General features: G+C 36.0%; 6 protein-coding genes across 8 annotated transcripts in view; 4 read left to right on the top strand and 2 right to left on the bottom strand.

Moving 5' to 3' along the window:
• Nucleotides 1–14022, bottom strand: part of LOC121407303 (centrosomal protein of 89 kDa-like) — a 21842-nt gene extending 7820 nt beyond the window's left edge. The window contains exons 1-13 of the mRNA XM_041598292.1: nt 13939–14022; nt 11379–11541; nt 10667–10901; nt 8974–9409; nt 7865–7985; nt 7201–7283; nt 5787–5859; nt 4791–5000; nt 3854–4000; nt 3145–3272; nt 2602–2858; nt 1767–1885; nt 492–672 (exon numbers count right to left, since the gene is read on the bottom strand). Coding sequence (XP_041454226.1) covers nt 492–672; nt 1767–1885; nt 2602–2858; nt 3145–3272; nt 3854–4000; nt 4791–5000; nt 5787–5859; nt 7201–7283; nt 7865–7985; nt 8974–9409; nt 10667–10901; nt 11379–11541; nt 13939–13986 — 2201 coding nt within the window. The 5' untranslated portion in view covers nt 13987–14022. The remainder of the gene's footprint in view (nt 1–491; nt 673–1766; nt 1886–2601; nt 2859–3144; nt 3273–3853; nt 4001–4790; nt 5001–5786; nt 5860–7200; nt 7284–7864; nt 7986–8973; nt 9410–10666; nt 10902–11378; nt 11542–13938) is intronic.
• Nucleotides 14023–25858: 11836 nt separating this feature from the next.
• On the top strand, nt 25859–31324 carry LOC121407302 (39S ribosomal protein L52, mitochondrial-like). The gene is made up of 4 exons (XM_041598291.1): nt 25859–26010; nt 26994–27061; nt 28299–28363; nt 28642–31324. Exons 1-4 carry the CDS (start codon nt 25916–25918, stop codon nt 28834–28836), a joined length of 423 nt encoding a protein of 140 aa, XP_041454225.1. The 5' UTR covers nt 25859–25915; the 3' UTR covers nt 28837–31324.
• Nucleotides 31325–31751: 427 nt separating this feature from the next.
• LOC121407301 (WW domain-containing oxidoreductase-like) lies at nt 31752–42624 on the top strand. The gene is made up of 8 exons (XM_041598290.1): nt 31752–32027; nt 34829–34893; nt 35419–35476; nt 36131–36309; nt 37090–37285; nt 38155–38340; nt 39961–40219; nt 40863–42624. The coding sequence occupies exons 1-8, from the start codon at nt 31804–31806 to the stop codon at nt 41049–41051; spliced, it is 1356 nt and encodes a 451-aa protein (XP_041454224.1). The 5' UTR covers nt 31752–31803; the 3' UTR covers nt 41052–42624.
• A 1915-nt stretch (nt 42625–44539) lies between these two features.
• LOC121407299 (FACT complex subunit SPT16-like) lies at nt 44540–93331 on the bottom strand. The gene is made up of 24 exons (XM_041598288.1): nt 93158–93331; nt 66135–66233; nt 65197–65427; nt 63931–64023; nt 62865–63011; nt 61825–61976; nt 60772–60944; nt 59046–59136; nt 58377–58563; nt 57782–57847; nt 56276–56377; nt 55189–55304; nt 53773–53926; nt 52612–52739; nt 52145–52280; nt 51765–51891; nt 51362–51480; nt 50726–50851; nt 49871–50059; nt 48798–48967; nt 48173–48302; nt 47127–47256; nt 46513–46578; nt 44540–46070 (listed from the first exon to the last, which is right to left on the bottom strand). The coding sequence occupies exons 1-24, from the start codon at nt 93224–93226 to the stop codon at nt 45925–45927; spliced, it is 3147 nt and encodes a 1048-aa protein (XP_041454222.1). The 5' UTR covers nt 93227–93331; the 3' UTR covers nt 44540–45924.
• Nucleotides 80214–90933, top strand: LOC121407298 (pollen-specific leucine-rich repeat extensin-like protein 1). 3 transcript variants are annotated; one of them, XM_041598285.1, is made up of 3 exons: nt 80214–80390; nt 82268–83270; nt 83648–90933. In XM_041598285.1, the coding sequence occupies exon 3, from the start codon at nt 84169–84171 to the stop codon at nt 89434–89436; it is 5268 nt and encodes a 1755-aa protein (XP_041454219.1). In that variant the 5' UTR covers nt 80214–80390; nt 82268–83270; nt 83648–84168; the 3' UTR covers nt 89437–90933. The 3 variants fall into 2 exon arrangements, with proteins under 3 accessions (XP_041454219.1, XP_041454220.1, XP_041454218.1); XM_041598284.1 differs by lacking the exon at nt 80214–80390 and having other exon boundaries at nt 81218–83270.
• Nucleotides 93332–93369: 38 nt separating the features above from the next.
• LOC121407300 (ATP-dependent RNA helicase DDX1-like) lies at nt 93370–135926 on the top strand. Its single transcript, XM_041598289.1, has 30 exons — nt 93370–93459; nt 97309–97360; nt 97938–98001; nt 98667–98696; nt 99469–99562; nt 100316–100363; nt 101023–101109; nt 102077–102160; nt 103543–103619; nt 104342–104414; nt 105107–105183; nt 106350–106403; nt 107326–107386; nt 107707–107768; nt 108469–108492; nt 109084–109136; nt 110412–110472; nt 110989–111060; nt 123537–123563; nt 125700–125789; nt 126834–126959; nt 127513–127572; nt 128619–128670; nt 129480–129626; nt 129936–130030; nt 132304–132376; nt 132676–132748; nt 134007–134049; nt 134801–135017; nt 135435–135926. Exons 1-30 carry the CDS (start codon nt 93444–93446, stop codon nt 135545–135547), a joined length of 2205 nt encoding a protein of 734 aa, XP_041454223.1. The 5' UTR covers nt 93370–93443; the 3' UTR covers nt 135548–135926.
• Nucleotides 135927–144179: the final 8253 nt, after the last annotated feature.

The raw sequence follows: 144179 nt of genomic DNA, 5'->3' as shown, positions 1-144179 counted from the left end.
ATTTGAGGGGTTGGACAGATACTTTATGGGAAAGTGATCATATGAATATAGTGAATATTTGTCATTTATTCTGACTTTAAACAACATTCCTGAACACAAGTGGGTCATGTGGTGTATTGGTTTGAGCACTGGACTTATGATCACAAGGTTGTGATTTCAAATCCCTGTTCGGTCATTGTCTCCACTGTAAGATAAGGCCAGAGGGTCATTTCTGTCACCTGCAAGGTCAGCCTCAATGACTGATGAACTGAGATGTAAAAGTATTTCCTTAGTAATGGGTTACACCAGCTTGGCGTTAAAGAGCAGAAAGTTGTCCTGCCGAGTTCCTACTGAAGTCATAAAAGAAACAGAGACTACCAAAAGAATGCTCTTAATGGCTGGCACAGTAAACAACATAGAAGGCATTTTGTTAATGTCATCATATGGTTGACTGAAAAGTAGATAACTGAATGGTCATATGGGCAAGATCACATTTCATCAGACAAAATCACCTCTTGTATTCTGCAATGGTATCAAGATGCTCCTGAACTGGCATCTGACTCTCTGCCTCTCGAACCGATCTCTCATGCTGGTCCTTGAGGGCGCCATATTTCATCTGTAGCTCCGAAAGCTCACCCTCCATGCTATTCTTCTCTGATTCTACCATGGCGAGGCGTTTTGTCAGTCTTATTGCTTGATTTGTAAATGGAAAAAAAAACAACATATTGTTTATCATTGAAGGATGGAAAAGACATAAATGTGGCAAAGTACTTTAGGGTAGGCAAATCTCATTAAATGATACTTAGTAGTGAGCATCCAATTAGCAATGATGTACCACTTATGAATTAGAGTTTATATTTAATTTCTAGCCAAGATAAGATTGAGGCATTTCGAAAAGAAAAGTAAAATTTTAAAGATTATCTCATGGTCCTGGAAAATTCATTGTTCAGATGGATGTATTCAGTCTTCTTGAATAGATCTGACATTCTTCTCGGTTTTGATTGGCTGAGTACAGGTGATAAATACTATTGTAACTGTCAGATAATTGTCAGTGTTTGCATTCTAGCTTCATCTTGTTGCTTGAGTGGTATACATTCATTTGGTCTATAAGCATTTGGTCTTCTTCTCAGATAGTCTAATATCACAAGGCCAACGAATCGACATGGTCTATCAATTTGATCTAATTGTGGTTTGGTCTACAGTACACTTGATCTAATACCCATTTAGTCTAATTATTATTCAGTCTAATGCCCAGATGGTTTAATTTCCACTTCATCTACTAATAATTTCACACTTTTTCAGATGAAAATTTGATTCATAGATAATTCATCCAATCCAACAGACTAAGTGGTGATACAGGGGTGTTGTAAAATATATTTGCAACACATCTCAGATGAAAATTTAAAAGTGATAGATCAATTTTAGCCAAAGTGAATCAATTCATATTTGTTGATGCAAGAATCAGACCAGCAATCAATTGCAAATTTTCAATAAAATACAGTTTCAACTGATTTTGGGACCTAAAATTGAATGGAAAACAATTGATGGTTTCTTGCAACACTCCATATCCGATATCACACAAAACGAGTGTAGCCTAACTGGAAATAAGACTAAATGGGCTAAGTGGTAATTAGACCAAATGGTAATAGTAGACAAAAAGGTTCCACATGGACGAGGATCAGACCATGTGGGATGAGACCAAATGGAAAGTAGACAAAGTGGGTGTAGACTAATCTGCAATTTAACGCCTGAGTAACAGCTATTTGCTTTTTTTGTATTGTACTCACTTTCCTGAGCATGTTTCCTCTGTTGATCATGGAGTTTCTTTTGTTGAAGGTCCATTTGTTCTAGGACCACTTGATTCTCTTCCAGGACCAGTCTAGCTTGTTCTTCAATATCATTCAACCTGGAACAAAAGAAGGGGAAAGTGTTGCTCTTAGTAGTAAAAGTACAAGTGGCAGCAAGGAATGATAGTAGTAGTAGCAGCAGTAGTAGTAGTAGTAGTAGTAGTAGTAGTAGTAGTAGTAGTAGTAGTAGTAGTAGTAGTAGTAGTAACAGCAGCAGTAGTAGTAGTAGTAGTAGTAGTAGTAGTAGTAGTAGTAGTAGTAGTAGTAGTAGTAGTAGTAGTAGTAGTAGTAGTAGTAGTAGTAGTAGTAGTAGTAGTAGTAGTAGTAGTAGTAGTAGTAGTAGTAGTAGTAGTAGTAGTAGTAGTAGTAGTAGTAGTAGTAGTAGTAGTAGTAGTAGTAGTAGTAGTAGTAGTAGTAGTAGTAGTAGTAGTAGTAGTAGTAGTAGTAGTAGTAGTAGTAACAGCAGCAGCAGAAGTAATAGTAGTAGTAGTAGTAGTAGTAGAAGTAGTAGTAGTAGTAGTAGTAGTAGTAGTAGTAGTAGTAGTAGTAGTAGTAGTAGTAGTAGTAGTAGTAGTAGTAGTAGTAGTAGTAGTAGTAGTAGTAGCAGTAGCAGTAGCAGTAGCAGTAGCAGTAGCAGTAGCAGTAGCAGTAGCAGTAGCAGTAGTAGTAGTAGTAGTAGTAGTAGTAGTAGTAGTAGTAGTAGTAGTAGTAGTAGTATAGTATTAGAAGCACTTCTAGTTGTCATATAATTAGAGAAATAACAGAGCACACTTACCAGCTCTCTGAATGCCTTGCTTTTGGCCCTGCCCCTCCTCCGGTCTCCTCCAACTTCCGAAGGAGCCTCTGGTTCTCCCTGATCACCTCCTCTGCACTCCTTCTGAGCTCCTCCACCTCCTCCACATTTGCCTGGATCTCCTCCTCCTTCTCCATGAGTTGAGCCTCATAGGCAGTGATGAGAGGAGAGAGGTACTTGGTGTCTGTCAGCCATCTTGGAGTACTTCCTCTGGAAGGTAAGCCAGGGGGATCCCCTTTCTGAGAGAGAAAAAGAGAGACAGAGATAGAATCAGAGATATGAAAACACAAACAGACCAAGGAGAACGAGAGACAGATGAAGATTCTGACAAGCCCCCCCCCAAAAAAAAAAAAAATGGTCATCAAAGTTCTATCAGGGGGGACTATTCAGCACTTCCCCCCCCCCCTCCCTTAGGCTTACTAGTGTGCTCTACTTTTTAACAAAATTAAAAAAAGAACAAGTATTTGCTCAGAGTTGAATAAAAATCTGAGGTTTTCAAATGATTTATGAGATAACTATATATACCTGAGGAGGGGCGTATTTGGCTTGGTATCTACTGAGTTGTATGTTGAGCTTATGGATAACATTTTTTAGATCTTCATTCTCCCGAATCACTGCCTCTGCTTGTTTCTTGAGTTGATTCAAGTACATTCCTGCAATAGAAATAAAGATAATACATGGGTGTATATATCATCTCACTCTTAGCAGCACATTCCAGTGTGCTCTGATATGATTTCATCCGGTTAGCATGCAATCAATATGTTCATTTGTTTTCACCATTCCAAATTTGGTATTACACCATTACATCCTTAACATCAAAATTATTGCATCCATCCTCAGCACCACCATTACCAACATTTACATGTATCAATTACCATCATCATTATTATATCATCAACATCATCATTTTCATCATCATCATAATCATCATCTAACTAGTTATAATAATCATCATCAGCATTATCATCATCATCATCATCTTCATCCTCATCATCACCATTATCATCATCCTCATCGTCATCATCATCACCATCCTCATCATCAACACCATTAACATCATCATTTTCATCATCAGCAGCAGCAGCAGCATCATCATCATCACAATAGTTATAATCATCATCACCATCATCATCATCATCCTCCTCCTCCTCCGCCTCCTCATCATCATTATTATCATCACCATCAACATCACCATCATCATCCATCATCACCCTTCTCCCTCTTCTCCCCTCACCATCATCCTCCTGATTAGACTGGGCCATGTCCTGTAGGTTCATATTCTCGCCCTTGAGTCTTTTATTGGCTTCTTGAAGTGCCCGCTTCTCATCCCTCTGACGCTGGCAAGTATTACTTAACTCCTCCACTTGGGCCTCTAGATCAGCTACCAATGTCAATGAATAAGGCACCGATATTAACACTTAAAGAAATGTGGTTGGATGAACTGTCAGAGGCTTTAGTTGTAGTGGCGGCGGAAGTAGTAGTAGGGTCACATATTGTTGACCCAGGGAAAGTGAGATAACAACCTTACCATGTAAAAAAACTGGTCAAATGTACAGAGTATCACATAATGTCATTTGGTCATAAAACTTGATTCCACTCTAGGAGATGGACAACACCTGTGGCTGAGTAAATTCCTATCTAATATCGTTGTCTACATCCACAATGAAACGTGGCGAGTTTTATCAAGCTGTCATGCCTGAGGGGCGTTTCACAAAGTGCTAAACGCAACCTAAAGTCATGATTAAAGATCTACACGCACATGAAATTTAGCAGGCAATCTTATTGATTAATGCACAGTAGAGTCCGTCCTCCTAAGCATGATCTGACCAATGAGGGGATATATTTTCTGCCACATACAGCTAGAAATTTAAGTGTGGCTCACTTCAATATTTGTGAAACACCCCCCTGAATGATTGAGCCAGCATATGCCACTCTACGTATGACAAGCCGTTTCTCATTTACTCCTATTCTTAAATTGCCTTTTAATAACAAAAAGTATAAAAAATCAAATTATTTATTTGAAGACATCACTTTAAATGTCAACAAAAGGCAATTCTTTATATCAAGAAAAAGGATTCATTGACAAAACACTTTTCCATACATTCATCCGCATACCCTTCTAAAATATGACAGCAACTTTAAATGTAAATAGTATGCAGACTATGACTTACCAACAAGCCCCAAGGATTTATTCATATCTGATCTCCTCCCTCTCTCTTCAACCAATTGTTTGGTGCGTTGATCTAGCGTGTTCATCAGATCGTTCCTCTCCTTCTGAATCAGCTCCAGCTCCGTTTCCAGACGCTCGTTGGTCCGTCTCAGATAATCATCACTGGCCGACTGGTTGAGCGATTCAGCACGGTTCAGATGACTATATATGTCTGCATAAAATTACAGATCAAACATATTGGTTTTTAATGGCTTTCACTTATGCATGCATCTAAACAGACACAAAATGATTGCTACTGATCAATACTATTGATATCATCACCAAATGTTGAGCATAAAAGGTCAAAACCCAGACCCCTTCATCTCAGCCATGCATGTAGAGATATAAGTTGTAACTGTTGATGCATAGAAGTAGAAATAGAATTGTACTTTTAATGCTGCACTTTTGAGTTGGCTTTCTTGTGCCAACAGATTCAGTTATCTCCACAAATTAATGACTAATGACTACTTAAAGTGTGAATTCTCACTTATAGTGTGAATTCTCATATGCAGTGTGCTGTGGAAATATTACTGCATATAACCTTAAAGGGAAATGGATGATATTCTGATAAACCTTGGTTAACTTAGACCACACTTTTATAGAATGCTAGTTGTCAACTCATTCCCAAAGTAAAAAAAATATTCTAATCTTGTAGCTAAAAGTTGAAAAAAAATACCTGGGGTTTTAATTGAGAAGAACTTGAAAATATGAAAAAATAATAAGTTTTATGAATTATTTGGTACATTATCTTTGCCCTTAATATGAAAGAAATGTTATGAAACCCAGCAACCCATAGAAGTGTTGTCTAAAATTAAGTTTAGACCAGGGTTAAACCTAGGTTTAATCATCAAGATACCATAACATGCGTTTAACCATAATTTATGATGAATGCTGGGTAATCAAGCATGCTGGCATGTATAGTGGATCATGTCTATTGAAGGGTGATTCATTCACATACCATTATCTTGAAGAGCTAGAGGAGATGGTGCTGCAGCATACTGATTGTTATCAACTCTCACTTTCTCAATCATCTGTGAAACATATAAATTGAGATATCAACAGGCCAGATATCAAAATTAAACTAAAAAACAGATATATCTTATTTCCTATTTAGGGTGTAAGGTAAAGTAAATCAAATAAAAAAGAAGATTGAAAATCTGTTAAATGCCTGACACAGACAATATTCAAAGAGTGAGATAGTTAATGACAGCATGACCATAGTCTCAGATTTTAGCAAAATGAAAAAATATAAATCCAATTGCCATGCAATACCAAATAAATCATACCCTGCAGGGTAATATTTATATCATATTGGATGGCTTAGAATAAATATTTTATGAGTTAGTGGATACATTGCAAAAATCATAATGAATGCAATATTGGCCTTTACAAGAGGAACCTGTACTGGTCTGGTATCCCATGAAAAAAAGCCATGCAAAATTATTATCTTCTTTTTATAATCATTATTCATTTGACTGTCCAATATTATACAATTAATGCACATTTATGAGTATGTTATGACGATGCAGCACACTCGAGGGTATTTACAATTATGCGAAAGCAAGAGGCGCTTGCGCCGAGTGCTTTTGCATAATATTGTGAATGCCCGAGAGTTGCTCGCATCGTCACTAACATCACGAATCTTAAAATGTGCATTAATTGTTTTATAAAACGGGTCGGCAAAAAGAATTTTTCATGGAAATCTTGTTCAAATCCCTCCAACTTGTGTACGATCGCACAGACGAAGAGATCACAAGACTATCAATTATGACATCACAGGCGTATCTACTATGCGCGCCCAAGGAAGCGCATCAAAATCCTAGCCAGCCTCTTTTACTGAACGCATATCAGTTTTTACGTGCTATTGGAACTAATGCTGCACAAAAATTGCATAGTGCTGCACAAAAAATGCACAGTGCTGCACGAAAAATGCACGACTGGAAGGTTGCGCATAATTAAAGCATGAACACGTGACTTGAATACGCAATCACCATTTGCTACATCCTTGAACCCGTTTTATAAAGCATGATATTGCACAGCACTTTTGTACGTAGGCCTATGGGGATTTGGTGCATCATGCAATAAGCTCTGATATTGCACAGACAAATCAAGCAGGCCAAAATATGCATTTTGATGCACTGCCAAAACACATAACATCCAAAGCACATTGTCTAAGAGAAAAAAATATGTTCATCAAACAATATCCCACATTACTAGTACCAGGTATTTGGACTTTGTTTCTGATCATCCTCTTTGTATGCTTTGTTTGTTATTCTTTTCTTAATGCTATATATCACACAATTGTTTGTGTTCTTGTTAAAACTGATAATTTATCATTTTGTACACAAGACACAGATTATGTCAACACTCACAGGTTCATTAACAGTATTTTTCGATTTGGGTCCTTTAGATGTTTTAGTGCTTCTACTAGAGACCACCTCTGCATTGCCCAGATCTGTTACAATAACAAAAAAAAAATTATTAATTCAAAATCATAGAACTAAAATCATTATCATTACAAAGCTATTCCCAGGGCATGTATAGTGAGGAGATAAAATACATTGTAGATTCTATTGCAAGTCAATTAAAAAATATAACACACTTGTATACAAACTTAAATGATCATGAGAAAAGTTTGCTTTGAACATGGCAATATGGTGGTAATCATTTACCATGTGATTAACATGATAGTAATAATTAACAATGAGCGATTTGGATAAGCAACACAAGGGAATAATTTACTATATTACAGAGGTCTAATTTAATTCAATTAATACAAAAATAAGATCATTTTCAATTTCAAATTAACGTTCAAATGGACTTTCATCATTTCTAGTGGTGATAATACTTATAAAGGCACCCCTCCCACCATAAAATAGTGAGTTAACTTTTAATACAAACCTGGGGCCTATCTTACAAAGAGTTGCGAAAGATTTTACAAAACTCACACTAAGATTGATCTCAAATATTGAGGGATAGGAATTGAGATTAATCTCACTCTGAGCTAAATCTAAGGCAATGCTCCAGATGACAAACCTGGCGACGGTGGTTTTCTTTTCCACGATGGTGTCGGCGAGATGAGATCTGAGAAGTCTTCGGCGGATACTCCGGTAAAATCACTCTCATTGGATAATATAGATGCATGTCGCTCCAGTGGCTGCAAGAAACATAGAAGTATCCCTGTTTAATTCAATTCCCCCTAAATGACCTTTTACCTTGGTCATGTGACCTGACACTCAAGCAGGATGTTCACTAATACTTGAAGACCCATATGTCCAAGTTTCATGAACTAGGTCTATATATACTTTTTAGGTTTTGACATTTCAAAAACTTAACCTTTGGTTAAGATTTTATATTGATACTGCTGCCATCAAAAAGGCAGTGTCTATAGTCTAACTGATTTGCAGGGGAGACAAAAACTATTGAACAATTAATAATTTAAAAAAAACACCGGTCACATGATAAAACTATTTTTTGAACCTAAATGACCTTTGACTTTGACAATGTGACCTAAGCCTTGTGCAAGATGATCAGTGATACTTGATTACCCTTATGTCCATGTTTCATGAACTAGATCATTAAACTTTCATTTATGATGGCAATTCAACAAATACCCCCTACGTGGCCAAAGTTCATTGACCTTCTGAAACTAACGCATGTTGTTCACTCATACTGATTACTCATATGTCCAAGTTTCATGAACTAGATCCATGTACTTCCAAGTTATGATGACATTTCATAAACTTATACTTGGTTAAGATTTCAATGTTAATTCCCCAATATGGTCTAAGTTCATTGGTTCTAAATGACCTTTGACCTGTCATGTGACCGGAAACTCAGGCAGTATTTTTAGTAATACGTGCTCAACCTCATGTTCAAATTTCATGACCTAGGTACACATGCTTTTTAAGTTACGATGATAATTTAAAAACTTAACCTTGGTTAAAATTTTATTGTTGACAACGCCAACTTGTTCACCACCGCCGCCGTCGGAAAAGCGGCATCTAATGTCTCGCTCTGCTATACTGGCGGACAAAAATTATAGCATGAGTTTTAAAAATATGCACTGCAGGAGGTCTTTTATGATCTTAATTCTTATTTCAAATCCAACAATTAAAAAACAAGGGCAACAAAAGTAGTATTACCTCATGCTTTTTGATTGGTTGGGCATATAACCCTTCAGTCTCATTGGGTTTATCCTTTCCTTTCTTCTGTTTCTTCTCCTTCTCTTTCGCTTTTTTCTTTTTCCTCTTGCCAGAATTTCCTCCACCATATTCATCATCCTGCAAATGGCCTCCTGGTGACTGTCTTTGATCACGACCTTCTGAGAGACCTTGTGACTGACTTTCATCATAACCTTGAGAATGGATATCTGCAGCATAACTGGTGCTCGGCAATGTGGATGGATCCCGAGGAGAGGGAACCGGATAAGACCGGTTTGTATCGGTTCCAGTGCGGTCTGTCAACCTGGGCGATTCCTCTTCCCCCGAAATAGGCGGAGTCTCCATCCTAGCTCTATTTGATATAGTGCCTCTTTTCTCATGAGAGAGCATTTCTTGGACATCTTCCACCCGAGCATAACTAAGGAATCAAAATAAAGATTAGTTGGTGACAATACAAATATTCCCAAAATATCAGAAATGAAGCTGGCTTTATTTTACATCTGCCCTTCTGAGTTTTCACTGATTAAGTCTTTCCATGAAATGGGCATTGAATATTTTAACATATGTACATCATAAATGTATTGCAGAGATGCCAACTTTTGGAAATCAGAATTAGGGAGGATTTGCAACTGCCACCAAATTATGTGCGCATAGCGCACATCTCGAGCGCGGAGCGCTCAACCCTTGCGGCCGGGGTCTCTAGATGCTCTCTAGAAATCTGACCCTTATTTTGGGGCATTTCACATGTTTTCAAATAAACATTGTTCCCACTTTTTTAACATAAAAAATATCAAATATGCATTCTTACATGTAAAAAAATTGAGGGGACAAGAGAAGTACCTGTTCAACAATAATAATAATTAATAAGGAGGAATTATCACTATCGGCTTTAGGCAGGTTATGTTCCACTATAAATCCAGTAAAGAAAAGCTCAGCGCTGGTCCCTTGCTTGGTGAAATAAAGTCAACAGGGTACTAGTGGAGCTCGAAGATCTTATCTTCGTAATGTCCGTAGGCCTATGCTGTTTGCTCCGGCTCCCGAACGGTGCTTCCGAATATCATCATGACCTCCGTACTCAACTGAAAGGTCCACGCTGCAAGTTGCGCAAAATGCAAGGTAAATTCCTCTTTCCGACTTCCGAATACACAGGTACTGGAGACTGTATTCAGTCTTATACTTCTGAGACCATTTCTTGGTCTTCTTTTGTTGATTTTCCGCCATTTCGTGTCAATATCAACCCATCAATACGCCAAAATCACACACCGATATTCCACCGCACGACTCGACAAATCCAGTGGCCGTGAGCGCACACGACTCGCGAAGCTAGCCGGGCCTACCGGCCTGGTGCACAGTGGATTCCCGTTGGGCATATCACATGCACCAGCTTTTCGCTGCTCCTTATTTGTCTACCTTTAACACAGAATTTAGTAGCAGCGAACGTAATGGAGTTACTACATGCTAAAGTTAGCAGACGATACATGTCCTTCCAATCCAATTTGATCAATTAAAAAAAATCGTAATTTCGGGAGGATAAGGATGGTAATCGTAAGGGCGGGAGTTGGGATGAATTTTCGGGAGCCTCCCGATTTCATCGGGAGGGTTGGCATCTCTGGACTATTGTTATATATATTAACACCTCACTGTAAACAAGATGGCAAAAAAAAATGAAACGTACCCAGGATCATCATGGTATTCCATCTCTCGTTCCCTCTGACTGATCCCCATATAATCCAGATCTTCCTCCTCATCGTCCTCCTCCTCTTCACTGTCATCATAATCATACATACTGCTTCTTGCCATACTGCTACTCTCAAGATTCCTTTGCTGTTGTTCAGAAGCATCCAGAGCTCCTCCTTCCCTAGGTGTGAAGTCACCTGTTGCCCGCAAGGTACTGTTTGGTGATGGGCTTGCTGTTTATTGAAACAGTACAGTATAAGTACAGTTTCACATTATTATTTTTTTTAATTAACAAATGTATATACTTATTCCCTTCATTAATGCACTTCTTCAATGATACATAAAATTATTACAAAGTAATTGAGTGATAATTAATCAATCAATTTAAAATATTGATTTATGGTATTTATCAATTAATTTATCTTTTTATTTTATCAGTAAGTTATGTAATGAATGCAAAATAATAAATGATTGTACTTAATGAAACAGAAATGAAGATGATGAACTGATGATAAAGATTATGACCATCAATGATATTAAAAACAATGCAATTTCATGACTTTTCTATCTGTAGAGTACATCATTCATAGCAATGTGCTTCAAATCATAGGTATAACAAATAGAAATGGATGATCAATTAAATATGTTTACAAACTTGAAGTTTGGAGGTATATAGATTATATTATGTATGAACGAGCAGCCTTAGTTACCTATTGCTCTGCCTACAAAAGTGGCATCCATAATGGCTGAAGACAAAGCGGATGTTGGTCTACTCTGGTTGGGTGTTGGGCTCCTGGCTGGCTGGGGAGGCTCGGGAGAGCGAGGAACAGCTGCAAAAATGGCCCGAGGGAACAAAGCTGTCCCTATATGGGACTGAGAAGGCAAGACAAGAATCGTTGAAAATCTTCATTTTCCTTAAAGGTCAAGTCCACCCCAGAAAAAGTTGATTTGAATAAATAAAGAAAAATCAAACATGAATAACGCTGAAAAGTTCATCAAAATCGGATGTAAAATAAGAAAGTTATGACATTTTAAAGTTTGGCTTATTATCACAAAACAGTTCCATGCTCAACTCAGTGATGTGCAAATGAGAGAGTCGATGATGTCACTCACTATTTCTTTTGTTTTTTATTGTTTGAATTATACAATATTTCAATTTTTATGAATTTGGCAATTAGGATCCCCTTGCTTGAAACACAAAATGTAAAAATCATGGAACTACATGTTTTATAGGGAGGAATGACACTTTGTTTCACATGACAGTGACAAGAAAATGAAAATATTTCATATTTCATGTAAAAAATACAAAAGAAATAGTGAATGGGTGATGCAATCGGTTCCCTCATTTGCATACCGAACAGGATGAACATCAACTGTTTTGAAAAATTAAGCAAAACAATATATTATAATTTTCTTATTTTACATCCGATTTTGATGAAATTTCAGTGTTATGCTTGTTTGATTTTTATCTTTCTATTCAAATCAGCTCTTTGTTGGGGTGGACTTGTCCTTTAAAATTAAATGATTATTTGATTTACAAATTAGAATATAAATATTGCGGTTCAAAAATAAGCTGCTGATTTCATTTTGCAATGGCCAGAAGAATAGTTATGCCTCCAGTTTGGCTTTTGTCACACTCAGCAATTGTGCAATTATTGGGTCAATTGCGAGCCAGATGATTGAAAACATATGCACTGTTTTGCTTATCCGGCCCATTGACATTGCACAACAGAATAGACCAAAAGCTTTAATCTCTGTACAATACTTGTTCCACTGAACTATGCTAGCTCAACACAACAGTACACAGACTAAACAATGGGATGCCCATGCCATACAGAGAGGGTAATACGAACTAAATTTTCAAAAGGTTGCAATTTACAACCGCTTTAAGCAAAATTTGCAATCGCATGATTTTTTCATGATTATTCCATTATGAAAAGAAAAGAAAATACCGGTACATCAAGTAATTGCGTACCTTGGATCACAGCTTGAAAAAAATTCCAGGGAAAAATGATCACAATCCATATTAAATTAAAACAATTGGTTGTACTTGTAAATTGCCATCTTGAATGGCATCATCATCCTTATAGATGTCTCCACCAGTCACAATTTATTGTGGCGTAACCGGGTCCTGTCGAAGTAGCATTCTGCCATCCTGCAGTCTTAAGAACCCGGTCCCATTTCTCTTCACTCATCTCTTTTAAAGCAAAATCTCTCACGACGTGATACACCTCTCTTCCTCTCATATCTCCCTGAAATATATAATCTTGCACCATATAGCACTCACCTTCAAGAAACCAAATGAAGAGATCTCTTGTACTGCAAGAGTTCTACTTTAATCAGAGCTAACTATTCACAACAGCATGTCACTGCAGCTCTTAGTGAACTGACGTATATGTACTTCTCAAAGTATTAATTTTTTTCAAAGTTTTTTATTTTTTATAAAATATTACCGTCTACAATCTAACTAAGCTACACAACTTGTTACACTACAATCATGATCTCTGTCACTTCGCTGCACTTGTCTTCATCTTGCTATTGTATCGAGTAGTGTCAGTGATAACAAAAACAACTAGGGCTAGGCTGCCAGTTTTTTATCCCTGGGCCTGGTGATCAATTTTGAAAACCAAGTCTCCAAGATCGAAACAATACATTTTTATTGGGAAAGTTTTTTAGTTTTACCAACTGATCACAATAATATTATAAAAAAAAAGCTTCGCTTGGCTTTCCTGTAATTTTGATTTGGACTGAAGTTAGACATCAAAATCATGATCATGCAAACATGCGGCGGCTTACAAACAGGTGAGCTGTGCTGCCGCAGTCACGCAGTGCACTGCCAGTGCCAGGCAGTGGTTCAGTGGTGAACTGAACTAGCCGAGTAGCTCGTCATGCACGACGATCGGCTAGTTCAGTTCATGATCTGCTGTCGTATTCGAGCCCAAGGTCCAGAATTCAGAATCAGAATTATAAGTTGAAAAAATAAATCATGCTATAATACTGAAGATAAATAATCCACAAATAAGTCTTAATTATGAAATTACATTGAACTAAAAAAAATCTACAAGTTACAACTTTCGATCGCATCCTAGAAACACATCAAACGTAGCGTGTGGGACCAAAGAAGAAAATACGGTGTTGCTTAGGAACATGACGCTGTTCAATTGCGCCTGCATTTCTCCTCTGAAATTGAAATATCTCGATATTTTATTTCATGTATAAGAAATTTACATCATAAACAATATTTTGAAATGATTATCATAAAGTTCTCACCAGCGGTTTGTTCTTTTTCTTCTGCTTTTTACCCTTCTTCCCTGCCATTTCAGAATTTTTGCGTCGCAAGATCACAGGAATTCAAAAATTAGTCTCTCTTCAAGAGATCAATCAAGATATTTTTTTTTCACTTCTTTTTTTCCTTCCTGCATTTTTCACTCCTCTTTTCATTCAGACCAAAAATCCAGCTCACTTTTGTTTTCTCTACTGGAGCATACTGCAACAGAGTACAAGTTACAAGAAATGGTCCTAAAAAGCAAAATAACAAAACAGAAAAAAAATAAAAGAACAAAAAAAAAACATAAGAGGACAACGAAAAGAAAAAAAATCAATTTTTCCTCCTCAGGCTTCTTTTTTTTGCACCAAAAGGGTCCATAAATGAGTTAAATCATCAAATTTTTGTCCTATAATATCGTTATTCTAAATAAATGATAGTTTATGTAAGGGTTGGCACGTTTTAAAGGGGAAGTTCACCCTGAGAAAAAGTTTATTGTAAAATAGCAGAAAAAATAATTTAAAAAGTTGCCGAAGGTTTGAGAAAAATTCATCAAATAATTAAAAAGGTATTAGAATTTCAATTATTTGATCTGTGACGTCATATGCGAGCAGCATTCCTACGTAGCGAATGGTAAAAAATCAATGAGATGTAATTTTTTCAGAAAATTGAGAATGTTTTTCACTGTACCTTTTGTGTATCAATAGACAAATCATTTCACAACCGATCATGAATAGAAAACAAAATTAGGTCATCAGGAACCATACAAAATTTGAAATTCGTGCATTTTATATTACATAACACATGGGGCAGCTGCTCGATGACGTCACAAATCCAAAACTTTGAACTCTAATAACTTTCTTACTCTTTAATGGATCTTCCTCAAACCTTCACCAATATTTTTTACTATTTTTTCTGCTATTTTTACAACAAAGTTTTCTTCAGGGTGAACTTCCCCTTTAAACCGCGGAGTGTTTTAAACATATGTTTTAAACGCGTTTTACAAAAAAAAAACATAAATACCTCATACACTGTTATGAATATTCAGCATGGATGTAATTTTAGAGGAATACTTTGTTTTATACTTGTATTTCTTAAGTGGTATATTTTCTTCTAACTAAATCTCTTTGTCAAAACCACTCCCCCCCCCCCCCCCCATTCCTTTCTCCATCGCTGTGTCATGTTCCTCCTGTTCAATGGTGTACATCGGCCACCTAAGAATATTCATGACAACTGTCTGTTATCCGATTTGGTTGAAATTTTCGACATTTTGCTCAGTCAATTCTACATTAAGATCAGTGGCCAGGGCCGTCGCCAGGGGGGGTGCGGAGGGTGCGAACGCACCCCCCTTCAGAACCATAAAAAATAAAAATAAAAAAATAAAAAATAAAAAAAACAAAACAACCGGAGGTGGGGGGGTAGGGATACTTGAGGGCTCTTTTGAAAAAGATCTGGCCGGCGGGCTATATGAAATTGAGTTAATACGTTGTTTTTTGTGTTTTAGTGTTTTTTTTTCATAAAAAGCACCCCCCCTAGAAAAAAGATGGTGACGGCCCTGGTGGCGTATATAGGATTTTCCACAGGGGGGGGCAAAACCGTCCGCCAAAAAAAATGACATGTAAAAAATGAAATAAAAAAATAAAAAACAAACAAATAAAGGATATTGTACCAGAAAAAAAAAGTGACAAGCAAAAAAAAAAGTCTTCAGGCTCGTCAGGGGGGGGGGCAATAAAAGTATTCAACCTTGTCAGGGGGCAAAAAAGGTGTTTCATGCTCGTCAGGGGGGCAGGGATACGTCCTTTGGGTTGTGACTCGTCAGGGGGCATGCCACACCTGCCCCCCCCCCCCCGTAGGTACGCTACTTATTTCCGCATACATTCGTAATTCCGAAGCTTCGTAATTCCGAAGGTTCGGTTATTCCGAAGGTTCGTATTTCCGAAGGTTCGTAATTCCGAAGGTTCGTCAATCCGAAAACGAAATAAGGTTCGTAATTCCGAAGGTTCGTTAATCCGAAAACGAAATAAGGTTCGTAATTCCGAAGGTTCGTGAATCCGAAAACAAAATTAGGTTCGTTAATCCGAAAACGAAATAAGGTTCGTTAATCCGAAAACGAAATAAGGTTCGTTAATCCGAAAATTAAATAAGGTTCGTATTTCCGAAAATGAAAATAATTCATTTTGGTAACAAAAACGATGTTGTCATTACAAGATTACACGATATTATGCAATGATAGTAATAACGATCGATGATGTGTGTTGGGGCCAAAGCATGTATTTCATTAAGAATGGCGCCCTGATCAAGCATAGGCTAATTTCGATTTTATCTGAGCAATTGCTGCCTATAAGCAAATGGTTTAATTAAAGATGCAGGGGATCAAGTGTGTTGGAAGCGTGCGAGCAACCTCTAGATAATAGGATTTGTATTGGAGGGGATGTCATTTTTAATAACAGCTTCTGCTGGTAATAAAAATAAAAATAATACTAATAATGATCCTTGTGAGATGTTTAAAGCGCGAATCGCAAGCTGAAACTAGTAGACATGTCATGTAACAAGACGTGAAGTGAGCATTCGGAGCATTTTTTGTAATCGTGAGAAAGATGTGTATCTTTCTAAAGAATTAATGCGAGGGCAAGTTGTAATTTGTTTAATTACTGACCTGGGGCCCGTTGCATGAAACTTTTTACCTGAGAAAACTCAGGTTGTTTTTACAGGAGTTTTTGCCCTGTGCTAAAGTAATTGGCGGAAATCAGACTAACCTTAGTTTTCAGTTTTTACCAGAGTTTTCTCAGGTAAAAAGTTTTATGCAACAGGCTTCAGAAAGTAATCTTTTAAGGACTGCATTTAGTGACTCATGAATAGAATATATATCTCACGAGCTAAATAATGAGAGCGCGAACCGCAAGCTTAAAATTTGTGATATTCCAACCTGAAAACTGGACATTTCATACTTCTTTTTTGTAACCAGGAATAGAATGAGTTCCTCAATAAACAATACCTGATGCGAGCGAGAAACGTGGGCTAACCTGAAAACTGGACATTCTATAGCATTCTTGTAAAAAAAATAATAATAGCTGGGAGAATAGTTTTCAGAACTGAAGTGGCTTCCCTGGGTAAATGATATCTTTATCAATATCATCATTCTAGGCCCAAATGAAATTTCCAAAAGTTTGAGCACATGATTCGCTCGCAACATCTCACAAGGATGCCCTTTTCACAGTATTGACCAAAAAGGTGAATTTAACATCTTCAGATTTGACTTTTCCCCCCAAACCGCTTGCTCTCTACGCTCGCAGAAATGAAACGTAAATATATAACTTTAGCATGTTTAGTGATCACTTAAAAAATTGTGCTCAATTTAGTTACTACAAAAACACACAACCTCTTTACACAGATGATAATCTAATGATGAAAATATCCGTTTGCACCAAATTGGCCCCTGTTTTTTTTACTTTGCCCCCCCCCCCCAAAAAAAAAAATACGTTCCGCCGCCATTGGCTAAAACACGCATCGTCTTCATGGCTAACTGCAAAAAGTTCTTAAAATGTCCCCTTTAGATCAGATCAGAGCTTATCAGAGCTTTTGTTACCAAAATGAATTATTTTCATTTCCGGAAATACGAACCTTATTTAATTTTCGGATTAACGAACCTTATTTCGTTTTCGGATTAACGAACCTTCGGAATTACGAACCTTATTTCGTTTTCGGATTAACGAACCTTCGGAAAAACGAACATTATTTCGTTTTCGGATCAACGAACCTTCGGAATAACGAACCTTTTTTCGTTTTCGGATTAACGAACCTTCGGAACAACGAACCTTATTTCGTTTTCGGATTAACGAACCTTCGGAACAACGAACCTTATTTCGTTTTCGGATTATCGAACCTTCGGAATAACGAATCGTCGGAATTACGCCACAAATGTTCGGATTAACGAACCCTTTTTCGTTTTCGGATTAACGAACATCGAGGTATAGGCAATTTACGTGTTTCGGAATTACGAACCTTCGGAATAAAGAACCTTCGGAATTACGAAGCTTCGGAAATACGAAGTGTAACCCTTATTTCAGCCTGAACCATCCCTTTAAGAATATTCTCATTTTAACAAACATCTTATCTTGTGCTCACTTTTTAGACACTGATAGTGAATGAAATGGAAGTGTGGCACATGCAGTACTCAGTACGGGTCGTGTGGTCCAGTGGTTAGAGCACTGGACTCATAATCGCAAGGTTGTGAGTTCGAATCCCAACTCTGCCAAAGTCTCCACTTTGATAAAAAGGCCCGTAAAAAGGCCCAAGAGTGATATCTGTCGTCTATTACGTCAGCTACTATGACTGATTAACCTAGACGTAAAATGTTTCCAAGGTAATTGGTTATATACCAGCTTGGCGTTTACCAGCAGAAAATGCTGTCCTGTCGAGTTCCTACGGGAGTTACCACAAACAGAAAAACAGAAGTCTGTTACTATTGGCCCACAATGAAAGCATGATCGGTGAAACTTTGCGCTTCGTAAAGATGAAGAAAAGTCCTTTAACTCAGTATCGGATGGAGTGGTGTAACTACGGGGGGGGGCATGCACCCATCGGCTGGCCATATAAAAACGGGGAAAAGAAGAAAAAGAGGGAGAAAGGAAGAGAAACGTAGTGGGGGAAAAAATATTGTTCATTATAATGTTATGTCATCAAATGTTATGTTATATCACATAAGATTTTTTTTTCATAGCTTAATGAAACATAATTTGCTTATGTCTTCTTTGTACATGGTGCTCGCATTGTCTGTTTAAAATGTTTAACGAGATATGGCCTGTTGTACTAAAATAATCCGTTTTCAAGTCAATATACCCAAATATATTTCCTCGCACTTCGAGTTGTTATTGTTTGACATATCATGCAGTCCTTAAAAATGTCCCTTTTTCTGATTTGAATATCAAAAATTGTCGGCTCCATCATTTTGGTTATATAGTGAAACACGTATATGGTCCTATAGTGAAATTCCTAAAAACAAGCCTTAAAGAATGTCCCTCTTCAGGCCTGAATTTTCTAAATTTTCAGCTCGCACTTTGCGCTCGCAATTTGATTAGTGAGATGCATATGACAACCATGATTACAATAGACTACAAAAAGTAATTCATATATGTGTATAGATTTAATTCTAACAAAATCAAAAAGCGCTAGGCACTCGCATATGGTGAGATATGATACGATATGATACTCTTAATGGATTCCTTAAAATATCCCTGTTCGGGGCATAAAAAACTTTCAGCTCGCACTTCGCGCTCCCATCATTAGGTTATAGTGAAACATATATGGTCTTAGTGAATTCCTACAAACAAACCTTAAATGCCCCTCTTCGGGTCGACTGATCAACTTCCTAAATTTTTAGCTTGCGCTTCTCGCTCGCAATATTGATTAGTGAGATGGGTATGTTAATCATAATTACAATGTCAATACAAGTGCTTTCTTTATGTGTTAAGATGTAATTCTAACAAGGGCACTCGAATATGACTATGGTGATTGGTGAGATATACTCTTAGATTCCTAAAATATATAAAATGTCCCTGTTTTGGGGCAATATATACAAAAATTTCAGCTCCAGCTTCGCGCTCGCATTGTTTGTTTAGCGAGACGGGTATGTATCATGCTTACAAAAAATTGCTTATAATGTCCCTTTTTAGGTCTGAATATCAAAAATTTAAAGCTCGCACTTCGCATGCACTCGCATCATCAGTGATACATGTCCTTTTAATGGCACTTATATATTCCACGGTCACTAATTAAGTGACTCAAACTTTTTGCTGGTACCCCCCCCCCCCCATGCCGTGACCCACGGTACGCCACTGCTTAAAGGATAAGTTCACCCCAAGAAAAAGATATGTTGAAAATTTTATCAAAATCGGATGATAAAGTTATGACATTTTTCAGTTTCGCTTAATTTCGCAAAACAGTTTTAGGCCCATGCAAATACGCACATCCTGGATGGTATGCAAATGAGGGAACTGATAACATTACTCACTATTTATTTTGTATTTTGTCACTGTCATGTGAAATAAAGTTTTATTCCAACATGGGCAACTACCAATACTTTAAAATTTTTAGGTTCAAGTTGCTCATTATTATTAAATCTGTAAAAATTGATATATTGTATTGTTAAAAAAAAAAGAAATAGTGATAAAGGGACTTCATCAAACTCTCATTTGCATATCACCGAGTTGAAATAAGCGAAACTTTAAAATGTCATAACTTTCTTATTTTATATCCGATTTCGATGAAATTTTCAGCATTAAGCTTGTTTGAATTTTCTCTACTGATTCAAATCAACATTTTTGGGGTGGACTCGACCTTTAACCCTAACGATCGCAGGGGACCATAATGTCGCCCTCAAAATGATGATAAATCCATATGCACGACAGGGCCACGCCACACAGAGTCAATATACTATTTTATGGATGCATGCGCCTATGATATTACACAAGTGCATGTCAGACCCCGCATTGCTCAATAATTATAAAATGATATCATATACAAAGCCAAAGCGATTTTTCGCCAACATTTGTATTTGTATCAATATTTGTATGCCCTCATTTGTTACTTAATTAAAAAAAATGCCAATACATAATTTCCACTTAAAGAATGATAAAACACCAAACAGTACCCAACATTACATATATATTAAAAAAAACATTTAAAACCAACATTCAAATGATTTTATCAGAATTCCTATATTAATACTTTACTGGGCTTTATATTCATGGATTTAGGCTAAACCCAACTTGTATTTCATGCACTATAAAATTTGTATAATTAATTCAATTAAAATAAATCAATTGATTAGATGAAATCAAAAGTTGAAATACCGTAGTCTATAGATTATGTAATTCTTCTCACCCCCTAGATTGACAAGACTCAAAATACTCGGAGACCAGGGGCGGATCCAGGATTTTGCTTCTCAAGGGGGGGGATCAGGCATGGACCGGCTATGCCCCCCCCCCACCGGATCCGCCAGTGCCTGAGACTACGTGTATGTACATGTTTGAGGAATAAACGTAAAATGTCAACTTACTTTTTTGGCATACGATTTCCATGATTTAGTAATTTCTGTTGGAAATTCAGTAACAAAATTGTAGTCATAATATAGTCCAAAAGAGCTTAAATCATAAGTGTATAGTTTAGTTAATTGATTTACAGAAAATTGCATCGTTCGTTGGGGAAAACACGTTTTAAAACAAAACAAAAACGTTTTATTTGTTTTTTATTATATATACATGTATGTACATATTTTATATATATAACAATTTTTTATTACAACTCTAGTTTATGTGAACAGGAAAAAACCTAATGGCCGTTATCAGTTTGGGTTTATCCCCAGTGTAGTGAAGTATACACACGTAGCACTTCATAAACAGTCACATCAACGTTCAACGAAAACTGAATCCGAGTCAAACGGGCGGGTCGAACGTGAGTTTAATATAAGTATATAATATAACTTTAAGTTTAATTGATTGTATTGTTGTTTTGTCTTTACAATCACGTTTGCAGGCCTGGTATGTATTAAATGATTATTGTTTGTAATGATGACGTACATTTTTCCTGATGCATGTTTTTACGAAATAATAAATCGGCTCACAACTCCTTGCTGCACAGCTGCTTGCGCTGTGGTGAGTACGGTAATGCCTCTGTGCTGTCCCCGGACACCTCCGGCGCGGGGACGGCGAGCGTTTGACAGACTCTACAGTACAGCTGTACAAAAGGATATGGCACGCCACACTTGCACTTCACCATAACCTTGTTCATTGAATGAATGGATCATTCTAGGTTTTACCACTCATTCAATGAACAAGGTTATAACAAGGCTCCACACTAACTTTTTTTCTTGGTGGCCCAAACAATCTACCAAAATCATAAATTTCATATTTTTGGTGGCCCTAAAACAATAGAAAACATTACAATTTATCAAAACTTTGGTAGCCCAACCGGGCCACCAAGTGTTGGCTTTTACGAAATTTTGGTGGCCCGACTCTCATTTTTGGTTGCCCCGGGCCACTGCTAATGTCGAGCCCTGGTTATAATATAACCTTGTTCTCAGTTATAAACTTATAAGTTATATCTCCATGTGCGACAAAATAAGGGTGGCAATGTTTGGCTTATTTTCTCTTTTTCTTTGGGGCAAATGTTTGATTTTTTTACACAAGAAATGGGAATATAAACAGACAGAAAAGGAATGAGAAAGAGGAAAAGGGAATGAATGAAAGAAAAAAAGGAAATGAAAGAAATAAAGGAAGAGACAAAATAAAAAAATTAAAGAATTACAGAAAGAGAATGTATAAATTAAAGGAAAATGAAAAAGAAAGAAAGAACAAAGACAAAGTAAAAAGGAGGAAAAAAGAATGAACGAAAGAAATGAAGTAGGCCTACATATCTAAGAAAAAAATTGAAGGAAGAAATTAGATATTGGATGAATCAGATCTAGTAATTATTTTTGTCAACAAATATTTGATCATAATTGCTGCATGTCGATTTACATCTAAGTAAAACCCACTTGTTTACTGCTACCACCCTGCCTGTGGGGAATCTAGAGGTAGGACTATGGTATGCCAATGTTGTACAGGGCACACACTTTAAAAAATCATTAAAATATATTTTTGTGACCAAAATTACTAATTTCCATACAGTTGCAATCTATTTTTCATTAGTAACTTGGGAATAATTTTTTCATTCACCAGAGCGCTCAAAAACTTGAATTTTGGGCATATATTTGTGTACGCCCTATATTGGTGGAAAGTAATATGGCAAGAAAATTTTCATTTTTTTATCTCTATTTTTAATTAAGAAAAAAATGATTTAAAGAATCAAATTTAAATAAGAGCCAAGTTGTATAAATAATAGATGTAATGGAAACTGTCAGTGTAAAAAAATCAAGCATTTGCCCCAAAGAAAAAGAGAAAATAAGCCAAACATTGCCACCCTTTTTTTGCCACATATGGAGATATAACTGAGAACAAGGTTATATTATAACCTTGTTCATTGAATGAGTGCTTTCATCTAAGCTCATCTTCCTTTCTTCTTTTTCTTTCTTTATCTGTTTTCTTTTCTTTACCTTTTTTATATGTTTGGTACTTTACTTCTTGAATTGTTTTCTTCATAATTTTTTGCATACATGTGTTAATAAATGAAAATTAAATCATAGCTGATAAATTATGTATATTTCAAACAGTGCCAGAAATAACTGTATCTCAACATAGCCACATTCAGACACACAGTGTTTAGATTATCTTACCTGTGTATCCTCTGGGATCCGATATGTGTGTGGCTGTATGATTGTTCCAGTCATTTAAAATTTAATGTCACCTTCCAGTAGCTTCTTGGTTGAGCAAATCACCTAAACATGCCCATGAAGAGCATGTGTAATAAATAAGCCTGAGTCATATCGATTATTTTGAAAACCGGTGTTCGACAGCTCTAATTCGATCGAACATCGATGCATCGAATATTGAAGGCGGGGAAAATTAAGTCTTTTGTTTTTGCGTTGATGTGATGCGCTTTGCATATGCACTACGCACTGACGGTATGCGCTGGCGTTGGCCAGGTGAGCGTTGCACAAGCAGATGACAGCAAAGTTCGTTTGTATTTTCCATGATCACAAAACACACAAAAAAATGCCGGGGACCAAATCAGAATTCTTCCCAAAATATCTTCAACAATGATATTTGCAGATGACAACATATAAGTTTAAAATTAAACAATAATAAAGACATGAATCACGCAGAGTCGATCGAATGATTTTCGGTCAACTAGCATTGGCAGTCCATTCACCAGCCCCGTCCGCAGCTCCGTACACTCACTCTCCCGAAACGACAGGCGTGCTTGACGTCAGCGCCAGCAAACAAGTGCAATCAACGGAGAGAGCTGTAACTTGCCTGAGATTGTGTAGTTGGATCCAAAATGAGCTCCAAATAAATTTATGGGAATAAATACGTAATTTTCTCTGGATGGTCATTTGAATTGCTATTCAATGCTGATATAACGATTGTGAGGAAAAATTGTGGAATATGAGTTATGACGATGTTCGAGAATTAATCCTGATAATGACAATCCAGTTTTTTAGACGCAATTGAGCATGCGATCAAAATAAATACGAATGTTTCGAATCGAGCCCTAAATTCATCTATATTATTACGATTTAACAAGATCTTATGGTCATACTAAGAATATTGACGATGCCAGCAAAGTATGTTATGTTCATATGGAAGAATTAATACTGGCCGGATTATTTCTATTGTTATTCCATCTCTGGATGTCTCCTCCAAGCTCCGAGAAAATAAGCACAATGCGCATGCGTGTTCGATGATGTACATGTATGACATATTTTCCCATTCATGAAATCACAGCCCAAAGTTGGGCACAAACTAGCTTCAAATTGATGGGAAAAAAAATCAAACGCAATTTTCTCTGTTTTGTCATGTAAAATGTTATTATATGGTGATATTACGAACTTGAACAGAGTTTTTGCATGTAGACAATGTTCGAGAATCAACCCTGATGTGATGATTATTTTTTTTAGACAAGTGCACTAGCTCGAAGTCAAGTCGATCGTCATGAGATGTCCGCCATTGAAAATTGAAACGAAATACAAACGTTTACATCATGCTCTAAATTCATATTAATGATAATCATATGCAAATTATTGTTACTTATTACGATTGAATAATGTTCTATGGTCATGATATTAATATTGTTCATGAAAGCAAGATTTATTTTACGTTGATCGCGTCAATTTCCGGCCATTTTCTGGTTTGATTAAAGAACAGTACTGCGCATGTACGATCGATGGCCATGACTTCCATTCATGAATTCTTCGTGTATAAATTATCTCGGCACGAGCAGACGAGTAAGACTCGAACTATGATCGAAATAAACTTCAAATTAATGGTGAATAGCATAATTACTCGATCGGTTTCATTTTGGGGGCAATAGAAATCAAGTTGGACATTACTGTTATTTTGATGATTGATTGTGTAAACCAAACGAATCGGCCGGCCGACGTACCATATTTTTTTTTTTTTTCGATGCACCGATTTTGCAAAACCTGCACCGGTGTTCGATGACATTGATCGAACACCAATTTTAAAATCGATTCGACTCAGGCTTAGTAATAAAGTGTGAATAGTATTTAATCCCATCTGATTTTCATTGGTTATTCTCTTGCCATTTTGTGTCTTTAGATTCAGAAACCAATTGGTGTAATTAAGGGGCTATCGCCTCACTATGATTGAACCAATCTGTTAATTATTGATATGAGCTTAGTAAAGATTAATCAAAGCTAGCCTGTGTATAAATATTGTTTATTTTGACTGAGTGGAATTTTTGCAGTGCCCTTCTTTTTTTGAGTTTTCCATTGTGTTGAAATTAATCTCACCAGGAGATGAATTAAATGGTGATTTTCAGTCACAAATATCCTGAAAGTGTCCACACAATTTTCATTTCTTCCAGGGTATTTTTTTAAAATCAATATAATTATGTATACACACATCATAGTTCTGGATTTTCACAAATAAAACAGTGATGTTAACCTTTGTCTTTAAAGCACATGCATAATAGTCTGCACTCAGCTCTTTGCAAGTACATAAAAAGTGATAATATTATTTAAATGCCTCTTTCATGCAGTAGCATTTTGAGAAGTTAAATCATCTTAATTTAATTGAAACTGTCTCCTGTTGATCTAGATTTTACGATTTAAGATTTTCATGTTTCGAAAAAAAAAACCAACAATCGAAAGCGATGAAGGTGGGGTATTATCCTGAAGGCATATTTCATCAAATTAGAGATCTTTATTGCTGCATTTTGCATTTTCCCTTTTGCTAAGCCTATACTGTGGTTCACCTGTACTGTATAAAGCACCTTGTTGGAACTAACACCTCACTGTGGCTGAAATATCTTTCCACGTTTGATTCTTTAGATTTTCAAGTATTGAGAGAAAGCAAGGCCAAGATGCTTCAATCAGCAATACAAGCAGCATTTAGACCGACAGTTAGGTACCTTAGCAACAGTTCTTCATGTTTGGCTGGGAAAAAATGGAGAGAAAGGTATAGTAATATTATGCAAGAAATAGTGATTGGATGATGTCATCGGTTCCCTCATTTGCATACCAAACAGGATGTGCATTTAACTGTTTTGTGAAATTAAGCGAAAATTTAGAATGTCATAACTTTCTTATTTTAAATCTGATTTTGATGAAATTTTTCAGTGTTATGCTTGTTGAATTTATCTCTTATTCAAATCAACTTTTTGTTGGGATGGACTTGTCCTTTAAGGTCTAAGAACACATAAACAAGAGATGAATAACAGTGTCTTAAGGAATTTTTTTTTAAAATGTGTGAAGTATCATGATGTGGTGCAGTTGTGCCCAGTGGTTCACATTGACCCATGTTAATCATCACTGAGAATAGGTGGGATTTAATTTAGTGTACTTTTAATATGTGATAAACAACCACAGCACTTGAACATTCACTGGAAATAAAATTTGACAAAACAAATTCTGGAAGTGAATCTGGAGACTTCCCAAGAATAGTGTAACCTTTGAAAAGTGACAATTTTGCCTGTATAGTTTGCGCTTACTCGTGCATGACATGAGAGATTGATATCCTTTTTACCAGGGATGTAGTCAAGGCCGACCTTGGGGCAAAATATGCTTGTCTTGGCCTTGGTCTTTGCTGCGGGGCCAAGTCATGTGTCCAAAGTCTATGAAGTTTTCTCCAGTGGCGTCATGACTTGTAACTACCAACCTTGACTACAACCTGCTTTTTATACAAAAGTTGTATAAAACTGAAGTAGCAATTTTACAAAGATATTTTTCTGGAAACTTCTGTTGTAAAATTATGTCATTTTAAGTTCAAGGAAACTTTATTATGTTTATTTCAAATCTGGTTTTGACAGAAGCAGAAATGAGTCGAGGATCTGTTCATTTAGCTTTTCAAAAATCACAGAATATAATTTGTGATTATTGTAAAAAAACAAGTCTGTAAGTATATTTTGTAAAGTGAGACTGCTATTTGATTTTTCTTTTCAGCCAAGGATTAGGACGATCTGGTAACGAGTATGGACCTCTCACTGATAATCCTGATTGGTCATTTGCAGGTAAGGATTCAGGTTTTTCAAATCAATTTTTTTTAATATAATGATATAGTGGCAGACTGGCAGTGATAAGTATTACTACATTTTTGTGTCGCATTACAGTGTATAGTAGTAGTAAAATGATAGCAGGAAATAGGAAAAAACATGTACAGAAAATTTTCATCATACGCAGTCATTAATATGTAGGCATTTCTTTTGTGATGTAGATGAATGATGCTCTCATTTGGGAGATAAAATGAACATTAGTTGCATAGTAATTTTACAGCATTCTGGTCAACCTCTGTTGATATATAAATGTATGCCTCAGTCAAACTACCAGAGCTCTGCAATATTGTGATATTGGGTATGTGTGAATGTGGGTTTTGGCAAGTGGTTACCAATGTGCATCAGCAATATGAACATAATATTACGTTAGTGGCATGTACAGTGTGTGAAAGTAAATGGTCTATTCAAACCATACTATGGAAGCAGAAAATGTGTCATGTAAAGGCCTTAAAGCCTATAGTTTTATTAGATCCTACAAAAGATGAATATTGCTATTCCAATTCATTTCTAGATATGAATTTTATGCCCTAAAACAGTCAGAAAGTAAAGGTTATGAAATTATTAAAAATGTGTTTTATTGGATAATTTTTTTGCAATTTTGAACAACAATTTATTTTGATCAATCAGGTGCCAGATCAAAAAATATCTAGGGTTATTTTTTAAAATATATCAATCCACTGTCCAAGTAAGGAAAGAGCTGAAAATTTCAGGATATTATCCTTGTCTGTTTTCTGATATCTAATTACTAAATTTCCAAGATGAGAGCTCGAAGAGTTGTTTGAACAAGAAATGTAAACAATAGAGAAGGATTGAAATGCTAGATTATACTCCACTATAATTCATATTATTCACACTTTCCAAAATATAAACACAAACTTTTAATGTCCCTAAATCAGACCTGGGGAGCGTTTCATCAATATTTTCATCCGACAAGTTGTCAGATCTGACATCTTTCTATGATTTTGATTGGCTGAGAGGCACTGTTCCTATGGTAATTGTCGGATAAAATGGGACTTGTCGGATAAAACGTCTGACAAGTCCTTTCATGAAACGCCCCCCTGATTACATTTAAACACTCCCAGCCTCTTTGTAATTTTATGAATCTGAGAATAGAGATTCTACTATAATTACAACCAGTATTAAAAAACATGTGGGTGTTGCAATGTTAATTTTTTTTTAATTATTATATTATTAGATGGACGACCTGCTCCTCCACAAACTCATCAGCTAAGGAGAAAGGAAGAACAGCGGGAACTTGCAGTAAGAATATAAAGAATATTTTAGATGGTATTTTAATAGAAAACTATTACCGGTACTTACCTGAATCTAAGTCTCATAATATTTTCTAGAGTGCTTGTCTGTTATAGATCCATGTTGGTTCTAGTTTTGCTGCAATATACCTTACAATTTCCTGTAGTACTCTCTATATATTTGTATGAAGTATGCTCCAAATCAACTGTCATGGAAAATGTATTGTTTGCCCTTTGCCTATTGATGATACTGACCATGATATTTTCCATTTTGTTTTCTGCTACCAGGAGCAGATTGATATTCTATCGAAGGAGATGCTGCAAGGGAAGGTTAAATATCAAGAGAAGATGAAAGGAGAGAGGAGAAAGGAAGAGTTGAGAGCGGGAATGCGACTGAAACCCAAAGGAAGTGCCTGGAAACAAGAAGATTATGTAGAACGGAGACGGACAGCATCGTCTAAGAAAATACAATCACAGCGGTGACACAAAGGAATAGATACAGCCTTGAACTATTTTTGTTGAATACACTCTCATTCAAAATTGCCTATGTGAGACTGCTCTTTAACAGAACTTCATTCACGGAATAACCCATTTAATATTATTTCTTGAAATGGGATGCATTTCAGTCTGCATAAGTCAACGCCTGTGAAATTGGAAGCAATTTTTCAGACAAGGATGGTTTATTCATATCAGTGATAGAATGCATTTGCTTTTATTTTACACTCAGAGATTAAGTTGGTTTTGAAATTGAATAGAATAGAGTATAGTTTAAACATTTGAATAGCAGTATTCAAAAATTCAAATGACAAATCGTTAAGGATTTTTCAAGTGTCTGTTATTTACTTTTAAACAATTACAAGTAAATATGCAAATTTATGTAATTTAGGGAAATGAAGATATCATTCTAGATGCTCATAATTAAAAAAAAATAATTATCAAAACTTTTTTATATTTAGATATTTATATATAGACGGGGTGATACATAGAAGGTTTGTTTTGGTCAGATGTACTCTCCTTGCTACTGCGCGATTTGTGCTCGAGTGACATCATGACCTATGACAATACAGTAAATGACATTCCTTCATACTTCCTGTGTACAAATCTCCCTAGGCCTTGATATGCATGAAGTTAGTAACCATTAACAATGATATTGGCATGCCCTAATGCGATGCATGTCCTCTTCCCCTGTAATAATCTTCAAAGAGCCCCTAGCCTATCATGAAGATGAGATTGGACTGCCTTTGTGACAAAAATGACTGATGAGTACTCTTGTTGAGCTCTCACAAACTTTACAACTTAACAATAATAAATATTGCATATTTATTGTCATCAAATATACCATAATGTGTGTACACAGTGTCTATTTTGATTAGAAACCGTGCATGTAATGTACATCTTCCTAGTGATGACAAATATTGTTGTTTTTTTTTCAGTGGCATGTAGAGGGATTTCACACAAATCAATTTCAACTTTTTTGTTATTTCATGGTTTCCAGCAGACCTACAAGTCATGTCACTTGGTCTTTTTTTGTGATTGTCAGTCCACATGTGCTTTTCAAAAATTAGAAGAGATAAGCAGATGGAAACTTACATGGCAACAAATTATATATATATATATACATTTGAGGATGATGCAGTTAATGAAGTATTGCTCCTATCTGTGGTTCTCAAATTATCAGAATTGATTCGAGTTTACTTTTTCATATGTTTAATATTGAAAAACTATCTTTGCTTCTATCTCATGTTTTTGTTTATTAGTATTTTAGACAATCGTGATGTGTAATCATTGTAGATGGGACTGTGTGTTGGAATTTGAGACATTAAGAGGGAACATATACCTTAGGGATCAGTTGGTATCATGTATGAAATAGAGGTGTCTGATATATTGAATACACAGGTGTATTAATGATGATGAATAGTAATGATGTCATATTTATTTAGGGTAGCCACTTCAGTTCTGAAAACTTTCTAGTCAGGCAGCATGGGTCATGATTTGACTGCTACTTTGACTAATTTGCCAAGTTGGATTTTTTACTTTCATGTGTTCAATTACATGACATGGATAATTTTCAACTAGGTATAAAATTTCTAATAGTTATCTTGGCCATCTGACGGGTCAAAATCAGGTCCTTCCTTAAACCCTAGCTCGTTCCATCCACATGTGAACATTGATCCGCAAGGGTCCGCCACTGGTATCAATCTTGGGCGATGAGGACTGCTTCATTCTAATTTGTATCCCAATCAGTAAAGTCTCTTTAATTGTTCTCCACCATGTTCGGGACCATGTTAGATGTGGTCTACCTCTCTTCCTTTTCCCTCCTTCTGGTTCCATGTAACAGCCGTCCTGACTATACTGCTTTCTGGCATCCTTAGGACGTGACCAAGCCATGTCAGCCTTTGTTTTTGAAATTATTTGGCTGAGTAACTTTCGGTTTGTTTGGTTCCTTACATCCTAATTGTATTGTGTTCCCTCCGTGAGATATTTCAGATCCTTCGTAAACATTTGCTATGAAAAGCATCTAGCATTTCCCTGTCTCTTACCGTCATTTCGCAGGTTTCACTGGCATAAAAGAGGATTGGGGTCAAATTTTGAAAATGCCCCTACTGCATTGATTGACATGCCAAATATTTTTCTTGTTGTAATGAACAGAAGAGTGTACAGCATCATTCGTGTATACCCTGGGCCTGGACCTCCTGTTAAGAAGTTAATTACCAGAAAGTTTGAAAGGTCAACAAATTTAAATTAGAAGGCGATCAACTAAAATCAGGGAATTAGACATTTCACACCAATTTGAAAGTTTCTTGTGATGTCCTTGAACATAAAGTGAAAAATCAAACTTGGAAAATTTGTCATAGATCAATGGTCAACGCTTTCTGGCTAATTTTACCAGCAGGCCCTACGTATTAAACATCATTTTATGTTATTGTAAGTAAATCTTTTTTTAATGCTAACAAAATTCCAATGAAAACTCAGCACTATTCACAAAAACCATTTTTTTATGGGGGGGGGTGGTCACTCCCATCTATTCAATCCTGGATACACTCCTGGATAGTGATGATGATGATAATGGTGATGATGGTGATAGTGATGATGATCATGTTGATGGTGATGTAGATGATACTGATGAGATGATGGTGATGATGATGATGATGAGATGATGATGATAGTGATGACAATGATGGTAATAGTGATGATGGTGATGATGATAATGGTCATGATGATTGTGATGGTGACGATGATGATAGCGATCATGTTGATGGTGATGTAGATGTTACTGATGAGATGATGAGATGATGGTGATGATGATGATGATGGTGATGACAATGATGGTGATGATGAGCTGATGCTGGGATGATGATGGTTTTGCTGAAGCACGATGATGTCTGATGGTGATTATGAACAGATCAAAGATGATGATATACTGATAAAAAGAAAAAGTGATTAATAGTGATGATGATATCTGCTGCACCCTGGTCAATATTCACAAAATGTGGAGGCGAGGGCAAGAGTACGTCAGGTCGGGGCGCCAGCTGTCGATCCGAATGTAATAGGAACGGAATCGATCGCTATACAATGGCAGCCCCAAGCACCCTCATCGACACGGACAGCGACGAAGAACTGCCTGCTGGCTGGGAAGAGAGGAGTACAGGGGATGGTCGAGTATATTATGCTAAGTATGTTCCAGGCTGGTCTTCCAGTGTTATTTACATTTTCACTATGTTGTGATTTCTGGGCTTTTTTGTAATAAATAACCCACATCGGATGTCGGCCCTCCAGCCCACAGCAGTTCAGCGTCGACCAAGGCCAGGCCCAGGGCAGACCGTACCGGCAAGGCCTGGGTGGGGACCGCTTGTCTCCTCCGATCCGTACGGTACTGTATCTGTAAGTGGCCAGCGAGTGCAGTGGTACGGCACGTACGGTGGTAGACAGCTGGCAGCGACTTGCAATGCAAAATCCCCCCGACGGGGCTCTTCAATTTTTGTCTTTAATGAATAAAAATTTTGAAAATTATTGCGACCAAAATGCAAATTAATATTCCCTCTTGGCATTAATTGCCAAAAAACGGAGAAAAATCAAGTTAAAAGGAACAAAAACAGTGATTTACCTCCGCTGTCGCGCAAATTCACTTCCCCGTTTTATCCGATCTTAAGTACATAAACATATGGCCGTTGAGTCCCCTGTACAGATCGCGCTAGAACTTCGGTCTCTGTATTTGGTGAGTGAAGCCAACGGAGTTCAGCTGAACAACCAAAATAACAGAGACCGAAGCTTTTGGTCTAGTACGGTGGATGCAGGATGTGCAGTAAAACACAAATAGCGAATATTCTTATTCGTGCAGTGGTGCGAGATTTCGCATGAGGTGAAAGAAAGATGCTCTATTCAACTAGGCATTAGCCGAGTTGAATAGAGCGTTTCTTTTTTTCACCGAATGCGAAATCTCGCACCACTGCACGAATAAGAATAGGCCTATTCGCTATTCGTTGTATGGCAGTGTATCCTAATGGCGGTAATGCTGGACACCTTTATTTCAGTGCTTTAATAATGACAACTAGAGGAAATACAATTAAGAAAAATTATCACATGCTATTCCAAATATTCTGAAAATTATGAATATGATGAAATTATTTGATATTTTCCAATCGTTTTCTTTGCACCGCACTTGCCGCATTCCCCTCCACGAAAAACAATTATTTTCGTGCGTGACAAATTACGTCATAATTCCGGACGCGTGTCGGACGGGTAAAAATATTCTTGATTTTAGAGATGTAAACAAAGAATTGGTGTGATTTTTTCATGATATGATATATCAGGAGTAAGTTCTAAGTTTTTGTTTGCTTTCTTATACCAATTCTGAGCAGATCTTTGTAATCGATGTCTTTTTGCTAACTAATTTCATTTTTTGTTTTAATTGCGCGTTCGATATGGCACTTTCAAGTATCAATGCTCATTCATACCATGACCCTCAGTCATCAAGTTCTATCGATGCGCTGTCGATCGTCGACGGCTCTCTATCACGGTAAACCTCGCGCACGGCCGGGGTGCCGCGCCGGGTACCTTGAGAACTAGCCGCCGTCGACGATTTGATCGATGGAGCGGACAAGATTGAAATTCGGCAAATCAGGCCCGGAAATCACGTCCGTACCGTATTTCCATCAGCAAATAGATCAATTGGGATCAATTCTTAATGCAAAACTATGTTATTATATGATATTTTAAGCATTTTCTGTCAGTTTAGAGAAAAATAAGGTAAAAGTAGGATTTTTTCGCCTTGCTTTTGCAATCTTGTTCCTTGAATTGATCTGTGAAATTGAACTGGGGAAGTCTAACGGTACGAAATTGATTTCGTACACAGTAATATGCGCGTCCGGAAATAGGACAGTGTCCGGTAATACAATACGTGACTATACAACGCCTCGGAATCTAGCGAAAATATGGAAAAACAAGAGTTTTTCCCTCCAGTAATCTATGAAAAGGGAGCAAAAATATTGAAAGTGAAAAGCAAAATCCCACAAGCTGGGCCCACAAGCGCACATGATCTTGCATTGCGCATTTAGCCAGCGCGCATTGTCACCTTATTTAATGAAATCGCATTGTGACATCACCTAAAACCGTGCAATGGTACATTTTGGATGGTATGTCTTGTGTGCAAAGATATGAATGTGTGACATTTGTGACAACGTAGACAGCTGGCAGCCGTCTGTTTCAAGGAGTTTTTTCTTAAAAAAATTTTAATTTCTTCTCGTACACAGACGGCTCGCTATCGTGCAGCCACCAATAGGGGACTTCGAATGCAAAATCCCCCATCGGGGCTCTTCAATATTTGTCTTTAAATGAATCAAACTTTATAATGCGACCAAAATGCAAATTAATATTTCCTCTTGTCTTGGCATTAATTGCCCCAAAACGGGAAAAAATCAAGTTAAAAGGGCCCAAAACAGTGACTTACCTTGGCTGTCGCGCACCTTCACTTCCCTGTTTTATCCGAACTTAGTACATAAACATATGGCCATTGAGTCCCCTGTATACAGATTGTGCTAGAAATTCGGTCTCTGTATTTTGTGAGTGAATCCAACGGAGTTCAGCTGAACAACCAAAATAACAGAGACCGAAGCTTTTGGTCTAGATGTGCAGCAGCTCAGCTCAGGCTGGCCTCAGATCAGCGCACTGCTAGTGCTAGCTTCCAGAAAACACAAAATCATGTTCATTGTAACAGTGGATATCATTCGTGTCTAAGTTTTTTGTTCATTTTTATTGACTTTTATTTTGATTTTCTTTATTACAAAAATATTGACATATGAAATGAACAAGAATTGTTTCCTCCAATTCAAAATTAAGATAAAAAGTTAAGATCGACATGTTTAAATGCGAAACGGAAATTGTCAATATGGTAAAATTATTGTACATTTGCTTTTTGAAAATCTTTGATAGTATAGAGGGTCAAATTATCAAATTTTATTCCCTTTTGTTTTTAAAGCCATCAAGATCAGACAACAAGTTGGAATCATCCTCGCACTGGGAAAAGGAAACGGATCACTGGAGGTAAAGATTTACTGTATATTATAATGTATTTTATTTTGTTATTAAATTTGACTCTCTTGTTTTCCCATTTATTCTATTTAAAGACTAGAACAATTAAAGAAAATAATGGATTGGAAGCCCCAATTGTACTGCCTCAATGAATTTAATATGATACTTAAACCCATTTATTTTTAGGATCATTTTCAAAATGGTCTCATTTTCAGAAATCATTGTCTCATGATCTTGTGGCCCAACATTGATATCAAGGTCTTGTATGGATCTATCGACTGAGTACAATCATCTCATTCCATCTCCCTTTCTCTCGTATAATGGTCATGTGATGTCATGATATGGCACATAGACATTGGATACTATCATCATGTTATTTTATTTCTCTACCTATCTCTTCCTTGAGTTCTTGCTTTTTCTCTCCTTCATCGTCAAATTGTCATTACTAATGTTCAGGTTAGGCATGAGGGCATTGGCTGGTTTTAATGATAATTCATGTATTAATTTATCTCTCTCTCATCTATTCATTTTATTTAGAACTTCCATTTGGGTGGACTAAGGCAGTTGATGACAAAGGAAGACAATTTTTTGTTGAGTAAGTCAAAGGATTTTTTGATAAAAATTAGAGGTTAACTTCTGATAACAATCAGTTTAAAGCTAAAAGAAAAGTACTTATCAGTTCATATTTATAGACTGTGTCTATACAGCATTCCTGATTCCTTTATCTTGTTCAGAAACATTTGCTATCCGTAGACTGCAAATTGAATTTTGATGGCACATGTGAACGGGATCAGTGAATGCCTGTATTTTTCTCCTTTTTCAATGCCTATTTCATGACTATTTTGCAGATATATTACCATAATTTTGTAGTATAAAGCAAGCTCATATCCTCTTCATATATTTGCCATTACAGCAGAATTTGGAGCTTAGTTTGCTTCCACTTTATGTGTACAATAATTTCGTTTATGATGCAGATGATTGATGTTCCACTTTTGGTAGATGTCACTTATTTGTCATGAAGATTACATCTTAATGTCTAAACTATGCCCTTATAGGCTAGAATACTGCACTATTGCATTTTTCTGAGGGACCTATGTTGGAAAATACTTGTACATATCAGTAACATGTGGCATATGGACAGTGCTAATTGCTGTGGGATACTTGAAGGAAGATCCATTAAAATGTAATTTGTCTTCATTTCTCATGGGCAATTAGAGAATAATAAAACATGTATGTTTGTTTTCTTTAGCCATTTGAACAAGAGAACAACATACACAGATCCCCGCCTTGCCTTCGCCATGGAAGAGAGCCCAGATCCGACAAAGCTAGCCCAGCGGTTTGATGCATTCAGCACGGCTTTGCATGTATTACAAGGGAGAGATCTCAGTGGACAGTATGCTATTATTACTGGAGCTAACTCGGGCATAGGTAGGTAAATTGGTCTTGGTCTATACCTATTTTGTCTACTCTCTGTTTGCTTTCATCCCACTTAGTCTAATTCTTATTCATCTACAACCAATTTATTTACTAACCATTTGGTCTTATTGCCATGTATCCCATTTATTGTTTGGTCTCATTTCCAGTGGGCTATACCAATTTCATCTAATCCTAGTATCCACACGGTCTAATGCCAATGCAATAGTCTATATTATAATAGATAAACTGTTTATATTATATAAAATCAAATCTTTATTTGGCAAAGTGCAAATACTTTGTAGACAAAGTTGATGTTAGAACGTCTGTGCATTAGACTAAATGACAATTAGACTGAGCGAGTATTAGAACAAATGGGTCTAGCCCATGTGGTATAAGACTATCTGGGAAGTAGATCACACCACTGGTAGACCAAATAAATATAAACTGATATAATCTAAATATTAGTTTTCAGTTAAGCGTAGCAGACCTACATGTATGGATAGGCCTGGCGATTCAAAATAATGATATGTGACTACACCCCCCCCCCCCACTTCAGGGAATTGTTTCATGAAACTTGTCAGCACTGCCAAGTTTTTATTATGGGACAGTTGGAAATAGGGGTTCTCAACTAATCAATACCAAATACAAGTTGTCAAGTGATGAAGTCATTTGTCAGATGACAAATGTTAATTAAAGCCAACCCCCCCTCCCCCACCTCTTGACTCTTGGCATTACTGCAGCAAAGTGTTGAAATTTTTCAGTGTTTTTATTGAAATATCTCCCCTTTTTCAGGATTTGAAACTGCTCTGTCAATGGCATTGCATGGTGTTCATGTTGTCCTTGCATGCCGGAACCTGAAGAAGGGGAATGATGCTGCGTCTAAAATCAAGAAGAGGTTAGACCAGGCCAAAGTTATTGTGATGCAGCTGGACCTGGCATCACTTCGGAGCATTGAACAGTTTGCCCAGAACTACATGCTGCGTGATTGGTAGAAAACAAACCTCGATTCCAAAACATGCTTCATCCATCTTAACCCATGTTACCTAGTAGGCACTTTGTCAAATCAAAGCCTTGTCTTTCCCGCAGGAATTCTTCAAGTGACTAATTCATTTACAGTTCTCACATTTCATCAGTGGGGAATGTGGGAATCTGGGAAAGTTGTCTCTACCACTTGTCATATAATCAACTTACCCACTTGCCATTTTGAAATTTACATAATCCTAGGGATCTCAATGTTAAAATAGCCATAACTTTCTTAATACTTATCTGATTTCTGTCAAACATTCACCTGTCTGTTTTACTTGTATTTCTCAAACAACATTACATGAACTAGGTTGAATTACAATGTAAGTGTAAATGTACATGTGAGATGCCAAAAAATGAAGAAAAAATATAAGAATGCAATAGTGTTATAGATAAAGAAAATGGAATAGCAATAAAGAAAATTCCCTAAGCAAATAATAAATGCTGATGGAAAGGTTAAGAGGGTTATGCCTTCTTGGGCAATCTTATAAGCAAGGCTAATTAAAAAGATAGCAGCATAAAATGTACCATAATATGATAGATGATATATACTTTATCAAGGGTTCAATGTCCAAGAATACTAATAACTGTAATATTGATCTCTGATTACTATGTGTTTTCTGATTGCTCTGAGTTTCCTTCGTTATCTGTTCATGCATTCTTATGATTATTTCCATGTATCATAATTGAGTATGAAGTATCAAATGCCTCTACCTTTATCTGTCCACAACTTTTTTTTCAGCCAAAAGTATAAATGTATTATTATTTGTGCTTTTTACTTAAAAAATAAATAAAATTGCATGCTCATCATTTAAAATAAATCTCTTTTATCAGGCCCCTCCATATGCTGGTCTGCAATGCTGGTATTTTTGGTGCACCATGGGAATTGACCGAGGATGGGATTGAGATGACCTTTCAGGTCAACCATGTTGGACATTTTCACCTGGTCAACCTACTGACCGAGACTTTGAAGAAATCTGCACCTGCTAGGATTGTGATAGTTTCATCCGAGTCTCACAGGTGAAGCAAATACTCGATAGACAAGGGGAGTGTTTCATGAAAGGAATTGTCAAACAATTTATCCATAGGAACTGTGTTTCTCAGCCAATCAAAATCAAGGAAAGTTGTCAGATCTGATAACATTTCAGATGGAAAATGTTTATGGAACACTCTCCAAGGCCTTGTTTCTTGCAACCTTTTACAGTATACTTAAATTCTTGTACCAATATAATAGTTGATAGTGATCCCTTTTATCTATGAATGCTGTGTATATTGAGTTAACTTTGGAAATGGGATTGATATGTCATATTTCATACTTTTTGTCTCACCTGCATAGCAGAGTGAGACTATAGGCGCCGCTTTTCCGACGGCGGCGGCGGCGTCAACATCAAATCTTAACCTGAGGTTAAGTTTTTGAAATGACATCATAACTTAAAAAAGTATATGGACCTAGTTCATGAAACTTGGCCATAAGGTTAATCAAGTATTACTGAACATCCTGTCAGAGTTTCATGTCACATGACCAAGGTCAAAGGTCATTTAGGGTCAATGAACTTAGACCATGTTGGGGGAATCAACATCAAAATCTTAACCTGAGGTTAAGTTTTTGAAATGTCATCATAACTTAGGAAATATATGGACCTAGGTCATTAAACTTGGACATAAGGTTGATCAAGTATCACCAAACATCCTGCATGAGTTTCACGTCACATGACCAAGGTCAAAGGTCATTTGGGGTCAATTAACTTTGGCCGATTTGGGGGTATCTATTGAATTACAATCAAAACTTTAAAAGTTTTTGGATCTGATTCATGAAACTTGGACATAATAGTAATCAAGTATCACTCAACATCCTGTGCAAGTTTCAGGTGACATGATCAAGGTCAAAGGTCATTTAGGGTCAATAAACTTTGGCCGAATTGGGGGTATTTGTTGAATTACCATCATAACTTTGAAGGTATGTTGGTCTAGTTCATAAAACTTGGACATAAGAGTAATCAAGTATCACTGAACATCTTGTGCGCATTTTAGGTCACATGACCAAGGTCAAAGGTCAATGAACTTTTGCCATAATGGGGGTATCTGTTGAATTACCATCATAACTTTGCAAGTTTATTGATCTGACTTTTGAAACTTGGACATAAGAGTAATCAAGTATCACTGAATATCCTGTGCAAGTTTCAGGTCACATGATCAAGGTCAAAGGTCATGTGAGGTCAATGAATTTTGGCAACATTGGGGGTATTTGTTGAATTACCATCCTATCTCTGTAAGTGTATTGGTCTAGTTCATGAAACGTGGAAATAAGAGTAACCAAGTATCACTGAACATCTTGTGCGAGTTATAGTAGTTTTCAAAGTCAGCACTGCTGCTATGTTGAATCGCATGATGCAGGTGAGACGGCCAGAGGCATTCCACTTGTTGTATTATGTGTTGGTTGCTTTATTTGATGTCTCCTTTGGTAGTGGAGGTTGTTAAATGCTCTTTCTGCTTAGCCCTACCTTTGATAGGAAATTTAAAACATTTCTGTCTTGTCATCCTAAGTCACTGCTCTGTCAATCTCAATTTCATGCTTAACGATATACCACAAATTTGCTATTAGTTCCAGGCCTAAATCTTTTCTCCCTCTCATGAATGCAGGTTTATAAACTTCTATTCCAACAAGTTGGACCTTAGTGAGGTAGCCATGCCAAAGGAAAAGTTCTGGCCCGTTCTCGCCTACGGTCGCACCAAACTCTGCAACATTCTCCACAGCAATGAACTCAATAGAAGGCTGTCCCCACATGATGTGATATGCAATGCAGTCCACCCTGGCAATATGATTTACACGGGGATCAGCCAAAACTGGTGGCCATATAGGATATTGTTTATGATGGTCAGGCCTTTCACCAAATCAGTTGTGAGTATTAACCGCAACTTTTATCAGGTCCATGTAAATGTCTTATTTCTGTGTTGAGCCCCTATCGTTTTTGATTTCGGTGTTGAGCCCTTTTATTTTATGCCACCGTCATACCAATGTAAACTATTTGTCTGATAGTATGTCGTTGGTAATAATGTAACAGCTTTTGTGGTTTTTGCCAGTGTGCCCGTAGCATATACCAGTTCCCTTCTATACCTGGTGTTTCAGCTATTCATAAGTTACAAGCAACTCTAAGAACCACAGGTGAACCTTTCCTATGGCAAATGGTATATTCATTTGTGATGGTTTTGCACGTAAGAAAGGATCATCGGTCGTTCTTAAAGTCGCTCTTAACTTACGAACAGTTTTATGAAACGGCCCCCGGTGTGTTTCAGCTGTTCATAAGTTACAAGCAACTTTATGAACGACTGGTGATCCTTTCTTCTGAATTAAATTAACGCCCATGATAGTCTGGTGTGAAACATTTACCATAAGAAAGGATCAGTCGTTCATAAAGTCACTTGTATCTTATGAACATTTTTATGAAACACCCACCTGAGTAGTCCGTGTGCAAAGCTTTTTGGAGTCACATAATTGAGTAGTCCATTGATTAACCTTTCTGTTATTCTGTCTTGTTTTACAGCAACAAGGAGCAGCTACATCTATGTTCTGTGCTACGGCTAGGGAGCTAGAAGGTGTTGGAGGGATGTACTTCAATCACTGCTGTGCCTGCATGCCTTCAGAAGAAGCCCAGAATAAAGAACTTGCGATAGCTCTCTGGGAGAAGACAGAGAATGTTATCAAAGACGCTCTCTCTAAAAGCACCTTATAACCAGAACTTTGAGCATTTTGCTTCATGGAGTCTGCAGAAATAACCTGTTCTGGAGAATTCTATCACTGCTGACATTTATCATTATTCTCCATTGACAGACCGTAGTGAGCTGGTATGGGTTCTGTTGTGGTGATACAGAGCCTGACTTCCAGTGAAAACTTCCACACAGAAATTAACGGATCACACATTAATTTTCAAAATCCACTTCTAAACATCCAAGTGGTAGAAGGTTGAGACGAAATTTACTTGAAAACTTCCCAAGTTTTTTGCCCGATTCTTGCAAGCATTAAAAAAATTAAACATAAAATTATCAGCTACACACACAAATCAAAATAAATAACTGGAGCATGCACATCATCTGGGGAGCTTGTCGCTGATCAGTACAGAGATGTTTCTTAATCTCTCTTGGGTAATATAATTTCTCAAACCCGTCAGTTGAAGTTTCAAGTATTAATCGCAATAATCCTTGTCAAGAATCCACTTTTGCAAGTTCTTCAGAATTAAACTGTCTCCTTTGGCCAAACCTTCCTCCAAATTGGTTCTGCACAGTGTTCTGGGGGGAGGGGCTCGTTTGCCTTTTAATGGGTCTCCTTGTATCTCTTCCTACATCTCCCACTAACCTCTTCTGGGTAGTCGTATATAGGTTCCTACTTGGAGGCTATTGAGTTACCGTGAGTTACTGCTGACTTGGCCCCTGGTTCCCACTTGTCCTCTCCTGTTTTCCAAATTTCCAAGGATTAAACAGATCAACTTCTTATTGACTGTCTTCACAGCAACAGGAAGTCCACAATTCCTGCTGATGTGGCCCTGTCCACAGCAATTGAAGCATTAAATGAGGGAAATACTTCTGAAAGGGCGATTGCAAAAACCGCTGCTGGAATTGAAAATGTTTTAGTCAAGTTTGAAAAATCAGTTGTAGGTGTTTTCATTTTCTAAACACAAAATGTAATTGGAAAATGGGCATTTTTAACTAAGAGATCTGATTCGGGCCTGGTCGTCTGGATTACCCCTTTGAGGAAAAAAAACTTTCTCCACAAAATTTGAGATGAGAGGACTTAGTGCTGCAGCAAAGGGTTGTATGTGAAAAAAAATACAGTGCAGACTTGATAGGGTTGTTCATTTCAGGGAGAAAAGAATCCTGCCTACACAGTGTGTGTCATGATCATATATCGGGTCATATCATTCCATGATGTATTTGAAATGGTGTCCATAAATGAAACAAAGTTGCTTAGTAATAACTCACAGACTGATGAAGCGAAAATGGAAAGGAAATGCCTGTATTGACAATCTCTGATTTATTCATGAACTTATGATCATATATTTATAAATTTTACTTGTGCTTTCAATGTAGATTAATAAATATCTGTGACTCCCATGATGAACAATGTCACACCTCACATAATGCTAGTTGGATTGTAAGGTATGATTGAGTTTATGCAGAGATAATTTAAAATGCAAATGACTTGTTTATATGTATCAAATGAAAGTTATACAGTACTATGTGTTGATTGTAAAAAAAAATATGTGGCTGTAAATTGGCAATCAGTATATGCGAAATTAAACAGTTTATTGTAGAAAACTGACTTTTGTTGTGATTTCATTTGTCTTCAGTGATATAACCCAACCATTGTTAAACACATTCCATTCCTCTTTTGTCTCCACTTTCATTTTCTTAATGATTGTATCTCCTAGCTCTGCCTTTTCTCTTTTCTATATCCTCCACACTTTCACAATATTAGTGTAATATGGAGTTTAAGCATATTCATACCATTTATATACACCAAAATACACAATATTGTATTTTTTCAGTGGACAAATAATAATCCCATACTCTATGTTTGCAATTTGTGTAATATATTAACGCAAAACATTTTGTAGGTTTTTATGTTTTATTTTCAAATTTCTGATCGTGGAGTGTAAGATTGCTTTCAATAGATTCTATGCTTGGTTCTGGCCTGCCCCATCCTTTACATTGACCAGTCACCCACGTCATAAAACTTGTTATAACAGTAAAAAGCTACTGAAACCCTACAATCTGATTGGCTGACAAATTTGTTAAAATGGTCCATTTGTTATTATAAAACGGGTTCAAGAATGTAGCCAATGGTGAGTGCGTATTCAAGTCACGTGTTCATGCTTTAATTATGCGTAACCTTCCAGTCGTGCATTTTTCGTGCAGCACTGCATTTTTTGTGCAGCACTGCATTTTTTGTGCAGCACTGTGCAATTTTTGTGCAGCATTAGTTCCAATAGCATGTAAAAACTGATATGCGTTCAGTAAAAGAGGCTGGCTAGGATTTTGATGCGCTTACTTAGGCGCGCATAGTAGATACGCCTGTGATGTCATAATTGACAGTCTTGTGATCTCTTCGTCTGTGCGATCGTACACAAGTTGGAGGGATTTGAACAAGATTTCCATGAAAAATTCATTTTGCCGACCCGTTTTATAAAACAATTAATGCACATTTTAAGATTTGTGATGTTAGTGACGATGCGAGCAACTCTCGGGCATTCACAATATTATGCAAAAGCACTCGGCGCAAGCGCCTCTTGCTTTCGCATAATTGTAAATACCCTCGAGTGTGCTGCATCGTCATAACACACTCATAAATGTGCATTAATTGTATACTAAAACATTCATACCAGATGTGTCGTATGACAGCTTTTTCATCCAAAAATACTCTTCCTTCTTGGAATACTTTTTTTTTAAGATGGTTGTCATCTCTGATAACAATTCTGACCCAAGTGTTCAAATCGAAATATCCCAATTTTGTGGCAATGCTGAGGATGTTGGAGTTGTATATGAAAGATATGTCTTGAGTAATATTGCTATGTCAAATGGTCATGTAAAGAGCTTCACCCAAACTTCTGAAGTTTTCTACAATCTTGAATTAGCCTTGCAATAATATATTCATACAAATAATTATGCCTACTTAATTTTCCAATGAAAAAGAACGAACGACAAATGGACATGTTCATTTATTCCCAAATTCTACATTTATTTGGACATGATATTTCACGCACCATGTACATGAAAATAAAGGAACTTCACAACACATTTACCAATACAATGATTTTAACTATACATTGAACTCATGGTTGTTTTGACAAACACGTATATTACAAATTGTTGTACACATGAAAAACCATTTCTTCATACAAAATTGTCAGCATTCTACAATATGTACAGCTCAAGGTCTCTCTCATTTTGTTTTCGTTCAAGAATAATCTGCATAAATAACTCCATTGTAAATATTGATAAAGAGACCTCTGTTAATATAAGATCAATTTATTTTTTCTTTAGAATGAGTAGAAATCAGAGCTAGCAATCATGGTCATTGAATATATTCAAAATTATATACAAGAGCATGATATCGGAGGTATAAAAAAAACCCACAAATTTGTGACGACACAGTCAAAATGTCTGCCACACTGGAGCATTTTATTTTTATGAGGATCCAACCATGATACATTAATTTTTGGCCAAATTTATTACTATGCCCTGCTGCCATTTTAGCCACCAGACCAAATGAATATTTTAGTTGACTGGGATTTTTTGGGGAAAAAATTTACTTTTGTCCGATCTAACATCAACAATATAAACAGTATTGTCAATTCATAGCCAACAAGTATGACAAGAGCGGGAGTTAAATCCATGCCATTGCAGCATAGAACTTTGCCCTGACAACAGGCAAGGACAACATTCATTTGTCATATCCTTAATTATGAGCAATTCATATTTTTTTGTTTTTTTTTACCTTTCATGGACAATAATCAGAAAAGAGTATAGATAGGATAATTTTATATAACTCCATATAAGAAAAATTCTGAGGCCAATATTATTCAGTTTCTCGCCAGTATGGAAGATTGTCTCCCATGTCTGAGATTTGTGTGGCTAAGGATTGTTTTCCAGCAAAAATTAAAGAAATTCCATCAACAAAACAATTTAACCCAAACAGAATTCTGTGTACCCAACTTTATTATTTGCTTGTTTGTGAATGATAACAATAGATGATTTCTCTAGAAGTCTGTGAAAAGGGGTTATTTTTCATGAGGAATGGGCAACTCACATTTAACTTGAGGCAGTATGCACACAATGGTATTGATCTGTCAAACCAAAGATTGTCCCAGACCCCTTAACATACAGCTTAGCAATTGATTGTGGGGATGATTTATTGTAAACTATGATCATTGTAATCAATCATAGATATCGGGTCTACGATTGATTGATAAACTTCGTGTTACACAATCCTGGGGGTGTTCACGAAGAGTTGTTACTGATCCAATCAACCTCGAAAATATTGAAATCCATCGTTGTTATATTTCCAAATGTAAATTTTCAAAATGTCATTTGTAAACAGAGGAGCACATTGAATTATCAAGGCAATTGCAAGAGTACACATCATACCTAGAAAAAATTTGTACACACATGCTTTCTAGCCGTTGGCGTTACTGGCTTTCCATAGCAGTGGTTGATCGGATCAATCGCAAATCTTCGTGAGGCGGAGCCCTGGGGCCTATTGCAGAAAGAGTTGCGTTTAAACGCAGGTCAAAGCGCAAGTCCCGAATACAGGTGCTTCATTGGCTGAAAATAAAGTTGCGCAAGCTATTTATAGTTACATTTGATCACAACTCTTTCTGCAACGGGCCCCAGGTCTATTAAGAACACAAATTTTTGCTTCCCTTGAACAGTTCCCCCACTGAAACGTGCATTATAGGAACCTGTCCACAAAGGCCACCTGCTCACAAAGACCACATGTCTTCTTTCCCTTAGGTGGTATCCATACACAGGTTTCACTGTACTACTCTTTGTATTCATAACTTTTCCCTCAGGCTCGGATGATGTGGATATGTGTTGACATTGATTAAATTCTCAGCGACGTCTTGATTTCTTGGCAGGCGAGGGCCTACCACCACCCGATCGTTTCCTCTTGGGAGGCGGTGGTGGAGGGGCGCGCTTGCTACCCTTCTTGGAGCTGGTGGTCTCGTCTTCCATGTTCAGGTCTTTCCGTCGATCGGCTGAAAATGACAAACAAAATGATCATGACAATGAGTCATACCAACGTATCCTTATCTCATTCAACTGAGTTGAAAATAAACACCCACTTGACCGCCAAGCACATTGATAACATACCTGCCATCCCTGACAGCAAAGAAATAGGAACAAATTACTAAAAGATTTCCAAAATATGAACAGATTTTCTATTCAATACAAGATTTTTTTCATAGAAATACGAACACACAGGTTAAATTAGTCATTTTCTTTTCCCTAAAACAAGTATATTCCTATTAAATGATTAAAACACGTGAATAATAACTGATATGTTCATAGTGCAGATCAAATTAAAAACAGCTCTAAGCACTTTAGATACAGCTCTCTCAGATGATGTTACACTCATCATGTGACCTAATTTGAGCCAATCAGATGACAGAATATAAAATCTAAGTCACTGAAACATACCTGCTGCTGCCTCCTCTTCCAACTCATCCCAGTCCTTTCCGCTCTCTTCGCTGCTCCCAAGCTCCTCTGTAAATATTGCAAACAAGATGAGTAAAGCGAGATCAGCAAAACAAAAATAAGAGTAAGTATAATATATAACACAAGGCAATAGCCAGACTGTGTCTCGCCTACCCGTGACTACATTACGTAACTATTTCCCCTAAGTATATCCTATAATAACAAAGTTTGATATCACAAAATTAAGTCTTGCAAGTAAACTTACAATGTTTTTTAATGGATTAAACTATACTTCCACTAAGTCTAGGACATCATTTATTGAATCAAATGGATTAAATTGTACTTTATTTATTGGGCACACACTAAGGGGGAATCTGCAAGCATCTGTAACACAGCATTCACCTGGGCACCAGAAGGGAAAAGGGGCAGGCCCAAAACTTGGCGTCGAACAGTGGAAAAAGAAAGGACCCTGGCTGGAGGACGTGGATAGAAGCCAGAGCTGTGGCCTCTGATAGGTAAAGGTGGAGACGTTTGATGGAGGCCCTATGTGCCACTAGGCATCTGGAGGACATGTAACAGTACTTCAACAGAGGTACAGATTAAAACCCATGGCTAACCTGAATAGTCACTTTCTGACTCCTCCTCGGAACCTTCGCTGTATTCACTTTCCGACTCGCTCTCTTCAAACTCTGATCCAGATGGCTCAAAGGCACCATCATCTTCTTCATCATCGTCATCTTCCTCATTCTGAATGAAGAATAAATGGAGATAACATTGACTAAATCTTTGACTCCTCCATCATCATCATCATCACCATCATCATCTACATCATCAACATCATCAAAATCAATATCATCATCATTAACATCATCATTAACATCATCATCACCATCATCATCATCACCAACATCATTATCATCATCATCAAAATCATCATCAACATCACTATCATCATTATCAACATCATCAACATCATTATCATCATTACCACCATCATCGTTATCAGCATCATCATCGCTATCATCAACATTACCATCATCATCATCAATATCAGCATCATCATCAATATCAGCATCATCATCACCATCATCAGCATCATCGTCATCACCATCACTAACATCACCATCTTCGACATTATCATCATCATCATCATCATCTCCCTCATTCAAAAAAAAAAACTGCTTCCGTGTATTTTACATCAACACCCAAAATGGAGAAAAATCAATTAACGAAAATGTGTATCTATTGCCTGGTGCTGCTAAAAACAAGTTTTGTGGTTAAATGTTAAAATACCAACTCGCCAACATCCATTTAATCTCACATCCACTTGGTCTAACAAAACTTAATCTATTTAATTAGCTGAACTGTTAATGAACTAAATTTTTAGTTGACATGGTAAAAAACAAGCATATGAAGTAGAAACTTGACTAACAGGGCATTAGACTAAAGGAGAATTAAAATGGAGTGATCTCAGTGGATAGCATGCCATTATTACTGAAGGTTACTAAGGCAATGGCAACTTCAATCACCAACTCAGCATTGGCTTAATGATCGACACTTAGAATAGGTGGGTATTAGATCAAAGTGAAAGTAGACCAAGTGGTATTAGACTATTTAAGAATTAGACCAAATGCTTGAAGACCACATGAATATAAACCATTACCTCTGATTCTGGCTCCAAGAAGCTCCATCCACCCCCTTCGAAGAACCCTTCAGGGTCGTCCACAATGGTCTTCATGATCTTAGGCCAATTAAGAGATTGGACACCCTCGGTGTACTTGATATCGCAAGAACTAAACACGACGAGAAATGAAAAAAAGTTATCAATTAGCCAAATCTGAACTCCTTTTTCCTCATACACCACTTAAAAGGGCAAGCCCCCCCCAAAAAATAGATGGCAGGGGCCCTCCTTATTAGTTTATAATTCTCAAAAGGACGACTCGGCAGTGGAATTCACTTCCTTCCAACATATTCCCTTTATCTCCCAACATGGACTGATTTAAGAAGTGTTAATTCATATTTAATTAACTTGATGTAAAACCTTGTACTATCAATTTAATAATGCTTTATTATTTGGCAGTCATGGGCCACTTTTCATCATTTTTAATATGATGGCAACATCAGGCCAAAAGAACAATCTAAAATATAACAAAAACAATCTGATTTATATTCTACAAATATAAATGTACATATGTTTTACTTTGCAAAGTGCAAAGAGAGATATTAGCAATAATGAAATTAATAATAATAATTAGATAATAGATAGAACTAATATGTCAGTGACTTACTTGAGCCAATCCTTGACCTGATCCAGGAGATTCATGGGGATGGCATTGACCATAGCTACCTTACGGGAGTAGTCCTTGAAGATGAAGAGCATGTCAAAGTTCTTGATGTGGAACTGTACTCTCTCAAAGTGAACCAATTCAACCTCATCTAAGGAGATCACAAAAGGTGGCTGGAAAAAGTGTAAACATAGGGATGAATGGTTAGAAAATGAACAAATGATAAGAAAAATAAAAATTGCATGAGAAGGATTTCTTTCCACATCAGCTTTGTAATTCTTACTTTCAAGTCAATAATATGCCACAGCCAATGATGAATAGTACCAGTTCAAGACTTTACCTACCTCATATGCTATTAATAATAATAGACCCTTAGTTAATAGGGAAACTTTCAACCTCTGACAATGAGAAACTGTATCATGCTCAAAACTCTTTTTTGTAAAACATTGACCCACAAGTGTAGTTGGCTCAGTCGCTAGTTGCCTCATTCGGTAAAGCATCTGCCTGTCGACCCTGTTGAACCATAGGTCGTGGGTTCAAGTCCATCCCGGGCAGATGTCTGAAGCCTGCGTTGTGTGCAAATATCTCTCCCCTGTTCAATAGATGCAGTGGAAAACAATCCGTCCCTCAAAAGGACGTTAAAAGGAGGTCCCATGAAGATGAGAGTCACCATCTTTGCAAATTAAGAAGTTCTTAATGGGCAAAGCTGGTGACACTGCACTATTCGTATTAGAGTAGGCGGAAACCCCGTTGTCGTGGTCCACCTGCACTCCCCCAATCTGGAGGAAAAACCTGCATGTCATAGTGATTCAGTTTGCTTTTCGCCTCCCAGGCACAGGCGATGCCAAACAAATAATAATAACTACCCTTGACATTTGGTCCAGTTACCTGAAATTCCATTCATCCAGTTATCTAAACTTGTGTAAGTTTTATGAAATAGAGACAATCTTTCTAAATAGCATATGATTTTCTAAATAAAAAGATAATTTGGTTGGAAAAATGGTAATAATTTTGACAAAAACATAATGGTTGGCAGCTCTGCTAACGGAACAAACATTTATAGAAACATGACATACCCATTCTGTGACATTGATGATACAACTGCTGGTTGGTTGAAGAAGGACAGTACTCCTATGGGGCACGGCTGGGAATCCCAGGTCTCGGAATGGAACCTCAAACTCAATATCTCCTTTGGTCTGACTCTCCACCTTCTCAATGAAGTTCTTGAAGGCAGATTTGAGCTTGTGCCTCAGCTCCCTTTCAGCCTAAACAATGACAATTATATAAAAATATCATCATCAATGTCATCATCATCAACATCATCACACTCACCATCATCATCACCACCACCGTCAACTTTTGTTGTAGTCTTCATCATCACACCCTCACCATCTTTATCACCATCACCATCATACTCATCATATACTATCATCATCATTATCAATAACAAAATAGCTATCATGTCTATTCAAAAACTCCTGCAAATACAATTTTTTTAAAATACCATATTGATTTCTGGATGAACAAAATGATTTGATTTAGATGGAGAAGAGCTGATGAGCTGAACACAGACTCACAATATCACATTCCTGCTAATTTTTTCAAATATCTGGTAACCCTATCATACTGCATTCATGTGTTAAATCAGACAGGCATCAGCTTTCATGGGTAGTGGATAATTATTTGCCGACGCCTGACAATGTGAAAAGCATTGGAAATACATATAGCAGAGACATCTTTGGGGGAAGCAAATTCAGTGTCCAAAAAAAAAGCCAGGCTAGTAGCTTTACCATAAGGCAATTTCCAGTGGCATTACATTACATCTCCTGGTAATAAATCTTGTTCTACTCTGGGTGATATATATATCTAATGGTGTCAAATTTCCATGGAAACACAAGATTATCTGCCTCTAAGATCAATAAGCAGCCTACCTGTTCACTGGCGATGTCATCCCTGTCGTGGATATTATGATGTTTGAGCAGATCAGTGGTGATTTCTCCAACTTCAGTATACACTTGAATGTCGGTATGACGTTTGTTTGAAAACAGGATAGCATTCTATACAAGAAAGTGAAAAAAATAACAAGCAGCTGTATATTGAAGATAAATACCAGGGGGGGGGGGGTTCACAAAGTTATATGTAACTTAAAATCGCACATAAAATTCATAATTGCATGCAGTATAAAACTCAACACCGTAAATGATCAAAACATGTTCAGACAACACATTATTATGCAGTCATAGAAGAGGTTACACGTTAAATACTGTGTGTGTTGTCCTTTTAGCGTCATTTAGTCACACTCAGCTCTTTGTGAAACGCCACCTGGTTTCGATAACAATCTAAAAGTAACTTCAAACAGATTCCAATAAAATGACCAGTCAAGTGTTTCTTCCTTTAGTTTTTTCATAATATTCTTCCAAACTACCATGAAAAGAATTCAATAGCAATCCATTGCAGTGAAACATTTTTTAATGATTTTCTCCCTAAAAACCAAAAAATAATTTGATACCTTTCAATGATTAATTCCATCTTCCCCACAACTTTGTTTTCCAACTCTACAAACCAACCTTGAGGTGAAAATGAAGGACAATGATCATTTCTCCATCACAAGGCTGGAAGATGGCATGTTTGATGTTGTTATAAAGGATATCAACCTTATCTCCACGCATTGAGGTATACCTGAAGCCTAAAGGCAAAATAAAGAGAGAGAACATTCTGTTTAATGCCCATTCCATAAAGAAATTAGTCACTGACTGATTAATAAATTTAATTTCTATTTACAAGACTGAATTCTGGAAGAAAGTCGATGGTTAACACTTTGGTAGACTGACTTGAACATTCTTAAAATGCAGCAAACAACGAACGATATTGATATTGCAGATTTGAAGAATAAAGTGACCAAAGACTTCTAGTTATTAATTGTCCTAACTAGTGGGATAAAAGGGACAGAAGACTTGATTCAATACTGACCATTGACATGTGCTTCTAACGATCCTTGCATTCTCTTCTGAACAATGTTTGGTCTGATGTAAAGATCCTTCAGTTTAGGGTTACCACGGTTGGGATTGATGACAAGTTTGTCTTGTTTCACAATACCCTGTAATCAATATCAAACAACTCAATGAATAAATGCAACGTTGAATACACACTAATGAGGCAGTGCAGTAAACTTGCAAGCAATTGCATTTTTATTTGAGGTCGCCAAAGGGTGACACGGCATTTGCTCCTGCGACAATTGCTCCAGGCTCAACTTTGTCTAAAATGTAGGGTTAGAAAAATGTTAAAAGAGCTCGGATTCCTGCATTTGTGTGAATGGAGTACATCCCCTGACTAAAATGTTAAAATCTCACCTCCTTTTCCCTCTTTTCTGCCTCTTCTGTCTTGAATTTCTTTTGTACATCTTTGATGAGACGGAATGCAAGGTTGAGGTTTGCTGATGGAATGGTTGACTCACCTGGAGTCTTGGTGTTAGAACTCCTGTATGTTCTGTTTAAGTAGAAATAACAAGACATTGTCAGTAATATTATTTATGAATATGAAATATGAATATTCATAAAATATGAACTTTCAAAAAAAATGAGCTCATTTTTCTCAAGATCATGGGGAGAACAAATATTTTCTTTATGGAAACAATTATTTAATCTAGTATTTTTTATGAAATATTCATGAAAAATTTCCTTGCGCTCATTTTTCTCTTGATCGGGGGGGGGGGGGGGTAAATTAACATTTTCTTTATATATTCTTGGATATATTGTGTACCCTGGCGAACTATTGAATGGCAAAAAGAGTGTTCATCCCAGGCCTAGAGGATACTTACAATTCTTTGATGAAAGTTGCCTCAGGGTTGCTGAAGACATTACCCTCATTTCTTCCCATGGCACTGCCGGGATGATGGAAGTTAATACGGAGATAGGTGTAGTTACCTTCAACACTCTGACTTATGTTCTGTATTTAAGATAACAAGAATGAAGGTCACATTGGCATCAGCTTTCATGGGTAGTGGATTATTATTTGCTGACCCAAGACTTTGTGAAGATCAGTTGGAAATACCTGTAACAGAGACATCTTTGGGGGTAAGCAAACTCTAGTGTACCAGTGAGGAATTCTTTGGCCAAGCCAGCTAACCTGTAGCACCTGCTAGGCCATGGAAAGTGATAACTTTACCATAAAGGCAATTTCCAGTGACAGCACATAACATTTGCCGATCATAAATCTCATTCTACCCTGGGTGGTTTATATCTGAATAGTGTTAAATTCCCTGTAAGAACACACAATCTTGGTTATTAGGGGTTAAAATCCTCAAGTACCACCAAAAAAAAGGGATTAATATCGATTTGACATATAAAAATCTGAGCTGTAAGTTCCTATTTGTTACCAGTGTCTTGTAAAAATGGAGCTCTGAAAATATTGCACCTGAAAATCATTATTTAGTGATCAGAAACGCCATCCGAATATCATTCCATATAGCGCTTGTTCTTAACAGCCTTGACGTCACACTGTGCCAAGAGGGTTGTGATTCTCTCTGTTTGTACATATAGAATATTGATTTTTGGATTTTTAAAAACAATATAGGAAAAAAAACTAGTCCCAAGCTGCCGGTTGTAAAGCATACAGAAATTACAATTTATGATATCTCCATGTGAGTGATATGAAGAAAATCAAATGCGTAATCCAAAGAGCAGAAACATCACACAGTATTTTTGGTGTATAAACTTATGCAAGTTTCTAACACAGAATGACGTTAGTCTTGACGGCTATGAAAAGCACAACAAAACCTATTTTCTAGCCCAATTATTCAGCAATTCTCAAGCAAAATACTCAGCTGTCAAGCTTTGAAAATGCAGAAATTTTCCATTCCTGTGTTTTGTACATAATTGTGTCAAGTATCCAAATCAGACTTTTGTAATGTTCACCAATATCTTTCACAGAGCTCAAAAAAAAAAAAAAAAGAATATGGAAAACAAATAAGTATTTTTACCTTGATTGAGGATATGTGAAAGGGTGTGGCTACACCAAAGACAGGCAGGATGACAGATTCATATTTTTTATCAACAAAGATCCGCAACTTCCTGATGTCTGGTTCCCGGGGCATTTGTGAGAGGTTCTTATAGGCAACGCTAGATTTCTGCACCCTGGTTGGAAAAAAGAAGATGGAGAAAAATCCAATTCAATTTAGATGAAGTAGAATTCAATTCACTTCAAATCAATTCAATAATGAAATCTTTGTACTAATACAGAAATTCAATTTCAGTTGAATTGAAACTGAAATGAATTGAATTGTATGCAATACTAGATTTCTGTACCCTAGTTGGAAAGAATCAAAGCAGAATTAATAATGAGTATTAATTCAGTCAAGTTGTTAAGGGTGCTTTTTTACCCGATTACTAAGAAATAATTAGTATTTGTAGGAAGCAACTAGAGGACAAAAGGCTTAAGATCCTCTCCTAATTATTTTTATTAAGTTTTCTGTCATGACTCATTTAAATAAGCAGAATTTTTTTTTTCTTTTTAAAAGCTTTATTGCTTCAATAAAACAAGACTATATAAAATTATTCATGATATGTATCCAAGAGATATAAAAATTCTACATAATCAAAATAACATTATCCCAAAAGTACATCAATAACTAAAACAAGTGGAATGCCTCTGGCCGTTTCACTTGCATCACGCGGTTCAATATAGCAGCAGTGCTGACTTTGAATACTACTCTAACTCGCACAAGATGTTCAGTGATACATGGTTACTCTTATGTCCACTTTTTATGAACTAGACCAATAAACTTTCAAAGTTATGATGGTAATTCAACAGATACCCCGATTCGGCCAAAGTTCATTGACCCTAAATGACCTTTGACCTTAATCATGAGACCTGAAACTTGCACAAAATGTTCAGTGATGCTTGATTACTATTATGTCCATGTTTCATGAATCAGATCCATAAATTTTCAAAGTTATAATGGGATTTCAAAAGATACCCCCAAATCGGCCAAAGTTCATTGACCCTAAATGACCTTTGACCTTGGTCATGTGATATAAAACTCACGCAGGATGTTCAGTGATACTTGATTAACCTTATGTCCAAGTTTCATGAACTAGGTCCATATATTTTCTAAGTTATGATGACATTTCAAAAACTTAACCTCAGGTTAAGATTTGATGTTGACGCCGCCGCCGTCGCCGCCGGAAAAGCGGCGCCTATAGTCTCACTTTGCTTCGCAGGTGAGACAAAAAGCAAGTCTCAATTTATGCCAAATAGTAAAAGGTTTTCATATCGTAACATGGAAGTTAACCTTGACCTTTTTAAACACTTTAAAATAAATATTCAACTCATTTCTGAATAAAGTTGAGATAGTTGTCTTTCACATTTGGTACTGAAAAAAAAAAAGCAAGCTCACTTGACTTCACTCTTTGTATCCTTTGACTGGGCTAATCTCATTCTTGCTTCTCTGTTCATCTCCTCGGCCAACTCACGCTGGCGCTGTTTACGTTTCTCTTCTGATGATGTCTCCGTCTACATGAATTCAAATATTAACAAATGGTTATTGCAATATTCATGAAAACAACAGCTTTGCAACAAAATTAAGGAGAAGTAAGAAATCTTATTTTAAATTAACCAAAAGAAAATCACTGAAATTTTCAGCAAATTCAATATGTCCATATATTGATTTATTACACAAACTCCCAACAATATTCTTACGTCATATATCAGTAAGTGTGAACAAAAAAATGAAAATGAAATAAAATCGGAAATATCATTAATAGTGATAATATCCCTGCCCCCATATGAGAACTCGATATCATATACAGCGTAATCTTATAACAGATTGAGGCCTATACCTTGGGAACACATAAAAAGGATGAGTTATACATCTTTCATCAGGTGACCAAACTATGTACAAAAGTATTCTGATCTCAATCTATGCCATTACCATGGCAACCCATTTTCTTGACACAATGAAAAGGTATGCTGTGTAAATCTGAAACCTTAAAAGAATATCTCTGAACTTTGCAAAAAAATACAGCCCCCATTTGTCCACCAACATGACCGACCACACCCTGAATTCAATATAACTTTGTCAAACTTTGTTTAGAGGGTGTATAATTTCTTATCCTTTAATGCGCAACACCTGTATTCTTTAATTGCTACATGTGTCCTTAAAGATTATGCAACAGAAATAGAGATGGATATGGGATGGTTCTTGGAGGTCGGCATTTGACGAGTTACTTGAAAAATGGTTTTTGTTAAATTAACTTCCATCATATTGCCAATTTCAGGATTATAGTCATTATTTTTAATATTTTGTAAGCATAAAACAAGATGCAACATATTCAGGCAAATGATCTGTAGAATGTTCACTCTTTCATTTTATGCATTTTGTATGATTCCCCAGGCTCTGCATTACAAAATATTGGGTGAAACCGCATAATGTGGTCAATGTCTAAATTGATAATGAATTGAGTAAGAATGACAGTTTGACATACCCTCAGTTTGCTCTCCAGGACGGCTCTCCTCATTCCTTTACCAAGAAGCTGTTCCTGTTCCTTCTTTTGTTCTTCTTTATCCTCCTCTTGCTCATCTTCACCCTAATAATGGAAAATGAATATAAAACTTAATCTTCTTCTATTTTTATTCACTATTGAGAGGGCATTTCCACAAAAAAATCAATGTTTATGATGCAAATGAAATTAGAAAAGGTCTGATTGCATCATCCTGAATATCATCCCTATAACCTTCATAAATCACCATCATCATCATCATCATCATCATCATCATCATAATCATCACTCATCATCATCATTGTCATCATCACCATCACAATCATCACCATCATCATCATCACCATAATCATAATCACCATTGTCATCATCATCATCGTCGTCATCATCACAAGCCTCATCATCAACATCATAATCATCATCATACACATAATCAACATTATCATCACCATCATAATAATCATTATCATCATCATCACCATAATCATCATAATAATCATCATTGTCATTGGTAAACAAGTTTTAAACAGGGTTATTAAACATTTTACTACATTAACAATGTTAACAACATTAGAACAGTAGAAAAAGCAACCCCCCCCAAAAAAAAAATGAAAACCAAATGTTACAGGATACAGAAAACTGTTCATCATATTCTTGTAATTTTCATTTATATTTAGGGACAGTGATTTTCCGCGATCGCGGAAAACGGACGGAATTCACAGAATCGGCTGTTTGAAACGGAAAGTGGCTTTTCAAACGGAAAATCATGGAATACAAGTTTTATCTCAAAATGCACAAAATAGCAACAGAAATTAATCCCAAATCCTCAACAAAATACGAATATCAACTGTAAAAACACGATCTCACTTTGCAACAACAATCATGACAATCAACACATCGTAACTACACTCGAGCCTCTCCATCACTCGATCGTATCCAAATTAGTTTACACTCACGCCGCATATAAGGCAGAATACAGCCGTGTGTTGCTGCCCTCTGCGTTCGGTCATAATATAAGGATCACAATTATTCATCAAATCCAAAATGGTGGATATTCAGAAGTAGTCGACTTCTCAAAACGATGTCCGAAAAGTCCCCAAATCGGCGATAAAATCCCATTTAACAATAAAATAATGCTAATAATACGAAAGGTGAGAATGTATTCATGTTGATTATGTTTCTCTAAATAGTTTTTGAGCTCGAATCTCTTCGATTAAAATGGATTTTAAAGGGATGTTAGTACATTGGTAGATGCAAATTTTGAGCAGCGCTAGCATTTTGACATCGCTACTCGTTGCGTATTGGTTTTCTATGTAAACGGAATTGTCAATTTTCTTGTACACAAAGTCTATGGGGAAACAGAATTTCCGTTTTCAGACATGCTGAAACGGAATTTGAGATTTTCTGAAACGGAAAAGGCAAATTTTAGAAACGGAAAATCACTGTCCCTATATATTTACTTAGACATTGAAAGGAAAGGAATAAACAAACCTTGAGGAATATACCAATATTCTTGACTTTTTTCTTGACCGGTGTCAGTAATTTGGCAGGTCCTTCCTGTAATACAAATAGAAGAAAAGAATGTAGAAAATAATAACAAATTAATGGAAACTTGTTACGAATACTAGAAATCTTAGAAAAATTGTGCCGAACAGAGAGAGAAGTAGATGTGTTCTATGCTGTGCCAAATGCCAGATATGAAATATATATGTGATTCTAAGGGGTTTTTTGTAATTGGAGATCTAAAGCTGCCATATATCAAATATAAATCTGTGGTCTATTTTATAAATGTGGTAGCAGAATACCAAATACAAGAGAAACTGGTGTAGGATGAAGTGGATGTATCAGACAAAATAGGTATCACCCAAATAGAAATTAGACCAAATGGTAAATAGGCTAAATGGCAATTATGGTTATTAGATTGACTGTAAACGACTTTAATATGATTAGATAGTGTGGAATAAGACCAAACAGAATGTAGGTGGAGCAGATGTAGACCAATTGGTAAGTTACCAAAGTCAAAGGTCGATCATAGGCTAATCCCCGATTCTAATCTCAACTCTAAGAGGATAGACCAAGATCTTACCTCATTCACCATAACAGTATCTCCAATGAAGAGGGCGTACTTCTTACTAGCCGAGTCCTTCCCTGCCGAGTTCTCCAGGTTTGAGAAGCCGACGTTAATACTGAATATCATTCCTTTCTTGACCGTTTCCTCTGTCTTGGCATTGAGTACCATGGTGCCTTCACGAAATTCAATTCCTGTCAAAAACCTACACAAAAGAAAATAACAACAATAAGTCCATCTATACTGTGAAGCTACAATGCACATGATATATCATTACCTCAGCTATGATTGAGCAGTCATATAGCCACTGAATATATATTTCTTAGTTTGTGGATCAATAGTATTCCAACTCAAAGATTCTGAGGAAACTCTGTTGTTCAAGAAGGCTCTTCAGTCAAAGGAATTGTTTTCAAAAGAGTTAAGTGTGACTTTCAATTCAGGTTAAGCGCCAATGCAAAGGTCATTCAAAAGCCTCATCCCATTGAGAGTTCACCTCCCCTGATCATAAAATGACCAGTATGGTGATTTTTACATACCACTGACCTTTCAGCAAATCAGAAATGCATTTAGTTTATTAGAAGTTATTAGAAAGGTTAACACAATGCCCAAAGAAATCAGGCGATCCCTGTTGAATGCCTCAGGGATTTAAAGAACTCAATTATTAATAAGTAAACATTCAATACATACCCTGCATTCTTTGTCAGGTTTCCTACAAGTTTAGAATCCTTCTCTTTGACTAGGTTGACTGCTGCATTGTATACATCACAGGCTTTCACACCTGAAAAACAACAACAAATGCATCCAGTGATATTCTCAGAGATCAAATTCAGGCTTCTAAATGAAAAATTCCATAATTTGCGATTATTAGACTCTGCAAAATGCAGTGGAAATACTTTTAAATGTAGATGTATCTTCGGGCTCAGTCAATTATACTGTCAAATCAAACCAGAAATATCACTAAAAAGTTATGGTGATCTCATATAAGGGAAAACAAGTGGAATGCCTCTGGCCGTCTCACCTGCACCACGCGGTTCAATATAGCAGCTGACTTTGAAAACTACTCTAACTCGCACAAGATGTTCAGTGATACACTGAACATGGTTACTCTTATGTCCACTTTTTATGAACTAGACCAATAAACCTATAGAGATATGACGGTTATTCAACAAAAAAACCCAACATGGCCAAAGTTCATTGGCCTTACATGACCTTTGACCTTGATCATGTGACTTGAAACTCCCACAGGATGTTCAGTGATACTTGATTACTCTTATGTCTAAGATTCATGAATCAGATCCATAAACTTTCAAAGTTATGATGGTAATTCAACAGATACACCCAATTCGGCGAAAGTTCATTGACCTTTAACCTTGGTCATGTGACCTGAAATGCGCACAGGATGTTCAGTGTTACTTGATTACTCTAATGTCCAAGTTTAACGAACTAGACCAATAAACTTTCAAAGTTATGATGGTAATTCAACAGATACCCCCAAATCGGCCAAAGTTCATTGACCCTAAATGACCTTTGACCTTAATCATGAGACCTGAAACTTGCACAAAATGTTCAGTGATGCTTGATTACTATTATGTCCATGTTTCATGAATCAGATCCATAAATTTTCAAAGTTATAATGGGATTTCAACAGATACCCCCAAATCGGCCAAAGTTCATTGACCCTAAATGACCTTTGACCTTGGTCATGTGATATAAAACTCACGCAGGATGTTCAGTGATAATTGATTAACCTTATGTCTAAGTTTCATGAACTAGGTCCATATATTTTCTAAGTTATGATGACATTTCAAAAACTTAACCTCAGGTTAAGATTTCGATGTTGATTCCTCCAACATGGTCTAAGTTCATTGACCCTAAATGACCTTTAACCTTGGTCATGTGACATGAAACTCTAATAGGATGTTCAGTAATACTTGATTAACCTTATGGCCAAGTTTCATGAACTAGGTCCATATACTTTCTAAGTTATGATGTCATTTCAAAAACTTAACCTCAGGTTAAGATTTGATGTTGACGCTGCCGCCGCCGTCGGAAAAGCGGCGCCTATAGTCTCACTCTGCTATGCAGGTGAGACAATAAAAAACCAAAGGCAATGCAGTACCCAACACATTATAAAAAAATGTGACTTGCACATCTTCACCCCACAGCTAATGTGTGGAGCAAGTCTTTTGAGCATTGAACAAAAACTGAAGAAATCGTTAACAATAATACAAAGTAATTGAACAAAAGAAAATAGCCCATTCAGACCATCATTCAGTAATTACAAAACCAAAATTCAGATTTCATGCATCCATAGCTGGCCGAGCATAATTTAGAAAGCAACACTGCTTTGTGAAAAAAATAATGATTACTTCCCCAGATCGTCAACAACCTTTGGGTTAAAAGATGTCCCTACCTGGCTTGAGTTCTTGAAGTACTGCTTCCTCTACCTCTAACAGAAGCTGATAAATCTTTTGCTGCTGGTCTGTAGGATCCACCAAGATGGTCCGAACTATGTTGGAACAGTAGGACTTGTACCTCACACCCATGGAACATGTGATAGCGCCAAAGTGCATCTTGTGCTCATCGCTGTGAGAGGTCAAAGGTCAAATTTGACAAATGTAAGTCTATATGAGAAACATTATACAGAGCTTTATTCAATCAGGTCTTAAGCCCATGACAGACTACAGTGTCTAATAAATTGGCTTGATTGCTGATATAATTGTCATTAATATTTATATAATTATCATCGATATAATTATCATTAAATGTAGAAATCAGACATACAGTCAATGTCAACTAAATATCATGGGGCACTGATAAAGTTTTATCAAGTTGAATGAAAACTAACAGAAAACTGAGAGCAATGAAATGTGCCGACATAGATATGGATACATAGGCACACAAATTGAACATAGCTTGGAAAAAGTCCTGTCTATTGCCAGAATGCCTTAATTATTTTATCATTACTGAGCATTAACAAATTCTCTCATGAGAATCATTTTTAGGGTTGGGTGATTATCAGCTTGGTTAAACCCTAGTCCAGTTCTGACCACAGGACTAAAATATGAAAGAAGTCTATTCGGGCACTTATCGCAATTAAAAATATGTGCAACTTCTTATTCAAGGTGGTCCCACCCATTATCAAATTCTGCTGCCCGTTTCATAAAGACTTACAACTAAAGTAACATTGCCATGATGGTAATGACAATGGAAACTTTGATTTTGATTAGGTATTGAGCCCTATGCCCATGAGAGTCATCATCAAGGCACGATTACCATAATTGTAAGTCTTAACGAAATGGGCCACAGGATCAGTAATAACTTTGTCCATTTAAATAAAAAAGAGGAAACATGAACCCAAGTATTCACACCAAACAAAGAACAGGCTCTATGTAGAGAATAAATCTGTGTACTCTATGTGCATGCTGTCTGATCTCCATTGTGAGGAATAGACGATGACACCCACCTGACCACACTAAACTTGAGATTATAGATGCCTCCACTTTGAATGATGGGAGGATAGCACATCTCGACTTGTGACGGATCCACACCACCCAAGTATTTCTTCTCTTCCAGGGCCTGTTCTAAACTCTCAGCAAGCTTGTTGTGTCTTACTTTCTGTACCATAACAAAGAAAACCACAGAAAACATTGTTTAATATCATAAGACTACATGTAGTCCCATGCATTCATTTCTGTGCAGAGCACATATGACACTTAACATGACATTGACTGGATACGAGGGAGGATACCATATTACAATAAAATACACAGAGACCACATATTTTTTATTTTCTTCTTTTCTTCTTTTTAAGTGGGGGAGGGGGTGAACAAGCAAAATAAGCAATTAGGTATTCATTTTAAGTTGTCAAGCTTACTGAAAGTAGAATTCTGCAGTGCATGCTTTACAATATGTTTGTCTGTGTATTGCAAACAACGGTTGAATGGCATTTGCTTTGGGACAATATCTATCAAAATTCAAACTCACTGTCAGTTTGATTGGTTGATGGTGTGTAACTTGAACAAAATGAGCAAGTAACAGCACATTGGATTGGTTGCCGTAAGTTTGTAATCAAACACTATTTTTTGTAAGAGGGCAAAAAAACTAGACCTACATGTGTAAATCTTTCAATCCCTTTGCATCACATTGCTCCAGAGACAGACAGATGGAAACTATGTGGACCTTCCTATTGACATTACCAGGTCATTCTGATAGGTAAGGAGAAGATATTCCTGGAATGCTTCCAAGATTGTAATCAACACCAGGGTGAAATGATATGACCTTTAAACTGTATTAGCTCCCATAGATGATGACAAAAAAGTGACATGTATATACTACTAAATCATTTCAACAACAATGTTGATACAGCAATCGTTTGAAGTAGACATTTTACTATTTTTACACAGAAACATGAAAAGGATTTAAGGCTTATAACAATTCACTTCATCTTTCCCATAACTTAAGTATCACATTAGAGTCTGATTTTTAAAAAGCTGGCTGTCTTACTTTGTCAGCATCAACGATCTCCATGATGTCCTCTTTGAGTTTCTTTGTGAATACATCACAGGTCACCTGACAAGCTTTCTTGATCATATTGATCTCTTTCTCCTCCTTCACAGCCATCATACGGGCAAAGTCTGGGCTGATATCAACCTGCAAACAACAACAAAATATCAGGGGAGCGTTTCAGGATAGGACTAGTCGGATGTTTCATCAGACAACAGTGCTTCTTAACCAATCAAACTCAAGGAAAGATTTCACAGCCCTGTCTTACAAACAGTTATGATTGATCCCATCAATCATAAATTTATGGAAATCCACCAGTGTCAATTTTTTATACAAAAAATTTGCACAATGTCCTTTGTATGCAAAGGGAAAGCGCAGTGAATTTTAAGAAAACAATGAATGCACGAATATACATCATAGCTAGAAAATATTTTGAACAAGCATGCATAATAGTTGTTGACGTTGCTGGCCGTCCATAGTTGCGATTGATCAGATCAATCATAACTCTTTGTAAGACGGGGCCCAGATCTGACGTCTTGTCAGATAAATATTGATGAAATGCTCCCAGGGTTACATGAAGTATCATCTAGAAATTTACTTTGTACACCAAAAAGGGTATTGCTATGGATAGAAATTGGGGTTCCAGCGGTTATGAATACCTCCTTTTGAGCCTATAAAAAAATCCCTGAAGTATAAAGGCCTTATCCTCATCCATGTAAGCAAAGACATATAAACACAGAAAACATCTGAGCACCACCCAATGCCTGAGAATCATCTGTAGTATTCTTCAGTAGTTTTTTGTTGCTAGGCAGGCACAAATATTGAACCAAAAATATCAAGATTCTGTAATAAGAATGAAAATCAAATTTGAAAATAGAATTAACCTAGGATTATAATGGTAAGAATCAATAATGCCACACTAGATTAAGAAAAAGATTTGTTCAAACCTCAATTTTGGTATGCATGTGAATGATATATATGCAGAAAATTGCCCATTCTTATATTGGATCAATTAAAAGAAACAGAATATGATGTTGTTGGTTTGAATATGAAATTGACCACTGACCTGTTGGAAGCCTCCGTTGGTTAGCGCTGTCCTCCATCCCTCCATGAAGTCACCTGGGAACTTGTCCTTCTGGAATGTACCAATTTTCTTGCCCTGGGAAAAAAAAAATTCACCCTAAGTATTAAAGATCAATCAACTTTGAACCACGTCAATATCATGTCATACTTTGTAGTCCTATATACTTAGCCTGATCAAGAGTATTTTGCGATTCACAATATCCATGTGACTAATAATATACTTTTATTTCATAAAAATTTACTCAACTTTATTTTTATCTAATTTCTTATGCTTCCTTGCAAGTGATGAGTAGGGAACTTCATTTGACCATACAATTTTTAAAAGGGGATTCAATAAAAATGGTCATCAATGACTCATTGTTTCTAAAAGGAAAACAAAGAATTAAAATATATAGGGGTGCAATTTAAAACCTATTCATGTTATTGACATTTAATCTAGAAAAATCAAATGAAGCTAATTTACTTACAACAAAAAATAAGAATAAAATTTCACACCTTGCACCTGATCAAAAGTCAGGTCAGTGCTTTTCTGCTAGAACCCTGTATAAGTGACTTTTTATCACCAATTCTTACTCATCATTATAACCAAATCAATAATGAATGCTGGAACATCGCTGTGAAATTACACATACTGTCTTTATAGTATGGTTTCTGCACACACAGACACAGCCAAAATGCCTTATTCTATATATCTTGTGTGTCCATGTGGGTGGTACAAGAAACTTACATTCAATTACATTTTGGGGGGGTCCCAAATCAATCTTCAAATTAACTGAAAATGTGCATGTAGTAGTTGATTGCTAATCCATATTTTGCAACAAGGAGTGTAAAATGATTTGTTCCAGCTTATACTGAAATTTCAATTATAAAATTGCAACACATAATGTGCAATCAATTGCAAATATGTTCTTGCAGAACCCCACCTCACATTTCTTTGATATACATTCAAACATGACAACAAAACTTGTGAACATTTCTGAACAAATGCACTGCTCGAATGGCAAATACTAACCAACTAGAGGACTGTTTCATGAAAATTGTCAGCACTGGCAAGTTGACTTTCTCTGACAGTTACCATAATAACAGTCAGAGGCCTGTGCCTCTCAGCCAATCAAATCCAAGGACTTCACTGGATTTGCCTCAGCTCTGACAATTTAGTCAGTGATGAGAACTTCCAGAAAACACCCACAAGGTAATTGCTTTCAAGTTGTTTTTTAACAAAATACTTTGGGAATTTAATGACACCTACCTCCTTGCTTCCTTTGATAGCAGCTACCAACTTCTCAAAATTTGCTTTGTTGGAATCTCCCTTCTCTCGGGTCAGGAGAGTGATCTGGGGCACCCCGTTCTGGTTCTCCTTCTCTCGGTTGGAAGCAACCTGACGCAGGAACTCCACCTTCTTCTTGCTGGCTAGGAAGTAGATGTGTTCTTTGCAGAGCACCATGATGGTATCGGTAAGCTCGTAGCCAAATAGCCATGTCTGGGGAGGGAGAAGTAGAGTGTGATTTTCATAAAGGCTTGCTCTATCTTCAGTGTGTAAGACATATGTCATATATGGGAAGCTGATTAGAGAACTTAATAAGCTTTCTGTTGAATGGAAATGTTGGTGATGGTATGGTCAATGTCACAATGAAGTTGGTGATGAATATTTAGATCAGTGTGAAAGATACAAAATGATAATAATAATAAAGATGTTGATGGTGATACTGATGTTGATGACAATGATAATAAAGATGATGTTGATGGTAATGATGATGATGACAGGAGCCCCAGAACCAGAAGGGGGGGTGAGCCCTATTTTTTAATAAGCATTTCAAAAACATATAAAATACTATATGATTGTCATTTCCTTGATAGGACTCCCCCCACCCCCCTCCAATTTCAAAACCAAGATTTAGCGTCGCCGAGATGATGATGTCCCTCTCATCAGCCTTGGACACTCTGTGTCTTTTTCATATTCCTATTTTATGTAATTAGAACGTGTGCTCCACAGAAAAACAAAAGAAATCCCCATCGAATATTGAATTTCAATTTAAGGCCTGGTTACTGAAGTTGTATAGAAAAAAAGTATTTTGAAGATAACATGTTTTTCTGAACAGATAGATGATCCCTGAATCATATTTCGGAACGAATTCATGACAGATTGCTTAAACCGACAAAATTGATTAAAAAGATGATGGAAGTTACCTGAAGAGCAGTTGACTTTGCATACACTATATCCTCGTCAACACCAACCGCTGAAGCGATAGCATCCAAGGAGTGCAGCTTGCTATTCTCTGTTTCATTCTAAGAGATATAATTAAAAAATGTTTTAGAATTTCCTATCTTGGACTTGACTTCGTTTTTTCTGTAACTAAAGCTGTCTCAGTCTCACCGAGGACGGACATAAATTTTCATGTTTTTGTTCAGTATTTGATATTGAACAAAAAAGATTAGGGCCTAGGTGATAGGTATGGTCTATTGAAATTTGAAAGTGGGTCACAAAAAAGGTCACAGAAAACTGGCATGACTGGGATTGGAAATCGTCTCTAAATTTTTTTATTGAAAATAGGTTTAACTGTTAGTCAGAACTAGATCTAATCAGTTTGCATTATTTTATTCATTGTGCAGCGTGCCTGTAGGTCTAACGTTACAGTAATACCATTAACTTTACTGTCTTTAGAGTAGATTTAAGATATATATACTGGGGTCTGTTTCATGAAATGGTCTTTTGTACAATCGCTCTACATAACAAGATATTGCTCAACAAAGCCGATTTGGACGATACGAAGAGTGGTCCTTGGAAAGACACCTCTAGACATGTCCTACGTAGGCATGATCTTAATCTTTGCACACCGCCCGCCATTATCATCGGCACTGAGAGAAAACATGTTCACGGCACACAACACTAACATATCTTTAAACATTTTTAGGGGTTCATTTGATTGCACTCGGATTCATTTTATTTGGTATGGCAGCAAATTATTTTTTAAATGTGGGCTGTCATCAATTTCAGGTTGTCTTGCACGGCAAGACAACCCAAAACGGATGTTATTTTAACTTTTTCAAGGTAATCCAAATAATTTTTGTTTGTATGTTTCCTTTTATTTTCTCACATATTCTCCCTCTTTTCCCCACCCCTTTTCTAGACTGTTTTCGACCAAACTTGAAATATTGAAATGGGAGGCAATCTCTCTAACCCCTCATGCATTATCATTAGGGCAATAAGGCCACTGTAAAGGGCACCAAGGCCAAAATCTTTTTCCAAGAAGGGCATCAAAGGCCATTTTTTTTTTGGTATCCTTATTTTCTACATGTCAAAAAAACTCAATGTACTTAATCTTGTACAGGGTGCTAACCTTTTTTTTATTCTAAATACAGTCCGAACTCTCTTATCCGGCCTCCCCTTATCCGGATCTCTCTATTATCCAGACGCACACTTGCCGAGATTTTTTTTTTTTTTCAATCTAGTACCGGTACGTGAGGAAATGAGATTTCAATCTAAACTCAATCCTATACGTAAACTCACTTTGATTACATATATTTCCCAACATAGTCACCCAACACCAAACATACTTTTCATGAAAATATCTCACCCAAATCACCAAAAGAACTTTAGGAATGATAATTTCCAGTAAATCAGGGTGCAGCGCAAACATTTCATCACGTTTCTCTTTTTGCTTCGCGGGAAGAACAACAAATGTCTTGCTAGCTAACTTTATGCCTCAATACGGACAGTGCCATCTATCATGTTTGAGCCTACAGTCAGTTAACAATGGCTGACATTGCGAAGCTGCGATGATCCAATTTTAAAACTTGGTTTCATCGAGTCATTCCCTTTCTTTCGAGGTATGCTCAATGTATACCTCAGTCATTTTAGCAGGTAAATTATCCAAGAGTTTTGGGCATCGATCACTTTCATTTCCATGAAAACACTGCCTATAATTTGCACTGACTCTGCAGTGAATATTACCCTTGTCTATACCATACGCCCGCTACTATAGTGTAGCTACCGCTGGTGGCCTGGGGAGGCAGCCGGCAGCGCAGCTGCATGTATTTTATATTGGGTCTCCCAGATCCGGATAAATCCCTTATCCGGATTGGTGCTGGTCCCAACGTGTCTGGATAAGACAGGTCGTACTGTAGTTGGAAAATACTTGCCCGAATATATATTTCAATTGCCCCCACCCCCCCCCCCCAAAAAAAAAATATTTCAAAACAAGATTTTACCATTTAAAGGAAAGAAGTGCTGTTCTATGGACATGTACCATTGCTTTTTTCCCTCTTTTTAACAAGAACTGATGTACCTTGTATTTGTAAAATTGTATTTTTTTTCAAAGCAATTTTATCTTGCCAGCCATGAAAGTGAGTTGATATGCCATTTGAATGATTTCCTCTCATATATTTTCATGTACTTTTGTGACCCATGGCACAACATAACAAAAGGGATCACTGAAAATAATCATAAAAGAAAGAAAAATATAAAGGGGAAAAAAGAAAGAAAATGAAAGGGATAAACAAATGGGTGAAGTAAAGAATGAAGGAGAGAAAGAAAAGAAAAGAAATGAATGGAGAAGAAAGAAAGAAAGAAAAAATGAAGGGGAAAATAAAGTAAAGAAAATGAAGGATAACAAGAAAAACAGTGAATATAAAGAAAGTTAGAATAAAAGAAGGATGAAAGAAATAATTAAGTAAAGAAAAAATTCAGGTGACGATGAAGACTGAATATTTTTCCGTACTTTTGATATCATACAATGTCGCGGACTTGGATTCTTGGAAGACAAAATTGCCTTCGTGAAATGGTTCATGATGTTTTGTTGCCAATTAATCTTCCTATCTCGGATGGTCCTTGGCCGTTCCTACGTATCGCTCATCTCGTCATGTAACAGGCCCCTAGCTGGCCTTAAATACTTACTAGGATTGGGAAAAGCAATCAATAAATGAATAAAAACTGATATAAACAGGTGAATCAAACTGCTCGGGACGGGATCATGCGGTCACCTGTAACATACGGTAGTCTTTATAATAATGTAACATGACCGTTTGTACACTTCCAAACTCAGTCTCCTATGCTCTCCTGTACTCAAACTAAGCTCTCCTTTAATTAAACTAAAATTATTAAAGTGAAGATAGGGTGAACACAAAATAAATTAGAAGTTGACAAGATGAAGTCCAGATCAGCACTGACTTTACTTTCCAATCTTATCTTCTGCCAATGTACCCACATTGGATAATCATAGAAATCAACCAATCAAATATAAGGAAAATGGTATGAACTATAAAATGAACTAACCCTATTTAAAAATAAGAACCAATCAGAGAATAGAGAAGGGTGATCATGAGTTAAACTGAATCCTAATGAGAATTAAACAATAAGACCATGTGGAGTGGAAAGCTAATGGAAAACCAGGAAGCATGACTGAGGGGAAACTGAATGAATGAATGAAATGCAATGAACCTGTGTTGCTATGTGAGATGTATTGTGGAGATGGAATGAAAGATGAGATCATGACAATGTATGTGGATTGAGAGGATGGAAAGAAGGATGAGATGAGTAGGAATGGAAATAAACAAGTTGAATGTAAACAAAGTATGGAAAGCCAAATGTAAGAATAAAGAGTAAAACAGATAGATAGGGACAGTGATTTTCCGCGATCGCGGAAAACGGACGGAATTCACGGAAAAGGCCTTTTGAAACGGAAAGTGGCATTTCAAACGGAAAATCACGGAAAACGTATTTTCCCTCAAAATACACAGAATAGCAACAGAAATTACTCCGAAATAACAACAAAATGAGAATATTAAATGGCCACAAAACCCCAGAAAACACGATCTCACTTCGCTACAATCATGACAATTCACACATCGAGATTGCTCTCGACATCAGCACACTCGATAGTACCCCGCGATCGTACCCAGCCGGCCGGGTTGAGCTTCACATCGCTCAACTGCACGGTCGTGTGTTGTTGCCCTCTACGTTTGAAGATGTAACAGCACGATATCGTGGTCTTAAAATCCAAGATGGCGGACTGGCGAAAGTCGTTGACTGATGATAACGATGTCCAAAAAAACCCAAAATTATCGATGAAATTTAATTTCACCGTAAAATAATGCTAATTATGTGAAAGGTGAGGATGTATGCATGCTAAATCAGTTTGAAAAATTATTGAATACACCAGCATAGATCCGATTAGAACGGATTCTATTGTGTTGTTGGTACAGTAGCAGATACAAATTTTGGCCAGTGCGAGTGTATGCGCTTTGATTTTGCTATTCAATGTGTAAACGGAATTGTCACTTTTCCGTGTGTACAACGTCTATGGGGAAACGGAATTTCCGTTTTCTGACGTGCTGAAACGGAATTCGTGATTTTCTGAAACGGAAAAGGCCATTTTTTGAAACGGAAAATCACTGTCCCTAGATAGACCCAGCAAAATTTACTGTTACATAAGATTCCCTCTTCATTAAAAATGTCCTCATTTTTCATATACACTTTTAAGTTTTTAAGTTTCTATTCATGTTTCTACCAAACTTTTTTTTTTTTAACGGGCCAAAAATTCAAGAGGATAAAAAAATAATGAAGGAACCTTAAATTTCAACTGTTCACAGTAATATCAATAAGTCATTACTTTTGCAACAATCAGCAGAACTGACATATTTCCAAACCCAATCTATGTAATAATTGCTTTCTTTTATAACGGTCGTCACTAAACAGACGATTTCAAAAAATGAAAAAAAAAATGTATATTCTGACTTCGATATTTCTTTCGAAGCGAAATAAGAATTATTTAAATCAGTATAAACTATTACCAATGGCCATCTGACTGTTGCAAAAGCACAAATAGTATACATGTACATTAATATAATATGTATCAGCATATTGTTGTTGCATGAATATTTTCGAATAAACAATTAGCTTTCTTCTTTTTTTTTTCAACTTAATTTTTTCTTGCGATATTTGTAAATTTAGATAAAATATCAATTTTTTTTTTTCAAACATATTACTTTTTTTTCACTAGTATTCCAAACCAATATCCTTAAAAAGCTATGCTTGTCCAAAAGGAAAAAAATATATATATACAACAAACTGCCGTAAGCGAAAATGGATCATGCATCAACAAACAATTACCAACTTTGCAACCAATCTAAGTTTCGTTTCGTGAACATTTTTTTTTTTTAAAATACAAATTGTCTTAACAAAATTGATGTCCATTCCATTTTCCAAACATACTGTGCCGTGTTTGATGGAATAGAGATAAAGTCTCTTTTTCTTTTTTTTTTTTTGTTTCATTATATTTCCAAAATCAAGTATCCATATTTGATATACAACGAACACAATTATTTGCTTTTTTTGTGTGTAAAATCAAGTTAATCAATAGTATGGCTAGTTGCAAAAATGATATTTTCAAGAATATTCACAATTCACATAAATATATACTATAAATTCTGTAAATGAATACTTTCTATATCAAGATTTGAATTCTTATACGAAACAATCCAATCTTCAATATCATTGCATTTTTTTTTTCGAGAGTGACTGAGAGTAAATTTTCATGAAATCTTCATGAAAATCAAAAGTATTGCCAAAAATCTTTTATCCTTTGATTTAAAGATATTTTTAAAACTAACCAATTGTTTTGCTACTTTCAGATAGATGTTATCTCAGTCAGAGGACATGAATGCATATATCATTCAAAGAAAACTGTTTTGCATTCAAAATTTGCCAAGACTTTTTTTTTTTTAAGAAATAAAATCCTGAAATGCAGTATCAACACATTCCTGGAGGGTAAATACAGTGCAGTCAAAATTGCATTACAATCATGAAATCCGATTGCTGCTTTTATATCTGATTCCATTTTCAATCTTTTACTTATTAAGGTGTTTTTTTTTTCAATCAAGGTAAAATGAGTAAAGTCCTATGAACACATCATTTAAAGCCATAAAATATACCACTTTAATGTTCCTAGGACTTGATTTGTCTTTGTCGAAACATTAAATGTGTTTAATTTTTTTAAGTTAGAAGATTTAAAAACCAAACTTCAAACAAGTTATGACTGCAAATGTATTTTCCTTCTAGTGAATATCAAAAGGGGAAAAAAAATACATCGGTAGGAAATTCTCTCATCGATGAAAAAAAAGGATGTGTTGCCGTAGAAAATTCTCTATCACATAATTCTTCTGTCGATGATGAATGTTCTATCAAAGTCTTATTCGAATGTGGTAGAATAATTGTTCTGCTGACGAAAACTGTTCTTATCAAAGTCTGTATTCAACTAGCGTAGAATAATTCTTCTGTTGATGACAAATTTGTTATTAAAGTCTGTACATTCGAATGTCGTAAGAATCTGCTGATCAATCCGGTTCAATGTTATTGTTCATAGTCTTTATATCTTGATGGTTTCTTAACAGAGCGACCAGATCTAGTTCTTATAGTGGGTACCATCAGGGGTTGATCATCGCGGGGAGGTTGAGCCAAAGGTTGGTCATCATCCGGGGTTGAGCCAAGGGTTGGTCATCATCCAGGGGTTGAGCCAAGGGTTGGTCATCATCCGGGGGTTGAGCCAAGGATTGGTCATCAGAGGGTCGAGCCAAGGATTGGTCATTAGGTAGGCGATGTCCCTCAGAGCAAGTGGCTGGACTACGGGGTGGATGTAGTCCGTCTGAAGAGTTTTGGGGTAGATCGTCGAGATGGAGACGACCATTAGGGAGGTTTGCCTGGGCTCCACTCCAAGATGGTGGAAGGGAGCCAGACAAAGGTGTGAAGGAAGGACGAGAGGTCATATTGTGAGTATGACCACTAGGCATGAAGTAAGGATGATAGGTCATATTGTGAGTATGACCACTAGGCATGAAGGAAGGATGATTGGTCATATTGTGAGTATGACCATCAGGGAGACTTTGACTGAAGTAAGGATGTCTGCCTGAAGGAGGATATTTGAAGGAGTTACCATCTGATGGGTCCGTGGAAGATCGATATGGTTTGATGCGATTCTTGTGTATCACCATCTCTTTCCTGTCATCATGTAGACCATGGATTCGAACTGTGGGCCCCATTGAAGAAGAAACAATTCTGTAGGGTCCTTTCCAGTTAGCTGCAAGCTTACTTCTACTCATAGCAGGATTGTTGAGCCAAACCAGATCTCCAGGAAGATATTGGATATTTCTTTCCTTCTTATTGTATTAAAGCTTGCTGTTTGACTCTAGCTGCATTATTGCGTGAAGCAGCATACTGAAATGCCCGATGTAGGCGAGAACGCAGATCTTGAACATACTGATGATGGGTGATACCAGTCGATCTTGTGTCTGGGGATGGTACGGAATGGGGGAGGCGAACTTCTCTGCCATACAGTAAGAAGAAAGGTGTATACCCAGTTGACGAATGTACAGTCGAATTGTAAGCTAATTCAACCTGTTTCAGATGTTGATCCCATTCACCTCCTCTTTCTGCCAAGTATTTAGCCAGCTGGTCTTTGACGATACGGTTGGTTCGTTCTACTATGCCAGCACCCTGGGGGTGGTAAGGAGATGAGCGGGTTTTCTTGATACCAAACTGTTTACAAAGTTGACGAACAAGAGAAGATTCGAACTGACGTCCCTGATCAGTATGTAATATATCAGGTAAACCGTGTTCCCTGACATAATCTTCAAACAAGTGTTTTGATACTGTGGTAGCTGTTTGATCCTTCATAGCATAAAGATTGATGAATTTTGAGAAGTGATCCACAACTACAAGGATGTAGGAAGAACCAGAGGAAGTGCGGGGTAACATCGCAATATCAGCATAAACCGTTTGGAATGGGTAGCTTGTCGTAACACTTTGTAGTGGTGCTTGATGAGAGGGAGTTGGGTTTCTGAACGACTCACATGCCATGCAAGTCTCACAGTGGTCTACTATATCTCGGTGCATGTAAGGCCAGTACATATCATTTTCGGCTCGAGACAGTGTTCTCTCTGTACTAAAGTGTCCAGAAGTAGGATGACTATGGAGTAGTTTGAGAACTTCAGGCACCAAACTCTGTGGGATAACAGCTTGATAGAGGATAGTTGACTTTTTCAGGTCTCTCTTTGTGCGATAAAGGATGCCATCCTCTACCTTGAAACGATTCAATTGCCATAGGAAACGTCTCATTCTTGGTGAATGACGGCGTATTTCTCTAGGACCAAGTTTGACTTTTTCAATCACCATGTGTTTGACAACTTGTACATCTTTGTCTAACTGCTGGTGACGAAAGATTTTGAGTCGTAGGCCATTAAGGATCTCTGACGATGAAGGAGGAAGACGAGCATCATCGTCTGATTTTGAGGATGTTTCTGACGTAGGAAGACATTGTTTGCTATTTGACTCTGGATAGTCAGGTGATTCAGGCAACGAAGGAGGAAGGTAAGGCCTATTTACTTCAGGCTTCTCTCTTGGTGAGCCTGTTTGTGTACCTACTGAACAAGTAATCTTGTTAATGTTCATGGCACACACATGAGACTTCGAAGGAGGGAGGTGCATACCAGTGTTTGAAGTCGAAGGGTGACGAGACATTGCGTCTGCATTAGTGTGTGATCTGCCTCGTCGATGAATGATAGAAAAGGAGTAAGAGTGGAGTTCTACCATCCATCGAGCTCTTCTACCTGTCGTATCATCTTGGATGGGTAGTTTCTCATAACTCAGCAAGGGTTGGTGGTCAGTAACCACAGTGAAATGCTGTCCTCTAAGGAAGTGGCGAAAATGTCGGATGGCGGAAACGATCGCCCATAATTCGCGATCAAATGTCGACCATCTTCGCTGCGTCTTAGAGAGGGTGGCACTAAAGTATGCAATCACTTGTTCTCTATTGTTATGTACTTGAGATAAGACTGCTCCGACAGCATCATTCGAAGCGTCTGTCGCTAATCTGAACTCCTTGTCAAAGTCTGGGTAAGCAAGAAGAGGAGGACTGATGAGTGCCATCTTGAGATGTTGAAAGGCTTCCTCACATGCTTCTGACCAGATGAAGGGAGTGTTCTTCTGTGTAAGATGATGGAGGGGAGAGGCGATCTGTGAGAACTTGGGAATGAACCGTCTGTAATACGATGCCAATCCTAAGAAAGATCTCACTTGTGTGACTGTTTTAGGAGAAGGCCATTCTTGGACTTTCGCTGTGTTGGAAGGATCGGGTTGGATCCCTTCCGTATTGATGCAGTGTCCAAGGTAGGTGACTTCTTTTCTGAAGAACTGACATTTACTTGGCTTGAGTTTCAATCCAGCGAGCCGGAAACGTTCGAGAACTTCAGCTACGTTGTTGAGATGGTCATCGAAGTCTTTACCTATCACGATACAATCATCGAGATAAACCAGACACTTTGTCCAATGTAGGCCATGCAGAGCTACTTCCATCAACCTCTGGAAAGTCATAGGGGCATTGACAAGTCCGAAGGGCATCACATTAAAGTGATAAAGGCTGGTTCCTGTCGTAAAAGCTGTTTTCTCTTTGTCGTCAGGGTGAAGGGGAACTTGCCAATAACCACTTGAGAGATCCATTACACTGAAGAAGGATGAGGAATTCAAAGCGTCTAACGTGTCATCTTGCCTTGGGATAGGATGAGAGTCTCGTATCGTTATCGCATTGAGTTTGCGATAGTCGATGCAGAAACGGAAAGAGTTATCTTTCTTTCGTACGAGTACAATGGGACTGGACCAAGGACTATGGCTCTCTTCGATGATGTTACGCTCAAGTAAGTCATCAACTTGACGTTGGATCTCAACTTTGGCAGCAGGCGATGTTCTGTATGCCCGTTGCTTTATAGGGGCTTCAGAACTTGTGAGTATGCGGTGATTAGCTAAGTGAGTGTGACCAATATCACTAGCAGAGTTGCTGAACACTTCAGAGTAATCTGAAAGGACTTGTTCAGCTCGGCGATATTGTTCGTCTGAGAGACCCGAAGAAGGGAGAAGATCAGTGATCTTATAAGAAATGCTCTGCGTTGAAGCCACTACCGGTTCAATTATCTTGTACTCTTCATCATCCTGACCAGTCGCCGAATAGAACTGACCAAGATGTGAATCTGCCGGAAGTTGAATATCATCATCTGTTGGATTAATAAGACAGACTGTGATAAGACCATTCTGAGCTGTGCATAAGGACCTTGCAGCAGCAGAAGAAAGGTGCTCTCTCATCTGAGGCTCGAATAGTCCGTCATAACCATCGGGAGTGACGCCATGTTGAGACTGTAGTCTGGCTTGAACATTCATCTCAGACATCGAGGGGATGGATACTGAGTCAACAAGTAAGGCATTACATCGAAGAGGGGTGGTTTGTCTCTTGCCCGCCAAAGGAATTGACATTCCCGGCATCTCAAATGTAGATGTCTGTGCCGAGATCGAAGCTTGATGTTGAGAAAAAAAATCCCAACCCAAGATGAGAGGGTGACTGATATCTCTCGCACAGTGGAATTGTTGTTGGATGCTTCTATCTCCAAGATGAAGGGTGAGCGTTACTATTCCGATAACATCAAGGTTCTGTCTGGTTACTGAAGTAGCATGACAAAATATTGGCTGCATTTGCCCCTTGTAATTATTAGGTATGCTGGACCAAAGTTCATTACTAATAAGGGAAATATAAGAGCCACAATCCAGATAAGCCATTATGTACTTGCATTCAACAATGATAGGGATGTAGGGAGAAACTGAGCTGGGCAGACTTGATTTAGCAATAGGTGGGGCCGCTGGTGAGGTAGTTGATGGCTGGCCCACAACATCAACTAACGGTCGTTTCCCTGCCTATCAGAGAAATGTACTCTCCTTGGAGAATGAGGACGAAAGGATGTATCCACATTACCTTGACGTTCAGGTTGGCGATAGTCATCATAGTATCTATCACGACGGAGGGGGCTTCTTCCTCTGTCTCGTCTGTCACTAGGACTCGGTGAACGTCGCCAATTATTGTAGTTCTGACGACGGGGACTCGGCGATCGTCGGCGAAATTTATCAGCATAATTACGATGGAGGGGGCTTGCTGCTCTTTCTCGACTATGATACTCATAATCTGGGGAGTCATAGCCACGATGAACTGGGCTCGTCTCTCTTTCCCGTCGGAAATCAGGATACCGCCTTGGACTAGGACTGAATGCTCGACGTCGGTCCTCTTTGAAATGAGAACGAGGCGATTCATCTCTACTTCGGGTACGAGATGTAGGGCGAAGTGTCAGTGAAGAAAATTTCTTCTCAAGATCTTCAAGACGATCTAAAACTTTCTGAAGAGAAGGGTGATCAGAAGTTTCCTCGGATGGAGAGACAGCTGCACTGGGGGTTTCGGTCTGTCTGCCGAAAATATGAGCTCTCTCAATTCTATTAGCCAACTCGACAGCCTCTTGGAAAGTCTTTGCTCCCATTTCGTGGATTTTCACTTGCAAAACATTGCTCAGGCCAGCGACAAATCTTCGGAACTTCTCCCCTTCCTTGGCATTATCACCATAAGGAAAAGCTTCCTCGACCAATGATGCAATGGCAGCTGCGTACACAGGGATCTGCTCTCCCGGCTGCCTCACTCGAGCTGTAATACATGACTGGAATGTAGTAATAAAATCTGACCGACCAAAAATTGTGGATAGTCTCTCTTTGGCCTGTTTAAAGTCGGCCTGTTCACTTGGAGGAAGACTTTCCCATACAGAGAATGCAGGTCCTGTCAATTTGGAGGGAAGGACAAATTGAAGCTTGTCGGCCACTGATGAGTCAGCCGCTGCAACTACCTCCAATCTCCTAACCCATTGTCTAAAGTCCTTTCCATCTTCGCCAGAGAAAAACTCTGGCAATTCAATTCGAAACATGACTATGTCGACGAAGGATGAAATAGGCGAATAGGTTTGAGGTATTCGTATAATTATGAAGGAGGAAGGTTTCCTTTTCTTCTCTAGTAAATACTTGTCTCAAGTAGAGAAAAATGAATTAAATATAGATCTTCATTGCTTGGATACAAAGCTAATGTCAAGATCTGAGCACCAATATGAAGGAGGAAGATATACCACCAGATTGTTTGGATGCAAAGAGATCTATATCAGTTTAAACTACATCTGAAGGAGGGAGATTTACAACAAGAGTTAGAACTCTTATATCTAAACTCCAATAGCTGGCATGTCAGGACATATGAGAGGAAGACACCAGATGAAGTAGGGCGACCAACTCAGCCAACATCAAAACAAGGATGTAGCAAAAATATTACAAAATCTAGCCAGGAGTTACGATGTAAATGACTAGAAAAATGAGTGCTGCTGGGAAGCTGGACTATATATACTGTTATCAAATGAAGGAGGGTGTAAAATACAAACAAAATGTAGGTAGACTCACCAATAATAATGTATCAAAATACATGAAAAAGGGTGGAGCTCAGAAATACAACGAAGGAGGGAGAAAATGTCGATGCTGACAAAACAGGAATGGCATAGACTGGAAGTAAATATATATGAAGTGAGGGCGTGGCTGGATCAGGTCCGGATAAGACAACGGAACACCGCTGGCACCAGTTGTAACATGACCGTTTGTACACTTCCAAACTCAGTCTCCTATGCTCTCCTGTACTCAATCAAACTAAGCTCTCCTTTAATTAAACTAAAATTATTAAAGTGAAGATAGGGTGAACACAAAATAAATTAGAAGTTGACAAGATGAAGTCCAGATCAGCACTGACTTTACTTTCCAATCTTATCTTCTGCCAATGTACCCACATTGGATAATCATAGAAATCAACCAATCAAATATAAGGAAAATGGTATGAACTATAAAATGAACTAACCCTATTTAAAAATAAGAACCAATCAGAGAATAGAGAAGGGTGATCATGAGTTAAACTGAATCCTAATGAGAATTAAACAATAAGACCATGTGGAGTGGAAAGCTAATGGAAAACCAGGAAGCATGACTGAGGGGAAACTGAATGAATGAATGAAATGCAATGAACCTGTGTTGCTATGTGAGATGTATTGTGGAGATGGAATGAAAGATGAGATCATGACAATGTATGTGGATTGAGAGGATGGAAAGAAGGATGAGATGAGTAGGAATGGAAATAAACAAGTTGAATGTAAACAAAGTATGGAAAGCCAAATGTAAGAGTAAAGATTAAAATAGATAGACCCAGCAAAATTTACTGTTACAATAATAATAATATTACAAAAAAAAAAGAAGGAGAGGAACAATTTTAAAGGACACGTCGAAGAAAAGAAAGAAAATAATAGGCCTAACGAGTTGGCCGTGTAGTCAAATATGACTGGTCGCCATTAATAATAATAATATTCAACAAACAACAAACAATGCTCACAATCACTAACATTTAACATGTGGCCAAGGCTACCTTTTTACAGAGTAGTTTTTCTAGCTAGCACAGCCACAGCACAGGCGCCAAGTCCATGACTTGATGAATAGTCAAATGACAGCCATGATGAGTCCAAGGGCCAGGCATGCCATGCTATGCCTATGTCGACTTTTGATTCGAGTTTGATGTTGAAATAATTTAATTACACTGGCGTGAGCCGTAACAAAAATCAAGCATGACAAGGGAATGTCAAGATGAGATAGTCAGTGAAATACAATTTATGTAATTCTTTTATATGTGACTGGTAAGGAGATTCTGCTATGATTTAATTGCCTGGGGCCCGTTTCTCAACACCTGGACAAGTTAGTCATATCTTTATCCACAAACCACGGAGTTAGTTCCAATCTTACTAAACCTGTTTCACGAAAGGCTTCCTAAGTAAAATACCTTGATATCGATACTATCGGTAAAAAAAGCAGACGAGACGTAGCCTTAGTCACAACATAGCATAATTTTCAAAAAGAAAAATTATGACAAAATTGCAAATATTGTGATGAATTGGGAATTACATCTTTTAAAAATAATAGCACAGGTAAATTATGCATCATACATACTTAGACCATGAAGACTGGGGCATTCAATTGCTGAAAAATGGAATTATGAATAATTCATTTCATGACTAAAAAATCACATGTGGACGTTGAGATGGGTACCCCCGGGATATTCAATTTTAATAGTTTACGAAAGAACCATAACGTTTTTATTTGTAAAATTATGTTTTACGATTCCAAACATCATCCAAATATAGTTTAACATTTTTTTTTATAAATCTTTGATATCGATCTTACGATTTGACAAATTCTATGCATAAATTAGAGATTCAAATTTATCCAAATGTCAATAGGGTCTGAAAACGACAAATACAAGTCCAGTTATGGATGGCCTGATCAGATAGAATTTTTATCGATTAAATTAGTTTATGGTGAGACTACTACATATCGACCACCTCAGTCAGGCCGCAGCGTGCGCTATAATGAGCTCAGCGGTGCGAATTTATACATATTCTCGATCCAGACTTCCGGGACAAAATCCGTGCCGAGATGTAGCGAGATATTGCGAGGTTTTGACAGGGCAATTTCAAAAGTGCCTTGCATCAAGGCTAATTCAGAAATCATGGCGAAATGACTAGGTAAGTAATCTACGATCTTTCCTCTAAATTTTGGTATATTGATCATCATATTTACGGATTTTTTTGTCATCGAAATTTAAGTAAGATATCATGTCATTTTCGTTGATTATTTCCTCGTATTTTGAAGTTGTTTTACGTTTTGCTAGCTCCTGACTGGTATAAAAACTGTTTTATATTGAAACTTCTTACCTGAAAAGATGAAATGTTGCTTTGTGATGCCATCGGGGATTTTGATCGAATCACCAGTTCTTTTCTCTTAAAAACTGGTTTGCAAAGTGACTAAAATATCAAATTTGACCGGAAGTAGCCTTCGTTTGCTTGGTAGAATTGGTGAAACCGCGCGAAAACCTGTGACGTCGACGTTGGGTTTTGTGACCGAAATAACTAGAGTCTAGTCCCGTACGTGTATTTCCGTGTTATGTTTTTGTTATTGATAGTATTGGGTATGGTCGACTCGTCTTTTTAAAAATGTTAGACTGCTTTGATTACGTTAAATCTAACTTACTTGTAGTATTTGTATTGTACTTGATCTCTGAGGCGCTGAGCTGATTTAACTTTTGAAAATGAGAGTGGAGAGAGTGAGAGACTACGGCGTGAGGTTCTGGCTGCTTGTCATTGCGTTGAGCATAATGATGATTAACCCAGGCCCAGGGATCTCCCTCGGTTAGATGTCATGATGATGATCATGCATTATATTTTTAACTGAGAAATGATTTCAAAAGTTTTCTTATAGTATAGGTAAGGTTTGGGGGCTATTTTTAAGTTAAGCATGTGAATAAAATTGGGATTTTCTGGGGCTCATACTTTCCTTTTTTTTCGCGGGGGGGGGGGGGGGGGGGGGGGCGAAATCGCCCCAATGCTAAACTCGGCCCAGTGACTTGCAATTTTTTTAATCTAATATCAGTAAATGGTACGCAAAATGAATGAGATATGAATTAGAAAGGAGTTTAGGTCAATTAAAAATCTAAGCTAATTAATAACAGAACTTCACCCTGAAAATGGTTATTGTAAAAAAAAAGCAGAAAAAATATATGTCAAAGTTCAAGGAAAATCCAACCAATTAAAAGTAAAAAGAATAATTTTTTTACATCATTTGCTAGCAGCTATCTCATATCATATATATGGTAAAAAAATAGTGCAATGTACATTTAATTTTCTCAGATTTTTTTATTTTTATTCTACCGTCATCAATAGACAAATTATTTCACAACTGTTCCTGGAAGAGACAAAATCATCACAAACCATTGAAAAATTCAAAATATATGCCCATTATATTACATAACGTTTATAGGGCAGCTGCTCGTATATGACATCACAAATAAAAAATTGTGATATAAAAACTTTCTTAATCTTTAATTGATTTTCCTCAAAACTTTGCCAATATCTTAAATTCTCTCTGCTATTTTTCAAAACAAACTTTTGATCAGAAAAATTATTTAAATTGCCTTTTTTTAAATGCGGAAGACAACATGCGACAGGCATAAAATACTAAGTAATAATGTTTAGCATTACTTACGTTGAAATGAACAAAAAATATTTTCCTTGCATGTCAATCTCGAGCTTCTAGGTATCAAATTAACATGCATATTATCTTCAAAGTCATCAATCAAAGTGGATATGTGGCCAACTTTATACCATTCAGAAATCTGTAGCTGTGCCTTGAAACTGTTCCTTCTTCTGTGGAATAGATGTCTCTTGATGTAAAATGATATCATTGGGCCTGATCATGTTTTAATCATGAAATTTTTATGTTCATTTGCTCAATCTCATTCAACTTGAATCTGTTCATGAAGACTTTAAATTGATTTGAATTGCGATGTAAAAAAATTATGGGTTTTACTTTATATGTAAGACTACTTTTTCTGTTCACATTACAGGCTGCCCCAGTGCTCATCCTTAAAAGTTACTGGATTTGGTGATTCTATTTTACGTGGTGTCCAGGAGCATCTTCCCTCTCTTTCATACTTTCAAGAACTTAGTTTATATTTGGATTGGGATATAAATTGTTTTCCTGGCGCATCTATCTCATCCTTACGTAATCACATTTCGAACTTTAGAGATAACTCTCATTCCCATATCATATTAATACACATAGGAACAAATAATCTTCAGAATAGCATCTGGGAGATCGATAACAAATCATTTGCTAAATTGTATTACACTGTGCGAGAGAAGTTTCCCACAGCTGATATTATTTTTAGTGTTATTTTACCCCGTTGGGATTCAGAAGATTTATACACAAAGTCGAGATACTATAATAATAATTTACACCAATTGTGTTCAAGTTTTTTTAATTGTTATGTGATAGATGCCACTTCCCCCTTTTTGTGCAGTGATAGGTTTTTTTACGTTGATGGTGTTCATCTAACTCTTGAAGGGAAGGCGGCACTTGCTTCTGAATTCACAAATTTAATATCTCGCTTTGTTTACTACCAAAACTTCAAACCCAAGCAAACCACTAGAATACCTAAAGAATTAAAAAAATTGAGTAATACTTCCCGAAGTTCCCGCTCAAAATCAACTAATCAACAACCAATCCTCTCAGAAAAGGAAAAAGCCCTTATAAAATACAGAAAAAGGGAACGATATGGAAAGCCTTATGTTAAACCGAAGTTGGAACAACCAAAGAGAAAAAAAAAGAAAGTTGTAAAAAAACAAGATCCAGTGTTGCTCCCTCCTCCCCCTAAATATCACGAGCCAGCATATAAGAACCTGAGCCTTATTCCATACACCAGATTCCCAGCACAATCATCATGCTACCACACATGCTCCCGTTCCCCACTCCCCAAGTCCCCTACTCCATATGTTACTTCACGCAAGAAGGCCAGAGAAAGGAAGAGGAGGCGGCAGAGGATCAAGAAACACCGGAAAAGGAAGAAGGTATTTAGGTCTAATAACTTTGGTGGCTGGGCATGATTATATTTATTTTGGGGGGGGGGGCAAGTGGGGCAGGGTATTTTAAATGATAGTCCGGCTAGTAAAATGTATGACCACATTTTTTTTTTACACTTTCCTAACTTTTTTCCCATGGATGCGGTTTAGACTGGCCTTAATGCTCTGTTTGCCTGAGAAATCATTAAAGCCCGTTTATTGTCACCATTTTAGGCATCATTAGAAATGATCTTGCACTACAAATAAAAAAAACTCATTTAATTTAACTTGATTAAGAAATGTTTCTGTGTATGATATTGACTTGTAAGGAACATTTTTTTAAACATGTTTTTGTCTAAATGTTTTTTTTCTCATGTTAACCACAGATCAAATATGAGGATGTCCATTTGCTGGCCCAACATCACTATGACCAAGGAGCTTCAAACAGATGTGATTCTCCAGAAGTACATGATGTAAGATCCTCGGCTCTTCGTGTCACTCGTCCAGTCAGTCCTGATCCCCATCCACCACCAGCTCCACCTTCAATCGCACCTCATCCCCATCTACCACCAGTTCTGCCTTCAATTGCACCCCTAGCTCCCGATCCCCATCCTGATCCACCACCAGTTCCACCTTCAATTGCACCCCTAGCTCCTGATCCCCATCCTGATCCACCACCAGTTCCACCTTCAATTGCACCCCTAGCTCCTGATCCCCATCCACCACCACTTCCAACTTCGATCGCACCTCATACAATATTGTTTAGCAAACATACAAATGTTTCGTTGGGGTGAAAGAAAAGGCTACCAAACGTAAGCAGCCCTGTGGGAATTTTTCATGTGGTCCATGTAGCCTTTGTAAAAAAACATCCCACAAATACACCCATTTGAATTCAATTAAGTCTGTAATGCTAAAAGATTTAATCACATCAAAGTTTACAGACATTTCAGATTTTTCCTGTATATGTAACAGTTGCAGGCAAAAATATTCAAAAAAGTTGAAGAATGAGTCCTATACACCAGAAAAAAGTAGAAAAAAAATGAAGGATTCTCCATGCTTTTTGTCAGTATATTTAGATTGTGATTTAGCTGGTGCAGTTCAGACGCAGTGCAGTGTCTCCCAGTTTAATGAAATATTTTCACTTCAACTTGAAAACATACCTGAAACTATATATCTTTGTAAGTGTCACAGGGCACGCTTCTTGAATTTTTCTGTGAAGCAGAACAACATTTGTGCTGCTTGTGATTGTCAGCTAAGTGGTAAGAAATATGTAAGCACTTGTTTATCCACTGAAGGCATTGCCAAATTAAGCCAGATTAATGAAAATCTGTCTATAAAAGAAGATAACTTTATTTGTTCTTCATGTTATTGTTTTGCAAATCGTAAAGGCCAACAAATAAAATCACTTGATGATGTTAAAAATGAACTTCAGAAGGTATCAATGCAATATGAAGAAGATTCTGAAGAAGCAGATATAAAAGATATCATTTCAAAATGTTTAAATGCTACTTTAATATTTGTAAGTGAAATATGCAAAGCTGAAAACGGCTTCTTATTATCAGATGCATTTGATTTTTATAATGTTTCTGTGAAGAAAGCATGCAAGAGTGATCTTCTATATGGTAGAGCATTAAGGTCAAAACCATGGTTATTATCAAAAATTCTTGATAGATTTTCTGACATTTTGTGTGTTCACACATCGGCACTAAAAAAGGGAACCTTTTTATACGTGCGTAATATTTCAGTGCCTGACATACTTGAGTCATGGCATAATTCTTGTGCCAAAATAAGATCTCAAAGAAAAAAATATGAATCGCAAACAGATTCATCTCTTGATACTTCATATGATATGCCGAAAGAAGAAAGTTCTATTGTTGTCTCTCAATTTAATGACATTTGTTCAACTTTTAATACTCACCTTCGTAAGCAAGCTAAGGATATAAATGAAAATTTTTTGTCAAATCCTCTCTCACTTCAAACTTTTGAATTCGGGGCTGCTAATATTCTGTTTCACCCCTATGTTTGGAATTGTATATGTCTTCTAACAGCCAGTACTGAGGAATTGAAATATTTCAATAATACAATGATATATTCTACTCTTGATAAACATTTGGATTTCCCTAGTGATAAAAGTGCAGCTGGTCAAAAAAGAAAAATAAGGAGAATAGCTTTAATTTTTGTAATGCAATTTGTTCTTAATGATGAAAACAACTATCCATTTCACATCATTATTGCTAATGTAATTAAACGTATATCACATTCAACAAAATTGGTAGAAATAATGAATAGATTAGGATTGTCATGCTCTGATGACACTTTAGTAAGATTTTTGCAAAGGATTCAAGATATCAGAGAGGGTTCAGGTGTTTTATCCAATCTTGACCTTTCTTATTTAACATGTGTTTCAATAGACAATATCGATAAATTAGCTTCCTTCGCTGCAGTAGTAGCAGATTCTTCACGAAGTTACCATGGCACTTCCATTATGGCTCAGCAACCAAAACCAGTTTCTGAGGAATTGAATTCATCTGAAGTATGGAGTTATGATACAAATGATAATAGTAATATTTCGTCAGAAAATAAACAATTAAAAAAACCAAGTGTCCGCAGGAAATTGCCCACTTTTCAAGATAGTGATATTCCTAGTAAAAGCGATTTTTATATTCCTCAATATAAAACATATATAAGGAACCAGTTATGTGAGGATATTTTCTTTTTATCTGATTCTGAGGGCAAATCTGCAGATGATATCCTCTTGAATATGGTGATTTATATTGCACAGAGATATACATTTGTAAAATCAGGAGAGAACACTATAATACCTAGTTTTAAATCTAAATTAGCATTAGAAGGTGACAAATACACTGAGCAATCAAAATTTTCATATTTGTATATTTTGAACGAGAAAGCTGACTCTCCATCTACCATCAAGAAGGCCTTATTCCACCTCCAGAAATCATTTTGTATAAATGAAAAAATGAATCATTTAATTGTTGCTGGTGACGGTGCTACTGTTAGATTATTGTATGATCTTAAGCATGAGTGTGGTCAATCACTAGATTGGGTTATTCCTTTTCTTGGAGACTGGCATGTTCTTAAAAACTTCCAGGAAGTGATAGTTAAAGTATTTTGGGAAGCTGGCTTGAAAGATTTTGCCAAAGCATCTCATAAAAAATTGACATTACAAAGCTTAGCCTCATGTTCAAACTTTAAAAGAACCCATAGGTTCTTAATGCAAGTATATGAAGCAATCTTCATGAATCAATTATCATGCTTTTTGGAGTATCGAGCTGGGAAGGAAATAGATATTTCCAATGACAAGTTTATTTCAGATATTAATGATTGTTTATTAAAGTTATCTTTCAATAAAGGCCAGTTTAGTGGGGTGAATGAATTTGTAGATGCACAAAATAACCTTAAACAAGTGACAATGATTCCTTTCATGGAAGAATTTTCAACTTTTTGCAGTGATATGTCTGAAAAATATGAAACTTTTAGATTTTGGAATGGTTTTTTACGAAAAGACATGCTAGCATATATTAGTTTATATATAGCCATTAGGGAAAGAAATTGGGACTTACGAATGGCTGCCCTTAAGAGTATGGCTCCCCTTTTTCATGCCTTCGATCGACAAAATTATTCACGCTTAATACCATTACATATAAGTACGTTGCATGCCTTGCCTTGTTATGTTTTAGACCATTTCAAGAATGGTTCTTTTGTGTCAAATATCAAGGGAACAAATTATTCATCTGTAGCATTAGATGAGGCACACGAGATGCTAATTAATAAGGATTGTAAGATGGCATTGTCAAGTGGTCTTCCAAAACACATGGAACAGTTAGTAGGTAGTATTGAATACCAAGCACAATTATTGCGAACATTTGAAGATCAATTAGGGATTAATAATAGTGAAACCTTACATAGGGATTTAAATTGGTCAGTTTTTCAGTCTGAATTCAGCAATGTTAAATTATATTATGATGCAGTATGCAAAACATCCATGTTTCATTCTGTTCAAGATGCCAGTTTATATCATGTTGTCTCAAATGTTCAAGCTACCCCTGCACAACAAAAAAGTCTCATGTCATATAGGGAAATAGGTAAAGATTCATACGAATCTTACTGTAAGAGCAGAATTCTAAATGATACATCTGTGAAAAAACCTGTGAAAAGAAAATTCCAATTAAAGACATTTGCTAAAGAGAAGCTACGGCGAAAAAAAGTAACTGATCTTGAAAAGGAGAAGAAACTTATTACCCGCTGTTACAAAAGATCAATCGCCTTTTCTCGAGAAACTAAAACTCCAATTTCTGAACTTTGTCAGTTTGCAGAATACCCAAGGGCTATTTGTAACCAGGATGGTTTACCACACAAAGGTACCAAATCTGTTATTTATGACTTTTTTAACAAAAGATACTCATCTAATTATGAAATAGTGTCCCCGTCTTTCAAGTTTGTGTCTAATACATGTGTAATTATAGAAGGCATGAATATAATATATAGTTCTCCCCTGAAAAATCTAAAAACATTTGAGGAATATGCACAATTTTTGGTAGCTAGATGGGTGTTTTCTTTTTTCAAGAAAAATGTAAAAGAAGTCAGGATCCTCTTTGATCAAGTAGGAACACAGGGTATTTCTCCTAAAGATGTAGAACGTAGCAGAAGAGATAAAACTGAAGAAGAATGCTATTTTTATGAGTCACTTGATGACAAAGTCCCTCTTCCAAACCAATGGAATAATTTTCTTAAAGTTCGCCAGAATAAACACACCTTATGTCGCTATTTGTCAAATAAATTTATTGAGCTTGTAAAAAATTATATTGAAATAAACAGTGGTAGAGTTTTTATTACTTCTGGAGGATTTCATGTCGGAATTGAGAGTTCTAGTCAGTGGACAGGTGTTTCAATAAGTGAGCAAGGCATTGATCATCATAATATTGTCCATAATCACGAGGAAAGTGATACACAGATTTGGTTACATGTAAATGATACTCCTTGCAATAATATTCTCATATATTCTATTGATCGAGATATCGGTATGATAGGACTTCCCTTGAACTTTGGTAATAAACATGTCACAGTGCAATATAGTGCCCGAGCAGGGGATGAAAAATATCTTAATCTCAATTCATTACAGTCTGCATGTGACCATGATTCTGATTTGGCAAGTTTGATAAATAAACAGTTAAATGTTCGGAAGATTCTACAGGTTTTATATATCACATCAGGTTGTGATTTTGTTTCATACTTTGCGCATATAGGGAAGCCTACCTTTTTTAAATTGTTTTTCCAACATGCTCATTTTATTACTGGATGCTACAGTAATACACAAGGTCACTTAGCTCAAACTGAATTGAATGTTAATTCAGATGATGGTTTAATGTCTTTTTATCGCCTTATTATGTGCATATATTACCATGTTAACCGTTCTTGTCTTCATAATTACAATTCGATTATTGATCTGTACAATAGCATAGAAGATTCTGATATTATGTCACGGCATCATAAGGCTCTGGATATAGTACGTTTAGCTTCATGGAAAGGTGAATATGAAGATGATCTGCTCCCTTCTAATTCTGCTTTGAACCTTCACTGGTTAAGGAGTTGTTGGGTATCAACAGTATGGGATGAAGTTAATTCTCCAATTTTTATATACCCAAACATTTCTTTTTATGGATATAATGTAACAAATCAAGATGATAAGAACAAGGTCAGTATTATTTGGGATACAGAAGAAAATATCAATCGCATTAGAGAAAATGTTATATACCTTACTCGAGGCTGTGCTTGTTCTAAGAGCAAATGTATAAATAGGCTTTGTAAATGTGTTAAAGATAAAAGAAAATGTGGCCCTGGTTGTAGATGCAAACACTGTGAAAATGTTCCTAATGTAACTATACCAATGCAATCTACACTGACATGTGACACCATAGCAGAGTATTCAGCTGATCGTGATGATGCTGGTGATGATGATGATGACGATGATGGTGATGATGATGATGATGATGATGATGACGATGACGATGTTGAGGATGATGATGATTCTATTGTGAGCAGTACTTTAAGTATCCTTTATGATGAAGACATTGAAAGTGGCTTGGAAGTTGATATACTGTCAAAAGAATATGACAGAGAAAGCACGGACTCTGAATATGAAGATATGGAAATATGATGCTTGATGTTTTATATTTAACCATTGTTTGGTTTTGTGGCTGAAGTTTAATTCTATGTTTTATAGAATTTGCATCACAGTCATTTTATTTTCATTCTTTTATGTTATTGTTCAAGCCTCACATGATGTCCAAATTGTGTTTCATGCGTGACTTTCAAAGAGATGTATGCATGTATAACTCATTCACTTTACAACAACATATTTATTTTGTATCTAAGATTACTTGTTTTATCAGGAAATATTCTAGCAAATATTCTCTGACATGTGTGTGAACCAAAAGGGGAATATGTGAACAACATCTCTTCTTTCAAGATGATGTATTTTTGTTACATAATTTATTTCAGAAAAAGTATATGATACATGTATATTCTTTTATGTAGTTTTCATGTAAAAATGTGTATGCAACTCACATTTAAGTTGTCTCTTTTATTTTGTTTCTATTTAAAAGAAATTGCCAAAGAAAGTGCTAGAATTCTTGCTTTTAAGAATTTAAATGCAAGTACAAGAGGTATCTTGCCATGTACAGTATCAATAAAGATGGTACTTGAAGGTAGACATTGTGACATGAAGAAATAATACTATGGTACATCATTCTCAGTCACAGTTATAAAGTGTACAAGTGTACATGTATTTTTTTTTTACTCCAGATAACCAGTGCAGATAGAGTACACATACTTGAGAATTGACATCTGAAAAACATATGCACTGGACTACTGGTATATGTTTCTTTTTACAATACAGTATATTGTATCAAAGTATGTGATTTTTTAAGCATAGTGTATTGATTGTATTCTACCTTGAACGACTTCTGATACAAAGTTTTATAAAGAGTATGTTTATTCGTAAACTTGTTATGTTACTCTGAAAAGGTTATATTTTTTTCATGTATTTTTGTATGTATTATTTAAGTTGTTTTCTCTAGAACGATTTAAGTTTTAAATTTGTGTGTGAAGTACAAGTAGTAAAGAAGAAAGAAGTTTGTACAAACATTCCTTTTAAACACCAGTTGGTAGGGCCCATACGATAACCTTTCCAGCATTCATATACCTCATGTATATTGTAACAAGTCAGGTATTCACACAAGAGATGTACAGTATTTTTAATGTATTCATGTTTTTTGCAAGCATACTCATCCACTGTCAGCTGTTAATAAAAGTTGTCTTGCCATTTGGAGCATTATTTAATTTCATCTAGTACACCGGTCTTTTTTGTGCCTGATTTACCCATAATTTTTCAATTGATAGGCCTATGTGTGGTCGAGAATCGAGTGTGTGTGAGGGAAGAAAAATAACAGAAATATAAGAGGTGAGAGTGAGAAAGAGATTCTAGAAAAAGAAGAGTGAGGAAAACAAAGGGAAAGGGGGAGAAAGAAACATGTTCAGAGAGGGGGGGTGGGAGTTTTTTAAATGATTTTCTCAATGATGCTTTAGAAACATGATTTACAAGGCAAGGGTGTATATTCAGAATAAAAAGTGCATTGTGTGCATGTTGAGCCTAAGGGGGGGGGGTGTAATTTTTCATTTTTTTTTATTACTGTCAAGCCCCCCCAAAAAAAAAAATAATTTGGGGTTTTGGAAGGGGGGGGGCTTGTGCCCTTTTATCGGGATCCATCTCTGTATTGGATTAAAGTTGCGATTTATCAAAGAGATTTAATAATTTCATGCCAATAGTATGGCTATATCATCATGGGTAAAATAAAGTTGCTTAAACTACATGTATACGTGAATTTGTGGTGTTGAACTTTGATTTTCATTCCTTGATCACTTTTTGGAGTATAAAAAAAACAGTATCAAACATCGATCAGTACATATTATACGAAGAACACTAAGATGGCAATACAAACAGACAAATACAATAACTTCTAAAACGCCCTGCTAAAAAGACCCCGAGACGACGACTGGCTTCCAAAAGTGATACAGACACAATAGTCAACGAGTGGTACAATAGCGTAAGTCGGAGGGCTTCTGGTAACGGGGGTACACTCACTATAAAATACACCGTACGGTTAATCACAATGGACACTCGGCGGGTGCGCACTGTTTTCCTAGCTCGCAGTTATACGGAACTCGTGCGAAGCATGGTGGGGGAACCCCCGGTGGGATGCCAATCAAAACATCGCGTTCGTACGGCGTGCAATTTTTCCTTCGGCCTTTGGGAACACTGGTTATATTTTGCTAGCTCCTGACTGGTATATATCGTAGAATATTACATTATGGGTGTTGTTTGCTAGAAAGAAGGTTTATTGATACTCTGAAGCTATTATTTCGGTGAATCATGTATAAAGAACTAAATTTTCAAGATGTTTTGTAAACGAGTAGCAATACACTTTTGGCTCCGTTAAATCTCTTAGATTTTCAAGTATTTCTATAATTCACCTAAGATTTTTCTTTAGACAAATGAAATTTCATAGTTTTATCTCCATAACCCCGAAGATTTCATGAAAATGTGTCATTTCTTTCCAGAGTTATTCTATTGCGAATCCAGGTCTGTCATTGCTCATTACGTATGCAGAGACAAAATTTTCATGCATACGAGTTGTATAAATACGTGCGAATGTCCGGGCGCTGCGGCCTGACTGACCTCTTTTGAAACCGACCACCTTGCGCGCGTTAAAATTATTGCGTATTACAAACGATACGCGCAGGAGAGTAGGCGCAGTGTCCATAGAAACGGTAAGAATCGATTTTACGAGAAAAAAAGAAGCAACAAAAAGTAAATATTTAGTAAAATTAATCAAAATTGTATTGACCAGACCCAAACCCCGCTGAAAAACCAAGAAATCCGATAGGAAACGGCTTTAGAACAAGTATCCGTCGTCAATCGTCGAATCATGTGCCGGAGCTCGCAATGGAAGTAGTGAGACGATCATTTAGCATGTTGACATCACAGAACTGATTTGGAAGAGTCAAAATACTTCGCCACATCGACAAGAATAGGCCGTAAACTTAGTGTATCGCGGGTGGTCGGTTTCAAAAGATGGGTGCAAATGAGCAAATGTAAAATCGTCGCATTCGTTGTTCGTCGATATATACGCTGATTGAATCGGAGTCGCCGTGAGAAACATGGGAATCTCATCTGCTCAATTTTCTTCACAAATGAGATGAAAACTGAGTAAAATTGATGAATATTTTCGCAGATACAATGCTTAGAAGATTAGGTGGTCGATAAGGGGTAGTTCCAACCATACTATTTCAAAATGAATGGTTTTGTGGCGTTTTACCAACAGTTTTCATAGTTACTTTGTATTATTAGCTGATTAGTAATGATTGCATTATCCCACTTATTTTGGGATGTAATTTCAACCTCTAGGATTGATTACGTAAGATTATAATTTTCAAATTTCTCGGCACTTTTGCATGTCATAGTCTACCCACGTGATGCCACTACGTCATTATTAAGAAAGAAGTTATGACAGGTTCGGAGGTGTCATAAATATTTAGATCTAGTAGTGACATGAGTGAGCTGAGGTTGTTGTACCCGATCTTGGTAAAGAGGGCTTAGTAGCTCACTATCTCCGATTTAGTCAAGAAGTTAGACTTACGACGAGGTTGAGAAACGGGCCCCAGGTTATGAAGAAAAGCCTCTATTCAATTTCAAGGAAACGTGATATGCCCTATTCACTTTGTGTACATTAAAAATAGCACACATCGGCATGTAAATGGCCTTCTAATTTTCAGTTAAAATTAGAAAATGAATAAAAATTGAATGTCCATGTACATACCTCCCATTCATCGTATATTTTCTTCATTCGCCGGTAGAATGCATCTTTATCGACCGCAATGTTCGCCATTCTAGCACAACATCTGCTCAACAGAGTCTGATATGAAGATTTTTCTACAAATCCTCGCAAAATACAAAAATTCTTCCTGAAAAAATTCTTTGATCATGCAAATGTGCGTGCATCAAAAAAAGTCTAGCGCGCCAAAATTGCTAGCGCGCCACCTACAGCCGGTTGATGACAATCGCAAGTACCGTCAACTTTGACTCCGATTACACGTGAACACACAATGACTGCCTTTGCAGGTAGATCGATATAATTTTTTTTTTAAAGTTTGCATTGTTTTGATGTATATGTTTAATAGGTATTTGGGCTCTTACAGTTAGGGAACAACTGCTTATCACGATTAATGATCGGAGATAAGTAGGGATGGGTGGTGGCCGTGGGTGTCTCCGACGCTACGCCGGCTACGCGACGGCACCTAACCCAGGCCAGGGCAGGGAGCTCCGGTGCCAGTGGTGGCTTGCGCTGGACTAGCAAGCATGAGCATGATGAGCAAATTAAGGGGCCTGTTGCATTAAATGGTCTATCGTAGAACCGTTCTACCTACGTAAGAACGAGATGTCACAAAACTGTTTCACAAAGCCGGTTTGGCAAGACTTCCATACCGTACCGGTACCGTATGTCCCCTCCACTAAGTAAAATTGAAAAAAAATATGGTGGTTTATAAAGAATTATCTAGGCCTATAGGGCCTACCGTATTTAAGAAGGAAAAGTTGGAATATACGTGGATACATACCAAAAATATGCCTTTCGGCTTTATTCCGTCAAAAATTTGAGTGTGTGTCATTCCCAATGGCATCGGTTTATTTAGACAGAAAAATAAATACCCAACACTCAACAACTCTGGGAAAGTAGACTAGTCGTAATATCGGTTGATATACAAATAATGCATGCAGCCGAATGCGTTGCTGTTAGTGGAAATGCAGAGCACGCGAGATCTCTTTAGATAGATGCCGTACAGTGCACGAGCCGTTTGCGGCCAGTGCCCAGTGTGCATCATCTGAAGAAACCGAGCTTTCTCTGAATTTATTTGTATGGCAGTGTATACAGCCACACGCGTGTGTCTTTACCATCCAGCCACACGCGTGTGGTTATAGCAGAACACCCATCTGTGGATACCGCCACACGCCGCCAGTAATAACAGTAAAACACGTATGTAGGTCTGACCGTCTATATCACGATCAAAATAACCTCATTTCTTCATTAAATTCTTACATTCTAAACCCCTTTGATATCCTTAGATCGTTTCAATTTCATTCTCACCGTCTTCTCTCCTTGCTTTTCTTGTCTTGTTACAAACGGTCGTCTGTTTAACAGCAAATTCTCTTTTTCTACTTGTGTCGATTCTGGCTTCCTTCGTGGTGGCAGACCCATACAGCGTTAGCGCAGCGCAGTAGCTCCGATACACAGTCTGCATGGTCTGGGTTTCGTACGTACACACGTACGCGCACATAGCCTAGAGTCAGTAGAGAATGGACACAAGTAGAAAAAGTGTGGAAATTTGCTATTTAACAGGCGGCCTTTTGTAACAAGACAAGAAAAGCAAGGAAAGAAGACGGTGAGAATGAAATTGAAACGATTTAAAGAAATCAAAGGGGTTTAGAATGTAAGAATTTAATGAAGAAATGAGGTTATTTTGATCGTGATATAGACGGTCAGACCTACATGCGTGTTTTACTGTTATTACTGGCGGCATGTGGCGGTATCCACAGATAGGTGTTCTGGATATAACCACACGCGTGTGGCTGGATGGTAAAGACACACGCGTGTGGCTGTATACACTGCCTTACCTTTACACACGACAGAGCGAGTGCATTATTTGTTTTATAAAATAGCAACACAAATTTTTTTAAAGTTACAGTACAGTTTTGTTGGATTTCTTCCGGGACTTCTACCGCAGTGGTTTGCTCAAGCGTGCAATATCAATTTTCGGTGCGCATCTTTTGCACTGCCATGCAGTGCACCAAAAAAGTTGGACGTCATGTGCCCCGTATTGGCCAATCACGATGCTTAAAAAAAAGAGCTATTTTATAATTACTGTTATGAAACCCATGACTTTCATCAATTCCTGCTACTGCTAGCTCAGTGAGTAAAGCGACAGACTGGAGATGTTTCATTCTGCATTCCCACCGGAAGTAAGAGGGGAAAAAAAAGAGAAAGGAAGAAGAGGGTTATGAAGAAGTATTTTTTAGAATTAGTGGAGGGGACATACGGAAGTCTTTCCGCCGGTTTGGGCGATACGAAGATTGGTCCTTGGAAAGACACCTCCAGACATGTCCTACTCCTAGTACGTAGGCATGATCTTCTTGCACACCGCCCGCCACCGTCGGCATTGAGAGAAATGCGTTTACGGCAAGCCACACTGACATATCACCTTCAAACTTTTTTCGGGGTTGCACTCTGATGTATTTTATCTGGGATGGCACCAAGTTATTTTTTATTTGGGGCTAGTTGTCATCAATTTCAGGTCGTACGTCTTTCTGCATGGCAAGACGACCAAAAATTGATGTCATTTAAAAGGTCAAGTCCACCTCAGAAAAATGTTGATTTGAATCAATAGAGAAAAATTAGACAAGCACAATGCTGAAAATTTCATCAAAATCGGATGTTAAATAAGAAAGTTATGACATTTCAAAGTTTCGCTTATTTTTAACAAACAAGCCAGTTACATCCAAATGTGAGAGTCGATGATGTCACTCACTATTTCTTTTGTTTTTTATTGTTTGAATTATACAATATATCAATTTACGAATTTGATGATTAGGACCTTGCCTAAAGCACAAAATGTTAATATAATGGAATTCCACGTGTTCAGGGGGAATGAAACTTCATTTCACATGACAATGATGAGAAAATAAAAATATTTCATATTTCATATAATAAAATACAAAATATATAGTGAGTGAGTGATGTCATCAGTTCCCTCATTTGCATACTAACTGAGATGTGCATATAACTGTTTTGTGAAATGAAATGAAACTTTGAAATGTCATAACTTATTTTACATCCGATTTTGATGAAATTTTTAGTGTTATGCTTGATGAATTTTTATTCAAATCAAGGTTTTGTTGAGGTGGACTTGTCCTTTAACTTCTTCGGGGAAATGTAAGCCCCAATATTTTTTTTGAAATATGTTTCCTTTTATTCTCCCTCCGTGTTATCCCAACACCTTTCCCATTTAAAAATAAATAAACTTTATACTACTATCGATTTCATTTTTAAACAAGAATTAATAAAAAAAAATTAGAAAAATATTATGAAAAGATGGAGGAGACTTGCCCAATGCATGATTACGCCACCATCTTGTTTCCTATTATTCTTCCCCAACGTTACGGATGCGTGCGTCTCTAAATATTTGTCAGCTTACTGATGAAATTTTATTGTTTCTTTTGATAAACTGCACCTGACTTTTCAAGGTTAAAAAGTGGGGAAAACGGTGCAGTTTATTTACTGGAAAATATGGTACGTTAAGGTTAGGTAAACAAATACAATGAACAACTGTATCTTTGATCACAAAAAGGAATATTTGCAAAACTTAAAAAACACACCACATTTACCATGACGACTTTGGGAAAACCTTATTTTTGTTGGCAAATATCATTCGTAATGCTTATTTCAGATGCATGAAATTCACCCTTTTTCCAGTTTTGCATTTTAATTTCTTTTAAAAGTAAATTGTCTATTTCATACTTTTTTATTTATGAATATTCATATTTCTTGCAGAATCATATTTTTTTATTGGTCAGTGTTTAGCCATGAGTAATGATTGAGCATGAAAAAAATCTGAAAAGGGGCATTTACCTGCAGCCAACACACAAGATGGCGCAATCCATTTAAATAGTCACAGGCCAATGCATGATGTATTTTCGTGGCCGAAGTACATTCACAGTCTTGAGTACATCAATCATGTCTGTGACACAGGTCCAGCTTAATTTCATCCAATTTCTTGCTTTCTTCCACAAGGTGTAATGCATATGTCAGTGTACATAATCCATTGACAATCATTCTTGTCCTATCATTCCCAAAGGTTAGAGTACCATTCTTTATTCCAGAACTTATCAAGCATGGCTTTATCCTTTTTTTTTCTTCAGAATTTGGTTGTCTCCCTGAGATTACTCAGGCTGTGGATGAAATGGGATGGCTGTAAGTATATTACGGGAAATTCATCAAGCTCTAGAATTTGTAAAGTTATTCACGAGTTTTTTACTTTATTATTCTCTGAATGATAAAATATAATGCCCTAAATGAAATGGTCAGACTCAGATTTTGAGAGAAATCTGAATTATTTTTTTTTTATCCAAACATATCAATACAAGAATGTTACCTTTTATGGCAAAATTTTTTGTTGTACTTTGAAAATACTTGTTTATTTTTCATTTCTAATCTATCAGATGTGCCAAGTTAAGCAAATGAGGTGAAAAATGCCAACTGAGAAATCCACTTAATTTTTATCTGAATCACTTGTAAAGTTGTGTATTTACTTCGATGGAAACCCAATCCCCCCCCCCCCCCCCCCCGACAATGTTGATAGTTTATGTAAAAAGGAGGGGCTGATCTTTGAAATGATACAAAAATGAAGAATTGTGCAAATGGTAAATAAACAAATGAAATAGAGAATCATATTTTCTGGAAAATTTACTTTCATTATAAAACCCTGTTTCATTTCAGGATGGATTTCCAGCTGAGTATTGTATTTTTTTCTCCTTTTTTTTCATCATAGGTTGCCAACTGATGTTCAGGCTGAAGCCATTCCTCTCATCCTCGGGGGTGGAGATGTTCTCATGGTATGAATGAAACCTTACAGTAACATAGCCTTGGTGGGGTGGATCACATTGATGAATGCCAATGTGCCAAAATACAAAAATAATAAAAATACAAAATAATCAAAATCATTTTCCTAACAACTCAATTGGGAGTGTCAAAATCGTTGTCTCTGTATGCAGATCGGCAATTTTTTTTCATGCACATATGTATTTTGGGTAGGCTAAATTAACAATATAAAAGAAAGATAGTAATAACAGCAATTTTTAAATAACATAAATATTGCCTATTTGAGTAATAAAAGCTGATCAAGTAAAGATTTGAATAATTCATGGTCCCAAACAGTTAAATGAAAAAATAAGAATCCTTTTAATAAAAGGGATAAAAGAATAAAATGATTAATTCATTTTAAAAAGATTGATGTAGAGATATGGAAAGATTAAACAAATTTCATTTCTATTAGGAATAAAACAATGACACTCTGAATAAATGTTTCTTTTTTTATGATTTGATTGCTTATTGGTGCTGTTTTTAGGGTAAGGTCTGATATAGACTTTCAGGGGTGCCCAATAAACAGAAACATGGAGTACCTTGACTTGACACACTTGACTTGTTGTGTTGAAGATTGAATTGTCTAATTGATTTTGATGTATAAACATTTTCACTTTTTCTCTTGTTTATTCCATAGGCTGCAGAAACTGGAAGTGGAAAAACTGGGGTAAGCTAATACTTGCAGACTGTCAATTTTATCATGATTTATTTGTATTTTTCCTGCCAGTGTTTTCTGTATTGATCCTACATTTTACTTTAAGGATGGTGATTTGGTTTGAGGTATTCTGTAATCCATGTGCCTTTGCAACATGTTTGTGGTATGAATGTTACAGAGAATTAAGTGGGTATTGCAATTTGTTATTATTCTTTAGTATAATATTGCACAAAAATTTGCATTCTGGGTAAGTTGCCAATTCTTCATGGCTATGCCATAAAGTATTCCATAGGAGTTATTATATGACACCCTCATAGATCCTTGTCAGTTGATTGGTTGTTTGATATTCATCATTCTTCCCATTTTACAATGATGTCATCAACCGTGCAATTTTGGATCCATACGATTTTGTCCTTTGCACGCTCGCCAAGACCACCAGCACTCGTATTTGCAGCATGTATATGCGACAATTGAACAGCCCATGCTTGCACTGCATGCTCTTATGCATCCAACTTCATAAATTTTAGATGGCAATCTTCATTCGTGCAATGGACAGAGTACTTCATTCGGTGAAAGATGAAATGAATGATCCATTCATCTCTACTACTACTACTAGACATCTTTGAATGGATTATTTCGTCTTTCACCTCATAAAGTATTTTATCCATTGAAAACATTATTTCTTTGACATTGGATGGCAAATTAACCAATATTTGTAGAGTAGGCCCCAATATGAAAGATGCGAGGTCTAGTTATTTGTGTTTTTATTTTCTCATGCTACTAGGCATTCTGTCTACCAGTTATCCAAATTGTCCATGAAACATTGAGAGACAAGGCTGAAGGAAAGACAAAAGAATCTACTGCTTCTGTTAGCATGGGTAAGCAAATCAATATTCACTTGGCCTGCAAGCAGTTGGTTTTCTTAGATTGTCCTATACCATAACTCTTTGAGGGATTTTCGGGGTATTTCAGAGCCATTCTACAGATACCACAAATATCAGTGATCATGGAAAATGTTGGAACAATTTGCTAGTGTTTGGTCTTTCATTGGTCTTGCAAATGTCTCCATCCTGTGGAATGTGATCCTTATTTTTATTTCTCAATTGAAAATTTGAAAAATATAAGGCTAGCCCAAGTGGGTATTAGGCATGGTATTAGGGGTCTGAGAGTTCAGCTTTTTTTCTATTTTAGCTTTATTTTTAGATTTTTGTATACTTAATTTGTACAAAGGTTGTAGGAGCTTTTGCAATTTCAGCTAATTTCATTTGTCATCACTCACTTCCCTTGGGTAAGAAGACAAACTGGTTATAGATAAATTTGCCTTGTAGTACTGTAGACCAAACAGAAAATATATGAAGTGAGTGTAAATAATCAGCAATTTACCAGCAAATCATCCTCCGCTTGTCTGATAAGTTTTCTTTTTACTGGATGTTATGATTTCAAGGTGTGGTGCATTGTTCTGTCTGTGTAATTACTCAATCTAGTATTCATGGACGATGATATCTATGGTTAAGAACAGCAAAAAAATAATTTAGAATGTGTTTTATTATTTGCATTACTCTTTAAGACAAGCATAAAATATATTTATTAATGTTTTATGTACAAATATATTTTCTTTTGATTGTTACTAGATTCCAGCTCTTGGAAGATGAATGTTTATGACAGAGGAGATGCGATGGGTAAGAAAATTGAATTTTAATTTCTATCATCAGTGCTTTATTGTCAAAGGTATTGTAAGCAGCTTTGTATACAAAACTCTTTTACACACACGCCCTTGTAACACCTCCTGACTTTGCTTTTTATTATTCAAATTTGGACCCCAAAATAAATTGCTGACTAACTTCAATATTATTATTTGTTTTTTAATTATTGATAAAACTAATGAATGGCTTCGTCAAAGCGACTATTTGCGTTCTCAATTTACTTGTTATCATGCATGCACATGGCTATATGCAAAAAGACCTGAACACAAAGCACACAGCATCCATGTCTACTCTGCGAGTGCTCATGATGGTAATTTCTATCATTACCCTTACCTGCTGTCATCCAGTCACACAATCATTTCAAGGAATATATATTCCTGCCAGGTTCCCATTTACTACATCACAATGGGGTTGACGAATTTCTTCAATGACTTGGGATTTGAATCTATGTCCCTCTGATTGAAAACCAATGGTTGAAACTACTAGAATAACACATACTTACATATTTATCAGTTTGTTCCACTTTGTATGTTTGTCAATTTGCCTCCGGCGAAGATTCTGCTAGGATCGAAAGCTTAGGCCCCTCTTGACTCTCTATATTTATCATTAATTTTATTTCATTATTTTATTTACAGCTATTGATAAAGAAGGTCTGCTGTGTCAAAGTCGAGAGATGCAATCATGGCATGGCACCAGGGCAAATAAGGGTGTCAGTGGTAAAGGTAAGAAATGTAAAAGCTTGAATTCATGAAGAGTGTTTCTTACCAGGAAGTTGGTTTTATTAAGAGCAGAAAAATTAGAGAAAGTATCAGTGAATATTTGATGAAAATCTGTCAAAAAATAATGGGAGTTATGAACTTTTTGACATCACAGACAAGCAGTTCCTCATGTAAATTCCCCAAAGTGTAATTTCTAAATAAATGAAAGTATTTATCATCAGACACATCACTTCATACCCCTTTCTATAAGAAAAATATTTTAATTCATCATGCTTTATTTAAAAAACTTGAGTTTGGGTGGTCCTTTCCAGGACCAACGCTTGTCTAAGAAAGCTTCATGGTATACCATGAAACCTTTTACACTCTTCTTCGCCATGGAAACTTTCAGAAGTTACATTACATTACATGATTTATTTGGAAGCTGCTCACAGATGAAGTCACAAATCAAAGATTCTAAAAATTCAATATTCTCTTGTGTGATTAAGTTTTACCAAACTTCACCAATATTTTTCTCCTTTCATTAAAACCAATATTTCGTCAGGGTTAACTTCCAGTTTAAACCGTGGGCGAGGTCTTAACCTCTGTAAACATGAGCTACCTGATCAAAGCTTACAATGCACAAACTTGGATCCATTTTGAATGGGCCTTTTTTGCACACCAATTTTTTTTAGGGGGGTGGGGGTCAATTTTACCTCTTTAGATTTTTGGTTTGAAAGGCCTATTTAAGACAAGTGATCATTTGATCACTTTCATTTTGTGCATACTCCAAATAGTTTGTTGTGAATCAATAGGTCAAATCTGTTAATTTGAGATCTAAACAATGAGTTAGTCTTCAGCTCATTACTTTGTTCATTTTCACTAATTCGAATTCCATATTCCAATTCTGTAGAATATACAGAAGTATAAGATAGGATTCTTTTAGAAGATGATTTTTTTTTTCCAGAACAGAATTTTTTGTGTGTGTTTATAGGAAAGTACTATTATGAGGCTGAAGTAACAGATGAAGGACTTTGCCGAGTTGGATGGGCTACCGACAAAGCTGACTTGAATCTTGGTAAATAAATCATTGAACATGTAACTTTAGGACATATAGACAATTGTAATGTGCTTGTATCCATCATAAGAAGATGCTCATGGGGCACTAAAGAAAAGAAACAGAAACACATCAAAGAGAGGGAAGAGTTTTATTTACTTGAAAGATTGTCAGAATAAACAGGTTTAGTTATTGTTTAGGGTACCAAGACAGGAAATATAATAGATATGTATGGAAGTTTATTTCATAAGAATGGCCAAGCATATTGAAATGGTGATTCCTCAATGAATTATTAGAATATGGTAGCGAGTAAAGATCAGCTAGCAGAACTTGGGTTCTGAGAGAGATTCTATGGATTTATCAAGGTTGTATTGAGTGAAAAAATGAGTAGGAGCAAGTTGAATTCAATTTTTTTTTTTTTTTCAATTTATTATTTTTCATTTTCAACAGAAGAACAAAGTAATGTGATCAAAATAGTTACAATGAACTTATACAGATAAAATAAATTCAGGCATGTACAGTATTTGATATTTATCTATAAAACGAAGTAAAGCAAAACAGAATATATATAAGCAACTATCATAACCATTTTAAAATAAAAATTCTGTGAAAGTTGAAGATAACTCCGGTACTGGTAACAACAGAAAATAAAACATTCACTAAATTGAACAAAACATACACAGAATTATAAAAGAATGAAAATTAATGAATGATTTCTGCCAAACATCCATTTATAGTATGGTCCCACATGTTGTTTCTTGTGTAATCTACACCTGGAAAAGCATGTGGTAAATGGAATGAATATAATTTCAAGCAAGCCTGAATCATTCTAAGTTTGTTTTTCTAAATAAGCATTCTGTTGTAAATCACTGTAGGGTTGCTTCCAACCATTTCCTATTGAAATTAGGTTTCTACCAGAACTTGAACTTAGCTGTACAACAAAAGTAAACATTTCATTATCAACTCATTGACCACTGAATTTGGTAATTCTCTCAAGATTTTCACTGGGATAAATTTGTTTCAGTAAGCAATGCCATCTACACTGATTACTGAATTCTAAAATTCATGTGATCCACTATATGCCAGCAAACTATATAAACCACCATTTATCATAAATTTGATGGTACCTTTCCGGATTCAGCTTTTTTGCAATTGCCTTCATGATGAACTGCATGTGTGGGAACTCTTAAGTTATTCAATCATAAGTAAATAAGTCTGACTGCTGACTGAAAATTATGCCTGAAGTGCCAATGAATTTAAGATATTAGTATGAGATTCATTGATGAGTTAGTAGTAAGGGAGTGTTCCTTGAGCACTATCTGACCAAGATATGTTGTATGTTGCTTATAACTGAGAATTTGAGTGCAATTTTTAGTCCAATATCGTTGTGAAACATTCCCCAGGAACTGACAAGCAAGGTTTTGGATTTGGTGGAACTGGCAAGAAGTCATTTGGACGACAGTTTGATACCTACGGAGAGGTAAGGAATGCTATTTAAGTGATTTTAAGGTTCAATTTATTCCTGACTAAAACTTTAATTTAAGGTCAGTGATAGTGATGTGTATTGTTGTCTAGCATTCCAGTATTAAAAATGTGTAGCAGTCATTGAATGTGTTTTCAGATTTTAGAACTTGAATTTTACATTTTTTGTCAGCCTTTAGAGTTTAAACTTAACATCTAGTGCTCTCTTTGGGCAATATTTTGTATTTATATTTAAAATAACTTTGAGCACTTACCTTTGAACACATTCTGAGTCCATATTATTCATACCATAAAATTTTTTAGCCTCAGGCATTAATAAAATCTAGTAATAAATTTGAATTTTGTTGAAAATTTCTTCTTCTACTGTTGAAAAAAAGCAGATCCTAAGCTTTTAATCCCTCCATTATATAGTAGTAAATTGCTGTTCTTGTCTTTCCTTGAAATTTCCGTGGCTGTCTGAAAATTAGTCGGCATTAAACTTGTGACACAACTTCTGCAACACAATTATCTTGTAAAAAATAATGTTATGTACAAGTGGGAATTGTTCTATACAAGCGCATAACATTTTTGCCAAGTATGTCTGTCATAGAAGTAATGTCTGAAATATAAAGCTGCCTGGAATTGTTTTTTATTTTTACTTTCATGTTCACTGATTTTGTTGCATTTGTGAAGTGTGCATACAAGTTGTTACATATTTTAAATATTTTTTTTTATATGCAGTCATTTGGAAAGGATGACATCATTGGTTGTTACTTGGATCTAGATAGCGGAGAAATCTACTTCTCTAAAAATGGTGAGTAGTCAGTTGGTTATTGATGTCTTTGAATTTTGTAATTCCTACACACTGAAGTTATCCTCCCCCTTTCTGATAAATCCACTTTAAGGCCTGGTCACACCGCCCGAGCGTTCTTGGAGCGGAGAGAAAAAATCATCACCGCTCGCTACCGTTCACCATTTTCGATTTCGATTGTTTTGTTTTTTTCAATTTTTGTTTTCGATTTTTGTGAGCGAAATTCGATCCTCTCTCCCTACCGCTCCACGACCGCTCCAACAATGCTCGGGCGGTCTGACCAGGCCTTTATATGCCTCATGTTTTGTAACTCTACAATTTATGAATTTGTACATGTATTTTCTATATTTTTATTTATACATGTACCCTTGTAAATTTTAGACACATTTCATCCCTTGGCTGCAGTATGTGTATCATTATAATATTATTGAGTAAACTTTGAATATATCCCCTTTATGCTGTTATTCAATTTGAAGTCATGTTTTATGATATGTACTTATTCTGGGTTCCTTCTCCCTACCAGCTCAGCTTTTTTGATCGGCCTCCTTCCCTCTCAATATCATGCTGTAATAGTATTGTGCAAATTGATTTTTATGTTATGTTGGTAATGTGTAAGTTGTACAGTTAAAAAAAATGAAAGAGGAAAATGAATTGATACAATTGAATTGCTTTGAATTGTTGTAATTGTTTATCAGGCAAAGACCTTGGCTTGGCATTCTCTATACCTGGTCATCTTCTCAAGTCTACCTATTACCCCACAGTTGTCCTCAAGGTAAGCATCTGAGAGTGTTTCATTGAAAGGTTTGTCTGTGATATTTCACTGACAGATGTTATAAACTACTGCAAATCCTTGCATCTGATCGGCTAATTAGTTAGAGAAAGCAGTTCCTTAGCTTTGAAAATAATTAATACATCACTTGTCAAACCCACTGGAATCAATGTAGAGGAATTTCAAGGATGATATAGAATTCTTGAGAATAGGGTTTGAAGGGTTAAGTACACTTAAACATAAATGTTACATACAGTCGTAACAATCTCAAAATGAGTTAAATTATAATCCATTACTACCACCCAAGTGGTCATGATGGATTGCCTGATAATATACAATTAATGCACATTTATGAGTGTGTTATGACGATGCAGCACACTCGAGGGTATTTACAATTATGCGAAAGCAAGAGGCGCTTGCGCCGAGTGCTTTTGCATAATATTGTGAATGCCCGAGAGTTGCTCGCATCGTCACTAACATCACGAATCTTAAAATGTGCATTAATTGTTTTATAAAACTGGTCGGCAAAAAGAATTTTTCATGGAAATCTTGTTCAAATCCCTCCAACTTGTGTACGATCGCACAGACGAAGAGATCACAAGACTATCAATTATGACATCACAGGCGTATCTACTATGCGCGCCTAAGTAAGCGCATCAAAATCCTAGCCAGCCTCTTTTACTGAACGCGTATCAGTTTTTACGTGCTATTGGAACTAATGCTGCACAAAAATTGCATAGTGCTGCACAAAAAATTCACAGTGCTGCACGAAAAATGCACGGCTGGAAGGTTGCGCATAATTAAAGCATGAACACGTGACTTGAATACGCACTCACCATTGGCTACATCCTTGAACCTGTTTTATAATGATGTTTAATGATCATCTGACCACCCAAGTGTTTGTATGTGTACATTGAAATTTTTTACCAATTGATTCTTGTTGTAAATGCGTGATAGCTTTAGAAATTAGCAAGATTATTATGGCACTTTTGACGATGATAGTGGTGTTTCAACTCTTTCTACAATGGGCCATTGACAAGTACATATAAGTTATCTAAACTATTACTATTTGGGGGCTATTCAGGGAACATTGCCTCGAAACATGTCACCTGTTGTATTTGGTTTGATATCTGGATTTATGTGGACTAATTTGATGTTGTAATTTACAGAATGCTGAGATGAAATTTAACTTTGGTCTCACTCCTTTCAAGAATTCACCATTTGTAAGTTCTCAATTTTCCTCTTCTTTTGTAAAGTTGTCTTGGTTTATTCACTATCTTTCTTCTATTTTTCAATGATAATTGATGTACCGGTATATTGTTTTCAGAGTATATGCAGATATCAAGAAGAAAGAGATTGTATATCAACACAAGTTCATTTCCTTTCTTTACATATGATGCAGAATTTTTGTATTTCTTAAGATTAGTTTATTGATTGTTTTAATATTGCACATTTCATGGTAATATTTTACTATGTTTAATTTATGTGACCTATTGCTGTATCTTGTTCAATTTTAAAGTGAAGGTGTCTGATTAAGTAGATAAAAATTTTCAAAGTTTAAAATATTATGCCAATTTCGGTATTGCAAAAGCAAAGATCATAAATTCATGTCAATTTCTATTTCAAGAAGCAAGCACAAAAGCTTCTAGATATAAAATTCATTGATCAGAATATTAAAAAGAAGTTCCTTTTGAATCTGAGAGAAGAAAAAATTATTTCTTGCGCAGGAAAAACTGACATATTTTGGTAAGTCTATTTAAAACAGAATCATCAGTACTCATTAATGAGATTTGCTCTTATTTATTTGTTATTTTTTATGCCTCTTGTGTAGATTCTTTCAAATATCTGGGAGTTGTTTCACAAAATTTAATTGTGTCTAAAATCAAAGCTCTCTGTTGTATGTGTTATATAGATGACTCACTGCATGGGTCAAACAGCATTCATAAGATGCACTCTCCTGCATATTCAACATTCCATGAGATTACATGATAGATATCATGTGCACTTATGCAATATACATTACTTTTAGACAGACTTAAACTATTTGTGGAACCCCCTCTGATTTTCCTCTTGTATTTAAAGTGAAATGCTTTCATGGTATATTTCTAGTACTTAATTGATTTATCCCTCTTTTTCCTTTATCAGAAAGGGTACAGTGCTATCTGTGAAGCGCCTTCAAACTGTGTTGTCAAATCTCCAAACATGGGTATGATATTTTATCTATTTTCTTGAAAATTGGATTAGGAGTTTCATCCAAACAAAAATATTTGAACATCAAAGCAAATTTATACAGTATTATAGAGAAGTTAATAGTCCCCTCTATTTCACCAACTTATTGCAGAAGTCCACCATGACAATAAAGTTGTTTTAATAAAAGTAGGAATATTAAAGAAAAATATTGGTGACAATTTAAGACTAGCTATTTATAGCACATAGCCAATAAGAGATCACAAACTAAGTTTTAAATCTGAAAAGTCTGGTTAAAGGTCCATGAGGTATCAAGAATTTTTTTTTGCTGTTATCCAGGTGGTGGGCTTGCTGGCCCTGCAAAAGCAGCACCCAACGCTCCTCAGGCAATCATCATCGAAGTAAGTATACTGTCGTAGAATTTCATGTATTCAAAATCTGAGTGAACATTTGTTGTATTTCATGGACATGATTATGGAAGTTTTGTGTTGGAAATTAAATTCTAAATCATTATTACATCTTCATCTGCTGTGACTTTATCTGCTGCCGATGTAGACTTCAGGGTGACCACAAAGTTTGCATTAAACATTTTAGTATTTCTAGCATTATATCAAGCTTCAAATAATATTATTTTACTTTTTGGAACTTTTTTATTAAAGGAAAATGTGATTGTTAAAAGAAGTCATGTAGTGCTCAGTTGGCTCAAGGTGCTTTTTAAGCAATAATAGTTAATCGTTAACATTTCATATCTCTTACTCATGATATTGTCATGTCAATGTAACAGAGTAGGAAATATTAAGCATGATACAGCAATGCTGTCATCTTTATGATGTGAGCTGGAAGTGATTTTTAAAGGCATTACAAAAAAATGTAACTTAATGAAATAATCATCTGCATTAAATGAAAGTGTGTCAGCTCCATGGACCTTATTGTTTCCAAAACTCCAACCTTATTTTCAAAGTGGTGACAATGACTGAAATCATTTTAAATGGTCATGGTTATGATAAGCATAAGCCTACAATCGACCAAAAACTTTGCTACAAACTGATTCAGAGTCGGCTTTATATAATTATTTCTTGTTTGTTTTTATTATTTCATTAGCCATCACGAGAACTTGCTGAACAGGTAATAGAAATCTTACAATTCATCTGTATCAGTTGATTGTAATAAATGAAAATATAAAACACTTTTCTATTACAATTAATAGAACCATAACACAAAGTCTGGGTTCCCCCACCCTTTATCTAGATGGCGGTACTTTTGAACATAAAAGTTTTCAGGAAAAATAGTTTGTGATTTAGTCTACACTTTCATAATTTTTTTTTGGAGGCGGCAGGGTTATAATTAAATTTATCAATGATCTCATGCATAAATGAGCACATACAGAAGGTAAAATATTTATTTTCGAAAGTCAAAATTTATTTTCAGAATTTTTAAAGTTCTGTGTATGAATTACCACCCTCTCCTCAATTTTATTCAAATATTTGTTATATACATTGATATGTTCTTATACCAATTGATACAATTAAAATGAAAAAAAAATCAAAAATAATAAATTGGGAAGGGACAAATTATGAGTCAGCTTTTTATTTTTGAAGGATTTTTGGAAAAGAATTTACAGAGTTCAAGCATGTTTATGATACATTATTTATTCATGCTGCTTCTGTGATTACGGTGTATTTTGACTTTGAATTTCTTCCTTTTTTTCTTATTTAGACTTTGAACCAGATAAGACTCTTCAAAAAACACCTTACAACGCACTGCCCAAGGTGAGTACTGGTAGAAAATAAGACCTTGAGTAATAAATCCAACCTGGGGGCCGTTTCATAAAGCTGTTCGTAAGATAAGAGCGACTTTAAGAACGACTGGTGAACCTTTCTTACGCGCTTAACCATCCCCAAAGTATATACCATTTACCACAAGAAAGGATCACCAGTCGTTCTTAAAGTCACTCTTAACTTACGAACAGCTTTATGAAACACCCACCAGGCTGGTGGAGTGTTTCATAAAACTGTTCGATAGATGCATATGACCTGGGGGGTGTTTCACAAAGATTTAAGTATGACTTAGAGTCGCACTTAAATGTCTAGTTGCGCGTAGTAAAAAAGGCATGACAGCATTGGTCAGATCATGCCAAGAGGACGCGCACTACTGCGTATTGATCAATAAGATTGCGCGTTGCATATCATGTACGTGTCGACATTTAAGTGCGACCTAAGTCATACTTAAATCTTTGTGAAACACCCCCCAGTTCTTGTGTCAAATATGATACACTTTAAAATTTTGGAATATCATAAGAATTTATTTCTTAAGATTTGAAACATTTCAGCTTTAGTTTGGAGGGGGTGTAGGGAGGGCAGTGTGAAGTCATATTTCAAGAAGAGCAATCCTTTGCATGGGACCTGTTAATAATGATATCTTATCTGAAAAGCTTTCACTCACCTTTGAGGTACACAGCTTTTATACAATCAAAATTGATTGTCTTTGGCTCCTCAAATTGGCAACAATTTTCATTTTTTCTATTCATTTTCATATTAAAAAAATTAAATCTAGATATAACATAAGTGAAAAATTGAAAATAATTTTTTTAAAAATCAGTAATTTTGCAGTTTTCATTCTATTGCTATTTTATAATGTGATGTGATTAGCTTACTATACATGTAGTAAGGATTGAGGAAGGGCACCAACACACTGTACCAATTTGTATTTTGGCTTCTACATCTTTTGCTTTCCCATCATAAATCATATGTAATATGTACCTTTATGGGTTAAAATTGTCTTTCTTTTTAATTCTTAATGATACACCTTGCCTAAAAAAAAACCCATAGTGATATAGTGGTCTGATAGTTCTGACTCTCGCCTTCGAAACAGAGGGTCGTAGATTTGAATCCTAGCCAGAGCGTTATTTCCTTCAGCAAGAAATTGATCCACAGTGTGTCGCTCTCAACCCAGGTGCCATATTAAATAGGCAACTAGAGAATCGGTGCATTATAAATGAACTATATTATATCATTTTTTATTATATTTCCTTTTCTCGAATTTAGAGAATTGTTGATCATTGGAGGACAAGCAGCAAAGGAACAAGTAGATGCGCTCTTTAAAGGAGTAAGTCAGGAAAAAGTCTTTGAATTGCATTCATAAATATCATTTTTCGACCATTTACATGAGAAATCATGGGCCAATTTCGTGTTTGCATTATTCAACGACAGTCTATGGGAGAGAGGGAAAGTGTGATTTTCAACAATGAAAACATTTGCTCTTATTCAAGTTTTTATTGAAAATGAGAAGACATACAGATGCTCAAGGTGCTTCAGAGCAAATAAAAAAAAACTACATTACATTTTTGACCTTCAAGCTAAGTTCAAGTTCTTGCATAGAAATGGTTGGAAACATTCTTACAGTGTTTATCATACCGCAGTACGCTCATTTCAAACAATAGTGTCCTTTGAAATAATTTGGGCTTACTTGAAATTTTCATTTCATTACCACATGTTTTTCCTGATCTAGCTATCACACAAAACAACATGTGGGACCACACTAAGGTTTTTTGTCATTTTTTCTAGTGTTAATCATCACATAATACAATACTATTTAGCTATTAATATTTCTTTTATTTTCTAGATTGATATTGTTGTAGCCACACCAGGACGTTTAGAAGATCTGATGAGTACTGGAAAACTCTTACTGTCACAGGTAGGGTTATCATTCATTATACAGGTATTTATATAATCTCATACCGAATTGCCAGTTTATACAATCTCATACCGAATTGCACGACAAAGCCAACCAAAATTAATTTAGACAATTGGTCAGCATATTTGCTTTCTATAATTGAATTTCTTAACTTTTAATGCAGTGTGTATATTGATACTTGTTTGTATGATTTTATGTTTTGATTCTGAGTAATTGAACATTTTGTTATATTATGTAACTTTGAACGAAATTTTATGCTATGTTTATCTCGCATGAAAATACTACAGTGGATTCACCTGGATTGGGTATGGGGTTTGGGCGGTCCGCGGACTACAGTTATTTGGTTAACTTTGCCCAATGCCTGGCAGCTCATCCAGGTAAATCCAGTGTTTTTTTGTGTTACTGTATTATTGTAACAATTATTTTGTATCATTGTATTTGACTTGTTTGATATTCTGCCAAATAAAATGATAATAATAAAGAGCTGCTAACTAGTAGGATCTTGTCCTATTTTTTAGGCATTTTACATGAGAAAAGGACAATAGGATAATTCATTTTATTACAATGGGATGTGTGCTGTATTATACATGTGTGAGGCACTGTGTTTTGATTGTGTGTATGTGTGCTTTTTAGTAGAACATTCTGTTGTTTTCATCAGCAGACCATCTACATTGAAATTATTTTAAGTCATATTTACCATAGCAAACAAATTTGCATCAAAATGGCCTAAGTCAATGGTAGTAGCAAGAACACTTGGACAAGAAGCTTAACACACATTATATGTACATGTAAATTGTAAAGTAAGTGGTTAGTTTTGACACTGATATGCTAGATTCCATGCTGTGAAATTTTGCTGGTGATGTTGTTGCAAAAAATAGAACTTTTCAAAGAATAGTAGGATTTTTGGTCCATTTAAGTTGGCAGCTCTGCAAATAATGAAATTTTATGAGTGCTATGGACAGATTCATGAGGTGAAAGATGAAATGAAGCATAATATGTCCAAGACCAATAATGGCAATTTAAAATGATTTTGATGGTACGAATTGAGATAAGGATCATGACTACTGCCAAAATCCATAGCAGTTGTACGCAAGCGATGTGTGAGATTTTTGCTTGAATGAAGAGTGTTGGTTTTGAATTGCTTCGTGATTTCTGTGGGGAAAAATTGCCATTATTACTCTTCTAAAGGCAGAAATTAAATAGATTGAAACTTAAGATGGGGAATGCAAATATACCTAGCATTTTAAGATTAGCTTTGTGGAGGATGACAATAAAATTCATCTGTTTTTGTCTCACCTGCATAGCAGAGTGAGACTATAGGCGCCGCTTTTCCGACGGCGACGGCGGCATCAACATCAAATCTTAACCTGAGGTTAAGTTTTTTAAATGACATCATAACTTAGAAAGTATATGGACCTAGTTCATGAAACTTGGCCATAAGGTTAATCAAGTATTACTGAACATCCTTTTAGAGTTTCATGTCACATGACCAAGGTCAAAGGTCATTTAGGGTCAATGAATTTTGGCCGATTTAGGGGTATCTATTGAATTACAATCAAAACATTAAAGGTTTATGGATCTGAGTCATGAAACTTGGACATAATAGTAATCAAGTATCACTCAACATCCTGTGCAAGATTCAGGTCACATGATCAAGGTCAAAGGTCATTTAGGGTCAAACTTTGGCCGAATTGGGGATATTTGTTGAATTACCATCATAACTTTGAAAGTACATGTATGTTGGTCTAGTTCATAAAACTTGGACATAAGAGTAATCAAGTATCACTGAACATCCTGTGCGCATTTTAGGTCACATGACCAGGGTCAAAGGTCCATGAACTTTGGCCTTAATGGGGGTATTTGTTGAATTACCATCCTATCTCTGTAAGTGTATTCTAGTTCATAAAATGTGGAAATAAGAGTAACCAAGTATCACTGGACATCTTGTGCGAGTTATAGTAGTTTTCAAAGTCAGCACTGCTGCTATGTTGAATCGCGTGATGCAGGTGAGACGGCCAGAGGCATTCCACTTGTTCTTATTAGTCAACAAGAAATCAATATCACCTCATTGCTCTTTTCCAAATCTCCTACCCGCATACATTCTGTCTCTGTCCATATCTTTCTTTCTTCTTTGCTCTCTCTCTCTCTCCACCCCTCTTTTTCTGTCTTTTTACAAATATCTTAAAACGGCTGTTTTCAACTCGCCATGTGGTCATCGTAGGGGAATTGTGACTGTGCCTTAGAGTGCTGCTATATGAAATCATAATTATTTCATGTTTGTTTACATGTGTTTATGATATCGTCAGTGATTTTAAGAACTGGCTCATTAACTTTCGCATTTTGAAAGAAACAAGATTATATATTTATAACAATTTAAAGCATACATTACAAAATTTTGTTGACAATTCAAATTCAGTTTTTGTCTCACCTGCGAAGCAAAGTGAGACTATAGGCGCCGCTTTTCCGACGGCGGCGGCGTCAACATCAAATCTTAACCTGAGGTTAAGTTTTTGAAATGACATCATAACTTAGAAAGTATATGGACCTAGTTCATAAAACTTGGCCATAAGGTTAATCAAGTATTACTGAACATCCTATTAGAGTTTCATGTCACATGACCAAGGTCAAAGGTCATTTAGGGTCAATGAACTTAGACCATGTTGGAGGAATCAACATCGAAATCTTAACCTGAGGTTAAGTTTTTGAAATGTCATCATAACTTAGAAAATAAATGGACCTAGTTCATGAAACTTGGACATAAGGTTAATCAAGTATCACTGAACATCCTGCATGAGTTTCACGTCACATGACCAAGGTCAAAGGTCATTTAGGGTCAATGAACTTTGGCCGAATTGGGGATATCTGTTGAATTCCCATCATAACTTTGAAAGTTTATGGATCTGATTCATGAAACTTGGACATAATAGTAATCAAGCATCACTGAACATTTTGTGCAAGTTTCAGGTCTCATGATTAAGGTCAAAGGTCATTTAGGGTCAATGAACTTTGGCCGAATAGGGGGTATCTGTTGAATTTCCATCATAACTTTAAAAGTTTATTGGTCTAGTTCATTAAACTTGGACATTAGAGTAATCAAGTATCACTGAACATCCTGTGCACGTTTCAGGTCACATGACCAAGGTCAAAGGTCAATGAACTTTGGCCGAATTGGGTGTATCTGTTGAATTACCATCATAACTTTGAAAGTTTATGGATCTGATTCATGAAACTTGTACATAAGAGTAATCAAGTATCACTGAACATCCTGTGCGAGTTTCAGGTCACATAATCAATGTCAAAGGTCATGTAAGGTCAATGAAGTTTGGCCATGTTGGGGTTTTTTGTTGAATAACCGTCATATCTCTGTAAGTTTATTGGTCTAGTTCATAAAAAGTGGACATAAGAGTAACCATGTATCACTGAACATCTTGTGCAAGTTAGAGTAGTATTCAAAGTCAGCACTGCTGTTATATTGAACCGCGTGATGCAGGTGAGACGGCCAGAGGCATTCCACTTGTTTAATTTTGAAATGAAATGCATATCAGAAGCTGTTTATTTTTACCCAAAACAGGGGGATAAGGTCACTTTGTAAAATCAAACGTCTTGTTTTTTCGTGACATAGACCACGGTTTGAGCCTGTTCTTAAAACCATTCAATGCCATCGCATGTTTTTAGCGGCACAAACCACATACATGTACATGTATGCGCTGCATAGATGCATAATATCTTGGTCAGATTTTTACCTCTGCGCGTCATTCCAGAGACTTTATAGTACACAAAGAATGGTTTATGCCGCTTCGTAAAATCAATGGAAGGGTTTGAGCCAGTTCATAAGAAATTTAAATATGCTCTTATTCTTTGAATAATACAAATTTTTATCTGAAATTTGGCAAATCAATAGAGTGAATCACAGGCTTTCAGAATATGCACAAAAAATAATTTTAAAAATTTGACCAAAAATGAGGCTTGAGCCGGTTCTTAAAATCACTGACGTTATTTCTTCCTTTTAAAGAAGTAAGTTGCAGCAAGGATTATCTCACACATTATTCAGTAGTCGTTATATCTTTCTGAATTCTTGTTGTACAAAATTAGAATAAACATAGTTTCATAAAAGAAAATATCAAGGAATACATGTATAATAAAGTGGGGTACATGCATTGAACAGATTCATCAAAATAATGCAAAACTTTAGAATGTCATAACTTTGTTATTCCTTGTCCAATTTTGGTGAAATTTTCAGTGTTATGTTTGTCTGATTTTGCTTTATCTGTCCAATTTATATTACTTTCAGCCTGGAGCACCCTTTTCATATTTACTTTTCTTCCATTCCCATTTCGTCTCTTGTCTCAATTCCTCTCACATTCCCTCTTTTTCTTTGTTTTTTTCTATCACTCTCTCTTTTTTCTTACCCTTTTTCTACCCCCTCTCTATTTTTTTTTCTTCCTCTGCTTTATCTCTCTTGCTAGTTACATGTATAGTGAGTATTTTTCAAAATTACTCAAATGACTATAAAGGAACTACATGATTTGATGAGAATAAATGTAGAGGAATTGTCTACTATACATTTCATGATATTGTTTTGTTGAAATAGAGTAATAAGCAAAACTACTGCACAACAGAGAAATATCCTTGACTCTTAAAAGTTATTTCATTGCATTTATATCATTTTCATTTTACAACTAAAAACTTTCATCAGCAAAGAGCTGTACCTCTTTAATGCATTCATACAAAAATACATTGAATAGACTGTACAAATCAAACAATTACAGCAACAAAAGAAATATCATTTATTCTTTTTTCAAAATGTGTTTGTTCTGGCGGATTTGCAAAGTAGGGGAGATCAGGGTTAGTTGGAACGCAGGTTAAGTTAAAACATTGTAATTTTCTTTAACGCCTGTAAGATTTATGCAATACTGCCCTCAATTTATTGCTATTAATAATACAACAGTGTTGTTGTTCGAACTAACCCCGATCTCCCCTCCTGTCAATGTGTATCATACAATGCATAAAGATTTCTATTATTATACATTTTAATGTATGCTTGCTATAAATTTTGGTTTTCAAATTTTATGAACCATTACAAAAATGATTATAAAAGAATCCTCCATGCTCAGTGCACATGTGCAGAAAATATTTGTAAAGATTTTTTAAAATTTTGTCTCACCTGCATAGCAGAGTGAGACTATAGACGCCGCTTTTCCGACTGTGGCGGCATCAACATCAAACCTTAACCTAAGGTTAAGTTTTTGAAATGACAGCATAACTTAGAAAGTATATGGACCTAGTTCATGAAACTTGGCCGTAAGGTTAATCAAGTTTTACTGAAGATCCTGCCTGAGTTTCATGTCACATGACCAAGGTCAAAGGTCATTTAGGGTCAATGAACTTCGGCCTAATTGGGGGTATCTGTTGAATTACCATCATAACTTTGAAAGTTTATTGGTCTAGTTCATAAAACTTTGACATAAGTAATCAAGTATCACTGAACATCCTTTGCGAATTTCAGGTCACTCGACTTACGTCAAAGGTCAATGAATTTTGGCCATAATGGGGTATGTGTTGAATACCATCATAACTTTAAAAGTTTATGGATCTGATTCATAAAACTTGGCCATAACAAGTCAAGTATCTTTGAACAGCCCGTCCGAGTTTCAGGTCACATGACCAAGGTCAAAAGTCATTTAAGGTCAATGAACTTTGGCCAATCAGGAGGTATTCAATATCATATCTCTGTAAGTGTATTGGTCTAATTCATAAAACGTGGATATAGTGGTAGTCAAGTATGACTGACAAGTTTTAGGTCACATGATCAAGGTCAAATGTCAATGAACGTAGTATTTTATCATTATAGGAATGGTGTTTTTTGTTAGTAATTATTTTATAGTTGTTTTCAAAGTCAGCACTGCTGCTACATGTATATTAAATCGCATGATGCTGGTGAGACAGCCAGAGGCATTCCACTTGTTAAGTTGTATCATTGCATTGTCAAAGACGTACAATGTGATTTCAACAGTCCAATATCATGCATAGCAAAAAAAAACATAAAAAATAAACAATATGTACAATAAGTTATAATTATGTCAATAGCAGTTTTGTTTCAAAATATGACATTTTACAATTCCAACAACACACAATTTGCACAAATTACTATTAGATTGTCAATACTGTTCAGTAGTTATGTAATGTGTTTTGTTTTGATTTTTTAATGCCCTGTTGAATTTATATTGTAATGCTCTTGATAGCATAGATCTCTGAAATAGCACGATATATAAAGATATAAAACTACATTTATTATATATTTATAATACTATTGAAAATATGCTAATGAGGCACAAGGTATTTTTGGTGCAAGGCGACAGAAATTTTTTTAAAAATACATGTTCATGGAAGTATTCACAATTGGTTAACCACGTATGCACACTGCCAAATAACACAACTCATACATCATAAAGAAATCATTTTGATAGACTTTTAGCTTTTATGTACATCAAACAATTCCTTAAAGATTTTTAAAACATAAATTACAGCTTTGGTAACAAATTGCAAATGATTACGAATAGAATGCAATAAAATTATCACACAGGACGGGTGTATGTATATATTTGCCAAATTATGCTGATAAAAATTGCTGAGAAATTAGCCAAAAAATACACGGTATTCTAGCGAGGTGTAGGCCATTTTCAAGGCAATATAATATTACAATATTCCTCTTATCTGTTGGTGATCTTCAGTGTGGTCGTTTACAGCTTAGATTTCATGATTTTACAATGGTGATGGTATTGATGGTACGGTAGTGATTTTTTACCTGATTGCTAAGAAAGCATGAATGCTTGTTAGCAATCAACCAGAGGACTGGCAGCTCAAGGTCAAAGAGAATCATCTGCATCTCTAGAAACAAGTGGATGTTCTCGAATAGAGGATGCTCTGTTGTCATCAGTCTGTGCTTGTTGATTTATCCAAGACATCACTTTTGGAATATTAAGTAGCACTAGTAGCACCAGTAGAGCAGCATTGAAAGGAACACATATCCTGAGGAATTGCAGTTCAGCAAGTGTGATGATTATCGAGCTAATCATGTATTTTGTGTCATCAATATTTTTCATTAGATCCTGTATTCCAGACTGCAATGCAGAGTCATTTTTGGCTATCTCCACTAATTGACTTTTTTGCTCATTCTGTGCATTTAATATGTCAGACTTCAGCTGAGATTGTAATTCTGCTTTCATCCGTTCTATCTGATCTGTAATATTGGGATACATGTCCGTTGTATCCACAGTGTTCCTGGTGCAGTCATTAACTTTGAACCACTTGAACAGTTCTGATTCATATTGTTTACCGTTGACATTCACCTTTATTTTTGAGAAGAATTCGTCCGTGTATTGTGTCCTGCCATTCCATACCTCATACGTCAAGTGATTTCCTTCTATTGTTATTCTGTTTACCCACCGTTTGATATCTTGGTCCCCAGAATGGAAATTTCCTTCAATATCTTCGCCTATAGAAAATTGTCCATGCTCCGTAATTATGGTGATATCCTGGGTTGCAGTGGTGGATGGGACTATCAAAGTCACATTTGCATAGCCTGGTGCATGTTCACAGACTGTCATCGTCTCTTGGTTGTGCACCATGCAGGCGACTGAATCGTCGGTGCATACTAGCATTTGTGGGGCAGCACAAAAATGTACAGTGAAGAGAAAAGTAACAATGAATTGAATGCCAGTCCAAAAATAATCATTGAAAATTTTGGTATTCATCATATTGATGGCAGGATTGAGCTGCAATTGAATGATTCACTTAAAAAAGGATAGGCACTAAATGATGAACAATCTCTGTTGCACATCGGCAGGCACGTGCTGTTACTATTTGTCTTTAGATGGCGCTATATATTGTAATTCACTTTAGTGGTACAAAGTCTATCCAGAAGGCATGTGATACTGCCCATTTTCATTAAAGTTACAAATCACAGCATTTTCTTAAATTGAAAATAAAAAATAAATGTGTGGGCCACTCAAAATAATAATAAACCACTTGTTAATGATTTGTCTGTTGCGCATATAAAGGCTGATTTTAAGTTTATGACAGATACTTTTAATAGCAATTCATCATTTTCTCCCAAGAAGAGCAGGTTTCTTTGGTCCCAAATATTTGACCTGTGGCCCGTAACACAAAGCTTAGTAATGATCTCATAGAACACTTTTCTACGATTGATTGCATTGACAATGTACAATCAATCATATAAATCAAGTGTACAATCAATCACTAACCTTTGTGTTATGGGACCCAAGGCAGCCTTTATTCATACAAAAGAGATTGTTTGGTCAATTATGATGTTTTTTTCTTGATTTGGGTTGGAACGGTACATGTACATGTAAGTCATCAAAGGGGAGCATTTCATCAACATTTTCATCCAACAAGATGTAACAACTTTCCCTGATTTTGATTGACTGGGAAGTAATGTTACTATGGTAAATGTCAGATGAAATGTCTGACAAGTCCTTTCATGAAACACTCCCCAGGGCCCCGTCTTACAAAGAGTTGCAATTGATCCAATTAATCACAACTATGGACGGCTAGCAATGTCAACATCTGTTATGCATGTTTGTTCAAAATATTTTATAACAATAATATATATTCATGCATTCATTGTTTTCTTGAAAATTCACTGTGCTGACACTGATGGATTTCCATAGAGTTATGATTGGATCAATCATGACTTATTTGTAAGACAGGGCCCAGGTCTTTCAGAATCTCTCCCCCTCATTATATCCACACAGATAAACTCCTTGTGATTGTATTATACAAATAATGAATGTTTATGAGTGCAATGGATCATTCATTTCATCTTTCGCTGAATGAAATATTATGTCCATTGCACAAATACAAATAACATGTTTTATATGACACCTAAAAATAGGTCCTTGTCATCTGATACCTATAAATTTGAGTAAAGTGCATTGATTCAGTGCAAACGCGGTTTGTTGATTGTCACAGTTTAGTGCATATTCTATTGTTGCAGCCAACACATGCAATGCATGCACAAAGTGTTTTTTTATGTGTAGCACTGGTAGTCTCAGCCTACGCATGCAATGGACAAAATTGTATGGATCCAAAATTGCATGGATGATGACGTCATTGTAAAATGGGTAGAATGATCGATGTCAAACAACCAATCAGTCGACAAGGATCTATCTAGGTGTCATATAATAAACAAATACATGTATAATGGTGGTTTGCAGAAGGGGAAAAGGCACAGAGAAATGAGTGCTGATATTTGAGATACATTATACACATATAGTTAGTGGACAAAATAAAGCTTTATTTAAAAAGTAAAGTAACAAACATCTCCAGTCTCAAATGGAGGAAAATTGATTGCCTAAATTCGCAAATGTGATTTTGATCCATGAATCACAGTTTATGCAGATTTTAGACATTTATTACACTTTAAGTTTATGAAAAAGGGTCCAGTAATTAATGTGCTCTCTTTCCTCAAGATGTTTTATTTTTTTTTCTATGGTTTTGTTTGAGTCCACAGAACTGGTATATAAATTAATTGACATAAAAATCTGTTTGGTCATCATTGGTTAAACTATAGTAACAAGCATAAATGTGTGACCTTTGACAAAAGTGTACTTTCATCATTGAATCCTTTCTCAATATATGTCTTGTGCTAAACCAAGCATGAATTAAACTAGTACAACCATCTTTTTAAAATGGGCTAATGACTTGAAACCAAACTATTAATTGTAAAGAGGCGATTCAAGTTAATAAGATCATGAATGGTTTTGAAAGTCGATGTGGTATGTCCCTAGTATTGGAGTATACTATCATCTCCCAATCTATCCAGTGAGTTCCATTAATAGATATTGTTCCACCTGTTACACAGTTAAATATTTTTGCATGTTGAAGTTTTAACATAATTTAAAGTATTTGTAAAAAGTTCAAAGAACATTTTGACTGCATTTCAGCTCTTTCAACAAAGGAGGCGAGAGGACTGCTCACACAGTAGAATTGGGTTTGGATTCCTATGACCCAGGTTCACTTCTTACTGGGAGTGTTGTTGCCTCATTACTAGGTCCCTTTGAGAGGATCCTAAAGAGTTTGGTCATCACCACCATCACCATCTACCGTCTCTTCTTGAACAAGAATACATGTCTCATTATTACTCTGATCATGTCTGGATGTCATTTCCTGTAAGGAAACCTGACCTCTTTGCTGGTGTCCAACAGGTTCGCCAGTAGTATGCTCATCTGAAGGACTACTAATCAGTGACTCTGCTTCTCCCAAAGGAGATGATTGTTCTCTATCTCTGGCCAATGAAGAGCCTTCATTAGCGGCAAGATGCTCATCCCAATTACAGCTGTCATTGCTAGAAGAAGGAAAAGAAGACCTTGAAAGTGCCAAATCACTGCTTTCAGAAGCACAAGCTACTGTAAATCTGGAGAACTTGTTTAGTAGGCATTCCATTACACTTGTATCCTTGAAGATTTTAACTGTTAAAATGAATAGAATAAAGATGATAATATTTGACACTAATGTCTGTCTGTTATGGTTACTCATATTTTTGTTCACACTTCCAAGTTCTTCAAGCACCTTCTCCAGATGATCATCAGAGTGCACAGATCTCTGAATGGCTTTCTTTGTATATTTTACTAATTCTGATACATTTTGTTGCAAATTAGAGTTCATTGTCTTTAGCTCTTCAATTTCCAAAGCCAAGGCATTGAATTTTTCTCTCATGTTTTTCAACAGATCCTCTTTGCATGTGGCATTTAATTGTTGTGCCTCCTTGCTAGGCATGGAAGATTGAGTTGGAGGGGGGCATTTCTCTACAGCAAACCACTGCAAGAAATCTGACCGGAATTTCTGCCCTCCGATGTTCAATTCCAGTTGACATATAAATTCATCCCTGTATTCAACTTCCTTGTTCTGTATCTCGTACACCATCGTATCACCATAAAAAATTATTCTTATCCTCCATCTTTGAAGATCTTCCTTTCCGTTGTGATGCTCTCCTGCTACAAGTGATCCATGTGAAAATTCCTGATCCAAAACCAGAACCTTGATCTGTGCAAGAGACAAGTTTGTCATGATGTCTTGAGGGAGTTTCACAGTGATGTTTACAGATGCTCCTTGTCCATAACAAACATCCTGAGTCTCAGGGTTTCTGAGAAAACAAGGCACTGGGTTTTCTTGTGGGCCATCTTGGCATGCTGTCATCAGTGCCATACTCCCATCTAAAAACATCATGGATATAAATCCAACATTAAGTACAAATGCGAATTTAGAGAGGGTCATGATTTTCTGGTCTTTCTTGCAGCATTGAATGAGAAGAAACTGAAATAGTTACTTGAATTCTTCTCTCTAAATCTGTCTTACCCAGAAGATGTTTGATATAGCATCTTTTTCTTGCAGTTACAAAATTCTGCACACATTGCTCCATATGTTTGGGACAAATGTAAATCACTCCTCCAAATCTTGCGCTAACTTCTCCTCTTTTGCTGACTTGCCATTTTTAAGCCTTTTCTTCTTTTAATGTGCATTTCACTTTAATAGTAGAACCAAACTAAAATAGAAAAGAGGTAATATCAACACTTCAATCTGCAGCCTAATAATGTCTCGTATAATTCATCGGTGCTTCCCAAACTAAGATTGCACAATGCCCAATAGACTCGGGTATTTCTTTTATTTACTTTAATTTGATTCCAAAGGTTGTGAAGACCTTAAAGGTCAAGTCTACCAAAAAAATGCTGATTTTAATAAATAGAGAAAATCCAAACTAGCATAACGCTAAAAATTTCATCAAAATCGGATGTAGAATAAGAAAGTTGTGACATTTTGAGATTTCACTGATTTTTCAAACAACTGTGATATGCACAATTCAATGACATGCAAATGAGACAGTCAATGATGTCCTTCAATCTCTATATCTTGTTTTTATTGTTTGAATTATACAAATAATATTTCATATTTTACATATTTGACAAGAAGGACCAACTATGCTGAACTATGTAGTATTAAACAATGCTAGTTCCACATTTTTAGGGGGAATTAATCGTTGTTTCACTTGACAATTAGGAGAAAATTTGAATATTTTATATAGTAAAATACAAAATAAGTAGTGAGTGGATGACATCATCAGTCTCCTTATTTGCATACCAACCAGGATGCGCATAAAATTGTTTTGTGAAATTAAGCGAAACTTTAAAATGCCAGTACTTTCTCATTTACATCTGATTTTTATCAAATTTTCAATGTTATGCTTGCTAGTTTTTTCTCTTTTTATTCAAATAAACTTTTTTGTTGGGGTGGACTTGTCCTTTAACATTGTAGTTTGGTTTCAAAGGTTGTTTATATAAAGAGATACCTGCAGATATCAGATTGATTAGATTATTTTATGTCACATATATTCTATCATGTTTGACTGATATCAATGTTTTAATGATAGTTATTAATTCTCATTTCTCAATTAATCGCAGGTGAGGTTTTTCATTTTGGATGAAGCAGTAAGTATCTTGTGTTCTTCCAAACTATTGATGAAAATTTAAGATATTTTTTAAGCTGTTTCATGATATTCCTTGGAAAGCACCAAGTAACGTTGAACGAATATGATGTAAAACCCCCAATAAAGATGCATAGAGAGATGTCAGACATAGCAAAATATGTCGTAATATTTACACAGTACAAATAATTATAGCTTCCAGAGATGCATTTTGATTTTCAAACCAATTCATATGAAGCAAACATTACATGTATATAATATTAGTGCATTTTAGAATACTGGTATTTCTTAGATTGGTGACACCACATTCGCTCCAGCAACAATTGCTCTGGGGCGGTATTCTGAAAGCTCAATTAGCGGTCTATTAACGCTCAATTAGCATTTTGGTATTCTGAAAAGTCACTTAAGTGCCCCTTTCCTTATTTGGCAGGGTTGCGTTGCGCGTACTTAAAATAGTACGCGTTATGACCGCGCGAAGACTTAATTGAGTAGTTACGAGACTTTTGGTATTCTGAAAAGTCTCATAGCGCTCAATTAGCGGACTTTCCAGTGGGGAAAGATAATGATGATAAGAGGTCCATTAAGTCTCATCATATCTTGCTAAACATGCTAAATGTGGCTTTCATTTTGTATAAATATCATCAAATTGGTTTAATACTAGGATCAAAATTATGAGGAAGGAAGAGAATAAAGGAGAGAGGTATAAAAAGGGAATAGAATAAAGGGAAAAAGTTGGTATATAGAAACAAGTAAAATAAGGAATAGGGACTATATTTGGTAATAAAGACATTGGAAAAGAGGGAAAAGGGAGACAAAAATTGTGTACTTATAGGGGAAATTTGACTATTATTTGTCTATATTTTCTTTTATTATTAGCATCATAAACTATTTTGTTTTTGCACATTATTTTGACAATAATGAGATCGCCAAATCACTGTGCAAGATGCAGCAATGTTCAGGGGTGAATTAAACCTTTTCTTTCTGACAATGAAAAAATAGGCATAGACCCCTTTAGTATTTAAACGAATATAGAATCAAATACAAAAGAAAAAATATAGTGAGTGATGCCATCGTTTTCTACTTTTTTTTAATTATGCTTGTTTGATTTTTAAAATATTTGTATTAAAATCAGCTTTTTGTTGGAGAAGATTTCTCATATCAATGAAAAGTATGTAGTTTTTAAAATAAGTAGGAATTAAGTTAAAGAAGAACCCCCCCCCCTATCATGGCCCCGAGACAGAGGCAAATAAAATATTGTAAAGAAAAAAGAAAAGAAAGCTACAAATGGATTCAAATAGGGGGATGTGAAAATCAGAACGCGTTCGGAAAAAAAAGAGAAAAGCACAAAGGTACAATGAATGAGAGAGAAAGGGAAAAGACAACAGTTAAATTCAACAACATAACGAACCTCTAATCTCTGATGCAAATGCTTTTAGCATTATTTTTCAGCAAAAATTCTTTGTATCAAGATCGTGGTGCAGTGCACCTGCAGCAGCCGGGCGCTGCGCTGCAAGCCTGCAAAGTGAAGAGATACTGCGCGCTAGGAGAAAATTTTACGTTGTAAGAGCGCATTTGATTGGCTAATTCGGCTCAGTAGGGGAGTGGCCTAAAGGGAGTTAATTGAGCGCTAATAGAGTTTTCAGAATACGAATTTGGAGGTACATTAGCGCTCCATTAAATGGGTAACTTAAAAGGAAATTTAAGTGGAAACTTACAAGACTTTTCAGAATACCCCCCCCCTGGGCTTTATTTTGTCTAAGATATAGAGTTAGAGATACAATAGGGTTTTATGTTAGGTTTAAGTTAGGGTATAGTGTTAAATCCAGGGTTGAAGTCGGTCATTCCATTAGCGTGTGGAATTTAGAGCGGAGCAAATGTCATTGGAACAGCTAGATTTGTAATATCTGCATGTATCTCTTGCACTGGACTGAAGTAGATTAATACAATATACAAACCTGATTAATTATGAGATAGAAAAAATAGTTATGAAGCATATTTTCAGATCAATATAAAATTAGAGTCCTCTTTTATGAATAAGTTGAATTTCTTCATGAATATTTAAAAATAATTGAAAGGTTTACATTGTTACAGATTGAACTTTATTTTTATTCATTTTTTTTTCATATTCTTGTCTTGCTAGGATGGTCTATTATCAGCTGGCTATGGAAATCAGATCACACGAATGTGGGAGCAGATTCCTAAGATCACAAATGATGGAAAAAGACTTCAGGTATACTTCTTATTCAGGTCCTCAGATTTTTTTTTAAATAGTGGGTTTTCTTTTTCTTTCTTTCCTTAAATACGTATTTATCATGTGGGACATTGTTCATTTTGTAGATTTCAGTCATCTCTCTCTCTCTCTTTCATTTCATTGAAAAAAAATTATTTACTTGTGAACTCTATTACTTAAGGGCTTTTTACAGGCACCACCCAGTTCCTGGAGGCATAAGGTTAAAGGGGTGGTCCAGGCTGAAAATACTTATAGCTTAATACACAGAGTAGAATTCACTGAGCAAAACGCTGAAAATTTCATCAAAATCGGATAACAAATAATAAAGTTATTGAAGTTTAAAGTTTAGCAATATTTTGTGAAAACAGTCGTCATGAATATTCATTCGGCGAGCTGATGATGTCACATCTCCACTTTCCGTTTTCATATGTTATTACATAAAATCATATTTTTTCATTATTTCATACTTGTGTGAATAAAATGTCTCCCATATAATGAAATAAGTTGCAGCAATAAATATCCAATGCACTAAATCAGTTGTCAATCCAATTTTTCTAGTTCTTGGAGGAAAAAATTTGAATAATCCTAATTTCATATAATAAAATACAAAAGAACAAGTGGAGACGTGACATCATCAGCCCACCTAATGAATATTCATGACGACTGTTTTTACAAAATATTACTAAACTTTAAAATTCAATAACTTTGCTATTTGTTGTCCGATTTTGATGAATTTTTCAGCATTTTGCTCAGTGAATTCTACTCTATTTATTAAGCTATAAATACTTTCAGCCTGGACCATCCCTTTAAGTAATCTCTTTGATAAGCATATACTGTAGGCCACATCAAAGCTGCATGTATCACCAGGAATCTTTGTTCTGCATCTTTTCCACAATAATTTTCCATTGCAACAATAATGAAACAGTCAAGGCTCAGCAAAGACACCATGATATCATGCATGTGGCAAGGCTGCTAAAATAAGATGGACATTTATAAATCTACCTTAAATGATTATTTAAAGTTATTTTTTACTCTTTCTTTCAGATGGTAGTGTGCTCTGCTACTCTTCACTCCTTTGATGTGAAGAAACTTGCTGAGAAGGTGATGCACTTCCCAATCTGGATTGATCTTAAAGGACAGGATAGTGTCCCAGAGACAGTTCATCATGTGGTGAGTGTCCGTTGTAGATATAGTACATGTACTTCCCTATCAGGATTGATCTTCAGGGAAAGGATAGGGTCCTAGAGACAGTTCATCATGAGTGTCTTTTTTTTTTGTAGGTATAGTAAAGGCACTTTCCGATCTGGATTTATCTCGGGGGACAGGATAGTGTCCCAGAGACAGTTCATCATGACGTGAGTGTCTGTTGTAGGTATAGTAAATGAACTTTCCAATCTGGATTTTTTTTTTGTCACTGATTTTATGTGACTTTTATCTGGGAAAGATATTGTTACATATGCAAATTTTAGTAATTCCCAGTATTTTCTCCTTTCAACGTTTCATCCTTGACCTGAAGGTTGGGTTCATAAAGAACACTTCTTTGTTAAGGCCATGTTTCCAATCTACCATAAGTAGTCATATATAGTGGACTTTCTCTCTTCAAAATGATAGACAATAGTCATCATAGCCATGAATGTTGTGGTCTCTACATCAAAGAATGAGCAGGACAGTCAGTTGCATGATATGTTATGTATTTTAATTTTTTTATCTTTTTTTTTTGCAGGTTTGTAAAGTTGACCCGAGGGAGGATACAACATGGCAGAGGAAAAGTGATAAAGTCAAAGTAAATAAAACATATCTATTGATTACCTGTGATGTTTATTGTTAAACAAACAATTTCGAATAAATGTAGTAAAATAGAATTCAACCTTAATATTCAAAGACAATTTGAGAAACATAAATTGAAATAATGTGTATACAGGAAACAATTTATTGATGGTTTTAGCAAAATTTGTTTTTTTTATTTGATGGTATTTAACACTGATGAGATTGTTCCATGTATATACTTTCAATAGTTGTATAGGCAGTTCCGTTGAATAACTGACATTTCTATTCTTATGACTCCTACCTTCCTTCTTCAGATAATTTGTGTTTTTCATATGAACTAGATTGTAGGTGCATATATCCACTATTTGGAATGGTCCTTGAATACAGGGGTCGTGTATATTTTATGGATTTACCAAAATAAAAATGTATCTATGTCACTTTTTTCGTGAAGCAACAAAACAAAAATTAGTTAGAATATTATGTTTTGTTGTCAGATACATATGGGGATTTGTTGTATTCAGCAGTTTTGATTGAGGCATATACCAATATCATTTATAGTAGAACTGATAATGAAATAATTAAAACCTTTATCAAGTTTTGGTTAGTCTAACAAGTATTCATTATTCAAATATGGAATGTATTGTCGATGAAATTAATGAGTGTATCGTAATCATCATATACACACTTATTTATTAAAAAAATACTTGCCAAGCTTTAATTAAAACATTTCAGGACACAGTTTCCTTTATAAAATTCAGATGTGTAATAACAAAGTTTTTCAGAGAAGTTTTTGAAGGGCTTTAATTCAGAAATATGATGATGTTAAGAGATTGAATTTGATATATGCTCAAACCTTTATAAAAACTCAGTGAAAAGTGATAGATCAGTCACTACAAGATTGGCATATGAGAATAAGATTCCAACATAATTCACATAAATAAATCACTTTTAATCAGGCTTCCATTTTGAATATTAATACAAGCCATGAGCTTTCAATCAAGATTATACCTGATTGACTATGATATGAAATTATTATTTTTGTGAATTATTTTTTACTCATAGACCGATGGTGTCCATTACGAAGACCCGATTAGATGGGGCAGTCATGACAGAGGTGAGTTCTTATTACTTCTTGTATGACCTCACTCTCCAGAATGCATGTACACCATGTGGGGCTATTAAATTAAAGCTTCTGTTCTTAAAATTGGCAACTGTATTTGGGTTTTCAATTATTAATGCTACATTTTTATCTCTCTTTTTTAGTCATGTAAGGTAAGTAAACAGGAGGGCCCGAATTCACAAAGGTGGTTTGAAAACCCACAGTTGAATCCATGGTTTATGCAGATTTCTTGTATAAATTACGTTTAATTTAGCGCGTATCGGGCGTGTGTATAAGAATTTCCAATGTGATGCGCGCTTTTGTCACAGTGCGCCAAATTGACTCCTGTTTAATACCATGTTTCGATACGGTATTTTACTCATGAGTCCACTGTTTGAAGAGTGGACTCATGAATAAAATAGCGTGGATAACCAGGGCAACAGGCGTCAATTTGGCGCACTGTGACAAAAGTGCGCATCAGCATTGGACATTTTTCAATATACATGGTAAAATAAGCGTAATTTTTACAAGAAATCTGCATAAACCATGGACTCAACCGTGGGTTTTCAAAACCACCTTCGTGAATTCGTGCCGAGCAGTTTGAAACTCAATCTTGGAAGGACAATGATTTTGACATATCATTTGCATTGCCAATTTTCAGGGTTTTAATGAATATTTGAATTTCAATATTTTACACCCAATTGAAGGTACTGATGCGATTTTTGAAATATGGATGTATTCTTTGTCATGCAAGGATGTGAATTCATATAATTCTGTCTTTTGTAAGACCTAACTTTTATTTCTAATTTTCTTTTTTTGTTCAGAGACTCTGTCTGAAGGAGTAAAAATCCTGAAGATCGACTATCTTGTGAAGGCCATTGACGAACATCGTATGGACCAAGCTATTTTATTCTGCCGTACCAAGATAGATTGTGATAATTGTGAAAAATACCTGGCAACCCTAGGAGGGGGTAAGTACTTAGTAGTGCACATTACACAATTAGGTTATGTACAAAGTTTATAGCATTAGACCTTTTATTGCTGTACAGACATGTTTGTAGAATTCTCATTGCAGATTTGGGTTGATTAGAAAACGGTTGCCCAAAATAAGAAGGATATTTATACAAGTATTCTTTTTGAGGATCTATAGGGGCAATTTGAGCTACAATGGGTGCAGAATTACCAGTTGCCTTGTGTTATTTCACATTCTGGTGCTTTAACTGTGGGGAGGCAAATATGACCAAAAAAAACATAAACTATAATTGCTCTTTTTATTTCAGGTCCTCGTGCCCTACCCAACCATCAGTACTCATGTGTGTGTCTCCATGGTGATAGAAGGCCACCGGAACGAAGAGAAAATCTCCAAAAATTCAAGGTTGGTTGAAGAATATGAAGAACTCTTAATTTACTTTTTGATAATGATGTTATTTTTATATTGTAGCAATTTATACATGTACATTAGAAGCAGTATGACAAAGAATTGTAAATTTGTAGAAATAAAAATTTGGTTTCTGTAACATGAAATATCCTTAAAGCCCATGTAAAACTTCCAATATTTTGAATATCATCTAACATTACAATCTTACAAGAATGTAACTTTGAATCTTTTTCTGTGCATTGATTCTGTGTGAAAAGTTGAATTTTACCTTTGAGGACAAAGAGTGCCCTTTCATGATAACATTTTGGGGGATGTTGTTTACAAAGGCCCTTTAAACATATATTTTATTAAATTAAGGATGAATGATTTTTGTCTCGCCCACCAGAGGTGAAGGCGAGACTTAGGGATCCAAATGTCGTCCGTCCGTCACAAATCTAATGACACATAACTCCACAACCGTAAGTCGCTTTTCAACCAAACTTGGATGGTAGATGGACTTGGGGGACCTGCATGTTATGCTGCAGTTGGAGGTCACATGGTAAGGTCAAAGGTCATTTTCAGGTCAACGTTAAAGTTTACATGCAAGACTCTCTTATGACACCTAACTCCGCAACCGTAGGTCGCTTTTCAACCAAACTTGGATGGTAGATGGACTTTGGGGACCTGCATGATATGCTGCAGTCGGAGGTCACATCGTAAGGTCAAAGGTCATTTTCAGGTCAACGTTAAAGTTTACATGCAAGACTCTCTTATGACACCTAACTCCGCAACCGTAAGTTGCTTTTCAACCAAACTTGGATGGTAGATGGACTTGGGGGACCTGCATGTTAGGCTGCAGTCGGAGGTCAAAGGTCATTTTCAGGTCAATGTTAAAGTTTACATGCAAGACTCTCTTATGACACCTAACTCTGCAACCGTAAGTCACTTTTCAACCAAACTTGGATGGTGGATGGACTTGGGGGACCTGCATGTTATGCTGCAGTCAGAGGTCACACAATAAGGTCAAAGGTCATTTTCAGGTCAACCTTACCTAACTCCGCAACCGTAAGGTGCTTTTCAACCAAACTTGGATGGTAGATGGACTTGGGGGACCTGCATGTTATGCTGTAGTCTGAGGTCACACGATAAGGTCAAAGGTCATTTTCAGGTCAACCTTACCTAACTCCGCAACCGTAAGGTGCTTTTCAACCAAACTTGGATGGTAGATTGACTTGGGGGACCTGCATGTTATGCTGCAGTCGGAGGTCACATGATAAGGTCAAAGGTCATTTTCAGGTCAACATTAAAATTTACGTGCAAGGCTCTTAACATTACGAAAATTTCCCGTTTGATTCTCGACCGCACTTCGGACTGCAAACTGCGGTCGTATACCCCATTTTTCGTTTGGAAAATCTCAAACAACATTTCCAACCCCGATAAACCCATCTTGGCCAGGTAATCCCCTTGTCTCAATTTCACCACCACGGGCCAGCTAAACGAGCGTTGAGCCAAGGACGAAATGATAAACAACAGCTGTGCTATTACGTAAGACTTGTCTGCCTGTAGAAGGATCTTCGGAATGAAATTATTGTATTCGATATTAATCACGTTTTCAAAGGCATATTACATTCAGACATCCAATACTAGTCCATTTTCAATTTCGAACGAAGAAAATCGACCTCGAAATAAGGAAAGTAAGCGGAATAAAAATTACGGTATGCTTAGCATGCAAGGACCGCGATGCATCCCATATAGTTTCTGTCCGTCCAGCAAGAAAATATGGGATGCATGCCGTTCACTCACGCAATGATACAGTCTTAACGAAAGAAAGAAAGAAAGAAAGGAAGGAAGGAAGGAAGGAAGAAAGAAAAAGTTTCTATCAACGCGTGTATACATGGAACTCCATGCACTCACCAGAACTACACACATTGCAATCCATCGTGTGTGGCCCCCTGCTGTGACCGTTGATGCTGGGGTGTATTATCTTCGGACCGAGGTCAAGAAACAGGTGTTTCTATACTTAAATTTCATGCTTGAGGGCAATAGGGTTTGTAGTACTGGGAGAAGAGATTTGATGATAAGGGAAACTGGGGTATACTGCTCTTCAAAGCAAGATTTTCGTCATGAGGCAAGTGTTATTCCATCCCAGTCATATTACAATGAAGTTTCGATACAATTCTGTTGCATGCCCTCGCGAATCACGATATTTCTGGTTATTTTCATACGAGGGCAAGACACAAAATCGCTTTTGCCTTGTTATCCATCATTTCTTATCTTTCCTGTATGTGTAGGACAAGAAAGCTAGATTCCTGATTTGTACTGATGTAGCTGCTCGTGGTATTGATGTTAAAGGAATCCCATTTGGTGAGTTCTTGTGAATGCTGACAATTATCAGTGTTGCGCCACCTGTGTATGAACATTGTTTTTAGTGGGAAGAGTTACATTTAACAGGTCCTTGGATAACTATACTTTATTCAGAAAATGAAGAACATAGTGAATGATTGAATGTGTGAGCGTATGAATGGAAGACTGGATAGACAGACGGACGGGGGGGGGGCTGATAGACAGACAGGAGGATGGATTGATACATATATAACCTATTGGTTGACAAATTGAGTGGATTGATAAAAATAAAATAATAATTTTCATTTTTTTTCTCATAGTTGTCAATGTAACATTACCTGATGAGAAGCAAAACTATGTCCATCGTATCGGACGTGTTGGCAGAGCTGAGAGGTTTGTCATAACTGTATATTTCTAATTTTATTTAGAATTTTTCTCCAACAAGATTTCTTTTTTCAGTCATTGGTCTGTCTTTGATAGCTTTTTTTTTCAACATTTATGATATATATATATATATATATATATATATATATATAATTGTAATCCAGGATGCACCTTCACAAACCACAATCAAATTCTTTCATAGCATATTCTTGGCAATAGAAAATAGCCTTATTTTTGAAAGAGCCAATTTTCATCAATTTCCCCACTTTTCATCAAATCTTAGTACCACCTCCTATTTATAATGTTGATCTTTAATCTAATAACAACCAATCAATCTTGATGTGCTTCTTTTGTCTGGTGAAAAGGAACACCTACTGGTGTTTTTAGATATGTTGATTATTGTATCCTAAGATTTGTCTTTTTTTCTTCTCTATAGAATTTTATTGCCCTGCATTTTCTCATTTAAATGGAAGTGTCCTGGGTGTATATTGTATTCCTTTAAAGTGGTATATAACTACTTGGCATGTACATATACATAATGAATTGAAAATTGGACTGCATGACAGGCATTATACTTTCGCTACACTCACACCAACAAAATCGACCCCAGACCGGTCAAAGTAAGCATTTTGAATGGCATATGATTGGTCAGTAAGGAATAAATTTCATTTGTTTGGCTGTAGCAGTTAAAGAGAAATGCCAGTAGTTGCAGTAAACACTGATTTCATGAGAAAGTCTGTATAACCAGGCTTAATTGTCAGTATATCATCGAGGATCTAGATCTGGTACAGTTACATACTAGTAAACTGAACTGTGAAATCTTGAAATCTACGCTGAAAAACGTTCACACTGAAGATCACCAACACAGATAGGCACACGTGGGACAGTGTATAATTATTGCTGGAATAAAGACCCGACGGAAGTGACCGAATCCGCGCTTATTTCTCAGCAATTACACAATTTCTTCCAGAATCCTATGGCACATATTTTTTATTCATACGAACAGACACTTGGGTGGTCATTATATTAGATTCTGTAAAAAGTCATTTTGAGATCGTTACCAAAACTGCAATTTATCTTTAAGTGCAAATCAGAGTCTGTGGATCAGTTAATGGCCAATTTCATGATTAGTAGTAAAGTCCTACTGGGTTCTATGACATAAAGCTTAGCAATCAAATCAGCATCCTGATCAATTACTAAGCTTTATGTTATAGGGTCCAGGTTTTACATTCATTCTTATCTGTTTTTGTATTTTCCCTTTTTTTAGGATGGGTCTAGCTATTTCACTTGTTTCTACAATCCCTGAAAAGGTTGGTATAATTTCATTACATTTCTGTGATCTTGTGTGAATTTGATCTGTATGTTCAATTTGCAACAATTTGATTTAGGTTTGTTAATATAGAATATATAAGGTACATTTGTTAAATTATAGAGGCTAATATGCATTGTCTGCATGAAATATGCATGAATTAAATGTGTGTTTTTATAGAATCATAATTGTACACAGGTGTCATTAGGTTGGCCAGATATGTGAAATTAATTTGCACTTGTATGTGAGGAACACAAGAGAAGAATGATTGTTTGTATCTCACGCCACAGGTAACTCTGACTTAGTAGAACTTCCGTCAAAGCAATTTTTTAGACCAGATTAATCAAAAGATGTGTTATGCACCTCTTCTAAATAAAACAGATTTTTCTGTGATCCCAAAAGATTCTTCTCATAACATAGGCAGAGTTACTTGAATATTGATATTTTTATGATGATGAAATTAAAAAAAAAAATGAAATTCATCTATCCCTATAATAAATTACCCCTTACCCTGTTGTGAATGAAGGTTGCTACAACACATTTCAAAGACCCAACTAATATTCCCTTGATGTAGGGTTGGGTAATACTCATGTCCCAGTCATGGCAAGAGTTGCTACAACACCGCATTGAAGGACCAATGTGATTGTTGCATTTGGTACAACGAGATGCAGTATCTAGATAGAGTGTTCCTGTCCCAATTGTAAGAGTTGCTGCCACAGAAACCTCACTAAAATTTTATCTTGATGATACAGGTATGGTATCACTCCTGTCCCAGTCGTGGTAAGAGTTGCCGCAACACTGCCTTGAAGGACCAAGGTGGTTGTTGCATCTGGTACAACGAGATGCAGTATCTTGCTGACATTGAGGAGCATCTAGGGGTAACCATTGATCAGACGGATCCCTCCATGAAAGTAAAAGCTGATGAGTTTGATGGCAAGGTGACCTATGGACAGAAGAGAAAACATCTCGGTTGGTATTTTACCCTTTTTGAAAGGGGCTAATTTAGGTCAGGTTTTTAACGATTGGGGGGGGTCTCAGGTGCTGATGAATGAGTGTGTTGTAACATTTTTGAAAATAGTAATTAATGATGCAAATAATTGCAACAAAAGCATGTTTTGGCCTATTATGCACAATAGCTAGTAGAATGGTGATGTGCAAAATACGGATTTCTCAAGTTTCAGGTTTATGTGTTGTCCTATGGTATTTCTTTGAAAATACTTATTTCCTCACCAAAATATTAATTTTCAGCTTGTAAAATACTGAAATGTTCTTGTTCAGGTTGACAGCTCTGATTAAAGTCCCTTTTAATTTGAAAGCGTGGCTGGAATCAGAACCACTAGATCATGAAAAAAATCAATTTTTTTCCAATTTTTTTTTTGTTTACAGGGAGTGGCTACAAGGGTCATGCAGATGACCTGGCGCCGGCAGTATCTGAGTTACACAACCTAGAGAAGAGAGCTCAGTCATCATTCTTACAGTTTTCTGGCATCGCTTCATAAAAAGATAAAACGAGGAGGGTGTTCCATAATCTTTCCTAAAGTTAAATATGACTCTGCGAATGGCTTATATCAATGTTAACCAACAAATGTTAGCCCGACAATTAAAGAAAGTATGACTGTATTTCTATTAATCTCACTGAAATTATGGAAATTGTTATGCTCCCCCCAAAAAAAAAAATTGTTTTAAAACTTTAAAGGATAGTTTGAATCAGCATATTTCAGTTTATAATTCAACCTATATGTATTGCAACCATGCATGCATTTTGCAGGTTGGGTTGTATTTACAGATGAAATTGATCTAAGAAATCTTTGGCTTTGCATATTCCATTTGTCCATTTAATTGCCATTTGTAACTTGACAAAATGCTTGATGTAACAAACTTCTGCAAAAAAAAAGGCTGTTTCCCCAAAGCTGTATGTAAAGGACCTGATGACTTCACATTTGCATTCGCATTTTTAATAGCTGCAGTAAGTTTCACCTCTTTGCATTACAAGTTAAGTTTCTTTTAGCGGTTAACTCTTTTGGGAGAACAGTTCATGAGAGCTAAAGTGGCTACCATGGATAAATGAGGTCTTATTATTTATTATTTTATTTATGTTATAGTTGCCTGAATGAATAATATTAAATCATGATTTCATAATTATGTCCAGGGGAGCGTTTCATCAATATTTTCATCCGACAAGTTGTCAGATCTGACATCTTTCCATGAATTTGATTGGCTGTGAGGCACTGTTCCTATGGTAACTGTCGGATAAAACGTGACATGTCCTATAAAACGTCCGACAAGTCCTTTCATGGTCAGATATAGAGCAGGGAACATGTTACATATACAGTTGTGCTCAAAAGTTAGTGAACCCTACCACAAAATGCACTCCTTCAAGCCGAGTGTTGAATGGAGACAACAACAATGCAATATTCGGCAAGCCCAGACAAACAAACTTTATTGAACGTAATATTTCATCACCTGACTTCACAATTAAATATCTAACACATGGCAGAACTTGAACACTTTAAATATGTTCATTTTCTGGTGAGATTCACAAACTTTTGAGCACTCCTGTAAGTAATTGGTCCCTTGCAATATGCATGTCTCTACTTCTTTTGATGTGAACTTTTCAGGGTTTACCATGCTTTTGTAACACAAGAGTTTGATAGAACTCATACATGTATTTCACAAAGCTTACTAAGTTTTTGAGAACTTCCAAATCATTTGTATGGATATCAATGAATCGGAAGTCATATATTTATTTAAGTAAGAAGTGCAATTTGGAAGCCCAATGGTTTTCTTTAACATGCAAATTAAAGTTTAATACTATTGTTATATTCTCACAGTATTAAGTTAATCTTAGATTAACGTTGTTCACACTTGTATGGAGTACATGTTACCAGGTCACCACACAAGTAGAGATTACTTAAATCCTGGAGGGAAAAGTGTCTAAATAATTTCAGTCATATTTTATTTCTAATAAACTATAAAGAAAAGAAAACAGGAGTATAAAATTCAAGCTTCCTCAGAAATTTTGTTAAATACACAAAATGTGTGTCACTATTCTAGTATTCTAGTTGATTAGTTTATGAACGTGTTTGTCCTAGATTTGATGCTTCACAATGGCTTGAGCCTTGATTGATTCATCATCATCACACACCTGTTTTTAGGAAACAGTTCGTAAAATTGTGCTCAACTTTACAAACAACTGCAAATGTTCCTAGGTACTACGTAAGTTACATAGGGATATATCATTTAGCACAAGAAAGGGTCACAAGTCATGCATAAAGTGTCATGCACCCACACCTGAGCATATTTCAAATGGGGTTTACAAGAACCAAGCTGTCAATTTCAAGTCAAAGTAAGACCCAAATACTTCTGCCAGTTTCAAGATTTCTTATTTTTCTGCAGTGTGCTTTTAGAAATGTTTTTTTCTTTTCATTTCATTGCAAATTGTTGGTTACTTTGCAGTGACAATCCCAAAATCAGATATTTAAAGTTATACTCTTGAATATTATACATTTATGAAGTTTCTACAAAAGAAATAATAGGTATCAAGGGATACCATTATTAGGTATATTCCTTCTTTTTTCTCTCTCTTTAATTTTTGTTTGTTCTTATTGTACTCTTAGTACCCTTATTTATTTATCTAAACATATTGGCTTGTATTCTGAAGTCATTTTTAACTTAGACCATGGTCTCACTCTGTGCTAGAATTATGGGAAGCCAAATGTGTCAAAATTTTTATTAAGTTGTATGTTTCTTTTGTAATACTTTCCTCTTTCCTGATTCATCGATGGTGAAGATATTCATTTATTCATACTTCCTAGACAATTATGAATGATTTAAGAGCCAAATGAGCTGAAATATTGTATCTCTACTGTAAGTGATTTATGTAACAATTGGCTATCCATACTTAAAAACCACAACTTTAAACCCAAGTTTAAGTTAAACCCGACTTCAGAATACGGGCCATTAGTTGTAGGCTTGTCCAGCATATAAGATATGCATTTTGCTTGAAGCAAACCTGTAAGTTTGTCGAGTAGATGAATGGCAACCACATCTAGGATGAGAACCTGGATTAAAATTTGAGAATGTAATAAATGCTTTTTGTCAAATGCAGATCTAGATTGTTTGATAATGTGTTTATTTGTTTTTTGGAGGATGAGAAATAATGTGATGAGCCCTGTATTGCCCCCTTAACCTGCCCCCTCCCCCTCAGTTCTTCCAGAAGTTCACTCAGATGATATAGGTGTTTATCGGTGAAAGTTTGATGAAATTCTTCCAAAAATAATAGAGAGATGAATTTTTATACTTTCAAATTTGTGACTTCTCATGTAATTAACAGCTGCTCCTTGTAAATGTAATATAATTCAATTAATTACCATTTTCAATGGTTCATGATGACTGAAAATATTTTTCTTGTACAAGGGAGTGTGGAATAATGTGTCTGATGATCGCACAAGTAAAGTGATTTTCAATTATTATTAGAAAATGGCATTTTATAGAATGTATTTCTCATGATAATAGGGGAGCTGGTCACATATGACGTAACAAAATTAACAATATATTTGTTAATTTTTTATTAAATTTTGCTCAATATTCAATTTTCTTTTGTCCTGCTTTTATAACATACATCAGGATGACTGTTTCCTTTGATTATTTTTTTTTAATGTTTTGGCTTCATCAGAATCCCACGTGTCAAGAAATTATGGTGTACGAATCTTGAGACTCCTTTATTTCCGAGAGGCCCGTTGTGATTTGGTACAAATTATCCTTTATGGGTAATACCACCTTTGTGTTGTTGTGGATGATGAGGTCAAATGTTAACTAGAGTTTAAAAGAAGTTTTTGTTCAACTTGCTCTTATTTCTGCATCAATTATGGATGGTCACACTTGGTACAAATGATCTTTGGATAATACCACATGTGTGTTCATGAGGGTGATGGGGTCAAAGGTCGTTTTACTCATCTAAGGGGAAAAAGGTAAAATAATATGAGGTCATGTCCATCCTTTTTTTTTCAAGTTTTTGTTCAACTTGCTCATATTTCTTTATTTCTGCATCAATTATTGTGTTTACACTCGGTACAAATATTCATTCGGTCATCTCGGGGTCAAAAGATCATATTGTACACATAATTGATCGCAAATTCAGGCAAGACTCGTGGTTCATGAATCACTTTGTGTGGACTAGACTTTCAAATATAGGGTTAGGAGAGCAGACAGTTGGCAGGTCCTCAAAAAGTAGCTTCTTTCATCCAAGTGATATTCATGGCTAGAGAGGTTGCTGCTCTAAATATTTATATATTGGTGTCATTTCATTGTAAAGAAGAAAAATCATTTTTTCAGGTCATGTTTTTGAATTTATTTAAAGATTTAGTACTGTAGGTGAAACTTATGATCTAAAACATGCTACTGAATAATTAATTTCTCCTGACAAAAGTTGTAATTTACTTTTGTTTGAGCCCACAATTATTTTTATATCATGATAAAGCTGAATATATATGTTTTAATATTATATACGTTTCAAAATAATAATTGGTTATGATTGGTCAAGATCATTCCATTGGCCAAGGGCATAAGCAGCTTGAAAATAAGAATACTGCACTCTGATTGGTCAAAGAGACCACACACCCACCCAAAATCCAATGTTACACTCCCCATGTGGTAATCTCTTCAAATTTCCTGCGCGTGCTGTTTTGAAACCTTATCCAGCCAACCAGAACTCTGGAATTTAGGCTACTCCAAAATTTTATAAATCTTGTCTTGTATACCTTTGTGGGAAAAGTGTGATCTTCAAGAGTGACATTGTGAGAAGTACAGAATTCCACCTTTCTGATAATATAGATATCATTAACTTAAGACTCAAAATAAAATGTTTTGCATTATTTGAAAACTGAAAACAGGGGAAGAAAATTCAGTTTTGAGGCAAATTTTCATGCCTGGAAAGAGGAACATTTACTCTGTCCAATGGAGCAATAATATTTAATTTAACTTGATTATACATTTTTGAAAAAAAAAATCTGATTTACGAGATTTAGCAGATTCAGCCATGAAAAAAAAATGGATGAATCTGGCATATTTGCTCATTAGCAGGGACGTACATAAGGGGAGGGGGATCCCCCCCCCCCCCAAAAAAAAAGGCTGTGACCAAGAAAAAAAAGGAAAGGAAATGGAGAAGAGTAAAATATTTTATTTTCTGAATGTGAAAATCTATCACAAAATTGGATTTGTATAATAAAATGCTGAAATTTTTGCTCGCTCACAATTTTTTAATAAAATTTTACGCAATATGCCTTATCTAGCACCTCATTTTTTTTAGAATGCACATGTTATACATATTGAAATTATTTGACAATAAATACTTTAGTGTATAGATAGAGAAAATGGAAGAAAGAGGGGTAATAAAGTGATATATGATATTTTTAAATATCAGTCAAAATCTATCCCAGAATCATATTTTTATATCATGAAAAGATCACAAATTTTGCCCGCACACATCTCTCCCTTGCATATATTTTTCACAAATTTTCCCTAATCTGGCCCCTTCGATAATTTTGGCTCAATACACCACACAAAGTCATAAGTTCTAACTAAAGCCAAATATTTTGTAACCTTCAAAATGATTTTACGTCAGCCCTAGCTCCCTCTGCGTCTCATCCCTTCCTCTCTCGGACCTCGATTCTCTTATACCCTACAAAACTCCGTTAACCTCTTGCTCTTTTACTTACTCTTTCTTCTCTGAAATTGATAATTATTGTACAAAAGTCAAATTCAACAAAAATCATGAAAATACGATCCGAATACGAACGATACAATGATTTCAGAAACCAAAACAAAACATTTATGAAAGAGCAGGCCTATATTATGCTTATCGAATAACAATAAAATGAAAATGACAATAAAACAAAAATGCAGGTGTCCAAGGATATCTAAGTACAGATTTCTCCGCTTTAAGTTTTTCTGAAGTGTGTTTTGGTATTTTTTTTTCTCCTTCCCCTTTACATCTCTGGAAATAAGCTTTTGAGCTTTCGTGGGTTATCCTGTTCAAGCATACTATTTGATGGATAAAATCAATTACTTTAGGGTGACTTGGCAAATAAAATAAATCAATAATATATGTCGATCAATTTATCAACCAATCAATCCATTAATCAATAAACCAACCAATCAAACAACAAATCAATGATCTGTCTATCTATCATAAGGACCTTCCTTATACTAGAACTGAACGATATAGGAAATCAAGTGTACCCTCACTTGTCAAACTGATCAATGCTCAGTTGTAAATGTTTAGCTATGTGAATGATTTTTAATTTATATGCATGTATTAGTTCTCATTATTTGTCAATTTTGATTTTCTTTAGGATTATCATGAATTATTTTATCAGCCTCAATCCCATACCCCAAAGTAATCTCTGTTCCATTCTTAATGGACTTCATATCTCAAAGGTTGTGTTTTTTTGTTTAAATGTTCTATAACTATGATTAATTAGGTTGCAATAACTGGATTCTAAATCTTTATTTCATAACTTCATAATAGAAATCAAATCTGAATTATTTTTCTGACCTTTTTGTACTATTATCTACTGAAATCTCACTTTTTAATATGCATGACTCAATCAACCAACTGTTTCTCATTTATATGTGATTTTTTTTTTAAATCTATATATACACTCTTCAAATGTAAATAATATTCAATGTAAACTTTGCACAATAAGTCTTCGGACTACAGCATTGTATTCTGTTTTATATCTAATAAACCGAATTGAATTGAATTGAATTCAATCATTCTATTTATTATCTATCATTCTGTCTTTCTATCCATCATTCTTCGGTCTTCGTTGCACTGTATGTACAGATTGGTTGCATATTGGCTGTATTGGTGTAAGCCCTCAAGATTATGATAACCTATCAATGGCCTTTGAAAATTGGATGTGCCCAAAGTGTGTATTTAAAGAACTCCCCCTTCTATACTCATATTGATAAAATGATCAAAAAGATAGGTCAAATGGTAGGATTTATTGGTAGGCTAAGAAGCTTTCTAAAACGAAAGGTTGGTTGGTTGGTGTTGGAGTTGAGTTGGCGCTCTTCAATCTGGTAGATTATCTGCGCCAGGTCGTTTCCGAGTTTAAGTTGCTTAATTCCCGCTTCAATGTCCTCGGCGTTAGACTAGTCTGTCCTGTCAGACAATATGCAATATAATTAAGATTAGTTACCTCCACCATTAAATTGTGCGTTTTTGTACTTCATAGTATGCAAACTGTCTTAAGCTCGGTCAAAGCTCAATTTAAGTCTATAAGAATTAACATCACTAAATATAATCATCAGAACAAAAGGAAAAGAGAGAGAGGGAGATGGAGAGAGATCAGTGGTATATTCTTATTCGAATCTCTTTGCTTTTTTCACATAATAAACTATTCTCAAACTCATTTATAAAACTATTATTTTTCCCCACTTTGATTATGGAGATATTATTTATGGATCAGCCAGTAAATACCTAACGGAAAGACTCCAAAAACTCCAAAATCGTGCTGGTCGTTTAATTTTATATATAAATCGTTTATATCAGTCGCACATCCAATTCTGAAATCCACAATGCCCTTGATTGGAACACCCTTAATACCAGAAGAAACAAACACTTGCTAATTTATGTTTAAATCTCTAAATGGAATGACCCCGATTTACACATTCAGACTGTTTTAAAACGTCTACTCACGAGTATAACTTACGATTTGGAGACAATTAGTTATGTACTCTTAAACCTAATACTGAATTCTTGAAAAGAACTTTTGAATATAGAGGCGCCAGCTTATATAATAATCTTCCTGCTTGTGCCCGATCTGCAACATGGATATAATTTACATGCTTTCAAAAACCACCTTATGTCACTAGACGCAATGTCTCACCTTACATAATTTTCACATTAGGATTTCTAAAACTATAGGCCCATTCTGTCCCGGGGGTGTCGGAGTTTCCCTTTTTTCTTTTCTTTTTTTCCTTTATCATCTGAGTTTGTTTGTTTATTTATAATAATTATGTGTAATCGCATATTATTAACAATTTCAACAACACTTTTTTTTCATTATATTGCTAGTATAGTTATGATCATGTCTTTTATCGTTAAGATTGTATAGATTACTCGTGTTCACTCATATCTTTCTATTTATTTTTTATTGTTTGCTTGTAAATATAACAGTTCTAATTAGCTTCTTTTATGGACCCCATGGAAGACCAGCAGTGTCGTGCCTGTCAAAGCTGAATATGGGTTATATAGCCGATTCCATTTTGTTGTTTGTTTTTGTTGTTGTCTCTCACTCTTATGTATTTGTCTTTTTTTAAATGTATTCTGGATCGGAAAAATAAATACTGTACTATACTATACTATCTATCTATTATTACTTCTAACATCTTCTTCCTTGTATTCTTCATTTCTTCTCATATCTCAGTTGACTCTTGCTGCTACTGTTTTTGTTCTACATGTAGTTCACTCTAAAAAATGAAGTGCTAATTCAGCTCTTAAAGAGCGTGTATAGTGACTGCACGATTTTTCTCGTTCAAATTTGAACTAGACAAATCAGCACTCCGAAGTGCAGTCACTATACACGCTCTTTAAGAGCTGAATTAGCACTTCATTTTTTAGAGTGTTCTCTTCTACGGAAATATTTTTAAAGTGGGCACTTGGTAATTCATCTTAGAAATTTTCGATACTGTTACCATGGTAACCTTTGTTTTCGCACGCAGCGATGATGAGCTGAAAATTCAAACTTTGGAGGCACCCCCACATCAAATAGGACTGTAATCAGGCGTTCGTAAAACATGTTCTTTCACTTTTGGTGACTGCCTATCACAATATTTTTTTCAATGACTATTGTTTAATTGTTGCAAAGGTTGCTTCAGTCGTTTAAGATAATAAGGAAATGAAAATTAACGAAAGTACAAAAACTCAGGCTTTGGGCCTACTGGTGAGAGGCTATATTAAAAAGAAAAAAAATATAGAACCATGATCGAGATAAGGGGGCATTTTTAATATGTACATCATGGGCCACCACAGACAATGTTTAATATATAAACATCCAAAACCGGAAAAAAATAGTACAGAAATCGAAATTAAGGGAAAATAGTGCAGAAAGGGATGATATTTAC

The sequence above is a fragment of the Lytechinus variegatus genome, chromosome 2 (genome assembly GCF_018143015.1).
Source record: "Lytechinus variegatus isolate NC3 chromosome 2, Lvar_3.0, whole genome shotgun sequence".
NCBI classification, from domain to species: domain Eukaryota; kingdom Metazoa; phylum Echinodermata; class Echinoidea; order Temnopleuroida; family Toxopneustidae; genus Lytechinus; species Lytechinus variegatus.
This window is presented reverse-complemented; position numbering and strand designations above follow the sequence as displayed.

Bases quoted from the DNA above. Each gene is read 5' to 3' on its own strand.
- LOC121407300 (XM_041598289.1), top strand. The intron at 108,493-109,083 runs GTAATAGAAATC...TTTCTTATTTAG, and splicing joins CACGAGAACTTGCTGAACAG to ACTTTGAACCAGATAAGACT. The intron at 123,564-125,699 runs GTAAGTATCTTG...TTGTCTTGCTAG, and splicing joins TTTTCATTTTGGATGAAGCA to GATGGTCTATTATCAGCTGG.
- LOC121407302 (XM_041598291.1), top strand. From the start codon at position 25,916: ATGCTTCAATCAGCAATACAAGCAGCATTTAGACCGACAGTTAGGTAC. The intron at 26,011-26,993 runs GTATAGTAATAT...TTTTCTTTTCAG, and splicing joins GGGAAAAAATGGAGAGAAAG to CCAAGGATTAGGACGATCTG. The intron at 27,062-28,298 runs GTAAGGATTCAG...TTATATTATTAG, and splicing joins TCCTGATTGGTCATTTGCAG to ATGGACGACCTGCTCCTCCA.
- LOC121407298 (XM_041598285.1), top strand. From the start codon at position 84,169: ATGCTAAAAGATTTAATCACATCAAAGTTTACAGACATTTCAGATTTT.
- LOC121407301 (XM_041598290.1), top strand. From the start codon at position 31,804: ATGATGATATCTGCTGCACCCTGGTCAATATTCACAAAATGTGGAGGC. The intron at 34,894-35,418 runs GTAAAGATTTAC...CATTTTATTTAG, and splicing joins AAGGAAACGGATCACTGGAG to AACTTCCATTTGGGTGGACT. The intron at 36,310-37,089 runs GTAGGTAAATTG...CCCCTTTTTCAG, and splicing joins TGGAGCTAACTCGGGCATAG to GATTTGAAACTGCTCTGTCA.
- LOC121407299 (XM_041598288.1), bottom strand. From the start codon at position 93,226: ATGGCGAACATTGCGGTCGATAAAGATGCATTCTACCGGCGAATGAAG. The intron at 64,024-65,196 runs GTAGGTGTCATT...TTTTTTTCCCAG, and splicing joins CTATCAAAGGAAGCAAGGAG to GGCAAGAAAATTGGTACATT. The intron at 59,137-60,771 runs GTAGGGACATCT...GTTGTTTTTCAG, and splicing joins ACTTCAAGAACTCAAGCCAG to GTGTGAAAGCCTGTGATGTA.